Source organism: Stegodyphus dumicola, chromosome X1 (genome assembly GCF_044657685.1).
Source record: "Stegodyphus dumicola isolate Sdum_Otavi_A_Nest chromosome X1, ASM4465768v1".
Taxonomy (NCBI): domain Eukaryota; kingdom Metazoa; phylum Arthropoda; class Arachnida; order Araneae; family Eresidae; genus Stegodyphus; species Stegodyphus dumicola.
Genome location: NC_140780.1, coordinates 203,043,682 through 203,187,860, shown reverse-complemented (window position 1 = coordinate 203,187,860; position 144,179 = coordinate 203,043,682).

Sequence of the window (144,179 nt, the reverse complement as noted above, 5' to 3'; positions counted from 1 at the left end):
ATACATTTTTATACTTTTTTATTTACTTGTGTTTTTTTTCCTTGTTATGATTTCATTGTATTGTTGAAAACTGATGATATTACTTACTATTTTGCCTTTTTTACTTACGATTTGTAAGTCTCGTGTGATACTTTGTGGTGCACGAGGATTTCTTTTTCTTTAAATAAAAATAAAAAAATTAAATTAAATTCTAATTTGACAAAATTATTTTCAAGCAAGAAATTAAAAACATTTATGAGCTACGTATACAGTTTGTGGACACTGACTGTTTCATTAGTAAATATGCCTAGCTTAAGCTTTTCTTAAAAGCTTAGGAATGAAGGCTTTCTAATTTTTTTTCAACTACTCTGTATACTTTAATATTGACTTTTATTTTAAACTTAAAGAAAATCTCGAAAGTTCAGAGTAGCCATTAGAGGATCAAATTTTGATACATCTGTATCGACTAATGGTACATAGATGTCAGATTAGAATAAAAATTCTTCCCTATCCAAAACCACGGTAATTCAAAAAGCTCTTAATGTTGTGCAGGCACATATTATGGAATGTATATTATGGAAAGTGATAGGGAACAAATCTCCTCACTATTGATGACAGTAGCTAACCAGGGAACACGAATAATTTCTTACGCACTGAGCAGCTAGCTATATGAAACAATCTAACTGAATGTGATATTCCACAAATTGACTCTGAGCAACCTCTGGTTTGCCCTAAAATCAACTTCTTGTTTGCACCTTTCATATAATTTCATTCCTACATATGACTAAGTTTTTTTTTTCTTTCGGAAAGATAACTGATCTTCAGGTAAAATATTTTGTTTCGAGAGCCCAAATTTCTAGTGAGTGATGGTCAGCTAGTCAACGCGAGATCAAAAGCTTTCTTAAGATCTATGTTTTTATTGTGTGTTTATTAACTACCAGTATATTTCCCATTCTTTCAAAAAATCTAAATTGTATTTTTCGCTAATAATTAAATTATTTCACATCAATTTGAGAGGAAAAAATCGTGCAATAGAAAAGATCAATTTTGTTCCTTTGCTTCACATGACACAACAGTTTTATTGCTTTATTACGAAAAGAACGAATTTTTTGCTATATTCTAACCTTCTTAACGTAATATAGGAACATGTAATATCACGCTTAATTGAATATGTTTTCTGTGTCTCAAAGTTTGACATTAACCAGAATATTTTCCAAAATGCACTGACATGTGAATAGTAATTTCAGAATTCTGTGATTGATAATGATTAAATGATAAGGATTAATAATATGAATTAATGAATAATGATTTCCTTCATCTGTGGACTAGTTAATACGGAAAACGATTATAAGGATTTCATTGACGATTTAACAACGCAAATCAATTATCGTGAATTATTACAGAATTTTAGTTTTAATTCTTAATATTAACTGTATTAGCACCTAAAGTAATTTGATTATTTGAATCGAATAAGAAGTATAATAATATGCGTATTAGATTGAAATTTGTTAACACATTTATTTCTGTATTAATATTTCATTAAAACTGTGTTTTTCCTGCTTGATTTCTTTGAACAGGCAGATAACAATTTGAAGAAATTTTGATTAATTGGGTAAAACGCTGTACCTGTACGAAACATCCAATCATTGTGCGTCTGACATAAAATCTTCTAAAATTATAATTAAATTTGGAATCGTACGAAAATGTCTACTCATTGTTTCAACTGAAATTATGGTGATATGTGTGTAATGCTGTTTAAATATACAGTTGTGCATAATTACAAAATATTACTCATAAATATATTTTTTATTAATATTGAGAAAATAATGTCCATTTGAAGTGTTTGAAGGTAATTATAGCTCTAAGTAAAGATTCCTCAAAACTACGAATTTCCTGCTTTCACGCACGCTTGTAAAAACTCTTGTGAGTATAAAATTACCAACTCTTATGCTTTGTGAGTAAAACATAGAGAAATTTGCTTTTATTTTGCGTTATAAAATAGTTGATTTAGGGGCCTCAAAAATCAAAAATACAATTTCTTAGAGAAACATACTTCATTTATTTTAAAGTAGGTTGTTTTAATTAAACATTAGAAGGGAAAATTAGAGGAAGAGTGCAGTTATAAAAACTCCTATAACTTGATAGAAAAGAACATGGAACTTGCCTAAGAGTTTTATTTTGTCATACCTGATTACCTTCAAAATGCAGAACTGCCTATTTCTGAAGAAAAAAAAAAACAATTAGATAAGAATATATTGATGTAAAATAAGTTAGAGAAAAGTTGGTGTTAGAACGTTTTAGAACACAGAAAAAATTAATAATGTGTGCGTTCACCCCTAGCCGAATTTCAAACTTTCACCACCATGATATGTATTATATTGATGCGTACTAACTGTGTATTAGACTGCAAGCCTTATAATATGCATTAGGTGTTCCAGCAACTTCTACGGTAACAAAATAGCACAACGAATAGCGCCTTGAAGCTCCTAGAGAGTACTAGATGGGAATTGTAGTGACATAAGTCGCCGTCCTAGTGCATCTCAAGTGCATTCAATCAGATTTAAACTCGGAGAATATGCGGCCGTTCCATCCAGTGGAATACTTCGCCCTCAAGGTAATCAGTCACTAGTGCAGTGCGATGGGGCACTGTTGCACATTATGAGAACGCCATCACTGATTGCACCTCTAAACAGTCTGACATAAGGATCCCCATCTCTTTGTATTTCAACATTGATAGTTTTACTGGCATAAAAATGTAGGTCAGTGAGGCCATTGAAAATGATACCCGCCCATACTGCGATTTCCCTTCGTACCGATGGTCTTTCACGGATATTTTCAAGCTATAATGGGCGTTTTGCTCCCTCCAGGTTGTACTGCATCTGTAATCATGTTCTAAACAACGAGACTAATCAGTAACAAGAATTGGGCTCAAGTCTGCGGTATTACAGTCACGATATCTGTACCACTGCAACTATGAGCATTTCACATCCTGAGTTAGTTTGTCATAAATAATGGGTTTCCTTGCATATGCAACCATTTTTTAAAGAGCCTGTCTCTCAGGTCATATCTGGAGATTCATGTTTCTATAGCTGCATCGTGCTCTCTTGCAATCTTGGCTGACTCAGTTGTCTACTTCTTTCAATAGTCGTTACCAAATAACGATCTTAAGAACCTCTTCTGTCACATTTTCAACTTTGATCTGGTTTATCTGCCTACATCACCATAGTCATTAACCTGGTTTCAAATTCTCGACGTGATGCTTTTGGCTACTTTTAGGTCTTTACAGGCTTGTAAAAGCTGCTCCATGCAAGAAGACTTTATTCAGTTACTCATACAATCCTTTAAACTAGGATTTGAATCACCCCTTCCATTCCTCTCCATACGTAGCAGGTGCTATTACTGAAGGTCAATCCCATTTGACTACGTCTTAACGGTGACCTGGATATGCCAAACAACTACATTTCATTTGACTTCACTTAACAGAATTAATATGAATCACCTTTTTATTTTATTTTTTTTTTTAATTTTTCCTACAAAATTTTTTTCTTAACTTGTAAAAAAATGGTTAAAAGTAATACTTTGCTTATCTGCTGCTCTGAGTACATATTTTATGTGGGTAACGAAAAAGGTATTTTACTCTATTTTATTTAAAATATTTAATATGTGGAATATACAGTAAAAAGGAAATGCAGTATCGAGGATAATGAAATAAACAATATTCTACTATTATAAACCAGCTAATTTTGAAGGCTTTAATTATTTTTATTAGTATTAATATTAGTATTAGCGTCTTTTGACATTTTAAATGTTCTTGATCTCCTAAATGGATTAAATGTGTGAACAGTTATAAGGTAAAGCGCTTTTTTTCCAATAAAACTGGAATAATAGAGTCTTCCCGTAGCATCTAAATAAAGAAATCCTCATTGTTTATAAGCATAATTGTAGTCAGGTGTTAATTTTACTGGAAAGATAATTAGTATCATTGCTAAAGATTAACAAATACTTTAACCACATTTTTAACTCTAAGATCATACGAAGTCCTAAATTTCAGAACTCTGTTTATCCAAAAATTCCCTCTGTTTAACCCTTTTAATGCTTATTGTTTAAGTTCTAATGCGAAATTTTAGGAGAGAGCAACGCTATTCAAAAATGATTTCATGTATGAAGGCCTTATGCTACTAACCTAAGAAACCAGTGTAAATACGTCTGCTCATAAGACACAGTTTTTTTTTCAGACCGATCTTATCCAATAGAGTCGCCACTAACCGCATGTGACAAATAATCGCTTGAAATCTAGATACAGGGATAGGAAGCTTTTAAATTTAATTTTTAATTAGTAAAATTTACAATATTTTATTTTTAATTAGTAAAATCTTAACGTGTGATATAATACTTCGAGTCCTGGCGTTGCTGAATCGTGCACCTTTTAATCGAACGCGTTAATTTTTGCTTCGGCGAGAAATCACGTTTTACTTTAACATCTCAGATTCAGACATCTTTGAAATGCTTTTTTAAGAGTTTCTCGAATCTTCTGTTTCCCGTTTTTTGCTTAATCACTTTCTCATTGCTCTACTTTCATCAAAGGACTTGTTTTCAAGTGATATTAGGCCATAGACACTGATACATTCTTTCTGCCCGACGCATATCTTTGCATTTTTCATGAACACATTAACAAATAAATTATGTAAATGGATTTTCTTTGAACTGCCAGTCAACTTTCGAGTTGAACTTAAACTCTCCGCTAACATTTATTCAATTGCAGTCAGTGATATTGTTTTAACTTTGTGTATTATAATTCAATAAATAATTATGTTTTAATTAAATAAAACTTAATAAGTTTATTTCAAAACGAAAACAAATCACCCTATTTTGTCTTCACATAAGGCTTTGACACACATATGTGAGAATTGATATAGGTTTGAACACATGTTGGATTGTATATGTGTGGCGAATGTAATATTTCATTTGGACAACTCTGTTCTAGACTATTATTTATTAAATTTAAACTTGATTACATGTTTCAGATAAATCATAAAAATAAGGGGAATTTAAAATTCTTTCTTAAATAAATTGTTTATAATACTACTTTTTGAAACCCCCAAAAAATAGTACATAATTCCGGAGGATATTTCTATGAAACATAAGAGTTTTTATATTCATACCTCGTAAGGTTTTACTAGTTATGGCTACAGGCTATACAGAAATCAAAATGATAAAAACATAATTCCGATATCTTCAAACTGCTACAAAATGTACTGTTATACTAAATATTAAATTCATCGTTTCCTATATTGCTGATTGTTACCTAAGTGGAGTCAAATTCGTATGATAGTTTGAGTATGGAAATGAATTATTATGAATTACAGATTATTAATTATTGAACTGAATTATTATTTCTTCATTTTCATTAAGCCAGTTCTTTTACCTCCAGGTGGAAAATGATAGTCTGTTATAGTTAATAATGTTAGTCCGTTTATTAAATTAAAATTAAAGTAGCTTGCAAGTAAATTTGTTTCTCTTCATTAAAAGAATTCTTAAAAGGGATCACTGGAAAAAAATTCATTTATTGAAGACCGATGCACTAAGAAATATGTATGATAGTATATTCGTTCATGCGTAACTGATATACTTTGCAAATTTTCAAAGAGGTAATTACGGTTCTGTTTTTCATGCTTGCTTAACATACATTTCTAGATAATTATCTTTAAAAACTAATGAGAGAAAATCAGATGAAATATTCTCTTTTTACGCAAAGATAAATGCAGAGTTCTGCAAACAAGAGCTTCATGTATTCTAGATATAAGCAAGGTGTTATGGATAAATTAAGAGCCATAAGTATTGTTTTATACCTTATTTATCAATCTCTCACTGACGCTGCAAAAACCAGTTTCATTTCCTAAATCACAACCAATCGCTTAAAACTTATTTCTTCATCTGTATCTTAAATAGCAACCCTTGAAGTAATAGAAGTAAATCCGCACTTTAATAGCGCAAAGTAAAGTAAGATGAAAACAATAAACACTTTTATTCAATTAGAAAGCATAACTCACACAAGTCTAAATTACCGTTTTCTACACTCATTTGTTGCGGTCCTTCTAAAAGCGCTTTATTAGATTTATTTTTCTTCAACCAGCTGTCATAGAGATAAACAAAATATATCCCTCTCGAAGAAAATAAATTAATTTGCATATTTTCGGTAAAAGTTTGTACTAATAAATTTTCCAATTTTTGTAAGTAACATTTAATGACATGTCTAAGCAACGTATCACTGCATTCTGCTATGAAAACAACCTTCAGGTTCAAAATCTATTTATGCGTAGCCCCTCTGACAGCCAGATGAGAGCAATCCCACGAAGCTTAAGCTGCCAACGACAGGTATGGAAGTGTTCAACTCTCGATACTTTGTTGTAATGTTACCATCGCCTTTAGCAACGGTGCAGGAAACTTAGAAGATTAAACTAATCTCAGGATGATTACAGTACACCAATGTGAAACGATCAGTCTCATAACTTAGTCTTCTCAAAGATTATTATTAAAATGAAATGGATGTACACTTGAAGTGGAAATTACAAAAGTTTTGTTTCAAAAAGAAGATTTCAATCATTTCTTTTTTAAAACTTTTAATTTTTTTTTTTTTTTTTTTGCTTAGAAATGCTTTTATTATTATTATTATTATAAACTGAGTGCTAATCTAAATCATCATACAGTATTCTTTAAAAGCGTTCTTTAACAGAGAAGACTTATAAAAAAATACTAAAACCCTACAAGTTGTAGTATTATTTTAACGAACTCGAATTTTAAATAAAACCGCTTTTTACTAATCATTAAATAACCTTCCAATAAAATATAATGTTCTCAAGGAATTGTCTTCCGCAAAATATGATAGACTGTACTGTAGACAGGTACTTTTTCAATAGACTATACTAATATAACCTTACAGGAAGAACCATGTTCCACGTTTTAGCACCTTACATTCTGACAGACTCACAATTGTTGTAATTCTGTCCAAAACAAGATTGCCTTTTGCACTCTTGCTGTTCTCTCTAGTTAGGCGGAAAATAATTTTCGTATACTAGATGTATAAATTTTTTATTTCACTTCACAGGTTCATTTTTCATAATTTCAATATATAGTTTATTTAGACTTGCGCAATTTTTCTGTTCTTGAGTAAGATCTCAAAGCTCAAATCTCTTTTTCCTTGTCGAGGGCCTTCATGATGAAACTATAAACATGTTGAGTAAGCAATTGCGAGGTCCGGAGGTCGAATCCCGGCAAGGGCATTCTTGATTCTTCATGTTTTCCGTCTTCAAAAAATTTCTATATGACATGTAGCACTCGACCCAAAATGTGGTGGATGGCAGTTCGTCCCACCTGGATTTGGCGAGAATGGAGAAAATGTAAGGAATTTTATCTTTTCTTACCTCATGCCTTCGTGTCATTGGAGCACATCCGATTAGCAATAAGGCTGCTCGAAGCTCGAATCCCGGGTAAAGCGGTACCTATTTTGCCAAATTCCTGCTTTGAAAAACCTAATGACTCTAGGTAATATTAACCAAACTAAAATATACAAATGACAGTGCTTGAATATAATTTCACTGCGTTTTGTTCTTACTATTTATTTGTGTTCCCCAAACATTAAAAGTTTGATCAGCTCGTTTATACCAAGAGCTTTAGGTTATCCCAAAAAACGAAGTTTCATGACGTATGCATAAATGGCCGTAGGTTAGATTGTTATTTTTAAAATTCAGGCTTTAAAACTATCCTATGCTTAGAAATTATTCAGGTGCAGACACAGACAATAGTTTTGTTTAGAATAAATTTTAACAACATATTTACGTAAGCAAAATGATTAAATATATTTAAAACCTGTAAGTACTCAGAAAATTTCAGTTAGTTTTATTTAATTTTAGTTCACCATTGCATTGCGAGAAGCACGCTTTATCGTATCGCAGTATTGTTCTAAAATGTGTATTTCATTGCATTCCGCATTTCTTAAAAATAAGAATTATGTTAATATAACTTTGTCTTTAGCAGTTACGGATTTTTAGTCTTAGGACTGTTGCTGATTGTATTCAATATACTGTTTTGCTTACTTGCTTATCTGTCTGCTTTTAAACTGGAAAACACACCATTCTTAGCTGCCAAAAGACAGCTTATCCTTCGGTGTTTCCAGTTTTGTCTTGTATACTGAGACGATACAAAATGTGATCTTATGTGTGCAGAAAATATACTTATGAAAGCTTGTTCTTATTTGTCATGAATTTTCCAATGACTGTACGTCATTCTGGCGTACGCCTATTACAGTAATCTCCGATAGACTCTTTTGGACATAAAATAGTAACAGGTTAGTAACTCAAATTGTCATAATTAATATACGTATCTGCTAATCAGATTTCAGCTGAAATTATGGGGGATTTTAAATCAGAAATTATGATAGTTTGAATGAGGCGATTTTTTCCAGAAAGGATAATCATACTGTGCCAAATGAAGAGGTGATAGTGGTATTTGGACTGATAAAGCTTTTATGTTATTGACTGAAGATTCGTTTTTATAACACTTGAGACAGAGAAATTTCTTTTGAAACTTCCTAAAGACTTATAATCTAGAATAATCAACGTAATTCTTGATGTATTTAAGAACATGCTTAGAAACTAAATGCATATGGAAAAGGTTTCCTTTAAAGAAAAAATTTCCAAATATTTTGCCTTTATTTAGTAAATGAAATTGTACGAGTTGCTACATTGATGGATTAAGATCTTCCAATACATAAAGTTATTACGCATTTGAAGATCTTAGCTATTGTAGTATCATTTAAGGGCTTTTCTCACACTCTTAAGGAACGTTTAGATTATTTTTATTCTTTGATATAAAGATACTAAAGAAAGTTCCCAGTGTTATATTCTACATACTATACTAAGATATTCTACATACTATACTATACTAAGATGATCTTTGAATGTTACTGCCCATTTCCGAATATGTTATGATAGTTAGAGAGGACAGCCGGCCAGATGGTATAGTGACTAGGGGAGTCGATTGCCATACTGAAGGACACGAGTTCGAATCCCGAAGAAGGCATGGTTGTATGTGTGCGTCCCTCCATAGGAGGCAATGCTGGCCGCCTGTTAGGGGCCTCCACAATAAAATGGCGACCACTTCTAGCCTTAGGAGTGGCCACTATCGAGAAAACAAGTGCCCTACCGTTGGGGAAAAAATTTAGAGAGGACAATGAAACCTTCATCTTATTTTAGAATAACAAAGCGATACTCTTCATATTAAAGCCAAAGTTAGGATGACGTAAACTTTCCTGTTAAGGAAAGGTTATTCCTAATATCATGTTTCTTCGAAGGCTATTATATATGAAAAGAATCTGCTCAGCATTTGCAGGCTTGCTTGTGCTGGTTGGCTCAAATCATGTGCAACATCATCAAGCGTGACAGATTGTAAGATCTATCTCTAACTGTCCACATGCATTAACTTAGATCCTACGCTGAACCTGGCGAATTCTCGTACAAGCGTGAAAAATAAATACCAGCTCAGAAAAAGGGTAAAAATAACCTTTATTAACTCAAACTAAAATAACAGGCAGCACGGACTTCGTGCTTTTCAAAAACACCGTTCACTTGCGGCGATAACTTAAACGTAGACAAGAATACAAAATCAAATCTGAAAAATAAAACGAGTGCAAGAATGCACTTCAAAATTACTCCTAAGAGATAGACTCACAGAGATCTAACCGGCGTGATATCAAACTGAAAACGGCAAAGGGCCTACTCGAGATGACCGCGAAATAACGAAACGTGCGCTAGGCTAGCGAAACACGCTCTGAATAAATTGAGATAATCACACGTTTAATAAGCATTTCACTTAACTTAAAATTTACATCCTGGCGAGAGAATGTGAGGGGAAGTTTGAGAAGTTGAGAACAGGTAAACTTAAATTAAATTTGTTATGCAAATTAAGAAAAACCCTACAAGATGACTTTCAAGAATTATAACATTTCATGGAACAATAATGTATGGAGTTATATTATTTCATTTAGTTATTACCAACTTATTCTTTGAGTACGGATTTTTATCAAGCTAATAACAATTTTTAAAATTTATTATCAGGATAAAAAAATATATAGACCTCATCACTGAACAAAGGAATGAAATTAGCTTAAACTTACTATACTGTTGGTCATTAAATTTGCAACAACCGAAAGGAATGATCTGACTAACGTCAAAATCACATGAAAGGAAGAAGTAGTTGGGATACAAAAATTATTAGTATTTCAGCACATTTAGAAGACGCAGGAGGAAGAAACGACATCAGAAGCACTGCATAAAAGAAAAGTTGTGTAATGAATTTCTCATTCGGAAAGTGCTTTATGAGGTTGAAGTTTGCACAGAATATCATGTTATGCCTCGACTAATTAGAGGAAATCCTTATCAGCAAGTTTCGAAATTCTATAGAGGCAGGATTGTAGCCTATCGAAAGTGTAGATTATCGTTCCGTGATATCGCCGATCGCACTGGTCGAGATACAACCACTGTCATGCGAATATGAAATCAATGGATTGTCGAGGATCATACTGAACGGCATGCAGTATTTCAACGCCATCCCATAACGAACGCCAGAGAGGACAGACATATTGTTAGGTCAGCCCTGCAAAATCGTACGACCACATCACGGACCATTAATCACGAAATGGGCGTGTTTTCAGCACGCCCAGTATCAGCTCATAAGGACTGTCGACATTTGCAGCAGCGTTGACTATCTGCAGGATTACCTTACTTCGGTTTCCCTTGACAATGCAGCATAGAGAGAGACGGCGACTCTGGTGCGCTAAACGACATAGCTGGGTATAGGTGTGGCACAGTATCCTCTTTTTTAGACGAGTTTCGGTTCTACGTGTAGTATTCTGATGGCCGTATACGTGTCTGGGGGCTGCAACGAAACCGCACCTCACCTGCTTGCATTCGATATCGACATAGGGGGCCCTGCACCTGGTGTGATGGTTTGGGCAGCCTTTGGGTAGACGATACGCACATCTCTAGTTCGAATCGACGGTAATTTGAACGCAGATGGGTACATTTTTTACATCTTGAGTCCAGTGATTGTGCCCTATCTTCGAGGCCTCCAAACACCATGTTCCAACAAGATGACGCAAGGCCACGTGTTGCACGTCAGGGTCTGACCTTCCTTGATACACGAGGTATTCGATTGCTGCTCTGGCCTTTACGGTTTCCAGATTTGTCACCCACTGAGAACATCTGGTCATGGGTTGCTGACAGACTGGTCCGCCTCCCCTCTCCAGCTAATACGCTTGATGAAGTGTGGCATACACTTGAAGCAGAATAGAACGAGTTGCCCATTTTTTGTCATTCAAGCCGAGTTTGACTCCATGCCTAATTGAGTAAGGGGCGTTTTAACTGCCAGAGGTGGCAGCTGTTTTTACTAATTTCTCACTCATGTAAACCTCCAAAATACTTGCAAATTTAATCATTTTGCCTTCATGCCATACTGTTTACGTGCAGTAAATATCTTTTTGTATTTGCTTTCCTTCATGATGTTGCAATTTTAATGTCCAGCAATGTATTTATGAAATAACTGAAACTTACACTTTTGTAAATTACAAGATGAGTAACACTTACGAAGTAATGTCAAACACGAGTTCCAAGACGAACGAGATCCTAGTACTTTTACATGAAATCATTTTCATCTTATTGCAGCCGACTATTAATTGCTATGCTGTTAACTAAACTTTTTTGGCCTTAAATACCTTTGAAACCACTTTGTATTAGTTTATTGAAGATTCTTTTATCTTAAAGAAACTTAAAATCTTCGCTAGCTTTTGTGAAACACTGTTTTAAAATGTTATTTACTTACAATCTTTCGTTAAAACTGAGTCTAATGTTAATAATACTAATGTGAATACAAATAACAATAAATGAGTTACGAAAAGAAATTTTGGAGAATTTCTGTTCAATAAATTATTTTTCGATGATTAATCGACAGTAGTTTTGTTTCTTTCATAGGAATATGAAGCTCCCTATAAATAATTATGTAAACTTTTAATCAGGGAACTTCTGTATTACGTTTTCTGCCCTTTTCTTCTAATGTTATAAAAAAATAAAAATATTAATTTCGGGCAAGATTTATAGGAAAAATTTTGGAACGTCAACTTCTAAAATCCATTAATTTGCCATATCTTTAATGTAATTTTCACTTAAATTTTGCAACCAAGGCTTACTCAATAATGCTAAGTTATTACGTCCGACTTTTATTAAGCATAACTGTGCTCTGTTCACAGGTAAATTTCTGAGACTTGTTCTTCTTGCAACATTTTAACATAACAGTTGCTACATTGACAACTATGCATACGCTTTTCTTGGTAAGAGTTAACTTTATTGATTTTATTTATAGAGTTCACTTACTATAATTGAAATATGATTTTCATACGAGGATTTCTTAGATGTTTTGCGCAGTCGTCAATCGCAATACAAAATAAATAAATACTGTCTTTAAATTATACATAAATTATACATCATCTCAATCAAGAAATGGAAAAGACTTCCACTGGAAAATTTACTTATTATTTTCTCTCATCTTGAAATATTTTAACACACTAACATATCTAAGAAAGGCATTTTATAATTTTATTATAAAGAAAGTTTTGACGTGGCAATCAAAACAATGAGATTAATTTTTCGGTATTTTTAGCAGAATATTACATTTATTTTCTGAGGCCTTTGATGATAGTTAGCCTATTTTTACTATATATTATAAATATATAATAAATTATATATTTATTATTACTATTTTTATTATTACTATTTTTATTATTATTTATTATTATTACTATTTTTATTATATATTATAAATTTCTATTTCTTGAAAATTATTTTACCGCTTTTTTATTTCTTCTTCATATTAAACTTTGAACTTGGAATTAAAATAGTACTTTTGTATTCTTTACTTTTTCATCAGAATTAGTTGCGATTTATTAATCTGCACAAAATTTTATCATCACGGCTACTTTATGTTTTACTCTTTCTTTCAACAAAGTTGTCTCTAGAATTTTTCTATGAAGACTATTTACCGCTGTCTTTAATCTGATTTACTATTAATTCAAAATATGATCTTTTATTTCACAAATGTTAGAGATTAAATTTTAGGCAATAATGATTTTCATGGACTGCTTAAAAGGAAATAAATGGCAAAAGTATATTATTCTAATCGTTAGCTTTTCCTTATGCAAGTAATCTCTATAAATGAAACTTTTGGCATAAAATACAGTCAAAATATTCAGACACTAGACGTATTTGTTATTAGTTCTTATTAACATAATAAACATTTTTGATTTTATATAATTTTTTGTAAAATTGTTTCTATAAAACTAAATTACTCTTAAATATACTAACGTTATTTAGTCATTAGTATATTTAAGAGTTATCAGATTTAAGTGTTATCTGATTTAGAGATTAAGTGATTTTAGATTTATTAGTTATTTAAGAGTTTAAGTATATTTAAGAGTTATTTAGTCATTAGTATATTAAGAGAGAGAGTTTGATATATTAGCAAATGCTAATATATCAAAGTTAAAAAATAAAAACTTCTTAACCAATATTAAATGGAAATTTTTTCTTTCAATATCAGTTAGAAATCTTCTTTTTATCTAAGCTAAGATATACATATACATATAAGATATACATGCAAGGAATACATAAAACTAAAAAGACATTAAACATGCTCCGTATAAATAAAAGCAAATATTTTTATAGAAGTAAAAGCATAGAGCAATATGTAACACACATACCTTCTCAGTCCAAATTAATAATTAAAAATAAATTTGTATAGCTTTTCTTAAGTATACAAAGTTCTTAAGTCTTTGTAAACTCTTTCTTAAGTTCTCCATCATACCGAAAAGTATAAAAAAAAGCATTTTGAAGAAAGAATCCAAATTTTATCAAAAGGTATAAGAATATATTTTATGGCTACTTATCAATCAATAAAATGTTTAACCTCGGCATCCGATAATCTGAGTATGCCATTCTTCAAGATCATGTCTCATCAAACTTACAAAAATATAAATAAATAAAGCAAAGCGCATACAAAGAAATATGAAACTTTCACGATTTGTTAAAGAAACCTTTGTCATTATATTCCCTTTTACTACAGATAAGCTAAAAGAAAAATGGAAGTACATAAAAAATACATAATAGATCCGTTTTGAAAACTTAGACTAACTCCTCTTGTTCTCTCAATCTCTAACGATTGGTTTCCATAGCAACATAGACGCTAGGACCTGAATAATGTATATTATAAGGATTTTATGTATGCGCTGATTACCTGGTTATCAATCATTGTAAAATCCAACATTTTTATCGATGTAATATATATATATACATAGCTAGATAGATATAGATATATACATATACAAAATCTTTTTTTGCAATAAGGAAGGAATATGAAAAAGATAGAAGTTCAAAATCCAGTGGCTTAAGGTTCATCTTAACAGTATAAAAAGAGCGATTTTTTACTGAAGTCTTGAATGCACTCTTTTTCTATTCTTCCTATAGTCTGAGTTGTATCTATTTACTAGAGGGTACCTGATTTTAAATTTGGTCTCTGAGGATAGAATTTTTCTTGAAGATTTTAGTTCACTTTAAAGTGTATAATATTAAATTTTCAGCAATGTAGAAGCTTTCATCGTACTTGGACATCTTACATTTATTTAATAAACTACTTAAACAACTGCTACTGTGATTTGATTAGGAATTTAGATACGCTACTGTCATGAAATTACGGTTCCTCACCTTCTTAGAGATTCTAGTTAATTTTCCTTAGAAAATACCTAAAATATCTAGATTAATAAAGGATAAATAGGAATTAATATAGGGTAAATTTTCCTGAGGAAAGTAATTTTATAATTCAGAAAATTGAACTCTAAATAATTTAGCACAAGTATATTCCCTTTATATATTCATTATCTCATTCATTTATTTTCAGAAATTAGTTCCTCAATTTATTCGTATAAAAATTTTATTCGGGAAACAAGAGAGGATGGACTTAAAGTGGTGTTAATTTTTTGATGTTGTAAATAAATATAATTTCATGAAAAGAAACTTTGTATGCCTACAACGAATCTTTGATGCCTAAAATCAAGGAAGGAAAAATAATTGATTATTTAATAGCAAAAAATTATTGAATGATCAATAAAGTACTAGTAACATGTTAAACTTATTATGGTAATAATTTTTACCTATCTTCATAAATATAATTAACCAAATCATACATTAAAATTTACATAGTATGTAACAGGACTTTTCCGATTCCTGAAACAAAACCTCAGTATTTTGAACCCCCTCTTTCGGGTCTTTTATCTGCCGCCTCTCTGGGAAGGATGATTGAAAGAATTTAGAAAATTCATTCCTAAATTTTTATTCTTCCCGTAGTAATACCTTCAAATTTACCTTCCTATGACCCATTTCCAGAACTAGAGTCATCAAAACTTTGGCAGTAATGTGTCACAGATTATTTATGGCATCCAGTATTTCTGAAAGATTGCATTACTCAAGTACAAAGACAAACAGCAGCATTTTGCAAACAGCAACAAAAGGAATAATGAAGTTGCTTCTGGGTTCACTCAAGGAGAAATGGGCTGACTGCCTGAGGTTTATTGCGGTTTTTGTCACTTGCGACACAAAGAAGCTCCTTCTTTCAGACTTTCACTCCTAACAAATATTTATTCGAAAATGTTTAGTCCTCGTGCGTTTTACCATACTAACCGACCAGACATCAATCTGTATAATAGGCGATATATGCGAAGACTATTAAAAACGACAGTATTAAAAAAGTACATAATTTCTTATACTTTTTACTTGCTTCAATATTTTAACTTGTTTAATATGCACATGCCAGGAAGTAATCCGTATAAGAGTAAATTCAATCAAATTAAAAACGTGTTTTCAGACAAAGTTGTACGATCATAGTAACAGTTTTAACAAAAGCTTAACGCGCATATTGCTGTAAAGAATTAAGAATTCCGTAAATATTTGCGAAAATTAGCATTTACTTAATTTTTCAAATATCTTGTTGTATGAACATTCATAAATTTATGCAAAAGAGAAGGTTCGTTTGGCATTAATTCATCTAAGAAGTAATTTTAATTGAGGTTGCTGAATGATAGTAACGATTCATGATACTGCAGGTTTGCGACTGCTAGCTGAATCATTGACGCTTCATTTGTTAAAATGCATAAACATTTGGTAGACATTGCTTTTTATATGATAATCACTTATATTCAGAACTTTTTTGTGAATTTTTCATAATGACGCAAACAAACTCTGCAAACATATAAGTATACTTATATTTATTCAGTTTTACTGCCAATTTTAAAACATATAAACGTCACAAAACTTGAAACCAGATTATTGTTGACATATTTTTGCCCATTTTCTGTTAGCAGCCTAGCATTTTCAACAACCGTACTGAAAATGCATTTAATGAATCACAAAATATCGTAGTGAATACTTACGAAAATTCACAATACTTTTCACCACATACTTTCTAGAATTGGAGAAAAATTTCTCCGGTTTTGTAAGAGAAAAGGAATTAGTTAAAAACATAATTAAAGCTTACTTAAAACATGCCACTTATACTGTCTTTATGGCTATACTTAGTTTCAATCTACGTGATGGGTGTAACGCCTTTTGATTCAAAAGAAGTATACCAACCATTTGTTAAGACATTGATCAGGGATTTTCAGTGTTGTTCATCATTATATCGCCCCATTTGGCACTTCCTTGTTCTGTTTCAATTGAGAAAGGAGTAACGGCGGCTTAGAAAACCTCTTGTTATGCGATTAACGTATTGCTTTATGAGATTACGAAAGCAAAATCTTTCAATGCCGTCAGTTTACGGTAGAGAAACTTCAACTCTTAATGATGTGATTACCTAATTCTGAAAGAATTTAGTTTACTGTCATATATTTTAAAAGCCTTCTGAAGAATACACAAAGCATTTAAGCGTATTCTGGAAATAAATGTAAATTTATGTATGTGGCTTATTCGCCAATGTAAGATAAATTTCATGTTAAGTTTATGTTAAGTGCTAGGTGAATTAATTTTGTATTGATCAAAATTTTTTAAGCATGCTACATGCTTGAACAAATCATAATAATTAATCATGAATACATCATTAAAATGCACTACACAAGAATTCGGTAAATTATCTCTACGTATCTTGTGTTCTGTTTCTATTTTCAATTTTAAACATTAATAAAGTTCTCAAAAGTGAAAATTAGAGAAATTTGTTTAACAGAAAGGAATTTGCAAGACCTTTTTCCATTACCTAATTTTTATGGGCTTGAATTTTAATTTACTCTTCAGCATTGTTCGAAAACGTTGAAACCCGCAAATTAAAAAAAATTAAACATATTTTCATTTATTTAAATAGGTTTTCGAATAGAAAAAGATTTAAAATAGTTCCATTAAAAAAGATTTGCCATGTTTTTAACGAAAGAACTTAAAATTTTCTGTCATTTTTATTTTACATTTTATTTATTATTTTGTGGTATTACTTTATGGTTTTGATTCGGTTTATTTGATTATGGCAAAACACTCGAGTATTATCTGCCTAAGGGGAGAGAATGACATCGTGGAGGACTTTCTAAGGAAATTGTACACGTTACACACGGGGAAAGCCACGAAAGCACACATGCAACAGCTCGTTCGCCAGAATTCCAGCCCTGGATCGAACTACTAATGTTCAACGACTTTACTGCTCGGCCTCTGGTGGGCCTATATGTATTATAAAAATGTTAAACCTGCTGCTATGATAATTGCAAATGCACAAATTTACTACGCATAATTCGCGCAAAGTACTACTATTTCACTCTTTCACTATTTATCAGCTTTTATACAAAATCTCTTTAATAAGAAGATTTAATATTAATTGAATATTGTTTTAAATAAAGCATTATTGGTGAATGAAATAACATTAAGGTAGTATTATTATTAAATCCAAAGAGCTAAATTTACTGAAATCCAAGAATTTATGCAACATATCCTCAATCATAAAATCTATTGAAATCAAGTACTATACACTATAGTCTTGGACACCCATAAACTCTGATTAATAAGTATTAAAAAATTAAAGTCGCAAAGAATCGATCATCCTAAGTTTTCCACCCTAAGTTTTGACAAAATATGAAATAATAGACATATCGAGATGTTAATCACGCATTCTACCATCGGTCTGTTACGGAGAAAAGAGTGAGTTCTTTAACTTCAAAATGTCTCTTCTGATTTTAGTCTGAAGATAATCAGAGAAGATAGTCGAGTATTCTATCTGAAGTAACTCATTACCTGAGCGTTTTAATAGTTTTTAATTGGCTTAAATAACTGTTAATTGAAGAATTATTAAAGATTCTAAAGCTGTATTTTAATAAACAATGTTTACCTCACGAAAGTTTTGCGTTCTTGCCGATAATACAGAAAAAGATATAATGTTTTTCTGTATTATCGGCCAGATGTTTGCTCAAAAAATCAAAAGTTGCCAAAATGTTTGCTTTAATATCTTATATGAAACTTTTACTACCCTCACGTGCCTAGGATCAAAAATATTTGTCACTACCTTTGGCACTGACAAATATTTTTGATCGTACTGAGTTAGTGTTCTTTGGAGGGGATCAGCTCTGCGGAAGGCCAAAATTGTATAGAAACTTTAGTTATCGTCTTACGATGGTTTCATTTTATTACTACATATAACCATATCTGATATCATAAGACAATGATATGTTGGTATATTAATTAAGCATATTCTTAAACTCTGACATTAGCACTCTTGGCAAATGTGTTCCCTTCTCTAAATTCCCTAATGTAATATCTGATAACAAGGGAAGGATGTAGATGAAGTTCTTGTAAAAAAAACTACACTATAGGATAATCTATCTTGTAGCGTACCTCATATATCTAATATTCTGTCATCTAATGAGCGCTGATCAAATCATACTAAGGGATGCGATTAACAGCAGAAATATATTTCAATAATGCTCCAGTGTTTCATCTGTCGTGCAGTTGACAATAGTTGGATCTCGTTTTGACTAGATTTTTTAGAGTTTTCCCTCTTATATCAGAAATAAATACATTCAATTAAAATTCCTGCAAAGTTGCTGGGACAATGAATAATAAACAAAATTTCATTAGAATCTCTGGCATTAGCAAAATATCTGGAATAAATTTTTGTAATTCCTTTAAGTTGATATAAATTTCGTTAAAGAGAAGAGTGGCATAAAGATTCTAAAAATCGTAACAGTTGTTGTCACCAAGTATAGTATTTTTTTATTAATTGCTATAATAACTGTTTTATTATTGTTAATAATGTAGCGAGTTATTATCCTTGTGTGAGTTGCCGAAATATCGCAAAAATTCCATCAAATTTCGATTTATTGCTAATGTCACCATAAACCACAGAAAAGCCATTGATGTTTGTTTTGGCAAGCAACTTTAGCCAACTTATGCGAACGGAAATTAATAAGAATCATAACTTTTGCTGGATTATTAAAATGATCAATTAGTTATCATTTAAACATGTTGCCTAACCCTGTTCGTATATTTCCTTTCTTGTGCTTTGTGTTGCTACTACCGCGCGAGAAAAACGTTTCCGACCATGCATTGCTATGTGAGTTTCCATAGCCTAGATATACTCTACCTCTCCTGAAAGTTATTAGCCGCTGTGCTGAAACACTCTGTATATATATATGTAGAATTTGACTTAATTCATAGCATGAGAGCACGAAGTAATATTTAAATGGTTTATTTAATAGAAAGAAATAAAAGTAAATAAGAAAAGTAAATAAAGATGAAGTTAACGGTATGCAGGATTAACATAATGATGCACCAACAGTACTTTTACACCTAAAGGCATAACATCAAAAGCACAATCTAAGTTCATAAACTCTTGAAGACGTGTGAGCCGTCTGCTCACATCTGCCCTCCGCTCTCGACCAGGTCTCAGCGCTGTCTGAGATGATTCTTACTGCGCTGGGTGATGCTATACTGATGACGTCATAACGGGCAATTCTAATTCAGCATTGGACGTTGTGATTTCCCACAGCTTCGGCCAGCCTGAAGAGGCATCGTCCTCGATGTCTGTTGAATGGACATCACTATTATGTACCTGCAAAGAGAATAAAAAAAAACAAAAAAGAAAAAAAAAAGAGTATCAGGTCCTTAGGCTTTGAGCTGATACAAACATCAAATCAATTTGACCATGGCTTCATATGGTCAGCCGCAGTAGATGTCAAATTCGGTCCTTCATGGCATCCTACTTTCTCGACTTCATATCTGTCATTTGGTCGAACAGCTATGATTTTATACGGTCCATGAAACTTAGGTCGTAGTTTCAAACCAGTCCCATATTGAGTTCTCTGAATGGCTACCAAGTCGCCAATCTTGTATAGTTTCGGTTTCTTACGTTTCTTGTTGAATTGTTTACGATTCTCTTCTTGAATCCTCAAAATGTTGTTTTTCGCATCTTCTCTCATTTCATCACGTTCTTGCATCAATTGTTTTAGATATTCTTCATTCAATATCTCACTAATTCTCAAATCTTCTTTGTTCTTCATTTTCGTGCCTATGAGAAGCTCAAACGGTGAATATTTCGTACTTCTCGTAGTTGTACTGTTGATTATTCTCTGAACATCTGGAACATACTTAAACCATTTCGTTGAATCTTCATGTGATAATTTTGACAAAACAGGAATCAAAATTCTATGAATTCGCTCAATTTGTCCGTTACCTCTTGGAATACCGGTAGTAATTTTGACATGTTCTATTCCTTCTTCAGTACAATAAGCTGAAAATTCTTTCGATGTAAAGGCACTACCTCGATCTGAAATGATTCTGGCTGGATTCCCAAATACAGTCTGTTGTTGCTTCTATTTTGAAATAACTTCTTGCGTAGTTGGTGATTTCACTGGATAGAACCAAGTAAATTTCGTAAAAGCGTCGACAACAGTTAGAATGTGTTGGTATCTCTTGTTCGTTGATGGAAGAGGTCCAATAAAGTCGATATGATACGTACTCAAGGGAACGTTTTCTTTCGGTACAGGATGACGAAATCCTTCTGCTTTTCCTTGCTTCTTGTTGTACAGTATACATTCTATACAGTTAGCAATTACTTTTTAAACTTTGCATTTCAGTCTGGGAATATAGAATTCTTGCTCTACAGCATTCACGGTTTCATCTACAGCAAAGTGACCTTTTTTATGTACCTTCTGTATGATTTCATTCTGTAAGGATTCTGGCACTACTAGAAGATCTTTACCATTTTCAAATTTGTACAAAATATCATTTCTCACGAAGAATCCATTTTCTTCTCCTTTCTCAACTAAATTCTTGATCAATTTCACATGTTCATCTTCATTCTGTTGTTGTGCTAACCGAATCTTCTCAGTTACATCGGATGTGTATGATGTTAAAATTAAAGCATTTCTACTTAAAGCATCAGCATGTTTCATTTGGCTTCCTGAACGATGTACAATTTCGTAATCGAATTCTTCAATAAACATTGCCCATCTCGCAATTTTAGGAGTTAAATCTTTCTTATCTAAAGTTTTCTGAAAAGCACTACAATCAGTTACAATTTTGAATTTGGAGCCTAACAAATAGTTTCGAAATTTCTTCAGAGCTTCTATTACTGCAAGGGCTTCTAATTCGTAACTACAGAGTTTCTCTTGCTGCGGTGAAGTCTTCTTACTCGTATACTGGATTGGGTGATAATTACCATCATCAGACAATTGGAGTAATACCGCACCAAAGCCTTGACTACTAGCATCAATATGAAGTTCTAATGGATATCCTTGCCTAAATATGTGTAGAACAGGTGCCTGAGAGAGAATTTCTTTCAATCTGCAAAACGCTTCCTGTTGTTCGGAATCGAACTTAAAACCAATACCTTTTCTCAGTAAGTCACTAAGAGGTTTAGCTATTTTAGCATACTGAGGAATGAATTTACGAAAATATCCCGTTAGTCCTAAAAAACTTTGTAGTTGTTTACAGTTACGCGGTTGTGGAAAGTTTCGAACAGCAACGGTTTTGGAAGGCGATGGTCGAATAGTTCCGTTTTCAATTACATGTCCCAAAAATTCAATTTTACGTTTTAAGAATTGGCACTTTTTGAAATTTATTTGTAATCCATACTCCGAAGCAGTTTTGAATACTCTTTCTAATTTGTCTAAACATTCAACTTCATCATTAGCCGGTATGACTATATCATCCATATAAATAATTACTACACCTTCATTTAGCAAGTCACGAAATACTGAATAAATATACCTTTGAAAAACATTTGGACTAATACATAAACCAAAAGGAGCTTTAAGAAATTCGTAGATACCATTATGTGTTACAAATGCGGTATATTTGGTGCAATTTTCGTCTATGTCTACATGGAAAAAGCCATTTTTCAAATCTAGTGTCGTGAAGACTTTTGATTGTTCTAAGCGATCAAGTACTTCCGGAATTAAAGGCAGTGGAAATTTGTCTTTAATAATCTTCTTATTTAATTTCCGATAATCTATACATAAACGTTTCGAATTATCACGCTTGTTACACAAAACAATAGGCGCCGAATAATTAGAATTGCTAGGCTTTATTATGCCCTCTTTCAACCATTCCTTAATTTGATCGTCAACAACTTTTTGTTCCGCGAAAGACATGTATCTTCTATTTTGACAGACAGGAATATCATCGCATAAATTTATTTGCATCTTGAAGCCAGATTGCCTATTTTTCCGAGGCTGGTACGAATTAATTAAATTACACAGTCTTTCTTTATGTTCTGCATTTGAAATATGCGATAAATCAATCTCGTTGACAGAAATAGCATTCACCAGATGTGAAAGGTAATTAAACGTCGCGCTACTTCCGCTTTCGGGACTTTTGTTTACATTAACAGAGACGCCAGACGATTGCGAAGGATCATAAACATTCTTCAATGACATGGCAATATTCAAATTTCCCATAACGCAACGAACGTTAGAATTTCGAGATGACTCAGCAGTTATCAAGTTTACATTACTTTTATTCCGATGAGAAATTATTTGAAGGCCATTCTCGGTAAAAGAGAAGTTAAACTGATTCAATACATCCAAACCTAATACAATTTGATTACATAATGACTTAACAACATAAATTTTCGTACGCAGTGAAAAACTATCAATTAAAATATCAGAAATGAAAAAGCCGATGGGGTACGTTTGCTTTGATTCAATTCCGTTTAATGTGATATCGCTACAATTTAAATTAGGAGAACCAATCTGCTCGTGTAACTCTACGCTGCATATCGTTACATCTGAACCAGTGTCAACTAAACTATCAACTAAATGATTATTTATTCCTACAGTCTTCATAATTCTATCCTTGTCGGAAATTCGTTGTAATAAAGCTGCTTGATGTGTCTCGGGGTTCCGCTCTGGACAGTCCGTTGAATAATGCCCATACTTTTTACATTTTACACCCTTTGATTTGTTTACACAATGTTTTGAATAATGCCCAAATTCCTGGCAATTAAAACATTTGACCTTATTAACGTTAGATTGATTTCGGTTTGATGACGAAAGCTTACTTCTATCTTTAACTTGAGTGTCTACTTTCGGTTTCGGATTTTTAAACTTATCATTGTCCGATCTCATTTTATCATAAATTTTAAGCCTTTGTTTAAATTCAGATATTGTTTCGCAACCATATAGTATAGTTTTCCTAACCACCGAATCGGGAATACCATCAATAACATATTTAATTAATGAAGCATCTTCAATGTTACCTCGCGAACACATTTCTTTCATTTTCAAAAATTACTCATCTAAAGATTCATTAGGCATTAATTTACGTTTACATAACATTTCATGCAACTCAGCAGAATTAAAAGCTTTACCATATTCAGATTTCAAAAGCTTTTTTAACTTACACCAATCATTAACTTTAGGTTCACTCTGAATAAATAGTTTCGCTTTACCTTTTAATGATCTTTTAGCAAAAACTAATTTATGCAAATCACTTAATTTCAAAGAATTTATAACGTCTTCAAATTCATCAATCCATTTATCAACATTTTCATATGCATTACCAGAAAAAGGATTAACAATACTTTCAATATCAGAAAAACTAAGATGAGGTTTAAAATGATCTTGAATTGGAAGCTGCATACTGTTATTTACTTGAGATTCGTTAAAACCAGGATTGTCTCTTTGATTATCATCAAGCATTACTTCAGAAATTTTATTAATAGTTTCATCTTCAATATCACTATTTTCTTCATGCAAAATATTTTCAAATAATACAGATAAATCACATAGGAAAGAGACAATTCGGGTTACGACTTCCGTTTTTAAACCTTCTGAATTTATGCACAGTACATTGCAAACTTTAATTAACTCATTCAAAGTAAAACTATTCTGCACTGTATCTATTTTCTTATTATATTCTTCAGAATCTGGTTTAAATATAAAGCCAGAAAATTCACGTAATCTTTTCCGGTTATTTCGATCTCCATCAGTATTAAAAATAAGCTTATGCAAACTTTTGATTTCAGAACTTTTACGGTTCTTTAAAGCTGCTTCCAATTCTGGAATTTCTACTAACTTCATATTAGAAAGAAAGTTTTGTACTCACCCGACAGATGATCGTCGTCAATTGGGTAATCCACACTTTATACGAGTAATCCAATAAATCGGTAGTTCACTCAGTAGTTCAATGCGCAGTTCAGAACACAGTTCATAATGTCACTCACACATTTTCCAAGTTCGAGCCGCACGGTTGGTCGCCACGTTTTTTTGTAGAATTTGACTTAATTCACAGCATGAGAGCACGAAGTAATATTTAAATGGTTTATTTAATAGAAAGAAATAAAAGTAAATAAGAAAAGTAAATAAAGATGAAGTTAACGGTATGCAGGATTAACATAATGATGCACCAACAGTCCTTTTACACCTAAAGGCATAACATCAAAAGCACAATCTAAGTTCATAAACTCTTGAAGACGTGTGAGCCGTCTGCTCACATCTGCCCTCCGCTCTCGACCAGGTCTCAGCGCTGTCTGAGATGATTCTTACTGCACTGGGTGATGCTATACTGATGACGTCATAACGGGCAATTCTAATTCAGCATTGGACGTTGTGATTTCCCACATATACACACATATATAGGGCAAGAAGTTATAAAGGTACCTACTTAGCAAGATGCAAAACGTGAGTGAACGTTTAACAGTTTGTTGAGAAATTCTATTCCAAAACATAACTTTTGTGGAACTACAACTGAAGTTTCACTATGTCTAATTTAAATACAAGACAGATTTCTTTATAAAGTCCTGCATGGATACGGTTTTCATTAAGACATAACCTTGAAGTTCATTTTAGTTTAATAACACCCATCCAATCCAACTGAGCTGTAGGTACAGCTGTACCTTTTAATAAATATATTAGAAATGTGTTAGAAATACTAAATAAATAAATCTTATATTAAATAAGTTAATATTTTGCGAGTAAGCGAGAATTGATTAGGTAAAAAAGCATTGTCTGCCTCATAAAAGAACTCAAAGAGAAAGTTAATTGTCCTTCGTTTGCATAAAGATCTGACATAAATGTCATGGGAATTTTAAATAGTTTTTCAGAATATCTTTGTTTTTATAGTACTGAAAATTTTCGAAGACAATTTGGCTTTGAAAATTTTCAGTTTAAAATGTTTCCAAAAGATTTTAAATCTAAGACAATGCTTTATATGATGTGATTTATTATAAAATAATGTGTTTCTTAAGACTCTATATTTGAAATTAGTTCGAAAGTATTCAAAATAAAGTTATTTACTCTTTATTTATTTCATGGATAATTTTGATATTTTTGCTCATTTTGCCTTTTACTAGATTATCTAAAAGTAAGGGAAAAAATTCTATTTTTATGCATTCAATTTTTTAATTTTTAAAATTCTAAATTACTTTAAAAACTTTAAATATGGAATTTAGTGTTTACTTAACTATTATTTCTTTCTCTTCCCTTCTCTCCAGAAAATCGAGCAATTTTTGCAACACGTGCAATTTAATTTTATACTATGAGAATATTGAAATAAAATGTCATCTTTTAGTATTATAAATATGTTAACATATCTAATTATGTATATAAAAATATATTAACATATTTAAACGAACGCCTAAAAATTATATTCATGAATACAAGTCAGTTTATCTTAGAAAGTTATTTACAAAGGCATCCCTCCCCTACAGCAGAATGTTTTTACATACTTTGTGTCGAAATTAGTAATCAAGCAAACAAAGTGTCATATTAAATCTTATAATTTTGTGCAGGATTGTCTTCCGAAACGAACTGACCCTTCTTTAATCCAGGTTTTTAAACCCAGTGCAAACGTAAGATGGCTCTCTTAAAACTATTTTGAGCGACAGTTAGAACAAAGTGTCTTTTGTTTTTTTCTCAGTAATGAATGAACCCGAAATTATAGAATGCATAAACAATAATGCTTTCGTGTACATGAATGATTAGTTGGTACTTGGTATTGAAATTAATCAAGTGTTTCTATATATCAATTTAAAAATTTTTTTATTTGCAATTATTTCTTAACGTTTATTATTCTATCATGTCTTTTAATAAAGTAAGTTGCATTATTCACTGAAGTGGAAAGTTAGATCACACCAAAACAAGGCTTATTAGATTTAAATTTCCTTTTAAATTCAATCAGAAAATTTAAAAAAATTATTTTTGAATGAATTTGAATTTATTGGCTTTTAAATTAAAAAATCATAATGTTCCATTCTATTTAAAACTAAAAAGACATGCCATTAATGTACGGTTCTTTTAATAGTAATTTGTGAGATCGTTACCAACAATAGATAATATGTTACGAATGAGTAGCATATATGAAATGTAATTTCTCGACAAGGAAGTGGCCAATTAACATCAAAACTCATATCCTCACTAAATTCAAACACATAAGACTTCTCAGTTTACCACTGACCTAAAATGTCCCCAAGATGTTAATCTTACCTTCATCTGGAGTTATAAGTTGAATATGGCTCCACATTGTATTCTTACGCGCATGCCAAATTTAAAATGGGTCTTAATCAACATGCATCTGAGCAGTGGTTTTTTCTTAAGATAATTTTACTTCGAAGGGTCAGACTCTCTTTTTGACGTCGTTACTTCTATCAGTTTGGTTGAATAAATTAAGTGAAGCTTCAGTTCCTCTTAAATTAGGATTTTCATTCTGTAATAAGACGGGAAGTCTAAATTTAGAAATATTAAGTTGGCAAGTTTCACCTAGAGAAACTTTGATGCAATCCACGAATGAGTTGAGCTAAGCAATCTGTCAAAACTCTTATCATTTTCCTTTAGATTAAATAAAAATCTCGTTGTCGACTCTGTGCATGACACGAAAAAGCTCTAACCCAACAAAAATAGCTCCGAAGAATACAACAGCGCCAGTCTAGATACTTACTGAAACACTGCAACTGCAGATTAATGCTGTAAACAAAATCAAAGAGAACTCTGCGCCATTCTTCAAGCTAAATCCAATTGTTCGCCGCCGAAGCATAATTACCGCAGTACAAGAACTTTGATTAAACCAACCGTAACTTAAAGAAATTCTTTTGTCATGTAAATTACTAAAAGATTTGAATATCAGCTTACCTGATTAAAGCATTTTAGACGCCAGTTAATTAAAAGAAAAACTTCTATTTCGGCATCAGGTTACTTCGTTCTGCTTGTTTTTCAGAGTAATACCTTTTTTCCCTCCCCCTACATTCTGAACGAGATTTAAAACAGATGGTTTCTGCATTAGGCTAGAATTAATGAACTTCGAAAACTGGTATTTTGCATTGAAAAAAATTCTAATAAACAGTATTAGGTTCTTATTCGGTCGCTGATGCTAGTTCTTTAGACTTACGCTTAACAATGTTTCGAATCACTACAAAAGTATAAATATTTGAGTGTTCCGATGTTTCTTCTCTATTTTATTTTTATTACTACTTTTTAGAGAATTTGGGGAATATCGTGAAGGCCCCTGTTTGATTTCAATAGCAACGCATTGTTATAGCTCGTACAGGGAAGTTTCTACATCCTGATTTAGTAAATAATATAATTTCTGGGATTGTTAACTTATTTAACCCTTACTTAGGGAAGTATGCTGCATCTTTTATTTTGTACATGAAAAATACTACTCACAAATAATCAAGTTAAGAAACACAAATAATTGGGCCATTCATAAATGAGAATTTGCAGAGAATTTAAGGTGAATAGTAAAACAAATGGCGCACTTTATAGACTTTTGGTAAACTAAGTTTATTAAAATTTACAAATGATAAGTATGTGCTGGTAATTCGTGAATAAATAAAGCATTTTTACAATCATCATGTCGTTCAGAAATGACTTAGATAAGAATTTCACTGTACAGCTTTCATCAATTACGATTTTCTTGGACATATTACTGACTTGTGTAGCTACTGAATACTGTTACAATCAGATTTGAACCGAATATAAGCTAATTAGATGTTGCAATAAAATGAATAAGTATGGGACTCCATTACTATAAAAATTGTTAAAACGGAAACAAAGAATGGCAAATGGAAAACAATTTAAAAAGATGTATAAGATTTTTAATTGGTTCTTATTTAAAATTATGTAGTCAGTTATTTTATTTTGATTTCTATGAAGTGGGAAAAGGAAAATAAGCATTTACTGTTTTCTTAAGAATCTGTGCCCACCAGCAGCCGAGCGGAAGAGTCGCTGAACACTGGTAGTTTGGTCTGAGGTTCGAATCCCGCAAACGGGCTGGCTGCATGGCGCTTTCGTGGTTTTCCCCGTTGTAACGTGTATACGAGCCGGTTTCCCTTAAATGTCCTCCACGAAGACATCCGTCTCCTTAGGCATATAGCCATCGAGGCTTTGCCATGATCACATAAACAAACAAACCTAAAAATCTGTATCTGGAGTTTTCTTTAAAAGTGCTAAAATTACTCCGTGCATAATCACTTTTTCAACAATTCTATCGCATTAAATCCCATTTATATTGGGTAACATAGATAAATATGTTTGCGAATGCATTTTAAAAGAAGGATTAGTTTGTAAATAATTTTCTTTGAGCACTATGTGTGTGAAAAAAAATGAAACAAAATAATTCGGGACATATTTCAAGCATGCTTCGAGTTTGATATGCGTAGTTTATAAATTATGTTTTTATCATTGTGCACCTTAACTAATTTGAATATCTGTACGTTGGACATCATTAAGGTTAGGTTATAATTAGACAAAGCCCATAAGGCTATCTATTTACTTATTTATTTATTTTCTTGCATTCCATATTTTAAATCTTGCAAATCTTTTTAGATGGTCGAATATTTTGTGATCCACTCTAAATATAACCATAGCCATCTACAGCCACCATCTATATTATATCTTAATTGAAAGAAGGATTAGTTTGTAAATAATTTTCTTCGAACACTATTTGATTGAAAAAAAAAGATGCAACAAAATAATTCAGGATATATTTCAAGCACGCTTCGAGTCTGATATGCGCAGTTTCATAAATTATAATTTTATCAGAGTGCGCCATAATTAATTTGAATACCTGTACGTTGGACATCATTTAGATTACGTTATAATTAGACAAAGCCCACGAGGGGTATCTATTTACTTATTTGTTTATTTACTGCATTCCATATTTTAAATCTTTAAAAATCTTGCAAATCTTCTTAGATGCTCGAATATTTTGTGATCCACTCTAAATATGACCATAGCCATCTACAGCCACCATCTATATTAACACTGCGAAGATGTTATACTTTAAAATTAACTAACCTAGCTACTTAAGCTTTCCGTCTTTGTTAACTGCAAAACGATACTCAGAAAGCCAAATAAAATTATAAATTTACACAATAACAATTGTACTTAAGAAATAGTGCATTATAATGTGCAAGAAGCGGAATTAAAAGCTTTTGTATCTAATGTTCATTTTAAATTAATATTTTTGGTTAAAATCCAATGTTTTATGAAAAGTTTCTTTCGTTATTTGCAATACAAAATAATAGAAAATATCATTGTTCGAGCGCTCCATTTAAGTTTTGTCTTTTCTTTTAATTCTAGAATACATACAAAGATTACATGCTGCTTTTTAAATTTTGAGCTTTTCAAAATTCTGTATCAACTCTAGGCTTAAGGATATGGGTCATTTCCGTTTATAAGGTATTTCTCCCATGTTCCTAGCGTGCCTTCGTAGTGTAGTGGTCAGCATGCTGGGAGCATATTTCAGAGGTCTGTGGTTCGATTCCCGGCGAAAATGTTGCTCCTTTTTCATCACTCCAGCTATAAAAATATCCTAATGACGTTACAGGACAATACTCGTCAATTAATGCAGTATAGAATGGTGTACAAGGTAACTTGATATTTCTAGCTAAAAAACATATTTTCGTCATCATTCGCATTTTATTTGGTTCTGATTTATTTGCATTCGTGGGAAGACTTAGAAACAAAGACAAGAACCCATTTGAACAGATCTTAGCCAACGTTGTTGCCTAGTGACTATTTTCAAGCTTAATATGTTGTTTTAATCTCTTGTAACAATGTTCTTGTTTGCAAAGTAATTATTATCGATAAAATATTTTCAAGAAAGTATCATGCTATTTTTGTTCTTTTTTTGTTTGAAATAACTAGCCTAAGAGGCAGAGTTAGAAATGTTTAGAATGAAATTTCCACCGTGTTGTCTCATAACGAAAACGAATCCAAAAATATTTCTCAACACTCGCGTTTGCCTTTGTTGACAGATTGCCATCTATGAAAAACAAAATTATTAAAAATTAATAGTTCCCACTGTGTGTTTCATTTCCCAGTAAGATGAAGATTAAGGGCTCAATCAGCGATGTTTGTAAATATTTCCTTAACAAATCCTATCCAAAGAGAAAACTGCCAAGGTCCTCACTATTAGTTCCTTCTGCCCCCCCTCCATTTTTTCTCTTTCTTCTTAACTTCTTATTAATACATTTTCATTACATATTTTATATATTCACCTAGCTACTGTTTTTAATGATATATCACTATTAGTTCTTACAGTTCCTGAACTGAAAACTGACTATCGTTTATCGCTTAAAGAAACTTCAGAATTTTTCAGCTATTTCATATTCCGTATTTAAATTTAAAACGTCACTGTCATTATCATTGTGGGCAAAAGAGTGGTATTTACTTAGATTTTACAATATAAATGTAAAATATTCATTTTCATGTCTTTGATGATAAATTTAACATAATTTACTAATTAAATTATCTGTATGCTTTTTACCGACGGTAATTTTTTTATAACAGGAAGACTTCTTTATGATAATGCGCATACAAGTTTAAAATACAGTCAAAATCAGCTTTAGCAAATCCGGTTTATAACGAACCACTATAATGAAGGAACATTTTAGTCCCGTTGTTTTTTCTATACACTTAATGTTATTCCTTTGAGTTATAACGAAACTCTAAGAACATGAAAATCGGATGTAAAACATTTCTTCTGTATTTAAAAATATTTTTAGATTCGTTTTCGTTACCAAAATATGACCAAGATATGCTTTTTAGGTATAAATTTGCTTCCAGAATTCCTGCAAGTTTTAACTGAAAACATACTATTTATCCATGCTTAGGATGTTCAAACACGAATCCATTTTTAGAAGAGCGGAAAACAATTACTGTTTTCTTATCTTCCTCCTCCTACTATCTGCATATTCTAAAAGAAGGATGTGTGAGGTAGGTATAACACCTAATTCTTGAATAACCAGGACACAAAATTAGCATACCTTTGGACACCATATGGTGTTGAGTCAAAGGACTTGTATGAGTTCTTTGATTCCACTGAAATCCTTTGACTGAGCTGTCAGACCGAGCTCTGTTTGAGACTGATACGTTGACGGAATGTTCGAAATTTGTGTTATCCAGGGAAAATTATTCAGAGAATAGATTCTTATGTGTTTGCGGCTATACATGTGACTCGTCTTTTAAACAATGATTTTTTTATTATTATTATTCTCATCGTTTTATTTTGTTTCAGTTTCTAAAACGTTGTATAAATTCTGTCTTCTAAATTGGGGATTTGCCTTCTTTGGATGTTTTTTAAGGTTTAGGATATTCTTGCGATGACTGTTGCACCTTTGCTTTACAACCATACATATCTTTGGCGAAATGAATGCATGCTCATGGAACATTAGATAGGAATAAAATTATTTTCGCTTTTCATATTTTCCAGAAGAGCGGAACTTCACATATTCTTTCATTTAACTCTCTTCATACTGTACTGAATATTTTTGTGTCAAAAATTTATCTTTGTGCCGAGTGTCAAACGTACAGACTTAGGTATTAAATGTAAGATAATTATTATTCCAAAACTACATTAAGGTATGTAGCCAAACAGATATGCATCAGGATTAGAATTTACCAAAATCTACAGTTATATTATAATAGATAGTTATATAATAATCGTCTCATACAGTTATATAAGAATACTCTAAAAATAGTAGACTCGATAATTTCTAATTATGGAAAAAAATTTTGGATACAAGAAAAAAAAATTTTAAATAAGAATGTTGAAGAAATATTACTGAAATAGTTCAGCTTTCAAAAAACACAGTCGATCATTAGCTAGACAGACGCTAATAATAGCTGTTTGTTTTAGATGCAGATGTGTTATTGGAAGGCCCACTCTACACCATGACTTTTATACTGAGTAATTTACCGTCTAAAATATTAACGTGAAACTGGAATGTAAATAAAAAGAAATTTAATAACTACACATAATAATATTTGTAATCATTTTTTAAATAACAGTTATTATTCACTTCCTTAAGAGATGTGACAATAATCAGTCCTTTTTGCGATTCATTAATTAATTTTTACACCGTTTCGTGATATTTTGCACTATTTGGTCCATTTTGTTTCATATCAAATTATAAATAATGAATTAAGTTCTCGTACCATTAAATTTCGTTACAAAGAGGTTCTACTGCATTAGTAAAATTTCTCTATTTTTTAATATATTTGTACAATTGCTGAAGCCGCTACATGTTTTACGAAATCTATCACAGAAGCCGTTTCTATTTTAATTCAAATTGCTGTAACAAGTTTCAGAAATACTGATATCATGATAGCTAAAATGTTTACAAAATTCCATGAAAAATTAATTTAATAAAGGAATACTTTATTTTTCTTTCGAAAGAAGGACGAATACATAATGCAATACACCTTGCAAATGTATATAATTATTTCATGGCACCCATAAAGCAAACGGAAAAAGAAAGTTATATTTGACTTTCGAAAATATAATATTGCAAGCTTTAATTTTCGCTAATTTCTGGTGCTTATTTTCTTATTTCCCTTAGCATTTAGTTGATTGGGCATGTCTTCATGAATCGTGACTTATTATTTACACAAACAATTGACTCCTTACGACTAAACTATCAAAGCTGACAAGAACTTCTTAAGTTTTGTTTATAGTAGAGATGAATATAACTTGATCGAGAGCACCCTTCATAGGTTATGTAAACATAGCTAAACATGGCTAGATTTGCGTTTCTACCCAGATTAAGTTCCGGAAAAAAGGAACAACGTAACATATACGAATGTTAATAAGACAGAAAAGATGACTTTGTTCAAAGTATGAAACACTCCATAAATCAGTAATTTAATTTAAAGTAAAATTATCCATCTGTAATATGCCCCAAAATAAAATCATTGGGAAAAAAAAGAAAAACCTTTTCATTTGCAAATGAGATTGAAGTACAAAATTCAAAAATAACTTGCACGGAACTATCTTTGCAAAACACAGCTCTAATATATGCAGTTTTTATGTTACCGGTATTTTTATTTTTTTCTTTTCATTTCTAATATGCTGAAAAACCTACTTATTCAAATCTCAATTTAAATGAAGTCTGAAATGTGAAAATAAAAAGTCGCTTAGGCTTTGCGTTGTCTAAGTTTAGAAATTTATTTAGATGCATATCTTCTTTTTGTGTCATTTGATTTAAATAAAAGACATTAAGTATCATTCGACTCAACATTTTATTTGTAACTTTATTATTCCATCTTTTGTTAAAAATATGTTTACGTTCTTCTTCCCAGCATATGGCTTTTTAAAGTACTTATTACATCCGAACCCTCTAGCTACGCAATAAGATTAATTTTTATAAAGCATTCAGAGTAGGAAATAAAATAGGCGTACTGCCTCCAGTAATTCCCTGCGTATAAATAAAAATTGTTTAAGTCATGCGCTATTCGAATCCTTCCTACAGAACCAATAAAAAAAGATGTTGAAATCAACAGATGCGGTGGAACCTCTTTAATCTGAAATAACTTGAAATAGATCATTTCGGATAACACTTATTCGGATATCCCATAGTCAGGTTAGCTTTTATTAAAAAAATAGAAGTTTCTAATTTTTGCTTCTATTATTTTGGATAAAAATATTTTTTTAAATCGGATAAAAGAAATATTATGTATTTGGGATTGCAAAAAGTGTTTTTAGTCCAACTGGGCATTTTTGCCCAGAAGGACTATTAATTTCGTTTTGGCATTTTGCTTTGAAAATGCTGGTTCACTTTTCAGATTGTTGCCACCAAATATTAAATCCTTGTATTATATTTAACTGAATTAAATAATTGAAGAATCTGCATAAATGTATGTATGTTTTCGCATTGTGATAAAACGACAGTACCTAGAGCCATCAAATTTTGAATAACGTAAGCTTTTGCCCGAATATGGACATCTGGAAGACCAAATTTGGAATTTATTTTATTATCTATTTCATATTTTGTAAAACTTAAACGAATTTTTGATAAAAAATTCAGCAATTTAAAAGCGAACAATGGCAACATCGTACGAAAAAAAAACATTTTTATCTCCACCACGCGAGACTGTGCATCGGAAATTCTAAATATGCACATTTTAAAATTATTTTGCGATAATGCTGTTGAACTGAGTTTTATGGCTTACGTTCGAAAAACATGATATTTAATTAATAAAGATAACACACAAAACGTTAAAAAAAAGGCTCCTTTGGGCGCAATGTAAAATCTGATAGCTTTCAGATTTTTATTTATTTATTTTCGCAGGAGTTAAGTAAACGGAACTTTGCACCGTCTCTTCCGTTATCTTGAGTGCCAAAAAACAAGCGTCCTTCATCACAGAATGGTAAAAATTAACTAAAAAGTATTAAAAGATAGTTTTATAATTCATTTGAAGTCTTTTGAATTTCCAGCGTTGTTAGTTTATATACATACCTTTATAAGACACAGTACACATTTTAATTGTTATAATTCAGAGAACTTAAGCGCTAATAGGTCTCATTACTTTGCATTTTGTTGCCAGATCTTCAAATGGTGATGAAACTAGGTTCAACTAATACTTCCTCATCTAATAACATTTTGACATGCTGCAAATTTTGTTTCCCTCATAATTAGATGATAATCTAATAGAAATAAAACTGAACGAACCGTGTTTTATTTTCAAGATAAATTAAGATAAAACAGACAATTGTAACAGGGACAATTTTGTAGTCATAGGATAAATATTTGCTTATGTACATTCAGGAAGTAACTATCTAATTACAGAATTCTCTCCTTCCTCACGACATACGCTCATGGTGTAATTGAAAACACGTCCGGCGTGTAAGCGTTAAGTTCGGAGTTTAAACATTGGAGACTGCATTCCTGATTTTTAATGTTACCTACTCCGATAAATACCTATTCATTACAAAAACTTAGCTTAATTATGCTTTAAATAAAAACAGTTTTAAACTGTATTATTTCTGATCAAAACTGATAAAACTCAGTTGCTTTGTTTTTTATTATTGCCTGGATCGATATAACTGTTATATTCTTACTATTAGTATTAGTTCCAGTTCATTAAAATCCCTTGGAAACTTAATTCTTCGATGATAAAATGCAGATAAAGTACAGTTACTCCATTTAAGTTCCCCCATGCTACACAGACAGTTATAATTATCCAAGATATCTGCGCTATTCAAACTCGGCCTAACGATCAAGTTTCCAATAAAGTCTGTAATTCAAAACATTGTGCCGGAAAGGAAACATGAGAAATTATTGCAGGAGTTCTTCAAAGTGATGCTTCATTGCATCTCTTTGAAGACTTCATTGCATAGCCCGCAGCGATGAAAAAAAGACTGTCAAACGCACTCAAAGATACTGTGTACGCTGTTGATGTCTGCCGCACAAGATCAGAAGTTCTCTCTAGGATATCTTTCATTGTCTTCACAGGCGTCGTGTAATAGACATATGATTCAATTTCTGAAAAAAGTCCAAACCATTGAATTCGGCGAGCGAGACCAAGGAACGAGTTAGCGAATTCAAATTTTCTTTAGATTACCTTGGAGATAGCAAAGCACATGAGGGCTATCTATCTAACGGCATGGGTGTTTTCGTGGGGGACTTTCTAAGGGAAACTGAAACTAAATCCGAGTTTTCAGTGGTCTTAACCATTAGGCCTTTGGGAGGGCATCAGAGAGCTCAATCCATCTTTTGGGGTGCATAAGTATGTTTAGCTTTTTACATCGACTAAGCGTAATTTACAATAGTATTTTCTAAGGTATATTTTGCTCCTCTTGATGCCTATTATCAACCTCTGAGACTATAGCCGCTTCAGTAGAGCAACATGTACAAAATTAAACAAATCGATTTAATAGGCCCGAAGTGTGTAAACTGTAAACGAAATGAGTGCAAAAGTGAGTATTGCGCGAAATAAAAATTAATAATTGTCACTAACAGATCTTCAGCCATGTGCATGAACTTATGTATATGCTAATGTTAAGTGCGGGGACTTGCTGTATTACAGTGTTAATAATTTAAGTAAAATCAAAATAAGCATAAGAATATTTAAGGAATGATTTCGTCATAAGGGTTATTAATATACAGAAAAAGATATGTAAAAAGTGTTTCTATTCAGCACATATTATAAGCCTAATAATTTAGATTCTTTACATTGTTATCTTCAGATCCTTTAGAGCAGGGGTTCTCAACCGGTGGTACGGAAGAGAAAAGTAGGTGGTACGCAAAGAAGCAAAGTATTTTTATCTATAAAATTCAAAATTTAAAAGCCCAACATCCTGACTGTGGTTTTCCTCTAACACTCATAAATTTATGCTATCTGAGCTTTATACAAGAGTAGTGGTGGTAGTGTCACTGGTAATAAAGGTTTTCAATATTTGTTTAGATGGTACGCGTTAGACAAAAGGTTGAGAACCGCTGCTTTATAGAAAATTTTATTCTTTCAAATCCATTGGAGCATTAAATAAATAGATCAAAAGTAATTTTAAGAAATGGGCGTTCAAAGCATAAGAGTGTAAACCCTCCCACAATAGGCTGATTAAAACGTTAAAATCTTTTCTTTTTAATCTTTCTTTGCTCTGAAGCAGTTTGTCCGGAATAGCTCTCTTTTTATTAAGAACGTTATTCAGGATGCACTACAAGGTGAGACCGATATTGCAGTTTCTAGGAAAGGGCAAAGACACGCATAAATACCAGTGTAAATGTATAGTGTCCATACGGCATGGGGGCACTCTAAATACGCGGCGAGCCAAAAGTCCTCTCGAGAGGTTGATGGAAGGAGAAGAGGGTGGGAAACCCTCGGATCCGTCCCCACCGGGTGCTCTCCATCAAAACTGGGGGGCGGAACTGAGCTAAATCGCACTGTCACCTGTAAGGTGCTCAAGGCTGTTACCAACGACAGGCGTAATCTTGCTTTCCTTGCCAAGAGGAATTTCGTGGGCTTGGGCTGACTATACGTCAGACAAGTGAACATTAGTCAACAACAACAACATAATAATTATTGTATGATGATATATATATATATATATAATTTACTATTGCGAACTGATTTCTAAATGAATTTCATTCTCTGGCATCGATTACACTCACATTTTCACATGTTGCTCTATTTTACTTCTAAAATAAATCAGTAATTATTGTCCTGAAAATCAGACTTAACGTTCCTCCGCATATCCTCTCCCACGTAAGTCCGCTTACGTAAAAGTGAATTTTGAAATGCTTTAACTTCTTAATGATATCCCCTACTACCTTTCTAACGGGCACTTAAACTCATTTTCAAGAACGATAATACACTAGACAAGACGACCTTGCTCATATAAAATTAATTACTACAGAACCATTTTGCCATAATACATCTGAAATATTCAGCTCTCTCATACGTGGCATCAATTAGAAACAACGAAAAGTTCCTAGAGCCTCAGGCAAAGTATGAGCAAAAGTTAATGAAACAGTACACGCACCGCAGAGAGAACTTAGTAGATGGATGGATGATTTTTCGATCTGATTTTATGTTGTTTCTTTGAAAACTAATTAACTTTTCTGTAATAAGTTTTGCTATAGTGTTCACTGAAGTGTGTATAACTCTGCTGTTATGCATTGTTACCTCTCATTCCTTTTCTAAAAATTGTTTTCTGAGAAGATTTTTGGTTAATACTCAGGTTAATGAGCTGCACTGATTTCTGTAATTAATTGATTATTCTAGAGGTTTATTGGGCTTTCCTGCGAGTTAGATAATGGAAAGGTGTTAAGTGCTGCAGGATTTACCGATTTTAACATTATTTTTTTATACGTGAAGAGACATAGGATACGGATAGTGTCGTACGTATAGTTAGTCATATCTTCATACGATATAAAAGAAACTTTTTTTTTCCCTACGCGTCATTTTTGGCTATTAAGAAATCTTTGGAAAACACGGGGTTTCATGCAGGTAAAAAAATTATTTTCTATCAGCTTAAGGACTCCAGTTATTACCCTCATCTCGCCTCGTCAAGGCGTAAACTGTGCGTCAACCTCATTAAGTAAATAATTATTCATAACTACTTATTTTCATGCGTATTATCACTTCTGTTAGTTTTCGAAAATAATTGATAAGGTTTTGAAACATTCTTAAAATTTAACAGAAGCGAATTATTATGCAGATTCTGCAGTGAAAAGTAATATTATCAGTTCAAATATGAATACTAAACTAATCATTACAGCAAGCAGGATAGCAGAAATTAATATTCGAGTTTAATTTTTCATGCTTTAATTAATACTCTAGTTTAATATTTCATGCTATTAAATTAATACTCTAGTTTAATTTTTCATGCTATCGTTTTCTCTGTTTTACGAATCTCCTTTTGAATGAATCATGGACTTGAAATTTAACGATAGGAAAGAACCAACTAAATAGTTTTTGATTGTTAATAAAATTATAAAATCTTTAAATAATATCAGATTTTTTTCATATTTATTAATATAGCAACATAATGCATGGAGCTTAGGTTTTATAAATGTATATTCAGAATAGCTAAAAGACGCAATTTTTGAGTATCATTATATTTGCCCCATCATACTAATATTTATAATATAATAATAATTAAATAATATACTCATGTGTATGCGTATATTATTTAAAAGATATCGTCACTAAACTAGCGGAATTCGGCCTTCCCTGCTCCGCAACTCATTGAAGGTCGCACTACAGGTCCCAGAACCAGAGTCGGAGGTTCAACCTCTTTTCCGGCCCCTCAGAGAGAGAGGCGCACCTGCAATGGTCGTCATTTGCTACCCACCAGTCGCTCGGGCTGCCCTTCGCAGCGGGACATTACCCAGCGTACCTGGAGGAGAACCCCCCGGGCTACTAGTTCCACGCCGCGCTAGGACGTGCCAGACTCCGGGGCCGGCCAATAAAGGACCTTTCCCAGAGCCTTCAGAACCACCAAGTTCATAAATTTTATACCCCCGTGGCCGAGTTTGCCTAGGTACAGATCCTAGCCAGTAGCTTCGCCGAGTTCTCTACGTCGACCCCCGGGGGGTATAGTCGCTAAACTTCCAACTCGAGTTAAAACTAGTAACATCGCATTTAATTTAAGATAACTCTCGTGTACTTTGACATATTTAATCAAATTCCAGCATGCAAGTAAGCCGATCAGACAGCGAGCGGGTAATGCTGCATAACATTTGTAGTTCTTCCAGAAATGGTTTCCCAGAGAACAGGTTAAGTGCACAAACTTTTGCATAATTTCCCTCAATTGGCAAACAGCTAGTCTTTATTAATAATTTCAGTTTTTAGACTTAACTTCAGTTTTTAGACTATTCCTAGATACGAAATGTAAAGATTGCATTGATAAAGTTGTCACAAATATGTGACCGTCTAATTAATATTCTAATAATTACAAATAAAATCTCATCGTCTAATAATTACAAATAAAAATTGAAAATTACATGGAAAATATAGATCCATAAGTACTTTGAAAAATCTCTTCTCGCGGCCCAGAATTATTCATAAATAGATTGTTTCCTCTGTTGCAACATAAACTCTCCTTTTGTATCTACCATCAAATCTGTAATTAGTTTTTAATGTAACGCTCAAGTCTGAAATTGATGTAATAGCCAATTTAGCTTCAGCGTTTGACCATTGTAATTTTAACAGACTGCATAATTTATTTGCCAATAAAATTCTGAAATACACACAAAAAAATAGATGTGTTATATCTTTAAAAAAGAGCCGACACTCACGTTCTTATAGTCTTTTCTATCAGACTTTTGTTTAATAATTTCAGCTGCCTAGGCTAAGAAAAACGAAAACTCACTTTTTTTATAAATAAATAGAAATGTTAACTTTCATGGCGCATAAGTGAGCTTTTCGAATGATTCCTTTCTGTTGAACCTATTATTGTTAACTTAAGTTAATTGAGCAATGTTCAATTAAGTATATATTTTCACCAGAAATTTCTAATTTTCTTACTGATTTAAAAAATCACTTTTCAGCGTAGTTTTAGCTCAAGGTGACCTGCTTCACATCCTTTTTCTGAGGTGTAATTTTTAACGGGAAAGGGGTTGCGCTTTTTCCGGTTGACCTTGGTGTCAGTGCGAAGAATGGTTGAACAGAAGAGAAAAAGTAGAATTTTTTATAGTATTTTGCTCTTGGCAGGAATGCAAAATTTTCTTCCTGATTTTGGAGCTTTTTCAGGAATGTGGTGTGGACACGCTTTAAACGAGGTTACGCGCTTGCAAGATACAGTGGTATCAGCGCTTGCAGATCCAAAAGAAATTCACGGAAGGACTGTTTATCTATATAGCCAAAGCTTTCGATCGTGTTTGGTTGGAAGTACTTATTTACAAAATTCACAATCTGAAGTTCCCAGATTACATTACACGCATAATTAAATCCTACCTAACAGGTAGACACTTTGTCATTAAAATTTCTGATACACCGTCAACCCGCCGTGCTATTTTAGCAAGTGTACCACAGGGGTTCTTACTTGGCATCACTTTATTCAATGTTTATGTGAACGATATTCCTAGCACACTACACTTGCAGTGTGGGCTGATGATACAGCGATCCTTGTACAAAACGCATTTCTTAGTCCAGTTATACAACATTTTCAAAGCCATATACATACACTAGAGGCTTGGTTTATTAAATGGAAAATCGAAGTTAATGTGGACAAGACCAGTGCAGTCATGTTCACCAGAAAAAGAAAACATTCATTAGCATCTGCAGTTATATGGAACAGCTCTGTTTTGGTCTAAGTAGGACCCTTACCTCGGGATGGTCCTCTTTAATTCTCTCACTTAGATCCCACACATACACTCTTTTCTCCAGAAGTTTCGAGTTCGCAAAGTTAAACTATACCCTTTAATTGCTCGAAACAGCGTTCTATCTATTGACAACAAGTCACTCATTTATAAGACTATATTGCGGCCCATATTATATTATGCTTATCCAGTCTGAGCGTATTCTTGTAAATCTGACAGAAAAACTTCAAAGTGCACAGAGCTGTGTTTTGAGGCAAATCCCCAAAGCACCCTGGTATGGTCGTAATAATATCATTCATGAAGAACTTGGCATTGTCCAAATAAGATCATTTTATTACCATCTTACAGTTAAATTTCATGCATAAATGATAATATTTAGTCGTTCTGATTTCCGAATGTATAACTAGATAATATCCAGTATAATAAACTATCCAAGATTTGAAGTTCAAGCACTGTGTATGCAACTGAATTATGGAGTTTTGATTCAGAATTTTATGAACTGATTTTTTTTTTGGGGGGGGGGGTTGTTAAAACCTTTTTGGAAATTTACAAGTTAGCTTTGCCGTCTTTCTAATATAACATAAGTACAGTGAAAATTATCTTATATAACAGTAACATGGTCTCAAGAGGCAGAACATGCTCTGTCTTACAATCTAAAAAACCTCATCTTAAATACCTGGGAGCTAATTTGCATTCTGGCATGGAAGTGGAAGGAAGAAGTGACAGAAGAAGTCTAAATCATAAAGTAACTGTTAATTAACATAAAATAATTCTACAAATTAAATGTCTGTAAGTTATCAAATTGAACTCTTTTAGTTGTGTTATACATTCAGGTTGTAACGCCGCCAGCTAACTGATTACAGCTAAGCGATTGCAGCTTTTATTATATGCAGAAAAATATTTTCAGTTAACTTACATTAAACAAAATTTAAATACCTCACTTTTCGCCGACGGAGTGAGAAATCTCAACGTCCGTTCCTTTCCTTTAAATTCCAGTCTTGTTCTCAACTGTCCGACATCTATGGCGGGAAACAATCTGCCCCTGTCACCAGAGAGTGAGGAGAGGTTTCTAACTTTTTTCTGAAACTGGCACAAAGTCATCACCAATACGCAAATTACGACCAACAGTTGGATAGAAAATTCCATACATGGTGGTTTAACGCCGGGAAATTCCCTTTCATGTCCACCGCCAGAAAACTTGACAAAAAAATTCTGATGTGTGCACGATATGACTTCCTTCTACGGAATATTAAATTATATGATTTTTCCTGTATTTCATTTAAACTTATTTCCTGGAATTTCATTAGAGATATATTTCTCATTCAATTAAATCAGTTCTCTCAGTTTGCGGCAAGGCAAAAATATACTAACTGCAAACTACATACATAAGAAAAAGCTCAAATTATCTTCATTAAAAATTTTAAAACATAAAACACCAAAAAGAGGTAAAACAATTTTTAAAAAAAAATTACAATTAAAATTACCTAACTAAACCATCTTAAACTATTTATTCTTGCATCTGCTTCCGCTTATATAAAAAAACATGCGATTAGTGTAGTTCCTTTCATTTGGGCTAAAAATATTTATTTTGTGCGTGTCACTACCAGTAACGTTTCAAAGCGATTAAAGCTAATCGTGCTGTTATTTAATAAAAATTTAATTTTGACAGGTTAGAAAAAAGGTAAGGAAACTTTGTGCATTCTGGAATATGATGAACAAAATTATTTATAAAGAAACGAAACTCATTTTGAGTTTTCGAACACTCATAGCAAGCTGAGCCGTGCCTAAATAATTTTTCACCTGAGGCAAAACGTTGAATTCGCGCAGCTATATGCATTCAGATTAAATGTAACTGTCTATGTTCATGTTTAACAAAATTAATGACATAAAACCTTACCCTATGTTTCATAATATTTTAATCATAACTTTATGCATCCAGGAAGTTAATACATACAAAAACTTATAATTTTTTAAAGAAAACAATTTTTAGATAAACAGCAAATAATATTTAAGTAATATAGTAAATAGTACTGAAATCAACACAAATATTATTACATTAATATACAAGCTTTTTTTAATTTAATTTTTCTTGCCTTTGATAAAATAAAATCAAGAGTAAATTTTATCGAAATCTACTTAATTATTTAATTTATATTTTAAATAGAAAATAAGGATATTTGAAAGTTTGTTTGGACCAAGATTTTGCATACATTTTTATTTATTTTCATTTAAAACATTTTTTATTTTAAATTTTTAGAAGCTTCTTTCACCCTAACATTAGTAACTGAAAACATTAAATATATTCTTAACGAATTTTCCCGAATTCAAATATGATGGAATTAAGCTGCATTCCTGAATTCTTTTTAAAATATCTGATTTTACTTTACCGAAATAGCGTGGCTTTTAAAACTATTCTGATGCGATTTCTGAAGCATTTATATCAATTGGATATTTAAGTACAAAGTAAAAGGCGCTCCTTTTTGAAATACTTAAATCCAATGATATTAATTTTTCACCAATTAGAAACTGAAAACTGAAGCTGTCTCATTTAATTTTGGATATATCCTTTTTAATTATGATCAGAATAAAATATCTCTCATTTCGTTCTTTTCTACTGTGAAAAAATATTTTTCTGGCAAATTTAGTTGTTTTATGAACTTATTCTTAATAATTTGATGTATTAAACTTTATTTTTCACATCTCTTTAAATTATACTGATATTTTCATCTCTAAAGTTAAATTTTGACAGTTCTCAAGATTATTTTCTCTTATTTTTTGGTAAAGAAAAGGATATTCTTCTTTATATTTTCTTTTTATCTAAATTCAATATACAAAGCATACGAGGACTATTTGTCTAAGGAGATGGTTACTTTCGTCGAGGACGTTCTAGGGGAAAGTGGCTACTATTTACGTTATACGCAGGGGAAAACCACGAAAAGAATCGTGCAGCCAATCCCTTTGCTAATATTCAATATTCCATTAAACGTGCATTTTTTGTACCTTTAATTTTTTTTATTCTAGTGCTTCAATTATCTTTTCTTCTCTTTGCAGAATTAAGTTCTACGAATGCATATGTAAAATTTTAAACTGAGTTGCGTCAATTCATTTTACTGACTTAGCATTTGACGAATAAATTTGAACTTTGCATAAATATAATGTAATAATAATGACCTGAAAAGTACATAAATACATAATGCAGTATGAATATGATAAAAAAGTATATAAATACATATAAAATACATAATAATGATTTTTCTGTTTTACATTAAACATTTAATCGTTACAAGTTAATTAAATTTTTGATTAAGTTTGGTTAGAATTAATGAAAAGTGCAGGAATGTACAAGTGCTCAAGAATATAACCCCCTTTTCATAATTTTTTTTAAATATACGCTACATTATAGCATTTCATACTTAGTTCACTCACGGTGTTTCACTTTGAATGAAATTTTGTCATTGATTTTAACTTACTTCCTTATAAGCTATCGAGTTGAAACTTTGTACACTCACTTTTGGTCGATCACAGTGTAGTTTGGTGGAGTTAATATGTTTTCAAAATTGATTTAAATTTTTTATTTAATGTTTAAACCATTTTTCGCCCGTATCATCTTCTAAAGAAAGAACCAATTCCATCGGAGTTTTACTTTTGACACTGTTAAAGAGAGCGGAAAAAATCTTTCTAATGAAACTTGTATGAAAATTTTAACTTAATTTCTGAAATTCTGGCGAATTTTTTAAAATCTCCCTGCTTTTTTAGACTATTTGACGTTCATGACTTTAAACGTTCAACATCTAGAAATATATCGGATATAAAGTTTTGAAACTTTTCCGGTTCATAAAGTAAACTTTTGAAACAAAAATGATAAAAAAAAATATTAAATGAGCCATTTTCTACGTATTTTATAAAATGTGTTGCAGTCTAAAGCAGACAGATGAAAAAACTACTTTTGAGTTTGGAAATATTGCCGCATTTAATAACGAATTGCCGGTATTCATTTTTTTCATTTGAGCTTCAAGTAAAATAAATGTTGGTTTTAATATTTGTGTCGGCCTCCCGATAGACAATACTGCTTGTGATGTCAGTCACAATTGCTGGAGCGTCATAGAACTTTGGATTCTGGCAAACGGATGTTTATGTAATAATGATGTTTGCGTTTTGAACCGTTATACGTTAATAACAAAATAAAATGCATATATAAATGCGACAATATTATTATTAAATTCAGTTTCCGAAACTGAATATCCAAAGCAATTTTTTCATTCTTTGAATAATGTTCAGTATTTTTCTTTATTTCATAATTTTCTTATAATTTATTGCTTGTGATTTAATAATTATTAAAATTTCATTTTTCATAACGCAATATAGACTAAAAACAGAAAACAAAGAACAGTTAAAACGTATTTTATACAATAAGCTTATAAGCTTTTACTTAAAATGACTAAGATAATTAATGCACTAAAAGGTGAAAAAAATTACCGTATAGTTTAATAAGAATCTGCTTAGAGAACTCATCTATAATTTTATATCGCAAATGATAAAAGCGTAAAGGGTCTAAGTAACGAAATTTATTAATTTAATTCCATTTTCAAATGCATCAGCCATTATCTTTTTAATTTTATATTAATTTAATTGCATTATCAAATGTACAAGACATTATTTTATTAATTGATCATGCGAGGGCCATGCTTTTATTATTAGAGCTATAAAATTGTAGACGAATTCTGTAAATAGAATTATTTAATTAGTTATTCCCGTTAAAGTAATTAGATAAATATTTTTTCTCCTTTTAGGGCAGTATTTATAATATCCATTTTATATGAAAATTTATTGCCAAGAAAACGTTTTTTTAAGTGTATTTTATTATTGCTCTAAATGCGCTACTTCAAGACTATGTTTCTCGATAGGTTTCAAAATTGAATTTAACAATAAAAATTTATTTGTTAAATGTATTTATAAAGCTTCGCAGCTAATTTTTTCCAGTTACCTTTTATCCACTCACCAGTCCCTTTTATCCACTCACCTGAGGCAAGTGCCTCACTTGCTTCACCCTGGTCCTGGCTCTGATAGCAAGCATCATAGCTGTGAAAAGACATTTATCGTGACGAACCTAGTATCTCTCTTTGTGCTCATTAAATATCTACTCTTGCGCCTAAATTCTGATATCTGTACTAGATGTAGAATACATTTACTCATCCTTACCTTAAAATAAATGTGTTTGTGTTAGTTAAGGAATTGATCATGAATACATTAAATAAAATAAACATTCTATCTCTTATTGGTAATGAAAGAGTATGGGAATAGATATAAATTATACAAAAGCACATTTGTTCAACTATCTAGATCACTGATATATAATGTTAGCATGTTAGCATTCTACTATAATTTAATAAATAAACTTGCGGAGTTGTTCACCAAATGGTATTCTGTTTCATTTCCTGAATTGACTCCAAATGTCACTGCCTATTAATATCTGTCTGCCATTAAATATTTCATTATTATTGCTTAAAATCAACATATTGTATGCAATCCAATAAATCTCAATCAGTAATTTCAGCGAACGAGCTAGCTACATAAGCGTTTTTCAATTTTTCTCTTTATGTAGTGTTTTTATTTTTATGAAATTCTCCATGGTGGCATCATTCTCTTAGATAAATAGTGTGTGCTTTGCTTTCTTTATTACACTATCGTAACCAACAATAGATTTACTTTATTAAATGTCATAGTAAGGAAAATCTAAAATAATAGAATCTGGTTAAATTTAAAATGCACTTCAAATCAAATTATTTATAATGCTTGAAGTCATTACTAAATTAAGAAAAGAATAATACGAGTACGTAAAATTGTGTTATTTTATTCGAAACATCTTTCATTTAAATGTTAAACTAATTACTGTAGTCACGATAAAATTTTCATATTTATGAGTTTGGTTTGCATAAATTAGGTAGAACGTTGAATGAAAAAATGCACGCATGATTTCATTTTCCCAGTCAGGTATTTTATTTTTACAATGTAATTTATGAATGTTTTAATAGCTTACTTTTATTGGAAATAGTTCAGATTAATGCAAAACTTAATTTTTAGCTTTCATCATAATCTCTGTTTCTCTATGCAACCTACAATATATCTTCTATTAGTATAAAAATTCCTAAAGTTGTTAAACAAAATCTAAGAAGAAAACGAAATTCGATTCCGAACTTGGCTCCGACGTAATTTAAGGAATTTTCTCGAAGCTGTAAAACTGTAAAATAAACATAAAAACATTCCTGAATCATTTTTCTATTTTGAAACATTTGAAAGAATAGTTTCGAATATCTACAAAGGCCGAATTCATGCTATTCTACTGATAAGACAAAAAAATAAATCGATTTTATATGTTACAAAAAGCAAATAAAGTAGAAAAAGAAACTGCTTTTAATTCTCTCAAAAGTATGCTTCATATTTTTAAAAATCTTAATCAAATAATGAAAATATTATCCCAAAAAATATTGAAGAGAAAAAACAGTCTAGCTTGACTGTGATTCTTCTCCTCATTGAGAATGAATTATAGTGGGCTGCTAACCCTGTTTTCAGCTGTTTTTTTTCCCATATCTTTATTTACTTATTTAATCCCCTGCTTCCAATTCTTCAAACTAAAATTTGTAGCTTGTTACAACGCGTACAACTTGCATTGCATCTAGGAAAGAAATCAGTACATCGTATGAGAGAAAGTAACATCTGGTATATATATGACAGTATGTTTACATTTTGAAAATAACTTTGTTTCAGATATTTTTCAAATCAAATTAATTCACAAGATTTTGCTGATTTTATTCTTTTACATTACATTAAGTCTGCATGTGTTCGCATTACACTGCGATGCCATTTTACGCTAAAACTAATTCCTTGAAAATCCCTTAAAATGTTTTATTTCTTATGGTAGCCGCCTGTACAACTAAATAAGAACTATTCAGATAACAATCATTTGTGCCGTATTTTTAAATACATTATAGGTTTAGTATCTTCTATTTTTCAAATGACTAAAATCAAGTTATTTCACATAAATAATTCTTCTGTGCTTCTTACAACTTAAGGATAAAAAAACGGATGAATATTTTACAATATACTGCCTCTTGAAATGTTATTTATGGCTTACAAATTAGTCTTTTGTTTCACTTTTGCGTACTATTTCTGACAAATATTCTGTTTAAAACAATTCATATTTTGCAATTAAATTTAGATGGTTACAGAATTCTTATATGCTTTTATTCTGTATTTTTTCATGTATGTTTTTTTAACTATCACATTGTGTAATAGAAAACATTATGCCATCAGAGAAGGGTGAGTATTTTTTCTATTTATTCAGTGTAACTGCTGAAACTCTAAGCGTCTAAAACGTGCTCCATTTCTAAGCCAGATGCGTGTAGTATTTATTATAATTTTTAAAACCCAATGTACCGTTTCTTAAACCACAATATGCTTGTCTAATTAATATTTTAATTTTAAAATCTTATTAGCTTACTAAATGCATAACTGTTCCTCTTCCATATCAGTAATTATATATCAGTTACAATTAGTGGTATATACTAGCTAAAATATGCAATTCATTTCTGAGATTTCAGAGATTCCAATGCCCAGTGTAAAACGCCATCATCTGCTGTTCTGTTTTTTGCAGTATTGATAATTTTCTCAAAATCTAAATCTAAATAGAATGTATTTTTCATAATGCTGCGAAACTGATTCTCTTCATTATAATTCAGTATGATATTGAAATGATAAAAAAGTGCGATCAGAACTTTATAAAGGGTTCATCTAATAATCGTGTGCTATCAGCTCAAAGCTGCATAAGGTTTCTATATATAAACAAAATATTCTTTCACAGTGAAAGAAATTGAAATAAGTGAAGAGTATTTAACGTATGACTCTATGAAATGCCTGTCGCTTTAATGAAATATCCTTGATCATTTCCGAACTCTGATCGTGTATTAAAACCACTGTCCAAAATAATAAATATTGTAAAAATAATACTGTCGAAAATATTTTCTCTTCAAATATTTCAACTTCGTACACTGACAAGCAATATTTTGTTATAATTCTATAAAGATAGAAATGATGTCATACAGCATGGCTAGGTAACATTCTGTTATTAACTACTCAGCCCATAAATCATGACGCATTGTATCATACTTATCGAAGAAATAAAAATTATCACATCAAAAATGAGAACTGATATATTACTTTGCGATAATTTATATAGTTTCAGTCATTTTTGTCATTTGTTAGTTACATAGTTGGCTCCCTTCAGATGGTTATGTTGAATTTTAAGACTAGCATATTGGTATAAGTAGGTTAACTGGAATCGAAAAGTTAGTTCATGTTTGAGCCTGTCTGAAGTTAGTTGCTATCTTAAGAGCGTCAGTTCGAGTCTAGGCCTAGGTGTGGCGGAGCAAGCTAGATGGTGGAGCCGTTAGAAAGGTGCTAATTATTGATGTTTAAATACTGGCCAGACTAATTGATTGCGGTAGAAGTTCTATTCAAAATGGTAAGTTACGGGTGAAAGCTTAGTGAAATTAGAACTCTGTTCCTGTATTTAATTTATATTACTGTTTTAAAAATGGAAACTTTTATGACTTGACTATGTACCAGAAGTTAACTGAAAAGTAAATATAATTTCTTTTCGGTTAAATTAAATTATTTTAGGGTGTTTATTTATTTGCTTCTCTAATCATTTAAAACTGTTAAAGTTCTCTTCCAGGAAAATATGGACAGCAAACATTTTCAATCTGATTTGTACGAACGATACCATTTCAATGCCCTTAAGCACTTTTGAAAGCATTTCTTACTATTAAGTTAAGAGCTTGCTGAAACCTCACTAATACGAAGAAAAGCAAGGAAGAGACATAAAACATTATCTCAAATTTCCTATTTCCTATTATCTTGACAGAATATTAATTAAAAATCATTTCTATTGATAAAAAACTAACATTTTCTTTAAAAAAGAATTATATGAAAACCTGCAAATAGACTGTAATACGTTTGAAATTAAAATAAAAATGAATTCACTCAATTTTCTTAAAATAAACTTAATTTTAGAAATTACCTTTGATTTTATTCAGTTCAAAAAACCTTAAAACTGCCAGAACTTTATGTATCACGATTTATGTAATTTTAAAAGACAGCTTTTCTTCTGAAACATCCCAGTTTTTTTCATTTCATCTTTATCTACTCAATAAACGTTATGAAATCTGCTTTGTATAACAATGTAACTACTTTTTTAATGAAATGTCATTCGTTACTGATGATGTCTGAGTGAAATAAGCTGTATTCTAAAAGCAGTAATTTGATCTCTAATAATTACATTTTTGCTAAAATATAAACTCAAAAGCATCATAAAAAGAGTTTTAAAACATCTTACATTCAGAGAAAAGGAATGATTTGGGCATAGTGCATCTCCAAAGGTCACCAAAAAGCTTCAAAATATTATTAAACAATAAAGAATGCAAATTGTAATAAGGGGTTCGTCACAATTAAAATAATATAAACATTTCCTGATTTTCTATTCGTTTAATTCTTTCACCAACTGCCAAATATATGTAATTAAATAAAATATATGTAAATATGAATTGTATTTGAAGTTCTATACATTTCTTGTTAGCACACATGCAAAAATATCGTGGCAACAGCTTATTTAACAGCCTGTCATCGATATCATACTTTGCAATCAGCTCAGTTCAAGTAAAGTTATAATTTCAATTCATATAATAAGAGATAAAGAAAAACGAATAAATGCTAGATTTTCCTGTTCTAGATGATCTTAAGTAGCCCCATATTTAACTAGTGAGCTTTAATCAGTTTTTTATTGATGTATAATCTACCGTGTCTTTCATTTCGTATGGCTCATGTGCTTGGGGATATGTTCTTGCAAAGAAGGTTAACAAAAGAAATCTGAGACAGATTCAATCGAGAATTCTTATTATTATTAGTGGTTATAGAACCTTAAGTTATGAGGCTACTTTTGATCTTGCAGAAGTTTCGCCCATTGACTTCGAAACTGAATGTAAGAATAATATTTTCGAAGCGTTGGCAACTGATACTTCGAAAGATTGCATAAATCGAAATGTCCCCTTCCTTGATATTCCTCATCCAGCTACTTTAGAGCTTATGAATTTCTGCGACTATAAAGAGACTATTGAAGAGTCTTTTCATATGATATGCTCCACAGATGACAGTAAAATTAACAATAAGGTTGGCCCTGCATTTATTCTTTTTGAAGATCAATTTGAAGTTTGCTACTTTTAGCATCGTATATGAAATGAATACAGTTTTTCAAGCAGAACTTCTCGGTATTCATCTTGCCATCAAGTGGATCAAGGATAATGGGATAGCATTCTCAAGTTACCTTATATGTTCTGATTCTCTTTCTTCCCTTCATCTTTTGAACAGTATTATCAGCAGCGACGTATTAGCAATCGAAACTCTTTTAACTCTCGGTTCGGTTAGAAATAGGGGATCTGATATCCCTGTTGTTTATGTGCGGGGTCCTCATGAATACTGTGGGAATGAAAGAGCAGATTTTTTAGCTAATGATGCTTTAAATTTACTCCCAGATATCAATATTAGGATTGCAAAGTGTTATTGGAAGTCATTTTATTATAGGAAGCTTTTAGCTAAGTGAAATGAGGAATATATTTCTTTTTGCAATACTGAGGGCATCAAAATGTTCTGTCCTTCTATTTTCCATAGACAGCATTCCAAATATTTCCTCTTTATTAATCTCAGTTGTTACTTGATCACGGTAAATTTGCAAGTTATCTGTTTCGTTTCAATTTAAAATCAAATAACTTACGTGAGTGTTAAAAAATGTACCTCAAGATGTGGAACATTTATTTTTTTTCTGCCCCAACTTCTTTGGTCTTAGATTATGTTTGCAGAACGATTTGGAAAAGGTTTGACGTGACTTGGCCAGTGAGGTTATCTGGTTTTGTGAATTCTAGACTGCGGGTTCTCTGCTTTGTTCGTCTTATTTATGCATGTAATATTTAATGCTTTAGTTAATTTACTTTTGTAAGCTCCGTGATGTACATCTCTGGTGCACGGGGAGATTGTACATGTTAAGAAAGTAATCGTATTTTATTATCTATGATTCATAGATTGCAGTGCAATGATAAGTCAGAAAAGAAACATATGGAAACATAATAATGTGTCATATTTTACTCCCATAGCATTTGAATTTATTGCACAAATAGCTTAGGTAATATTCTAAATATTTATACCTGAAAAGTATTAAATGATTTTCATTCACCGTTTTTGAGATATCATTTTTAGTTCTCTCTTTTTTAAATGAGACAGGAGACATATTATTTCATTACGTGAACCTGAAAACATTTGACTGCTCAGAAAATATGATTTTTATGTGTGAACATTGCTCTCCAAATGCAATAAACCGCAATTTAAGTTAGCAGAAAATTTAGAGTTACTTAGATCTGCTAATTATATTATGCAATAACGAAAGTCATCTGCTAAAACTGAAAATAAAGAGTTTAGACATGCAGTTAGTCGAATTTAGTATAAGAACAAACGAAAAGTCACTTAGGTTGTACGTAAACAGTATCACTGAAATTAACTTAGGAATAATCATTTAAGTAAAGGGCTGATTTGGACTTATAAATTAAGGTAGAACTCTGGAGGACCATCTGCCAAAGTGTTGATAGGACCATCTGCAACATTCACTGGCACATGCACTCGTGATGTGTGCCGTTATAATGCCCAGCTAACAGTTGGAAGATTCGTAGCTCGTATCCCAGCGAGAACAAAGCTGATTTGTCAAGTTTTCTGCTTTGAAAAAAGCCTAAAATTCCCTACAATAGCACCTGAACTAAAAAAATGAGGTTGAAGATAATTTGTCACCATATGGATTCGCTCGACTGTGTTTCGTGCCTCAGAAAAATACGTTTTATAGGTAAAACAAAATATGGTACTGTACAGTAATAAAATAACTTGAAATTCGGAACATGAGAGTATATAGATTTTCAATGATATATGTTGAGGATACACAATTTACATAGATACACAATTTCCTGGGTGTACACAATTTACATAGATTCGCAATTTACATAGAGTACATAGCTTACATGAAAAATGTTTCAGAGTTAAGCATATGAAATATACACAGTTTTGGATATACATATTTATTACATTTATTTGAGTATTAAATATAGCAAAATTGCAAATTTTTATAAAGGCATAGCGTAGTTTTTAAAAGTGCTATTGAAGAAAACGTACTTTATGTACAATGCTGAAATATAAATTCTTACATATCAAAATAACAGTTTTTGAAATTCAATTATAGAACAAATATGTCATATTTTGTAATCTTTCGTGCAGTCATAACAAAATGTAACCTTACACTTTAAATTCTTGTCATCTCTGGAACTTTTACCAAATAAATTATTAAATGAAATGTTTCTAAATATAATCAGTCTTCCAAAGTATCATAGCCTTATTTAAAACAAATATGTTCTAGGAGAATATTTTGAATTGCATCTACAAGTTAGAATTCTATAATGTAAAACAGCATATCAAATACTGATATTTGATTGTACGTTTGACTAGTATGTAAAGAATATATTTCAAAGAGGTACATAAGACATGTATTATGGAATTACATTTTCCTGGAAATGTGTTTATCCTTCTTATTTATTTATGCATGATCTTCGTAAATATTTTAACATAGATGCAAATTGTTTAACATGTTTTATTAAATAATCACGTAACAGGTCTACGAAATATTAAAAATAAAAATGCTTTAAATAAATAGTATTTTGATACTGTAAATAAAGGAGCATGTTTCTTAACTCTTTTGTTTTGTAATCAAACACAATATATTTCATTATTTTGTTACTACATTTTATGGTACTCATTTTGGGTACAACCCTGCTCAGATTAACCATCCGAAGGATGGTCTTTTAACTAAACGGACTGTACCCAACTTTGGCTTAAAGGACTGTGTCCCAGCATCTTATGGTATGCTACTTTCTATGTTTTCTATTTTTCTTTTTAAAAAAGGTATTTCTTTTTATTAAAAGAACGGATAAAGTAGTGTACAATAATGCATAGTAGCAAAACATTTTATTGAGTAGTAAGCTTCTGAAACGTTTCAGAATGTTTTGAAACCTTTGCATTATATGGAAGAATTAAATTTGGGAAATTTATGATACGATCATCCCGTTTTTCCAGGTACGTAAAAGACTACTACTTCTACTCGCCGCTGAGGGGGCAGGCTCCCGACCAGGGTACCACACGAGATTTTCACCTACTCATCGGATTTGAATTACTTCCGGTCAAACCCCAGCCAAGGGCTAGGGTGAGAGTACAGACAGCATTATTGTGTTTTAAAAGGAAAAAAATAGTAATAACATGGGCAAACAAAGGCTCTTGAAGAAGGTACAGTTTTCAGCGAAGAGACACTTACTGAGTTGTTCTATTAATAAACAGAGCAATTCCGGAAAACATACCAATAGTGAAACAACATGAGCATACCAGGCTCTTGAACAGAGTACATGTTTTCAGTGAAGAATATATAAGGTGGAGACGCACTATTGTAGACAATGATATGCATCTAGATAAAAATGCAGTTAAATATAAATATAATGATATTATCACTCATTTATAAATCATATGTAGAAACAATTTGAAGCCTACATCCTCCGTCCTCCTTACGCGGTCTTGCATCTGCGTTTGATGAAATACTCAAGTGAGGTGCCCAGACTGGATCTAATGAGTCTGTGGTCTCTGAGGATGGTGGTCAGTAACAGTCCAATCTTGAATGTAGCGGCTAGTATGAGGATCAGCCAGTGTCAGGTCTGGCCAACCTCGGGCACGGGTTGTCTAGACGGTTGTGCCGAGTCTTGAGTGTTGACAACTCACTAGCCTATTTGATGCCATGTATGCCTGTACCACTATCGCACGCTGGTCCTCTCGATCTGCACCCCACAGAGGGTTAGTCGCGTTAAAATCCCCAGCCACGATGTTGAAGGTGAACGTGAAGAGACGTCCTTGGTCTAACTCCCTTAGGAGCGCATCAATATTTTCACTGGGAGGAAAGTAAACGCAGGTCAGCATTATTTTAGTATTGTGAGTCTCCAGTAGTACTGTGACGGTATGTTCTGTGCGACTGTGGAGAAGAGGAGTGAGAGGACTATTGTAAATAATGGCTGCCAGTGAATTTTACGAACAGTAAGCCCGGCTGGATGATGGAACACCAGAGATGTTATCATAGGCAGTGTATAGCTCTTGCAGGAGCACGAAGTCTGCTCCTTGTTCCAGCATGCTTTGCATCATGTTGGCCGTAGTCCCTCTTGAGAGCTGTAGGTTAGGGTACTGACCGGGAACGTTTATTTTTTCGCAATGGCCATTTGCCTGAACTCCCCCTTGTATGCATAGCAAGTCCCCGAGCTGGCTTTGTGTGCAGTCAGGTAGGCCGTGCCATCCGTCAGGTTGGCCTTTTCGCAGTTGTAGCAGTGTTCCTCCGCAGTGCAGCAGTGCATTCCTTCGGCAAGTGTACGTAAAAGGCTGAGAAAAAGTTTCTTTCAGTTACTTTCAGTTTCTTTTTTTCACCATTACATTATGAAATATTAGTGATTGATAACTTTATCTGCTGTATCAAAATACTGCTACAAGATTAAATATTTCAGGTAATCTATTAATACTCCTATTACGCTTTTGTTTTATAATATCTTAAAATTTTGGTTTTGTATGAAAAATGTTCCTCATGGATATATACGAAAGTCGTATATAATTTTACAAAAAAGGCAAACACATTTCCATGAAAATATACCGTTTCGTAACATGCATTAGGTGCACTTTTATGGTACGTTCTTTATATGTTACGAAAAAGGACTACCAGTATCAGTATTTAAAGTGCTAGTTTATGTTATACAAATGTAATATGTAGACAGTCCTACTAACACTGATACTAAACCCTATATACAGTTTTAGAACTGTAACGTATGCACGTGATTTAGAACGTTTTGTCTGAACGTGCCTGATACTTTCATAAAATCATTGCATTTAATGTTCCCAAAAATTTTTCATGCCATTTGTGGTCTCCAGTCGCCATTTAAATGCGGAAGAATGTAAGATCTATCCTAATCCCTGTAGGTATTCTCGTGGCTGTTAATACACCTTGCTAGCAATTTGAAAATTAGTTGTTCGAATTCCAATGATGCCAAAATTTATTTCTCATACTTTTCACCTTCGAAAAGGCTAATGTCTCTGTAATTTATATTTTGGTGAAGGACTTTATGAGGGAAATTGTTTCATGTTTACATTGCTGATGGTAAAACTAAGGCACTCCATTCAACTGCAAGGAACAGAACCGGGAAAAACTACCTTAAGTGCCTTAGCCACTTAATCACTGACTGGTCCCTGTTTAATTAAAAGATTTACAGTTTATTCACCATTGATATACCCTAATTTCTGTTGCTTTTGCTCCTTAATATTATATTTTAGAACGTTTTGTAAAATAATAATTCGTATTTGTTTTTTCTTAATAATCTGTATTTCTTTTAAGATAGCCATGAGAACCGAAGACGTGAGAACCAAAATCTTATGTGAGAACCGAAGACGACAACCACTCGCAAGTTGAAAAATTTTTAAATGCAAACCCAGTCTCTTTTTTCAAATCTAGCTTGCAAAAGTATTTTGGTCTCCGAAAAACGTAAGTATATCATCACCGCTTGTAAATGTTTAACAGCTTATAAAGTATTTCTCACGCCTTCATAGCGTGCCTTCGTGGTGTAGTGGTCTGCATGCTGGGCGCTTATTCCAGAGGTCCGCGGTTCGATTCCCGGCGAAGACGTCGCTCATTTTTTTCCTTCTAACTGTATAAAAAAATACCTAATGTCTAAACAGTGGCGCGCAAACTAAAAAAGAGTGGTGGATGATGATTCTCCACACCCAGGATTTGGCGATTGGGACCCCTAAACCCCAATCGCCCTTTGAAAGGGGAAGTATATAGGGTATTTCTCCCGCCTTCTTAGCATGTCTTCGTGGTGCAGTAGTCTGCATGCTGGGTGCATACTCCAGAGGTTCGTGGTTCGATTCCCGGCGAAGGCGTTGCTCATTTTTCATAACTCTTGCTTCCAAAAAATACCTAATGTCTCTACAAACTAACAACCATAACTTGTGCGTGTGCACATACATGTGTATGAATATATATATATATATATATATATACAGGGTGTATCAGTACAGGGTTGACAAACTTTCAGGAAAGATAGAGTGCACCTAGACGATGGGAAATCACATAGTAATGCATGGTCGGAAACGCTTTCCTGGCGCGGTAGTGACGACACAAAAAGCAAAAAGGGGAAGGACAAAGGCAGTAAAACAAAATATATTTTATTATTTTTAGTACAGCAGAAACCCACAAATAAGAACAAAAACAAACAACGATCTTAATTAAAGAAGGTGTTCGAAATTAAGACCCCGCATGGAAGGTCCCGGTCGTAATTTCGAACACATTCTTTGATTATGATCGTTGTGTCTTAATGTTGTGTTTCTTTGTTTTTGTTATACTCCGAATAATAAACATGTTTTCTCAACACTTCGTGTCCTTTCTTTCTTGAATTTAATGTCGTCACTATAGCGCCAGGAAAGCGTTTCCGACCATGTATTCCTATGTGATTTCCCATCGTCTAGGTGTATTCTATCTCTCCTGAAAGTTTATCAACGCTGCACTGATGTACCCTGCATGTAATAGATTCTGTAGTAGAACACAGGCGGTTGAATCCGTAACGAACAGAGAGAATTTTGATGGCTTAGAGATATTGAAATTCCAATCCACAATGAATAAGAAATTTGGTATATTTAATTCAACATTTATTTCAGCAAACATGTTGCGGCCACAATTAAGTTGGCAAATTATTCATGCCTATTCCAAAAGTTCACATTTTTGATAAATTTACGGTAAGAAAGAAAGAGCAGAAAGTCTGCTCCAGCTAGGCCAAAGCATTGAAAGCAAGTGCGTTTATGTTCAGAGTGAAATCTTAATTCAGACTGAGTTAGTTTTGGTTCTCAATGCATTTTGATTGGATAGTTAATACTGATGCAAAATTACTATTGGCTGTTTGAGCTTTGTAAAATTACTATTGGCTGTTCGAGCTTTAGTTCCATTTACATCATCAGAATTATGTAAGAGTCATATGACATAGATTAATCTCGAAATGATGCAGTGCAGAAAGATTACTGTTTTTAGAATAGAGAAGGAAAATTAATTTTACGCTGCTAATTTAATCTTTTGCATAATCCTTATTTTTCTTACATATATATATGTACATATATCATTCGATGGTTGTGAATCATGACTTTGGTTATTATCTTTCTATTCATTTTATTTTCAGAATTATATAAAGGTAGTTTAAAATTTTGTAGAGAGAATTTATACAAATATTTTGTAATATGTTTATAAATATTGACGTGCATTAAGAAGGATAGGGGCTCGTAGGCTTCTAGATATTTTAAAATTTTTATTTATTCGCATTGAGTTTCATTTAAAATTACTTTACATGCTTTCTCCGCCATTTAGTTCTGTACATTTCATCAGTGCTAATTCGGTCGGATTAGAATTTGGAGACGCCATGTAGAGAGGCTGATCGATTGTGCTGTATTATGCATCCTGATACTGGTCCATGTTATGGTGTGGGAATTATTGAATTCCACTCTCGCATCCCTCTAGTATGCATCATCGGTACACCTACCAGCCAACGTTACATCTGTGATGTTTTGAGGCCCGTTCTCTGTCGTTACCTTCAGAGCTTGCCTGAAGCCCCATTTCAACATTACTGTGCGCGACGATATGTTACACGCAATGTTTAAGCTTTCTTCTTAGCTCATCATATTGCTTTGTCACCGTGGCCTGCCAGCTCTCCAGAGCTATCGCCAACAGAGCATGTCTCGTCAATGATTGGAGAATGCCTAGTCCGACGTGCCGTGCACGCGAATACACCAGATGAAATTTGGTTACCTATGGAGGCAGGCATGTACTGTCATTTCCCAAAAAGACATCAAAAACCTCTTTCGCTCAATGTCACGGCGTGTATATTTGGTTATTGACAAACGTGGAGGCAACACTCATTACTGGTTTTCTCGTCTTCCTCACCTCAAAGGAGACTGTATTTTAAATCAATTAACATTGATACTATGTATATTCTGAAAACAATTTGGCTTTGATATCACTTGTCCTTGTTCGTGCTGCATTTTGGATGGCTAGTTCGCGTAAGTTCCGAGAGATCTTGCAGGGAATCTCATTTTTCACAAGGACGCAGAATTAGTAAGATGAATAATTACACGAACACGGAGTTAGCTGATATGAATTTGCCGTATGGGGCTGCAGATTGTAGCGTGTCAGCCACACAGCGCTTGTAGGTGGAACGATATCGTACGAGGCGTACACTTAGCCATCATTTTTTTCCAAGGCTGCACCGAAGGTTAGCTAAAACAATTTCTCTCAAAGAGCTGCCATGAATTGAGCACCGTCAGCACAGGCTCCGGACATCTAAGAGAATGTGCTACATCAAGTAGTGTAGTGTTTGAGTAGGCGAAGTACAGCGCACGCAATCGCAGTTTCCCCTTTCAGCATCTGGGGGGAGGATTCTCAGAGAAAATGAAATGCATCCATATCGTGTACAGCGTATCAAGGCATTTCAGCTGGGCAATAATATACGTCGTATTGCAGGCGAGTCGCAGTAGCGAAACGTGTACTACAGATTCCATTGCAAATGTGTTGATTGATGAAAATTGATAATGTGTTGTTCACCGATGAGACATGCATCCTTCACAAGGGAAGGAATATTCAACGCACTTAAAGCCCATCTCTGGGCAGTGGAGAATCCTCATGCAACATATAGTCGTGCAGCGCACAGTCTGTTTCCGGTTAGCGTCTGGGCAGCCATTGTAGGTGATCATCTCATTGGACCTTACCTGTTGCCATTTCGTCTAACCGGTTATAACTACTTCATCGTTCTGCAGCAAGTCTTGCTAAATCATTCAGATGATGAACATATTTCTACGTCAATGCGACAGGCAGTGTGGTTCTAACGCTATGAGGACCCTGCACATTTCGGCCATAATGTTCGTACCCACCTAAACGTTAGATTTGGACAACAGTGGATTGGACGTGGTGATCGGGTGAGTTGGACTGCTATATCCCCGCACCTATCAAGTCTCGATTTCTTTTTATGGGGTCATATGAAGACATTGGTTTATGAGAACACCGTTGACAACGCCGAGGAGCTGGTTGCAAGACTCGCAGTAGCTGCTTGGGCAATTCGAGATATCCCCAGAATATTCGAATTCTATGAGTAGATGTGAGGCGTGTATTGATTCAGTGGACGAATCTTCGAAAACTATCTTTGACTCATGTTACTTTTGTTCGTGTAAATTTATTATTGAAACGATTATTAACTTACCTGACGCCTTTCAATTTCTGATGTTTCTGTGTCTACCAGCGCGTCAGGAAAGCATTTCCGAACCTGCATTGCTATATGATTCCGAATCACCGAAGTGCACCATACCTCCTACTAGAAGTTCTAAAACATGGTACTGAAACACCTTGTATATACATATATGTAATGATTCCAAATGTGTAGATGTATATACAGGGTGTTCTAAAACATGGTACTGAAACACCCTGTATATACATATAGGTAATGATTCCAAATGTGTAGATGAAATCATTGGAACTTTTAACAGCTTACGGTATTGCGTAGATGGCCGAGTGTAGTGGCTTGAAGGTAGGACCAAGTGGAAAAACATGACAAAATTAGCGCAACTGAGCTTGAAGAATCACAATATTTATTTTTTTAACGTATATCAAATCATTCTTTTGCAGACAAGATATTTCTTAATTATAGTAGAATACAATAAGTTCCATTATAAAGTACGACGTCATCTTAGGCAAATAAGTAGCAGCATGGAAAAGTAGCGTGTTGCCAGCACAAAAGCGTAAGCGAAAGAAAACGCTGCAACTCAGAGGAAGAAAGGAAGAAGTCGATAGCTTCAGTTCGAGTTAGAGAAAGTTTTGGTTTACTATTAGTTTGATTGGACAAGAGGTATCTGCATTAAAACATTACGTAACGTAGAAAAATCTGGAATTTGGGAGAAGAGATGAACTTAGGGGGAGATCACAAAATCCAGAATGCTAATTTTGAGGTCGCCAACCATTTTTTTTAAGCAATCATCATATATTTATATATCCCTCCTTCAAAATAAAGTTTGGGACAAATTTTGTCAAATTATTAGATTTCTTATCATATATACACTTTGATTCAAGAGTTTTTATATGAAATTTGGACAAATGTTGTAGAGACATTAGGATATTTTTTGGAAGCAGCCAAGATGAAAAATAACAACGCCTTCGCCGGGAATTGAACCACGGACCTCTGGAATACCGGCTCAGCGTGCAGAACCACTACACCACGAAGGACGCTTGGAAAGCGGGAGAAATACCTTATAAGGCCAGAAATGCAAACTAAACCAGAAATACAATAAAACGTTACGCATGAGCAAAACTAGGTAAATACACTGGTGAAATAAATTAAGAGAATTTGCATATTTTTATTGAATTGAATGAAAAAACTGAACTGAAGGAAAAACCACTGCTTCTAGATAAAAATGCAAATCTTGAACGGCAAATACGTAAGCATACACGTGTGTGGGAGCGGAGCCAGCAGAAAACCAGGCTTTATAAGTGCGTGGAGGGTAAGACTAATTGCGTTCGCTAGCACACCTCCGCGAATTTCTTGTTGTTATCCTGCAGCAATTGGTTAAATTCACATCGGGACAGTAAAAATGAGTAATTGTCAACGTTTAGATGATGGAATGAGGTAGCTATTTGTATGGAAGCTAGAGGCAGGCCAATCACAAGTATGATATTCAACGCACTTAAAGCCCATCTCTGGGCAGTGGAGAATACCAGATATCCAGAGAGTTTAATTTAACGCCCAGCGTCGTGTGTAGCCTATGGAAACAGTTCCAGGATACTGGATCCTTCGAGAGAAAGCCTGAGCAAGGTATTCTAAGAGTCACGACGGCCAGAGAAGATCGCTATTTGTCCATTTTAACGAGACGTAACAGAGGGGCTACAGCTTCTCAGCTCTCTCAGGACCTGTATGCAGCCACAGGAACCCGTGTAACAAGGGTGACTGTTTCCAAAAGACTGAAGGAGAGAAGGTTGTTTGCCAAAAGACCGGCTGTTTACGTCCAACTCACGTCTACGGACAGGAGATTCCGATTAGCATGGTGCAGGCAGCATAGTGATTGGAGTACGGAGCAATGGGCGACCGTTCTGTTCACTGACGGGTCCCGTTTTAGCCTAAACACTGATTCTCGCCGTACTTTTATATGGAAAGAGTCATAATATAAATATAATCAGAAACTACTACCTACCTACCCTCCACTGTCCACGAAATCAACAATTATGGCGGTGTAATAGTATGGGCAGGCATCATGTCGGATGGCCGCACACCTCTCCACGTCTTTGACAGAGGCTCTGTGACTGATGTGAGGTATAGGAATGAGTTCTTAGAACCCTATGTTCGCCTTTTCCGGGGTGCAGTGGGCCCCGAGTTCATCTTACAGTACGATAACACGAGGCCACATAGAGCTCTTCTGGTCGACGAATTTCTCGATAGTGAGGATATTCGCCGGAGGGATTGGCCAGCCAGGTCTCCAGACCTCAACCCTATAGAGCATGTCTGGGACGCTCTGCGGAGGACAATTGCAACTCGCAACCCTCCTCCGAGAACCATCCAGGAACTGAAAACAGCGTTGCTGAATAAGGGGAACCAATTGTCACAGGCACTGATACACTGCCTTATTTCCAGTATGACATCACGCTGCGAGGCCTGTATGGCTGTAAGAGGGGACCATACCCCTATTAATCCATTTCTTTTCTGAGTTCTGCAACCGCTCTTTCAGGCCTTCAGACTCCCATGAGTGCTACACACGAACATGGGTGTCTATTTTAACAATTGAATGTTTATTTTGTTTGTATTATATCAACCTATGTTCACACCAAAATTTATTAAAATTTGTCCAGTAGTTCTGTAGATCGTAGATCAAATATGAAAATTCTCTTAATTTATTTCACCAGTGTATTTAGGCAATTCGGCTATCTGATTTGGCGAAATTCGAATCCAGATCGAACTACCAGCGTTAAGTGGTTTTAAACGTTAAGTGGCCGCGCCGTTGCTGGGTATTTACAGTTCCAGAGGAAGTACGTAATGTTCCTTTAATATGCGGCAATACATGCTTAGCAGCGTCCACGAATGGGTCTGCAAGCCTGTTAAAAAGTCCTAAGCCTTTTGTTGATACATACTCCTGGCTCAACATCACTTGAAATGATATTAATGTCAAAAGCTATAAGGCTTTAATTCTGCCAATGCTTTTGTTTCTTTACAAAAGAAAACTGTGTGTGCCAAGTTAATTTATGATGGTAGGACACAGTCCTTAGTTTTATATTTAGGATTAAATTCAGGGAAGTAGAAAATATTACGTAGTAATTTTTGTCAGCGTACGTACCTAGTATACTGACTAAACATGCCTCTACAAACGACTGCCCTGTTCATCACCCAGAAAAGGTGCTCTGAGGTACTTCCGCACATTCAAGTTAAAATGTGCGGGCTCCACGTCGTGCTAGCCCCGAGCATAAGATCATTAACTTTATGTAATAGCTACGCGATGCCTGGATTGCTTCAATTTCGTACAATTTGACCGCTTGAGCGAACATCATTCGATCCTGACAATATAATAACCGCTTACGTAGAAAGATCCAGCTATATAAAATCTGAAACGCAAAACAGGTAAACGTTTAAGTGATAGAGTACGTATCTGCTCAGAACGTTCACCATTAAAATACATTTCTTGACTGCCCGCTGCCTGCCCCATAAGCAAACTGCTTATCTGTCCCATTACTATGATTTTTATGATACGTTCTTCTTTCTCAGTATTAATCCTCAAATGATAACGTATTAAGTTACAGAATGTAAGGCGGATAAATAACACCTTCTAGCACACGAAGACAGCATTTATGCTATGTTTGTCTCAGTAAAAAGGTTTGCTTTTGGAAATCTAAACTGCCAATAAATGTCGGCTGATGTCTTTTGAATCCCCTTACACTGATTCCGGTTCTAAAATTAAAGAAATTAAAGAGTTTACATTCTTGAGCACTTATGCATTATTTTTTGCAATACTTTGCAATATTAAAATCTAACTAGCAAAATTTACATAGTTATAAAAAAGGGGCAGCAAAATAAATGAAATTTTATGTTTAAATTCAATAGCTTTACAAAATATATTCAAATAACCCAAAGAATGGATTACTCGGTCAGATATTTAGGTTCGGGTTTTAAGAGAAAAGAGTTAAAAAATCTGTTGCCGAATGGTAGAAATTTACAATTATTTTAAAATACATTTCTTCAGTTTGAAAAGGCATTTTTAACGTATTTCTCAAATAAAGGCAATGCAAAAGCTTTTCACGAGAGCGTTAAAGCTAAAAAATTAATCATCATTGTATAGTAAAACTCTGCACGCATTTTATGATTTTCATTATTCGGAAATAACATTTAAACATTTAACACAAATAAAACTTACCTCTCTTTAGTACGCAGTGAATTAATAGTTTACTGGAATTAGTTTCTTGGATTTAATTGTTAAAAATATTAAAAATAAAGCCTTTCAAATTACTGTATTTGCTAATGTCCCCCCTTTTATTTGTATACTAATTTTATTTTTATAAAATTGAGTGGGGTAAATGACAGTACTATTTTTCTTAGGTTGGAAGTTAAATGAACATCATTACACGCTAGAAATCGCGTATAATAAGCCTATTAATATTATTGCAATTAATATTTCAGAACCAAATTAATTAAAATTATTAATTTCAATAATATTACTTCATCACTTTGAATTTAAGTTTCATTTTGTATTCAAATTTTTAAGACGCAAAATTAGAGTGAAACTTAAATTCAAAGCAAATAATTTATATTTATATTATTTTTTTTTCAGATTTCCAGTATCCTGTTTTAAAACTCCTACTGCGGCTTGAATTCGAAATAATGCAGTATTTCACTTAACTGTGCTTTCCTTTTCCGCATACGTTTGATTTTGTTGTAATAATTTAGAAGATTCTAAATTATATGTCATAGAAGCTAGAGGAAAAATACGCAATGGGAAGAAATATGCAAGCAAATGTCTCAATATAAGAACTTTTATCGAAATTGATTACATTTACCTATGAAATAATAAATGTTAATTTAATTTTTACTTTCTTAAGCACCTGAAAAGGAATGCGAGTCGGAAGTTCGTTTCTGTCAAGAATTGCGAAATATCAGTCATGAGATTTAAGGAAATAATTCTCTAATACTAGAACATTCATGTTTCGCTAATTAGGGCAGAAGAAATGTCTCTGATCGGTGTTCTAGTTGTTATTCTGAACAGTCATTGCATATATAATGTTGCAAATTTTAAATGACATTCAAATAAAGTAACAATCAGCTATACTAACCAGTAGAATACCTCAATTAATAGCTAATATTTTGTTTGATTCGTGGTCGTCTTAATGAGTCAGTCATTCCTTTTTTAACAACAGAGCGTTTTCAGTTCGAATAACAAATTTATCAGAATTATCTAAACTGAAATTGTAAGATGAAACAAAATCTGCCTTAGATTGATATTATTTAAAAAAAAAGCTCTATACACATTAGCAGATAAACTGAACCCAGTCGTCCATCTTCAATAATCCTTCGTTTCTCAAAATAAATAAATAAATAAAATAAAAAATAAGGAACATTAAATTGCATCGTATTATTGGTGGCCCTAAAAATATAAATTTAGGCTATGAAATTGTTATCAACATACAAAAATCGCAAAATGAATTCAGCTAAAATTCTTATCTTCAAAAGAAATTTTAGTCATTGTTTAAAGTATAATAATGCGCATATGCACTAGTCACTGATGTAAATACCTATCAATGATTATTAATAATTCAATTATGAAAGAAGAGGGCTGAAATTATCCTCATTTAATTTCACTACTCTCATATGCCAGCTTTTAAGCGTAATACTGTTGGAAATTATTCGTTTATAACTACACTACAGTATCTTAGAATCCTGATATATAGTGACAAGTGTCTGATTGATGTCTTGAAATTAACATTTAAATTAAGAAAGAACGGAGCGTCTGAGAGCCTTATATTATTGATGGCGTCTCATTTACATACGGCTTCACTTTATTATTGCTTATTCTGAAATTTAAATCAAGCCACCAGCATATTTTTCCGAGGTTCCCTGGATTCTCCTATCTATCATATTCGTAATGGCCGTAGAGGATTCTTAATTTCTAAACTTACTACACGGAAGTCTTACATTCGCTCCGAAAATTAAGAATAGGAATCCTTAGTGCTAGGAAGTCTAGCATAACTTGAGGCATTAGTTATTTACATGATAAAGAGACTTCGGAATTATTATTCTTAAGGTTCTTTAAAAATTTTCCCCGGCTTAAAGAAGTATTTACTTTACGAGGGGTTATTCAAAAGTTAAGTCTTTTGGGCAAGCAAGGTTCGCGTCATTTTGTATTTACAGTATCTTTAACGAGTTGTAAATAAAGTTAGGTGTTCGTAGAATATATCTGCGTATTTCTGTTATATTCTTAGATGGCGAAAGGTAACTAAACAAAACATCCATATTTTGAACGGATGTGATGAATGACAAAAGAAGATTAGAAATCTGCAGTCAAACCATTCAGATTTTACAATTTATTAACATGAAGTGTGAGGTGTCTTGGAATTTACGCAAGTAAGCGTTTTGAAAATGAAAATTAATTCTAAAACGTGAGTTATTCTTTAACTGCTAAAATATTTGACGTTAGATTTTGCATATAATTTAAAACTTTACATTTACCTTTACAAGAACGCTACGATGACACAGTGTCTCCGAACGTAAACTGAATAACAACGGTACTATGTAAATAGCTTTACATACCTTATAACGTATTTTCTCCCTCTTTTCCACGTCCCTTCGTGATGTAACTGAATAGCACATCCGGATGTTAATCAGGAGTTCCAGCGTACATTTTCCATGTCACCTGCTTTACAGAATCCTAATAATTGTACAATCTTGATGCAAATTGTTCTCCAAAATAAGGAAAAATTAGACTAAAAATTTACATTTCTAATATTTAATTCCAGTTTTCTGTTTATTCAAAACTAGCACTCTTAATATAAAGAATTTATGCTTGATTACAAACTAAGCGATGAAAGACATAAAAATGCCGACAGTGTTTTAATACTTATCCGAGAAAGTATGTGATATTTCTACTTAAAATAGATAAAGCACTAAAATAATCTCAAACAAATTATAAAGGTAGTATTTAGGCACAGTTTATATCATTCATTTTGATAAAATTTGCAACGAATTACTAAACAGAGTTACATGCTCCTCTTTATCAATAAATTATTATTATTTTAGAGCTCGCTATAAATTAATGCTAAGTAATCTAATGCATTTTCCCAATCAGAATGCATTAGTAGGCCATTATGCATAGAGATTGTATTTTAAATTATAAGTACCTACGAACGCGACTGCAGCCTGCGATTTCTCAATAACAGTAGTCTCTTCCAAAATAGTACTATACTGAACTGAACTGAATAATTAAAGAGTAATTTTTTCTTATAGTCTTTGTATCTTCTTAGCTGCCTTATGATAGGGTATGATCCTTGCCTAGGGTATGATCGCTGAATGAATCGTAGACTTAAGTGAACTTTTCACAGATCATAAGGTTACGCATTAAATTTAGATATCAAATTTATTTTGAAGGATGATATAAAATGTTGATATGATGAAATTAAAGCATTTTCAAAACATAATGTATCAATAAGTTTTAAAATGTTTATATAAACCGTTTAGCTCAAATTTAGCAAAACGGGTTTAAAACATTTGTGGTAAAATTATGTGTGTAAGAGTGGAAAAAAAATGGCATTTTACCTTAAAATATGTAATGGAAAACTGATTTGACTATTGTGATCAGAAATTTATCAAAAATGATTCCTTAATACACAAATTTTCAATATATTACATCCTTTTCAATGTAATTCCTGTCTTACTGTAACACATTCAAGCCAATGTTTTTCAAAACCTATACATACATACTTTCAAAACTACAAATATAGAAAACCCCAAAAATGCTGCCAGTCCGCTCACCGGCATTCGAACCTCGGGCCGAATTATCAGTGTTCAGTGAATTACCAGTGTTCAGCGGACTAGGGTAAGCCCTAGTCCGCTGGTGGGTCCTCGAAAATTGTTTTCTGGTCAGCTTCGTGAAGCTACTTAAAGAATGGCAGTGAATATTCATGTATAAGTAGATTCAAAACAGTAAATGAGAAATGCCAGTTTTAACCATGAAAATAAACGAACAACAGTAGAATCCTAAATAAGGGCATTACATCGTGGTGTAAATTCCATGAATTATTTCATCATAATTCAAGTAATTTTCTACCAATTGGCTTCGCAAATGCCGGAAAAAGTAAGATAAGATAACATCCTTTGTTAACTGTTTGGAGAGGTAGTAGAACTATATGATGCAAAACACTATGACAGTTGAAAACCGACAGAATCTTGATTTTTGACCAACTTTGATGTTTCAGATCGACATTTTTGGTCTTGCTTAAGCTTTCGAGACTCATCTACTTGATGCTGAGCTGTTTCTGATTCAAAGGTATAGATCCTCGTTTCATCACCAGCAACAACGTGTTTTAAAAAAGATACACACCTTGAGACAGCATCTTCTGGGCGGTCACTTAAATAAATTGTTGTTTTTGAAAAAAAAATAAACGCTTTTGGAATAACAACATTAAAGAAGAGCATTAATAACATTAAAGAGCAATAAGCTCTAGATCCTTAGTATATATAAATAAAAGAAGATTTACAAAGCAACGGAATTCTAAAACTTCTTCACAAATTTTTTCCATTGAAAATGATACCTTATATTGTAAATTTAAGAACCCTAAAGCACATTGGCAAGAACAAAATCGAATAGTCTTATTTAAAACATTAGTTTAAAAAACTTTGCAACAAAATCATGATTCACCTGTAGCTGCTCATTCTTGTTTTCATAGAACTCTTCATAGGATTCAGAAAGCTTTCTTTTTAAAGAACATGCATAAACAAATTCTTAATTACATAAAGTCCTGCCATTCATGTATACAGAAGCGTGATTTTAAAGCATCGCACAAAGCATCCTTAATGAGATTTCCAATAGCTAAAAGACCTATTGAGCGTATAGCAATGGACATTGTAGGCCTTTAACACTTTCGGGAAATAAATACATTTGGGTTATTGCTAATTATTTCACCAGATGGCTAGAAGCTTATGCTTTACAAAATTGTTCGTCTGAAACCATAATTGAAAAACTTGAATTATTCCTTGCTTCTCAAGGAGTAACACAGCAAGTTATCACAGACAGAGGTACTAATTTTATTTCACAAGCTATTGTTGAAGTTTATAAGAAATTAGGAATTTGTAAACAGACCACTCACTACAAGTTATCATCCGCAATCACTGGTGTCTTGGAAAGATTAAATGCAACATTTATTAACTCGTTAATAGTTTGGTAGAGTCGTTAATAGTTTGGTTTGGTTTATTTAATTACAGAAAAGCACACGAGGGCTGTCTGTCTAAGGGAAAGAGAAATTTCTAAGGAAAACTGGCTCGTATACACTTTACACTTGGGGAAAACCGCATGAAAACGCCCATGCAGCCAGCCCATTCACCGCGATTCGAACCCCTGACCTAACTACCTGTGCTTAGCGACTTTACCGTTCGGCCACTTTGGTCGAGATTCGATAACGACCATTTATTTTTAACACATCGAATTTTAAAGAGCGCATAAGAATCAAGATCAGAATTGAAAATTGGTCACGTTATCTTTTTTAATCTTTCTCACTGTTACCTACAGTGAATACACAAGATTCAAATAAATTCAAAATTTCTAATGCTACGACACAATAAATGTCAAATATCTTTAACTTGACTCACAATCACCGCTTTAGCTTAAAATGTATTCCTTATTTTCGAATGCGAGGTAAATTTTCTTCTGATATTCCAAGTGCCTTGCAAATGAAGTATTGAAAATTGCCCAATAAATCATTCATAAATATCATAATATCCTGTAATTATCAAATTTGCGTGATAGTTTTAAGAATTTTTAATGATCTTTTAATGTAATTTAATTTGCAGTTAAAATAACACACTTTTAAAACAGTATTTTTAACGTTTTATTCTAAATATAAAGGAAATCGCATTTTATTGTATTAAATTCTGTTTGAAATTACGATTTTCTAATTTTTTTTCTTCTTGATGGACCGAGTCTATCCTTTGACTGTTTCAGTAGCTGACAGCCAATAGAAACTGATGGTTGAAGCGGTGACAGGTAAACGAGTTCTACTGTTCATGTAATGTAAAAGCATTTCTTTGCAAAGTGTGAAATAACCTTATGCCGTATAGCTCTTTAATGAGTATCTTATACTGCAAGTCGTATTTGAATTATAAAAACGTCAAAATCTTAAAAACTGTGTCTTCCTGCTCTGATGTTTTCTATCACCAATAGCACATTTAAGTAGTCTACCAAACTTTAATAAATGTTATTATAAAATACAAATACTCAAAAGTACGCTTATGTTTTTCATTTATATAATGCGTGTATAGTAATGTGGTCACTCTTTTGCTTTTCCAGATGAATTGTTTCAACTAAGATGAAAAATCTCACGTTAGAAAACTCTTAATTGCCTAAAGGCTTTTCAATATTCCATAACTTTTGCGAATGAGAAATGATGCGGGTTGAGACCACCTCTAACGATTTCATTTTAAAGACGGCATAATTCAGTTGCTGTAAAAAACCGTAACAATAATTAAGGTATTTTTATATTTAATATTAAATAGGTTTTTAGAACTTAATGACTTTATTCATTAATATAGACATATATATCTCTTTATTCCAGCTATTAAACTAGAAAGATCTTAGAAAACGAATGCTGATTTCAAGCACTGCAATGTATCATATTGATTACACAGTATATAAGAACTTTTAAGAGCTGAAATATAATTATCGGTCACACTTTTTATCAGATAAAACTTAATTATATATTATCATAATTTGATTCTGAAAATCCAAATACATATCTATCATTTATTAAAATCTTTTCTTAACACTGAAGCCGATTTCGTTATTGTATTTAGACGTAAAGTCCATGAATCTTCACTATATGTACATTGCATTTTCATGATTGTTTGATTGTTGCAGTAGAAGACATAGAATTTTAACTCCTACTTTCCTTCTGATGTATTTATTCTGTTTCGTAATGCTGTATGAAACAAACGGAGAAATATTCCCTAGAAGAAAAACAAACATAAGAATATGAAATAACCTAGGAAAAATAACACCCGCTTAGACGGTTGGTCTATATCAGAGTTTCTTAAACTGTGGGTCGTAGACCCAGGGACAGCGGTCCCTACTGGGGTAGCGGGACCTTCAGTAGGGGGTCACTAAAAATTTTAGCAGTTTTTATATTTCTTTAATTTATTATAATAATTTTACAATTATCAAATATTTTTATATAATGCATCTGAAAGTAGATAAAGATAAGGCAATACAGGCAAAGAAAAAACGATAACGTTTCGACGCATTTTTTATAATAGAAACGTTCATTTTACTTTAAAAATTAATGACCTAAAATTGCAATAGTATATTGCAGTACAAATGTAGAAACTCATAGTTTCACTCACGCGTGTGTCGTATTTGGGCTATGCTTATGGGGTCCCACAAAAGTTTCATAAATATTATGGGATCCCCAGGCCAAAACGTTTAAAAAACTCTGGTCTATATTATAGCACTCTGAAGAGAACAGGCAGACTTTTGCTTACATTCATCAAAAAGCAAAGAAAAAAATAGTAAAGAAAAAAATCAATGTTTTGATGATCAAGAAATAAAAAAAAATTATATAAGCTATGTTAGAAAAAGTGAAAGATCATCAGCGAGATGTCTAAGAATGACAAAACCCTAGAAAACATAAAGCAATACTCGCTACTGGTAGAAGATAAGAGGATGACAAGTCTTTCACTTTGTTTATATCCTTGCTTCTTTATTTGCTTTGTATTTATGTCCATAACTGTTTATTTTATTCATTTAGTAAGTCATTCCCTTCATTTGCTTTATTTTAACAAATATTTATTTTTAATTTGGTGTGTATAATAATCATTTCACAGTTCCTCTGACTTCCTCTGACCGAGGCAAGAGACTTTGGGCTAACCCCAGGGTCGATAAATCGAATCCACCAGTATCTTACCTAGGACAAAAACTCAAAATATCTTTTTCATTTCTTTATTGAAACTTATCGCTGAGTCCGTGACGTTTCCTATTTCTTAAGATATTAAAAGATGTTAGTAACAGCGCTAAAATGTTTAATTAAAATCCAAGTGTTTAGTAGAACGCCATTTATTAGTGACACATAAATGCTCTACAATGAAACATACACACGTGGCTCTCGTCTTTTAAAGTAATAATTCGTCACGCATACACGGACCCTTTCTCCTTAAAAATGAACTTGCCTCTGTCATGTATAATCCTTTCTTAAAGGATTTAAATATATAAATAAAATGGGGTTTGATTTAGCAGTTTCATTGCTTGTACTTGGATGCAGGCTGTTACATTTAAAACTAAGGGCATAACTGACGATTCATGATCTGAAGCTTATTCATATTGACGTTGTTAAGTTGCAAATAAATATATAAAAGCTAAACATTAGAAACAGTTTTCTAGACTAATCTGCTTTAAAATAAAAAGTCTTTCAGTATAGCTTCTTCTATTCACAGGTTAATAACGTAATCTTCTGCAGACGGTTGTTCTTATATAAAGGGGAGTACCTCAATTATAATGGCTCCGGTTAAATTAAAACACAAGGCAGCTTACAAATTAAACAATAACTCAAATTAGTCCAGAAGATTGAGTTATGAAGTACAGAACTGCGGCTTGAGATAATTATTGCAGAAACTGATGCAGTATGTAAGTTACAAATAAAGAATTGGCAATATTGAAGGAAATCAGGCACATACGCTAGCAGATAATTAATACGTGGTGGCAAGTGAAGCCACTTTCGATGTTTGGTGTGCCGACAGCAATCGCAACAGCCAGATTTGTTGTTGCTTTATACCAGGGTTTGTTAAAAATTTTTCATATGAGGACCACTTTTACAAATTAGAATGGTCTGAGGACCACCTTTTATTTTTTTCCCTTCTCTTGCCTCAAGTAATTTTGTGAGCATATTTTACTAACAGAATACTTTTATTTTTTAAATAAAATGAATTTAACTTCATTTAACTTTTTACTAGTATTAAGTAATTTAGTTAACAAAATTTATACTCGTTATAAGAAAATGTATACTCGTTTGTAATAATTCACATAATCTTTATCGTGTTAACTAAAAATGAAATAAATGTTGGTACTCCTACTAATGAGATGCCTGAGTTCGCCGATTCTTGTACAGTTGTTCTATATTTGGATGCATGCTTGTAAGAAGCACCTCGATCATAGTGTTTTAAGTCCATAGATAGAATAACCAATAATAAATTTCAAAAATATCAGTCTTTGGAGGAAAAGTGGTATAAGATTGCCATGTGTAATTTCCAAACTGCAAGATTTTTCAGCTATAGTGCTGTTAATTTAAATTTTTTTGTCTTTTGGGATCTAAGAAGATCACAGAAGAAAGCTTCGAAGGCCATTTGTGGTCCACGAATCACAGTTGGAGAAACCTTGCTGCATAGGATTGCGATGATATGTCTACATTGCCTTAAAGCACGTTTGCAAAAACTTGAACAGTGATCGTGGATAAAAAAAACTAAACATAACTTTCATCAAGATATATTTGAAATCTGCTTTTAGCAACAATGCATTACCGTATTACATACTTGCAAGATGAGTTAGTACATTTTATTCGTGTCGGGATGCTCTGCACATTTGGTAGTAGAAGTTCGTCCCGTACATTCCTGACCAGCAGGTTCTTTCCTTTGCTCACTGATAGACTGCCTAATAATTATATGCGGAAATTGAGCTCAGCTATCAAACTCTGTGGCGTATTCTAATTCTATTCATATTTCATGCGCCACGCAATACAGATTTTCACTGCTGTGATCAACAAAAATTACTTTGCCAATAGTTTCTGTAGATTCGGCAAAACATAAAAGACTTCGCTGGTGGTTACACTGAGGCAATTCAGTAGAACTTTGCGGTTGAGCTCAATAAAAGGGTTATAGAACGTATGTTAGCATTGCTTTGTTTACAAACCTCGTAGAAAAGTTTATACTTAATAATCATTTAAAAATGAACCGACATTTGAACCATTAATCAGAAATATAATTAGCTTTCAAAGGATGGAAAACCTAGAGATTAGATAGAAGATTTTCTAGGCAAAGAATAATAATGGGATGCGTCAAGCACATCTTTTCTTTTACTCACATTCTAAAATCTTTGAATATTGTAATAGCAAATATACATAGGAGCTTAACTGCTTTACTTTAAGTATGACTTGTGTTTTTTGTATTATTTTGAGTGATTATTATTTCACTTCAAATTGATAAGATATATAGTTTGATCAAATAATGTCCATCTATCCAAAATACTTATTTCAATAAAAGTACGGCTACTGAGATTGAGATGTCAAACTCACATAGATGTGAAGAGAGATTTAAATTTGCATCAGTTATATAGCCTTCCTACACTTCCTTGAAAACATAATTGTAGATATTGCAAAAACATTCCATTCGCGACTTTTAGGAAAAGTATTCGGGTTGATGTCTCTGACGAAGTCACATATCACATTCTATCCATCTTTATTCTTCTGTTATTCATTAATGATTACCAAATGTAGATTTTGGCAGCATAAGTAGACCGAAAGGCAAAAAAAAAATTCACAATTTTATAAAAGAAACAAAATCTTTTTTGTTGGGGATGATATAATTTGTATGCAATACCTTGAAAGAAAGATGGCTTTTTTAGATACAATTAATAATTATATGTATTCAGTATATATGGTGATTCTCCGATTTCATTACATATAAAATTAGTAGTGACTATAGTAATTAATTTTCAGTAGTACTCAGAAATAAAAAGCATACCTCAATATGTCAGAAAATAATGAAGTAAAATTAAAATTAAATAATTTTCAAAAATATAAGGCTGAAAACCCAAACAAAAAGTAAAAAAGTCAGCAATGAGAATAAAGGGAATGCGAAATGTAGACATTACTTAAAAATACAAAGACTATTTTAATTAAGCTCCAAAGAATTTGGAAATAAAATTGTTAACATATACAGAAATTACATGCATGTTAATGCCATTTCTCTTCACAACTTTATAGCACTATAAAACTTATAATAATTTTTACAGATATTATAAAATCTACAATAAACTTAAGCTGCATATTAACCTTCAGCTGTAGAGTTTCACACTTTTTTATTCATTATCGTATTATTTTTATCTTTAGTGTCACTTCTACTATCGTTAGCTTTCAGCGGAATGCAGATCAGTTACCTACATAAAAACAGATTTCTTGAACCGAAGAGAAAGCTTTTAACAGCGACTGTTGACCTTCTTCGAACTATTTTCACGCAGCTTCTAGCTTTACCTATATCGGTTTTAACCTTTGCTTAAAGTGCTTTGCTTGCGTGATTAGATGGCCTGAATCAAAACTTACAGTTGGACTTTGCCATGCAGATGTCTACTTCAGTTGCTGAAGTTTTGCCATCACATTTATGTTCTGTTAAATTCGACAAGGAAAGGTGGCTTGCTACTTAAACGAATCGTATTACGTTTAACGTTCTGATAAAAAGAATTGCTTTAACCTTCTGATTTCGGAGTTATTTTCACTTGAAAACTAAGACTGCACACTAAGTCTCCTGATTATCTACAAGGAGCCAGTATTTATCATTAAGGTAGTTCAGTTCTGAACACGGCTTGATTGATTGGTTGGTTATTATGGCAAAACACTCGAGGGCTATCCTCCTAGGGGGATGACTTCGTGAAGGACTTTCTAAGGGAAACTGGCTTGTATTCATATTACACATCGGGTAAAACAACAATGCAACCATTCTGTTCACCTGATTCTACCCCGGATGAATTACGTACCAGTATTCAGCAGTACATAGCTTGAAGAAACGTAATAACAGAATGAATGTTGCATTTATTGGGAGTAATACCTCCAGTCACGCTTCGATGTTATCGACATGCGCTGATTTGTAGGTACTTTATTTTTTTACAACTTGCAACTAGGTACACGATATTTTCAACGACGATGTTTTTAAACTGCGAAGTTTTTGAACCGCTTTATTTTCGACAGCGATATTTTGTACCACGATGTTTTACAGCTGTGATATTTAGCTTTATTTTCTTTTTTCCTACGATGTTTTGTACCACGATGTTTTCGTCTTATGTTGTTTTCTCCGCGACGCTTTCGTCCACGATGTTTTCGGTTGTAATCCCTCTGGCTATCTGTCGACGTATTTAAGTTCAATTTAGTATTTGAATTTTTAACATTTAAAGCTGATATGGTCTTATTTTATTAGACTTAGTTTTATGCCACTGATGTTTCTTGGAATTCATCTTTTAACCTGTAGCTGCAAAGAGTGAAATTCAAATTCTCTTTTAAAGAGAGATCTTCAGGATGCTAAAACCAAATTTACAAGGTTACAGCCGTAAACATCGCGGCAAAAACATCGCGGACGAAAACGTCGCGGAGAAAACAACGCAAGGCGAAAACGTCGTGCTACAAAACATCGTGGGAGAAAACATCGCAAAGAGAAAACATCGCTGTTCTGAAACATCGTGGTACAAAACATCGTCGTCGAAAATAAAGCGGTTCAAAAACTTCGCAGTTTAAAAACATCGTCGTCGAAAATATCGTGGTAAAAAATAAAGTATCTACAAATCATCGCATGACGATAACATCGCAGACATGCTTTTTTCAGACTTTAATAACTGTAAATGGATATTCTCATAATGATTTGTGAGCGCAAGTGATTTAAGGAAGGATAATTTTTACTTTCACATTTTTTTATTAACTAATAAATTTTTGCTGAAAAAATAAGAAGGAAACTTAAGCATAGAAAATTAAATGCAACTTAATAGATTATACTTTTTATGAAAAATTACCTGTAAAAACTTTATAAAAAATGATTTATTAATGGTCTTTGTTAGTTAACTATGTCGGTTTAAAATTCTATTAAGTGCTATAAGTTGCATTAATTTTCTATGCTTAAGTTTTCTTCTTATTTTCTCAGCAAAAATTTAATATTTAATGAAAAATATGAAAGTAAAAATTATCCTTCTTTACATCTTGCGCTCACAAATCATTATGGGAATATCCATTTACAGTTATTAAAGCCTGAAAAGAGCATGTCTGCGATGTTATCGTCATGCGATGATTTGTAGATACTTTATTTTTTACCACGATATTTTCGACGACGATGTTTTTAAACTGCGAAGTTTTTGAACCGCTTTATTTTCGACGACGATATTTTGTACCACGATGTTTTAGAACTGCGATGTTTTCTCTTTGCGATGTTTTCTCCCACGATGTTTCGTAGCACGACGTTTTCGCCTTGCGTTGTTTTCTCCGCGACGTTTTCGTTCGCGATGTTTTTGCTGCGATGTTATCGGCGGACACCATTTACAAGCATGAAAACTAATAGAATTGTTGGCATCTATTGTTGTTTTTGTTGTTTTATGTTGTAAAGGATATCTGTATTTAATGAGTTTATCTTCTAAATCTGAAAATGTCCTTTTTACTAGTAATCACTCACTTACTTTCAACTGTGTTAATCTCTTTAGAATTTTCTCTGAAAAAAACTATTGAATTTTTTATATTGAAAATCTGTTAAACAAATTTAAGAATAGCTACTTTAAAAATAGCTGTTTGCAAGTATAAATGATAATAGAAAAGCTGTTATTAATTTTTATGTAAACTAACGTAAACATATTCTCATAACCGATGGTACTCCATTTATAGGTAAAACGACCAGCATTTATATGGTAATGCAAATATTTGAAAAGATTTTATACTTCGAAAGAAAGGAAAAAAATTCTTTAAGGAAAGACTACATCTTTGCATAAGAAGAATGTTCTTCTGATGCATTTTTATAGCTCGTGCATTCAGATGTTTCTTTACATTTATATTTACTTACTTGCTAGTGGTATATAGCAAATAAACTTTCTCTTTCATAACTCCACGATATTTCCTATGCTGATTAAAAATAAAATAAAAATCAGATGGGAATTTTCTGTATCTTTTTATTCAAAACGAGACGCTGCATTTTGAAAGTTAAGGCCTCTAAAGCAGTTACAAGCTCCCTAACGACTTAATTAGGTTTGCTTATAGCTTTATAGAAACAAAATCTTTAAAGTCTCTCAAATTCTATTTAGAAACCTTTAAATACAAGTATTATTACTTCTTTCTAAATAAAATAATTTAGGAAACAATAAAGCTAATATAAACTGATACAAAGTTAGCGGATGAAGTATTCTACAGTGCTAAAAGGATCGATATTTTTAATCTTCTCTTTGATTTATAGTGTAATGAAATTAAGTTGCGTGACGTAATTAAATTCTTTTGGAAATTACTAGTGTGCGAAGATATATCTCTTGAAAGCATCAAATATTTTAAACTAAGAATTTTTTAAATATTTAAATTATTCAAATAAATTTTAAGAACATGCAATGGGAGATACAATAAAATATGATTCATCTATTTAAATTGAATAGTAAGGAAATATATAGGGAATTTTGTGCTTAGTTGATCTGTGAATTGAAATTTAAAATTTGATCTGCTACATAAAAATATGAAATCGGAAACTCCACTTGCAGACTTTTCTGCTTTCAGAACTTTTGTATTTGCACCTGAAACGAAAACACAATTGTAGAAAGATATCAAAACAAAACTACCAACAAATGCATATGTTCCCAAACTCTTTTCCACTGAATAATTAAGACAACTTGACCTTAGTAGTCATACTGCTCTACATTATCTCCCTACCTTTATTTGTTTACTTACTTTATTTAGATCACAGGGAAGTTTTATAGTATGTTTAATCACGCGGACTAAACCAGTTCTCAGATGCTAAACAGTACATTTTTCAACAATATTGAATTCCATATTAGGTTCCCCTTAAAAGTATGAAGTCTATCTGTATTTAATATTACTTTGTATTAAAAAACATTTTAAACCTTTTTTTATATATATTCTACTTGCAAGTTGTTTTTTAAAACTATATTTTGAATGTTTGTCGTATCAGGGATATTAAAAATATGAATATTCAGAATTCTTCTGTCACTTTTTACATAATTAAACCCTTCATAAATATTCGAAAACATATAAGAATTTATTTACTGAAGAATTTGAAGTTTTCATGCATGGCAACGATTTTTAGAGACAAATATCAAAACCATAATTCCAAAAATAAAGAGCCAGAAGAAGAATACCTTAATAGCAATTATATAAGATCGATCGTTTTATTAAATTTTTACTCATAAATTAAGTTAGAAATCTAATTATGTTCTCTTCTTCCCAAATAGCACAGCAACGTCGCAACCGCGTTTCAAACTCGTCGCGGATGTTGTTGCAAAAACGTTGCAATATGTCGTCTTTAAGACGCCCAGATGTCTGCGAAACTCCACTGTTTTGCAACCAATGCAAAGACGTATTTATTACGTCTTTGCAAATGAGGTTTTTGTCGCACAGACGTCGTTATTGCGTCTTTCTTAGGTTATATTTCGGTTGTGAAAGCATCGTATCACGACGTCTTAATGACGCGTAAATGTTGGCAGAATTCGACCTTTTTGCAACAGTTGTAAAAGCGTCGTTATTATGTCCTTGTGTTGCATATTGATTTACGCAGAAAAATAAGCTTAGTAATTAGAGCATTTTTCTTTTTTTTTTTTAATTTTGTATTCCTTGTATTTTTTTAAGTTTAAATATTTTATTATTGCCCGAAAACCAGAAAGTAATAAAATTGCTTCTCTTTAGAATAAATATGCATAATTAATAATAGCCTTAATTATTTTCAGTACTTTAAACTATATTTTTAAATAACTTAAATTCCAAGTTACGATTATTTAAGATTTCATCATTTTTTTTCCTTAATCCTTTAGTATGTAAGTGAGAGTAATTATGAAAGTAATTATTATTATAAATATAACATACCATTAATAGTTGGTTTTAAGTAAATTAAACTCAATCGGACATAAATAAAAGTAAAGATATATGTGTTGGTAAACAAAAAGAACGTTTCTGATTATAATAGCGTTATCACATTTATTTCTGTTAAATTTCAGGGACATTGAAAATTGCCCCTGTCATGATAAATTAGGAAACGATTAAAGTAACATAATCAGTATTTTATCTGAACTCAAGTATAAATTTATTCGCGTTTTATAGTAAAAATTATAACCATTAACTTCTATATCTCCAAGATATGCAAATGAAACACTGTATAAACTAGTTAATAAATGTGATCAAAAATATTTCATACAAAAATATACTTAAATCTAATAACCCAAAAAAACTTCCAATATTCATATCTAAAATGAAATAATAACCTAACAAACAACATACATGACAGCACTATTTAAGAAAAAGCATGAACTAGCAATGTTTGAAAGTATAAATAGCAGAAGGAAGGTAACGCAACTAAAATTTACAGTTAATAAAAAATTATTTCTGTTTTTGAAATAGTAAGCAATTAAAAGTGCACTAATTATGGATTGCAGTATTTACTAGTAATGCTAATGTTCCTTAACACCATTTTTTTCGATCATATGTTAATGTATTTAATTATTTTTAGCTTCTACATTTTAGAATAATGGTAGATTACAATGATTATTTCATGCACTTTTTATAATCAATAACTTTCCTTATCCCATTAACGCCCAAATTAACAATTCTTGAAATTTTGCCTTGAAATTGATAGACATTGTTAGAAATGCATAAATTAAAAGTATTTCAAAAGCATTTTGAAAAATTTTAACTGCAACCATATTTTTTAAGCCGTCCTCATTTGAGGACACTGGGCGTTTGTATATAAAAATGTAAAATTTTTAAAAATCAAAATTTTTTACATAAAATGATTTAGTTTTAATATATAAACAAACTAATAGACAAAATAATGTTAAAAATCAAAATTTATTTTAAGACGTGTAAGAAAACTTTTTTTTTACATTTTTAAGATAGATTTTTTTTATGGAAAAGAGGAAAGCATTGAATGCACAATGTTACATTGCATTTCATGCAATATGTTCTTGGCTTTGAGGCACAATTGTCATATTGGCAACGCCTTTGTTTATCTCTTTTACCAATAACATGCTGTATTTTGTCGAATTTTATGTCAGGAAGCACGTTCGATCTGCATGTTATCCTCCTTTGTACTGGTCTTCCTAGGATTGCTTTTGAGTCGGCTCCTTTTATCAAATAGGTTACTGCAATGTATCTCCTAAAATCTTTGATTGACATTGAACGATGGATCCTTTTATAAATGAGATAGGCATTTACAACAGCCATATCTATCATCCTAGTAATAAGACAAAAATACCATTTCTTTCCTCGTATGGCTATAGAATGTTTCTCAAGAACCCAATCATGAAGGTCAACACCCCCCATAAATGAGGTATAGGAACTTATAGCATGAGGCTGATTTACTTTCACCTTTTCTTTTTTCTCTACACTCCATCTTTGTACTGAAGATAGCGGCATTATTGTGTCAAAATTAGTGGCCAATGAAACACACTTATTGTCTTTCCATTTGACAACAAGAATTTCATTTGTTGTGTCAAATTTACTATCGTAAAACCCTCTCTCTTTCTTACTCATTTTCATGACTTCAGTTCATACTTCAGTTCTTTCAGTTTTTTTAGTAACGCATGACAGGTAAAAAAATTATCAAAATAAACACGATGGCTCTTCGGATCTTCTACAATAGATAGTAGATTTAGCACCACTTTTGTACCTAAAGGCAGTTTGTCAGATTCGGAAGTATTTGTTTCCTTTCCACAATACAGTGCAAAGTTATAACAGTATCCATCGTTGCCACACAGAGCCCAGAGTTTATACCCAAATCTAATAGGTTTAGATTTTATAAACTGTTTCAGTGTATGATGACCATAATACCGGACGATCATTTCATCAACAGACAAATTTTCATGGAAAATGCCCCATTTTTGAAAATTCTTGGAAAGCATTTCTAACAAGGGACGTATTTTAAACGATTTATCATTCTTGTTATATTGATGTAATTTATTATCTTGGAAATGCAATAATCTTTAGAGCTCTAAGTAGAAATTTCTAGTCATAGCATTCTTCACTATTGTTACTCCTAAATCATCTGCTTCTGCCCAGTAGTCCCGTTCACTGGGTAAAGTATGATAGCCCGAAAGTATCAGAAATCCTATAAATGTTTTTATTTCATCTTTAGTCACATTATAATTCAATTTATTTTTCATTTCGTGAGCATATCGATTAGTTTCCTCTACGATCATATCATAAACACTTTAAGTAAAAAATTCTTCAAACAGCTCAACTGGACTCATATTATTAGTTTGCGCTGTCAATATATCAGAATTTCTCTTGGACAAATTTTCCAAATTCCCAAATGTGTAAGCCGGGCTTTCATTCGTCCATACAATTGACTCTCTTTTACGTTTACGGGAATTGTTTTCCTTTTTCTTATCCGAAATAATAGGGTTATCATTATCATCTGGCATTGTAAACGGATATGTTTTCCTGTTTATTACGGATATATTTACAACAATAAATATTAACAAACATGCTAATGACACAATATGGGCTATCTAGATTATATTTATAACAAATTGAAAGAATTTACCTCATAAATTCAGTGCCATACAGTGGAACATAAAATAAACAACGCGATTACCAAAAAACGGGTAAATTATACTTTATCTTTCCCGCTCAATTTTACTTAGTTCCAAAATAATTGCACATCTCCCATTGTATGGTGATGTCATCTATCGGACCAAATTGTACATATAAAAAAATTTTTTAATTTAATGCAGGGAATAACAATTTTTTACAGCGTCCTCAAATGAGGACACTGGGCGCTAATGGGTTATGTTACTGTACAGAAATAATTTAAATAATACAGTATACGATAGTAAGCTAATTACGTTAAAGTAAGCTCTTCGTTAAATAACACACGATGAAACGTTTTGTTTCTACTTATTATGAATTTCTTTTTTATCACAAGCAAATTAAAGTAAGCGAAGAAAATAGAATATACTTTAATAAAAAATAAAACCTAATTTCCAAAATTCCATTTATTGAGATAATCTAATACACATACATAACAGCAATAGAATATACTTAAATTTAATAAAAAAATAAAACCTAATTTCCAACATTCATTTATTGAGGTAATCTAATAAACATACATAATGGAAATATTTAAAAAAACGCGAATTACACAGTGTTTCTAAGAATAGATACCAAACGAAAAGTAATGAACATACCATAACAGCTTGAATTGTTGTTGCTTCTGCATTGATTGCATTTTCAGTAAAACCAGAAAATGCCTTACCGTTGTATGTTATTTTTGGTTTTATATGAATTAATTCTGAGCACCAACACAATAATCTATTAATATGAATGATATACGATATAGCACTTAAGGACGTAATAACCGAACCGCTAATCTGTGTATCCAAATATTGCACAGTTGGAACTACTGAAGATTGGAAAACACCAACTACCATATAATTTTAATCACAGGAAACACATAAAACACCAAAACAGAACACTATTTCACGAACACTATATCCACCTTTAGCATTGGAGCACGTTGCATTTGATATTTTCTAAATGATTTATCCAGACTTTTGATGTCTTCTTGTAGAGCAGATATTCACAAAAAAATAAGCACAAATTCGGCATTTCTACGATGATTTCTCCTCAGTTCAGAGACTTCCAAACAGGAGCTCACAGCAATGCAAAATCACTCGCTGAAAGCAGTTAAATTAAGTAGATAGGGACAGAACAATGATAAGATTTACAGTGCTTTCTTTGATTGACAGTGCATTACATTTACTTTTAATATAAGCAATATTATTTATATCAGTCATTGATTGATTCAATTTCAAAAAACTAAGTCAGTCTTTTCAAATGCCTTACAGATGGCATCTTTACCAAATTACTTGAAAAAACTGCTGGAACCGCTATTAATTGCGCAGTTACTTGTTCGAATTTGGCAGCAAGCCTCGAGCTCAGATGCTCGTTTATATAATCATCCAGTAAATAATGTACATGGAATGTCAATCTGTCGAATAGCAATTCAGTTTAACATTTCAGCGATTTATACGATTGCATTAAATCTTTCGACGGTTCTTCTGATAATTTAATAGAATCTGTTTTAAATGGCCTAGAACTATTTCAACTGAATAGCATTACGAAAAATGTTCACAAGATTATATTTACCAAAAAATATTTATTGGGCTCTCTAAAACATTTGTAATGTCAATGTCGCCAAATCCCGAGTATACCGTATAATAGGATTAAACCAAGCATTTTTGAATGCATTAAGATGGAACAAAAACGTAAAAACATAACAAGCAGTTCATGAGAATTTTTATAGGTAATGAATTTCGTATTTTTATACACAGTTTTTCTAATTTTTATGTCAATATTTATTAGTAATTTATCTAAGCCGTTAATTTTGTCGTATTCCATGAAAAGTGTCCATATTTCTTTCTCCTTTTCTATTAATTTTTCCGTTCTGCCTCTCCTAACTGTCGGTGAGTTTTCCGTCATACATATTGGACAGCCGTTAAATATGCATGGGTATGCATCGTCTTTTAACATTGGACGTTTTCTCGAAATTCTTAAAATCGCCCCATTTTTATCCGTGAATACATTTTCACGCACAATCATATCTTCGCGAGAATTGTACTTTTTGCTCTGTATGAGGTAAAATGTTTCATATTATGACAGCATATTAATTCAAATAAATTCGTCCTTACATCAAAAATAATAAATAAAGTCATATTTCAGCAGTGAAATAATTGCTAACATGTGATTTGCATTGATTTCGGAAATATGATTTATTAAAATATACAAAATGCACAACTTAACTTTCTTTATAGATTAGTTTCATTTTTAAATATCTTGCTATAATACTTATAAAAAATATATTTTCTTGAAAGGGCAGATTTAGTCTTTTTTCATTCTAAAAGTAACGCTGATGAACTATGAAAAAAATGCTAAAACGACCACGTCTAAAAGCGGTCATATCATGACGTTTCAGCGACGTCGGCAAATTTCCAAAATTCAACGGCAAATATTTTGCGTCTTCGCAACGTTATAAACACGTCATAAAAGTTACCACGACCACTTTGCAACCTCTCGGACCAGTTTGCAACATCATGTGCTACTTGGGCTTATTCATAATTATAGCTAAATTCTAACTAATAGGAGGAGAATTTCCAGAGTCCTGCCTTAAAAAATATGTTTGTTTTGAAACGACTGAAAAATTATTATCACAAACCATCTATTTTTTACAGATGTTGTAGGCTATGTTGCTAGGTGTGCTAAGATACGTGTTTTTGTCTTCGGCCGTGCATTATAATTGCAGACAGTGTTTCACGATGATGAGTCTTTAAGAGCCAACGTCGAGTTTAAATTGCTTTGGATAGGCTTGGCTGTTATGCATTTACTCTAATGTCCATAAATTAAGGATAATTCGGAGTCACGCGGAAATCGAACTCTAAAATAAATATATCACCTGTAAAATCACTACACACATCTTCAAGAATCATATGCAAATTTCAGGAAGTAACCAGATGACACCGATGGTAAATCACAATGATAAGAGTGTAAGAGAGTGATATATAAGGAATACAGGCAAAGAAGTAAATGTTGGGAGGCGCTTTATAAGCATTTCAGTGCAATAACCGAATAGTTATGACACAAAGGACGCATTTGGATGATTTTTTACGTGGTAGAATTATCGGCCGTCTGGAATGTGGGCGTACCCAACTGGAAGTATCAGACGAACTTGGAATTGCCCAGAGTGTCATCTCCAGGCTTTGGCAACGATTCCAAGATGATGGTAATGTGAGTAGACGTTACAGCACAGGTCGCCCCAGAGTTACAACGCCGAATGAGGACCGGTATTTGGCAGTTACTGTCAAAAGAAACAGGCGGAGCACAGCCTCAGACCTGTCTCGTCAGCTCTCTTCAGCCACTGGTTCGACAATTTCAAGGCAGACCGTGTACAGACGCTTAGGGCAGATTGGTCTATATGCTCGTAGACCTGTCAGATGCGTTCCACTTACTGCAACTCAATGTCGCCTGCGGTTAGCCTGGAGAAGAGAGCATGCATTGTGGACACCGCAACAGTAGGCTTGTGCGATGTTTTCCGAAGAGTCCTGGTTTAGCTTGCAGTCTGATTCTCGCAGGACTTTAATATGGAGAGCTCCAGGTACCCGTTACCACAAAGAAAACATCATTGAACGACACCGTTACGGTGGTGCAGGCGTGCTCGTTTGGGGTGGAATTATTCTGGGTTCCAGAACTGACCTGCATGTTCAAATTGGAAGCGTGACAAGCCAAATTGTCGTCATTCTGTAACAACATGTACGTTTGTTTCGGGGCGCCATGGGGGCACAATTTGTGTTTATGGATGACAACGCCCGTCCTCACCATGCAAACATCGTAAGCGAATGCCTTCAATTGGAGGCTATCACCCGTATGGACTGGCCAGCATTCTCATCGGACTTGAATCCAGTAGAGCACGTGTGGAACATGCTTGGCCGACGAGTTGCAGCCGGTCAACCTCCTCCTACATGTCTACTGGAACTTCGGAGAGCACTGCTTTTTGAGTGGTGTAATATTCCCCAAGATCAGATCGATAATTTGATACTCAGCATGCCTAGGCGTTATACGGACTGTATTGCATCGTCTGGGAGACATACAATGTATTAACAATCACAACCAACCATGTAATATGGGTTTTGTGTAAATAGGTTTTTTTTGTAATTTGCTCCAGGGAGAAAAAATCGCTAATTTTTTTAATAATATCAAACATATAGCATCTTTTTTTGCTCTTTGCCTTTTGTTTAATAAATAAGCTTTACAAATGAGTCAAATTTGTTCTGCTTCTAACTCTTCCTTTGCCTGATTTTGCATTATCCTTAATTTATGGACATGAGTGTAGATTTAAACTTACAATGAATTTCTATTTTGAGTTTTCGCCAAAAATTTTGGCTGATTTTTAAGCACCAAGTTTCCCTTCTGTTCGCCTGACTTAGTTTTAAAATGAAGGGTCTTTTACACCCTTCTTAAGTCTCTGTAGTATATCTGAAGACACAGCGATAAGTCTCTTACAGTGTTATTAAGGATTAGACACAACTTACGTTTAGTAAAAGGCTTATTCCTTACACTGGCATCCGAACAACAGCGGATAATGTCTCTAGGAAGTTCAAAATTTAATCTGCCCCTCCCAAGGTAGAAGCTCGAGCGGCACCAGTTAGTTCCATGGAGGGATTTGACTTATTACTTTGATTTATTATTCCACGCAGGCTTGTATGAAATCTGCAGTGACTTTTGATGGGAAAAGTTCGGTAATTAATTTTTTTGAACATTTACATTTGTATTTTCTTACTTTATCCAGTATTTGAAGCTCAAAATATGGCGATAGTAAAGGCAGCATTAAGAAGACAGGTATTATCTTTGTACAAATAAGAAGAGGTGATTCAAGATATTTTGTTTATGTTGCTGCCACAAATAGAAGGTTTCTTTGAATTAAGAAACCCAAGCACGCTCGAAAATCTTTTGAATTCGCTGTAAAGTTTGAAAGCCGGAGAGTTGCTGAAAGTACGCGTTAAAAAAGAAATTATAGAACAACACATACAAGAAATGCTAAAGAATAAAATAACCCTCGAATTTCATAGGCTTGTTCAGATGTTACTGTCAGACAAGTGAGATAAGTCACAAAACAACATAATAACTTCCATAAGTATCCCTTACGCTAGCATGTTACTAATATGCTGTAAAAGGAATGATCTCCAACTATGGACCATAAAGCACGATGATTCGCACTTGATTATAGATAATTAAACAGTGTTACTAAATATCCTGCCTATCCACTGCCCATAACAAAAGAAATTATTAGAGAAATTTTATCTCCGAATCACACAAGAACGTTATATCTTTTTTCAGAATATTTTCACACCTGTGTGAAGCTGCAAAAGCGCAATTGCGCGAGGATGATGGTTCGGTAAAACCATTGAAACTAGTCCTGTGAAAATTTGAGAATATTATGCTAATTTCTGTTGTTTCACTTCTAAATTAATACTTGTTCCGCGTCTTATTGTATCTTAATCCTAGCAGTTTTGTTAGCGGTTTAAAACTTTAGAGTGTATTTTGCGAAGACACCAGTTACTGTCTATTTGGATCACGCTGCTGCGAGTCATTTATATTCCAGAAAAAATGTATCTCTAATACTTACTAAAACTTATCAGATGTGCCCTTAAATTGTAAAAAGTTCAAACAAATAACTGAACATACACCAAGGAAATAAAATGTAGTAGCTGAAGGATTAGCAAGATGAGGAGGGAAACACACTGAAGTGTGCTATGCTCACAGCAAAAATCCTTGGTTCTGGAGAAACTATCATTGCCAAATTACAAACGGACCCGAATTTATGAACATTTATGTTTATCTGAAGATCTTGCCCCATTTGGAGTATCAGAACATTACGGCTCTTAGGAAAAGAGTCGCAAATTATGAAGTAATTGATAACCTCTTATTTTACACAAAAGCAATTATTGAAAATAAAGAGTTAAGACCAGTTATACCAGCTACTTAAGGATTGAGAATTTTGAAAGAATTACATGATTCGTCAATTTCAGACCACCCTGGCGTAAGAAAAATGGTACAGCGAGTTCGTAAGGCTGTTTATTTTTCACAGCTACAACAGTTTATTGGTTGTAAGTTAAAGATGTTAATTACTTCTCGACAGGGATCAAAACAGTATAAAAGCTACTTCCCCAAATGAATTAATATGATTTGACTTATTAGCTCCATACTCACGTAGTGAAGTCAGTAAAAGTAAATATTTACTCCTCATCGTGAATTGTGTATTTTTCTAAGTGCGTACAAATAGTTCCCCTTAAAAGAGCCTGGATCTAATAGATTTCATTATTTATTACTATAACAAGATCATATTTTCTTGTATTTGATAACATGAATTGAAAATAATGTAAACCCCATTGGGCTTATTGTTAGATGCTCGTTCATTTGCAGATAGTAGATAGTATTTGACATGAGGTGATTAGTTTATTAATATTTTTAAACAATATTCAGTCATAGCACCTATGAGCAAAAACAAATTTTGCTCACTTGTTATGTAAACATAAACTACGTACTCGTATTATTACAAAGTTAAAATAGCTCATCATAAAGAATCATTAATGATCTTTATTTAAGAATACATCATAAAGAATCATTAATGATCTTTATTTAAGAATACATCATAACTGAAGTCTAAAGGATTTTCTAAAATTTACGCCTGAAAATAATAAATTAATCCGAAATTCAAGAAACCATTTCATGAACTTTCAGTGAAATTGATGAAATTTATGTATGACATAGTTTGGTTTGGTTTATTTAATTACGGCAAAGCACACTAGGGCTATCTGCCTAAGGGGAGGGATGCCTTTATGGAGCACTTTCTAAGGGTAACTGGCTCGTATACACGTTAAACATGAAGAAAACCACGAAATCGCCCATGCAGCCAGCCCGTTCGCGGGATTCGAACCTCGGACCGAACTACCAGTGTTCAGCGACTTTACCGCTCCGCCTCTGGTGGGCCATATGCATAACATAGATAAAAATGATTATTTTAAATATGAATATACGGCTGAACCTTTGTCTACGTTATGCGGATACAGCAATTTTCAGATATGTTTTTTGACATTTATAAAACTTATTATATTGTACTCTTTTCTTTTATGATGCAGCATTTAACTAAAGAAATGAAGTAACGATATTTAAGTAGACTGGTGGTAAATCTAAAATTGTTAATTACTTTATAAAACTCTACTCTTATTTATCACTTTTTAGCAAATCTTTATGAGTACTAAGCTTAAATATGAATTCAGATGAAATAGTACAAAAGATAAGCAAGCATGTTTATTACGCTGCTTTTATATAAATGACTTGCAAACCGAGCTTCCAGGCAACTCATGATCTCATCAAAAGAAATAAGTAGAAGATTCTGTTTAAAATGTTAAATATTATATTCATTACCATTGCGTTCAAAGTCATACTATATAGCTAACTCTTAAATATCCTGATATTGTATATTTGAATAAACTATTCTTGTATAACTGTGCTTGTATGATTTTTCACTATGCTATAAAAAGTTTTCTCGTCCAATTCTATTAGTGCTTCAAATTTTTAATTTTAATCGCACAAAGAATTAACTACTTTAAAAGTATCGATCCCGACTTAATCTGAAAGAGACAAGATAAAAAAAATCTTAGTTCCTTTAGTATTTATTCTATCACACATTTTAATCATCTTAACACAGTAAATTTTCCTGCCTTTCTTAAGGGATTGTAAACAACCATTTATCTCTTAGGCTGTTGTGTTACGAAGAACTAGAACATAACATAAGACAAAACCTCTCATCTTGGTAAAGGTCCCTCTTAACTAACAATATAACCACAAATCTCCGCACTCTAAACTAGGGATATCCGTTAAATTGCTGCATGCTGCTTTGCAGCTCTCACCAAGGTATATTAATAAGGGCAAACAAAGCGCCTTCTCGAAGTTCAGCTTCCATCGTAGGAACTTAATGAGATTTATGGTAATGAAATCCCTCAAGACCCCCACCATCATATTCAAATCGATCGATATACGCTTAATTCGGAACCACTTTGTTGGTACAGAATATGTAGAGAAAATCAACGGCCGAAGTCAGTTTGGAAGGATGCGAGAGTGGTTTATGATTGTGTAAGGAGATCACGATAAAAGTTGATGGATACTTTGAATATTTGTGAAAGAAGCTGGTATACTTGACATTGATTCAGTACTTGTCTATGAATCCGCCAAACAACCCAAACTGCTTAAACTGCTTATGTGTTTATTTTCATCAAAAAATAGTCTGTGGCAAGAGATAAAATGAACTTTTATAAAAATTTTTAATGAATTCCATTGCGTTTGTTTGGCGAAGATATTTCGTTTTTGAAATTAATTGCTTTGATTAAGAATTTGTTTCATAAATTCTGCTTATACTTACTAGACAAAAGCATATTATTTCTTGAAGTAAATAAATTCTTAAATATACGAGGGGTAAACTACATTTGAATAACATCTACTGTTTTAAAAATGTTTCCCGTTGAAGTTCAAATGACTTGAGATTATTATTATGAAAAAGAAAGGTAACAGAAAATTTCGAACACAGGTGACAGAAATATTTTTCTTTTCTAATTTTACAACCACTATGGGTTAATCAATGGCCTAGTATATAAGACCAGTCAACAAGACTGTTCGAACCGAATTGGTATCTTAGCAAAACGGGCTGCCTGCATGGATGTTTTCGTGTTTTTCCCACGTGTGCGTGACAAGACTCACTTGCCTTAGAAACTTTTCCACGAAGGCCTCTCTTCCCTTAGACAGGTAGCTTTAGTGTGCTTTCCCATAACTGATTAAACAAAAAAAATGAGATCACGTTCTTCGGGAGAAAGCTCTCGTTTGCTTTACCGTCACTGATTAAACAAACAAACCAAATCGTATATGAATTAAAACTTTGGAATTCATCTAACAACATATTTTTATCTCACAGCTCTAAGCTACTGCTAACTTCGGTATCATTTTATTAATTTTAATGATAAACTACTTTATTTTTTAAACACAGCATGAAAATTTAATCATTTTGTAATAAATTCACTCTGCACATGTGCACATTAAGTCACCTTGCATCGTCTACCAGAGATTGAACTGATAAAACTGAAGGGTAGGTGCTCCCTTCTGCCAGGACTTTTTACCTCGTAGCAAGGTTTGATGGCCGCATACGTACTTACTGAATACTTTAGTACATATAGCCACTGAGTCTTCGTTAAGCTGTTTTACTGGAATTTTTAACTTTCTTTAAATTAAGCTGTTTTAAAGAATACAAACTTTTGAATCAACTTCCCTGAAAATGTGCATTATATACCCATATGAGAAAAATAATTTTCTTACAACACTTTAAAAGGTATGTGTCCTTAAGAACCTTCATGCTCTTGCAGTTGCCGATTTTCCTATGAAGGGTTTAAGACAGTGGACGCTCAATAAAATCTACATATAGTAGGACACATCATAATCAAATGAGCTTAATCCTAAAGGAATAAAATTTAGCAAGAACAATTGTCGTAAAGTGAGTAAACCTGCGGTGCTATAGTTTCGATGGTCAAACAGAAGGTTCTGTTTGTGTATTAATATGAAGAAGCATACTAAACTGAAAGCATTTTATGAAGTTACTGAAAATTTTAATTGAATGTTGAATAGTAGTGAATGACAATTAACATCTAGATTAAGTAAATTTCTATTTTCTAAGTAGTTTATTTCTTAAGTGTCAAGAAAAATATTCGTTTTCCATTCGCCTTTTATTATCAATTTATTTTCTTACTTACATATAAATAAATATATCCTATTAGGCATTTAAATTACCTTAATTTAATTTTTATGCTTTTGAATGCACGATGTTAATTTTTGAAAATAATATATGTCATGATTGTTCTAATGAATAAAAATAATTGAACTCATATCTGTTCAAAATGGATTTTACTAAGCTGGTAACATTGAGAGTAGTTAAGTAAATTCTATACTATACTGAAATATTTTCTACATTTTACACGTAACTTTTAAAGTTAATAAGCATATTAACTGCGTTGAAGCCAAATTTCTATTTCAAACACGTCAATGAAATCAGAAATTTTATAATAATACAATTTGCAGACTAAAACCTTTACATTTTTTCACGTTATTCAAAGGTTACTCGCACTATTGAAATATTTTATCTATTCCATCAGGTATCAAGCAATTTCAGCTTTCTTCCTTCACCGCGATAAAAATTGGTGATGCTTTCAAAGGCGTTCCTCATAAAAAAAAAGCAAGATATTTCTAACTCTGCATTATATTAACCTGTAATTTATTCCTATTCCTGTTTCAGATAAAATTTCGGGAGAGGTAGTAAAAGTGTATTTAGCACATAATTGTATTTTCTATCACTTCACATCAATTCAGAACACTTTCATTTCGCAGCACAATATTTTATATATCCTCTTTTTTACACTCTTATTATCATCTAGGTAATTTTGCTCATCCTTATAATGACAAAAACAGTCTATCCGGCTACGTTATTTCTAGTTCATGTTTTAAGAATCATTCTTTCGAATGTAAAAAAGATAATTAAAATATAAGTTCTAAATTTAATATTTTTGTCATACACAGGTTGGCCTTTTAAAAATCTTCCCAATATATGAATCCCTAACGACCTATCCGCTCAACCAATCTGAATGAAATTTCAGATATTATTATTTGAAGGTATGCGACCGAGATTGAGGATTTAAAACAATACAGCTCCCACGGTTACGGTTACAATGAAAACATTTCGAGATTTTCGAATAAAAGCATCCGTTTTCGTGCAAAATTTGATCAACGAAGTGAAAAACCATAAATGAATTTGGAACAACACGCGCATTATTAAAACTGCCATCGTAAAACACTCGCAAAGAAAAGCAGTGCAAAGAGCCAATTGCAACACAAGACAGGATAAGAGGAAATCTCTTATCGATATTATGAGTTTTCAACGTTCCAAGATAGAGTCCCCTTCCGTAACTTTACAGTTTAATGGCCACCGCGATCCCCCGACCTCATTCCGATGGATTTCTGGTTCTGGGATTAATTGAAATCTAAGGTATGCATATGAAACCTACGAGATTTCTCAGAACTGAAAGATTCCATAAATGATGAAGTTATACAGATTCATCTTGCGTTGTTACATTTGTCATTGTTGTCAATATACTCCCGCAAGCAATACGTTATCGTCCCAGCAGACGGACGGAACTTTGGCCACTTGGAAAACTTGTAATTCCAAGACTAGCTTTTACTCTCTTCACTTGTTTCGCCATCGGTCCTCTTTGAGTAGATAGACCGATAAGTGCTCATATATCAGGAAATCTTTCATGACCACCATGTGTGTGTGTGTGATTATGGCAAAGCCTCGAGCGCTATCTGCCTAAGGGGAGGGATGCCTTCGTGGAGGACTTTCTAAGGGAAACTGGCTCGTATACACGTTACACATGGGGAAAACTACGAAAACGCCCATGCAGCCAGCCCGTTCGCGGGATTCGAACCTCGGACCGAACTACCAGTGTTCAGCGACTTTACCGCTCGGCCGCTGGTGGGCCATGACCACCATGATTTATTTTACTCGCTTCAAGAAACAACGGTTAGATATACTGTCAACCGTTAACTACTGAATTTCTCTGCGCTCTATTTGAGAGTGAGAGAGCTGCCGTTGACGGCGTGTGTGAAGGTCGTTCCTTTGTTGCTCCGTTTTCTACCCCAGCATTCGCGGAAATACGCAGCGCATCTAGCTAAAATCACCTGCAGTGGATAGCCAACATCTTAAGGAGCACATCGATGCAAAATTTTCAAGATTGGTCCACCGTTTAATTAATTACAGATTAATTGCTTCATCTACGCTTCGAATACCCAAGTAAGCCTTACAACGCGTATTTGATCGCCCGCCCAGCAGTCACCTTTCATCGATGAGCCTGGATTTTCATACTGCTAGACGCTCCACATCTTCACGAGTATTTTGATGGTAATTTCATAGCAGTCAGATAATTAGAAGTCGCGAAATTAATTTTTATATGATTTACCACGTTTTAATTTGGTGAACTCTGACCTTTTCCCACTCCGACGGTCAACCGGATGTCATCTACCCCCGTCGTCCTCGAATTGAAACCAGTCTACAAAGGTAAACAATAGGTACTGGAGTAATACTAATCAGCCTGCTAATTAAGCCCCTAATTCGCGTAGCATTCTGGAATAAACGGCATTCTTCAACTCAAGCCCCAGGAAGTGGAAGTTTCAAAATTTGGAGAAAATCCGTCAATAACTTTTGAATTTCCTAATTTCTTCAGCAATTTTCGGGACTTAAGAAATTCTACAATTTTTGCGATATTATACAGTGCAGTGTGAGTGTGTTTTTCTCAATCGGATTACATTGGATTACCTGCAGTGCAAGCAACAGATGAAAACAGAAGAAACATAACGGCCAAGGTAGGCCTTTCGTTCTTTAATTTTTTAATTAGCAGCAATAATTAATTATCTCGTCTCCCAATTACCGCAAATATCTGCTATTTAACTACATTAAATTTACTGGTCATCCTTAAGTGACGAATAGTATACAGACTTCTAGAGAAACCGGACTATTAGGTTTTCGCTTAAATAAATTAATTAATTATCTGTACTTATCGGTTCTACCAAATTTACTCCAATTTGCTATGTATCTCAGTTCTCCTATTATCTGTACTCAAGTATAATTGCTGTATTTTTCTTGCATTCTGATAACGTTATCAATCACAATGTATTAACTGGCATTTGTGAAAGTAATGATCTAACTTTAGTTATTCAAATTAATTAATTATTTGTGATTATCGGTACCACTTAATTAACATTTATCTTCACTGCACCTTGGTTCGCATATCTACTGTGCTCAACAGTGTTTTCACTTTTGTGCAATATACAAGGTAGCAAATGACAATAATATATTAAGTATACAGTGCCACATTAATTCAGTGTTCAAGTAATCAAAACTTTATCTGCACCACAGTAACCTTAGTGATTAGTGTAGTACAAATTGTATACAATTGCTTAAATAGGGTATTTAATTGCTTAAATAGTGTAACTGTGTAATAATTGCTTAAATAGTGTAACTATGTGCACGATCGCCAAGAATAATGTGTAGTGCATAATTCAACACTAATTTAGTGCCGAAGTGTTAAAGTGTACAAATGTCATACTGTGATAATATACTGTGCAAGTGTTAGCAAAAGTGTTCCGGGCAATCAGTGTTTAGCACACATCCCAAGTGTTTATAAAAGTGCTCTGTGTTCAAGTGTATAAGTATTTGCAACAGTATTCTACCCAATCTGTGTTTAGCACACAGCTCAAGTGTTCACAACAGTGTTCTCAGCGACAAAGTGATTATAATTTACTTTCTCCTGCAACTAAGCAATTGATGAAATATGCAAGAAAGTGACAACTCCATTTTAGCAAGGGGCCTCGACCTTACAAATCCAGCCCAGAGAGACACTCTAAGCTACTCGGAGAAGATTCATTCATTTGCAGACGAGGCTCTGCGCATCAGCAATACAAAGTGCGGCAAACGAGCAGTACTTCCAGCTGACTTACGAGACCAAATAAGATTTATAATAGAAGCACTCAGAGAGCTGGCCCTACAGGGTCCAGACAGCGATAACCCTCGGCCTACTACTGAAATAGGTGTGAACACTGAGGAAGAAGTTCTCACAGCACCGATCACCATACAGACGGCAGCTTCCAACAGCACACGCGTTAAATCTTACGCACAAGTTGCCGCCCCGAAGCTGAAGCATACTATTCTCATTTATCCAACAGAGAATACAGCAACCCCTAGCAAAGACCTGAAAACAGTTCTCAACGAGAAATTTCCACTACAAAAGCTGGGAGTCAAAATTAGCACCATCCGGAACCTGCAGAAGGGAGGATTAGCGGTAGACTGCGTAACCAAAGAGGACGCAACGAAATTAGTCAACACCCTACAGAGTAAACAGGGGCAAGATCTGGTCAAGACCAGACAACCACAGACCAGATTACCGAGAGTGGCCATACACAATGTGTCACCTGATGTCCAGCCAGAAGAATTGGAAAAAGCGCTCAGCTCCGAGTTCCATCTATCCAAAGCATCAGCAAAGATCCTCTACCGTCTCAAAGACAGAGAAAATACTGTTAAATGGATCGTGGAGTGCCAGCCAGCAGCTTACCGAAGTCTCCTCCAATGGCCCAAATTGTTCATTGGTTGGCAAAGACACCGCATCGCGGAACACTTCAATACCAAGAGATGTTTCCGATGCCAAGAGTTCGGTCATACTCAACAAGGCTGCACGAATAAAATCTACTGCGCCTTCTGTTCGGCCAACCACAGCATCAAGGACTGCCACGCATGCCAGCCCACCTGTATCAACTGCGCAGATACAAATTTCCGAACACATAGTACAATGCCCTGCAACCATCCAGCATACGACATCCGATGCCCAACCTATGCACGGTATGTTGAGCGAATCCGACGAAGCACAATCTACGAATAACGCACAACGACCAAGTACCTCCGCACCAGCCTGGACGCCACACAAAACGAAAAATACACCCACTGAAGATCGACCAGAAACAAAAGTGGAAACCACCCAGCACCAGACACCCATACGATGCGCTCAAATTAATTTGCAGAGAGCAGAAGCTGCCTCAACCCAAGCCATACAACATGCAATACATCATAATTTAGACTTTCTTCTAATCCAGGAACCATACTGCCGTGAAGGCCAGGTGGCAAGATTTCCCCTGGCATGGAAGATCTTCCAAAGGAAATCCACAGCAGAGCAGGCACCCAGAGCAGCCATTGCCTGCTGTAACCCTACCTGGACACCTTTCCTGGTTTCAATGGAACGAGATTTCGTCTCCGTACTAGTTATCTTTAACAATCAACAGTTCATACTAAGCTCCGTTTATTCCTCCCCCAGCGATGACCTCACTGACGCAACTACAGCATACAATCACGTTAGACTGAAATGTCCTACGGTACCACACATCATTGGAGGCGACTTCAACGCCCACAACGTCATTTGGGGCTACCGTGACACGACTCCTAAGGGCCACGAAATGGAAAACTTCATGGCGAGCAATAACCTGCACTTGCATAACAGCCCCGGTGCACAGCCGACATTTGACAACTCGTATCATAAAGGCTGGCCCGACTTGACCCTTTCAACATCGGACATTGTCAACAATATTTACTCTTGGACTGTCATGGATGATGAAAGCAATTCCGATCATAAGTACATCCATTTCCTCATTCAAGTGGACACCAGCATTAGCATTTTAAAAAGGTTTAAGCTTCCGGGTGGCAAGATCCGGGTGGCAAGATTAGGCATCTGCATCGCATTCTCAGCGAAACTCTCAGAAGAGAAGAGATGGAGCTTAATACGCTTAATGACCAGTATGATATGAATATCTACACAGATAATCTTCTCACCACTCTCAAGGACATATGCGAGCGAATTCTACCAATCAGGACTGCCAAGAAACTGCAAGGCATTACGTGGTGGACTAGGCAGCTGAGACAAATGCGCCAAAGGTGCAGAGCATTACGTCGCCGTCTCCGAACGGCTGTAGACGGCACAGAAACGGAAAGGTTGCTAACTGCATTCCGACAAGCACGGGCTACTTATAAAAAAGCAATTCTAGAAGCCAAAATCAACAGCTGGCGCAATTTTTGTACCAGCAATAGCAATCCTTACGGAATCCTGCATAAACTGGCCACGCAGAAAATCTTCCAGCCGGCACAAGTGCCAGTGCAGCCAGGGAATCTACCACAAACAATTGACTTAGCAGGGTCCACGGCCACAGCACTGCTTGATGCAATCTTCCCAGCGGATCCAGAACAGGATGACACGACGGCCCAGCGACTTTTGAGAAACTCCACAGAGATCCCAAGAACGCCAGAAGATGTCCCCATTACAATGCAGGAAATCACTCACATCTTCCGCCATCTACCACTGAAGAAGGCACCGGGTCCGGACGGACTTGATTATGCAATCTTAAAGGTCGCCTTCCGAGCACGGCCCACCTTCTTTCGCCTCTACTTCAATAAACTCCTGCACCACAGAGTATTTCCACAAGCTTTCAAGAAGGGACACGTGGTACTTTTTCTCAAAAAAGATAAGAACCCAATAGATCCCTGCTCCTTTCGTCCGATCTGTCGCCTTTCAGCGTTGGGTAAGATCTATGAAAAGATCATAGTTAACAGGCTGAAGTATCATATTCAAAAAAACAACTTCCTCAGTCCCAAGCAATATGGCTTCCGTTCAGGTTGCTCAACCACACATGCCCTTCAACGAATATATGATGAAGTCCAGCTTAATCGCTCACAGAATCTTCAGTCCGCATTCATCTCAATAGACCTCCAGAGCGCTTTCGACACCCTTTGGTGGCCCGCCATCAAGCAGGCCCTCAGAGAGGCGCAATGCCAGGAGAACATCTACCAAGTCTTTGAGAGTTATCTCACAGATAGGCAATTACTTATGGCAAACAATAATGGCATTGTTACTAAGACCCAAGTCAGAGGCTGCCCACAAGGGTCCTGTGCAGGGCCCTTGCTCTGGAACCTGACATTTAACAAAATCCTCGAAGCGACGTGGCCTGATCACACAACTATCATTGCATATGCTGGTGACGCGGCTCTCCTTGTTAAAGGTCGCACACGAGACGAAATTGAAGCCAATGGCAGCGAAGCGTGCGCCAAGTTCGCAAGCCTATCCGAAGACCTTAAGCTGAGGATTTCTATCACCAAGTCTTCTGCACTCCTCATTCCAAGACCGGGCACGAGGCCTGTACGTCGTCCCTGTATCCGATTACTTGGCCGCAACATTAAATTCATGGATACACAGAAGTATCTAGGAGTGGTCTGGGACTCTGGCTTAACATGGGTGCCACATTTGCAGCAACAGAGAGCAAAAACCTCCGCTATAGCCAGAATGACACGGAAATTTCAAGGAAGGAATTGGGGACTAAATCCCCACATTCAAAAAGTGCTTTATAGCACGGTGGTGGAAAAGATTGCGCTGTACGCAGCTGCAATCTGGGCTCAACCGATGACAACGAGGAAAATCAAGCAGTTAACATCACTCCAACGCCCTTTTGTCATAAGCATCTGCAGGGCATACTGCACAACAGCCACGAGCTCCGCCCTTACACTAGCAGGTATAGTCCCTCTACACATCCAGGCCGAGCTAGAGGCGACATATACGAGAGTCCTTCACTTGAGGAAAGACGCCTCCTTCGCAGGTACTCTCTACAGTCCAGCACTTTATGAGCACCCCAAGACACCGCTGCACACACATCCAGCGCATAAAGGACTAGGGGTCCACACCCACATCATGCAACAGCCCAACAAAGAAATACAGCACATCAGCAACCATACACTTTACACTGATGGTTCTAAACATGCTGAAGGCGTTGGCAGTGCTTTCCTGCACTGTTGGCAAAGCCAAGAATTACATCATTGGAAAGGCCACCTAGGTGACAGCAATAGCGTCTTTCAGGCAGAAGTGATAGCAATTACAGCTGCTGTTGAATATCTAATAAGCCGAAAAATCTCAAAAGCTTATCTCTATACGGATAGTATGTCTGCCTTGCTGGCCCTAAGCAAACACAACCATGTTTCCCCGTTGATCATCCGCCTTCAAAAACTCTTAAAAGATAACCCACAGGTACACGTGGACATGACATGGGTGAAAGCTCACGAAGGCAATGCAGGTAATGAGGCAGCGGACGTGCTCGCCAAAGAGGCAGCCTCAAACATCAACGCACGTCCCATCGCTGTTCCGGCGCCACCTTCCCATCTTAAAAGACTTCTGAAAGGCGCAGCAGTCCAGTGGTGGCAAAGAGTATGGGAACATGGAAACACAGGAAGAAGAGTGTATGGTTTTCTACCGATGGTGACAACGGAGAGACTCATAGCAAACGCTCCACTTACTAACTTTGTAACTGGGCACGGTCCCTTCCCGGACTACTTCAACAGACGCACTATTTCTAATACGGATCGCTGTGTATGCGGGGAAGAGGGGACACCCGATCACTATATCTTCCGGTGCCCACTCACAGAACAGCACCATTTCCCGGAACCCACGAACATACCTGCCTTCCACAAGTTTATCCTTAAAAATAAAGCGGCAATCAACACAGTGTGCAAAATCGTTAACACCATTAAGGCCTACGGCCAAGACCTTTGCCTCCCATTATAAAACAGTGCTATTCATAATGGTCTCAGTGACTGCATTCTGCCTTAACAAACTGTGCAACAATACATACTACATGCTGTATACCGCTAGTGTTTCCCTTGTGGGTATTGCGTACATTCTGCGCAATGTGCCTAGTACTGCCACTGTAAAGTACTTTCCCTGAAACTATACTGAACTGCCACTATAACTGTGCACCTTATATGTTTTATGTGTTTAATGCAATGTGTGTGTTTAACGTAATGTTTATATATGTTTTATGCTGTTTAATGTCGTATTGTGTGTACTTTGTATCATTGTACTGTTATGTTTTGTATATTTTGTGTTGAACTGTGTTTTCTCTATGTATATTTATTTGTCATGTATTTCAAATGTGTGTGCTTAATTATGTATCATATTAATGTGTAATGTGTAGTTGTTGCGTCTGGATAGGGGAGGGTGTGGGACATATGCCTGTTACCTCTGTTAGACGCCAGGCGTCCCCATCCTCCGTCACCTGTCACCTGTGTGGGTATTCTGTGTATATATCCATTGTACATAAATCTTTAATGCACTATCTTCTGTTTTGTATTCTGTTAATACCTTTGTATACGTATTCCGCTCTGTATATCACATTTTTAGTGTTGTGTACTATTTCTAAAGTTGCATCATGTTTCATGTATTTTATCAATGTATTTCATGTCTCTTGCATTTTATCAATGTATTCCGTGTCTCATGTATTGTATCATGTATTTTGTCCTGTATTTTATCAAGTATCATGTTTTTACTAAGCTTTTGTTCACTGTCTGTACACCCTGTAGTAAGTATAGAATCTCTAGATACCTCAGTATTCCCAATATACAACACTTATCATGCATTGGCAATATGCTTAAGTTTATGTATTGAGTGAAGAGTATTGGCATCTAATTACGCCTTATGTTTATGTGATTAATGTGTTGTTTTCTTTTTCTTTTTCTTTTTTTTTTTTTTATTTAAGACCCTTTCTCTTTATGTCTTGCACTTGACTATTTATGACATGCTAATGTAACCTGAACTGCAATGTAACACAATCACTCATCTGCTCTTGTTGCACTGTAAATACTTTTATTAATTTAAAGTTGCTGCTTCTACACAGGGGAAGGCGTGGGACATATGCCTGTTTACCACTGTTAAACACCAGGCGTCCCCATCTTCCGTCACCTGTCACCTGTCTATTTGAGAGTCACTATTCCATGTATAAAAAAATACAGTTAATAATAGTTGAACTGCAAATTTAAGCTTCTGCCTTATTTCAAGAAACAAAGGTTAATTTTTTTTTCAACCATGATCGATATATTATGCACAAAACCATCTGGTTTCGGGTCGATTAGCAACTTTGTGGTTTACCATAACCTACCATTACATCATAATTAATAAAAAAATAAATAGCTAGAGAAGATCGTTGAACTATTTTTGAAGGTGTTTTCCCATAAAATTTAGCCTTCTTTCCAACGTACACTGCGCTCCTTTAATAAATAAATAAAGGGGTGACAGTTCTATATCTCCCCTTCTGTGCCGATTGACGAAATTTAACTTGCGTTACTCATGTCTCGAAAGGCCGACTTAGGATATGTATTAGACAAATCAGACTTTTCTGAAATTACATGCCAGTTTTTTTCCATATTTCGGTTCTACGACTCAAATGATGCTAAACTGCCATGTTTTACAAAAATCGCACGAAAAGTTTTTAAAAACTTAGCTCTCAACATTTTAGCTCCTCAATGTTAATTGAATTTGATATATATTTATAATTATCTCTTTTTTTTATCAAACTTAAAATTTAGGTTCATTCCAAATAAAATTTTATGATTAATGTTAAAAGTTGTATTCTTAAATAATTTTTACAATTTTTTTGAAAACACTTTTGAATTATAATTTATAAAATTTTTGCCGTCATTTTAAAATAGACGTATTTCTAAGCATATCTGCAAAAAATAAGTGCTTTTTATTCAACATTTTCTAAGATAGACATGAATTTACATTTTGGCACTTTTTGAAATTTGGCGTACTTATTATAAGCGATAAAAACAAAAATGTGGTTTACGCACTTTGTTAATATTATTTGAAATTATGAAAGATGACTTTTTTCCCGTCCGTGGACAATGAAAAAAAAAAAAAGGAAAATAGGTTGCTGTAAAAATTAAGAAGTTCGCCAAGTGAATTATTCTTGGCTCAAACTGAAAAAAAATGCGCCAAGTCACATTTTTTAATTTCTCCATAAATTTCTCACCAAAAATTACAAAATTTAATATCTAGGCATAATTTGAGTCGTATAATCGAAATATGGAAAAAAATTGTGTATGTTATTTCAGAATAAGTCCGATTTTGTGTCAAAATACCTACGTTAGAGCAATATTTTCTCACATTTTGAGCTATATATATCTCAAGTCGCGCTTCAGAGACATGGAAAACACAATTTGAGTTTTGTCAATCGGCCCAATGAAACGGGAGATATAGAACTGCCCCCTTCTTCCCCGCAGGGTACATCATGTCAACAAAATCCTTATGCGGCCTTTCTTTCGCAAAGGTTCATTGTAGACATACAAGGTGATTTTAATTATTTTCACACATTAAGAGGGGTGATAGTACTCATCCAGATAAGCAATAATTACCATAGAACATAGGGTCGCATTCCAATCTGAGAGTCAGAAAAGAGGAATATTAGAATTCCAAACTGAATTAGCAACAGTGTTGGGAGAGCGAATGAATAAGATCAAAAGTTGCGCAATCAGTTTAGTGAAAAACTCACAGAGAGTGCACAAAACGGATCAAACGTAAAACATGGCGTTCGAGTGTTAATTCGAGATCAGATTTTGATGGCAAACACTCAGGTGCACATCTTTGGTTCGCAAGGTCTAAATCTCGCAAACGATTGCAACAAGTTAGTTAAGGGCTCGATATTATCAACTGACTCCAACTCAAGTTAGGTTTGATACTATCAAGATAGCAGTTTTTTTTTCCCTTCGCCATCTTCTATCCTGTCCTCCTAGACTTACTGTGCTCATTCTACTTGAAGCTCCCTTCTATGGAACACGAAGTTCTGAGAGCTGGAACACAGCATGAACTTTTCATTCTAATCTCGGCATACAGCGGAAGTTGGAGTTGGTTGATAATATTCAGCTTTTGATTAGATAAACTTGTTGCAATCGTTTGCGAGGTTGAGACCTTGCGAACCAAAGAAGTGCATTTGAGTGTTTGTCATCAAGGTTTGAGCTCGAATTAGCACTCGAACGCCAAGTTATTGGTTTTATCCGTTTTGTGAGTTATCACTGTGAGTTTTTCACAAAACTGATTGCATAACTTTTGATCTCGTTCATTCGCTCTCCCAACATTGATGAAGTTCAAGTTGGAATTCTAATGTTCCTCTTTTCTACCTCTCAGAATGGAGTGTGACCCTGCGTTCTATTGCGTAACTATTGCTCATCTGGATGAGTACTATAAGCCCTCTTAATTTGTAAAAACAATTTAGAATCCCCCTGTATATTTCCAGTTACAAAACATATTTCAAATGATACAAATTTTCATATTTTGGCATTTTAAATTTTAAGAAATCAGTTTTGCAAAAATTACGAAATCTATGTTTTTGTGCGTTCCTCCCATACTTATATTTAGAAAAATGTTTTGCGCCTGTTAAAAAAACAGTAAAATAGAAAAGGTTTGAGTCCAGCACGACAAAAACTGACCGAGATATTTAATTGCAAAATGTGTGAATATTTTGAAATTCTATTCAATTACACAATAACGGACATAGCCAATTCGTAATATTATTGAGGGTTCGGTTAGTAAAGAGTACAATAATTCAAGATCAGTTTTCATCCTAAAATGCCATTCAATGATATTTTGGGGAAAATATTAGTGCCTTTAATTTATTATTTTACTATATTTGGTAAGATGAAATAAGTTTCAGACGTGTAATTTATAAGTTTTCAAAGTCTAGGAATTATATTAGTTTAGAAGTCAAACAACAAAAATCAGCGTTACATTTTCAAAATATTATTCTGTGAAAATTTGAAAATATAATGCTGATTTTTGTTTTTTGACTTCTAAATTGATATTTGTTCGGCATGTTATTGTATCTTAATTCTAGAAATTATATTATTAATATTCCCATGAAGTTTTAATACTTTAGAATAATGAATGCGTTCGATATCCAGGCATAAAAAAGAATTGTCATTGGTAAAATCAAGGATTTCTTTTATGATTGCTGGAAAGAGAAAAGGAAATTTTATTTGTTGAACTTTGAAGTTTTTAAAATATGAGAATGGTAAGTGATCTTGATTACAATCAAGTAATTACTGGACACGGGCGCTGCCCGGAGTACCTGAAAAGATTTAACTTGAAAAATAATAGTCTTTGTAGTTTTAGTAGAGCTGAGGGCAATGCACGAAATTTCGCCGAAAACAGCGTATTACAAGTTCCGAAAAAAACATGGTAACAGAAAAGAATGCTATTACAGCAGAAAAGAGTTTAGATTTGCAAAGGAGTTGAAGAACTTTATAAATGACAATAAACCAATACTGGGAATTTTGGTTAGATGTTCATTACTTGCATTTTTGTTTTAATCTGTGCTGCGTTAACCATGAGGCCGATTATTATCGGCCAGGAGGGTTGCAGCACACTCGCATATCACATTATATTACTTTAAAATCGTAATATGGTAATCATAAAAAATTCATCAAAGTACAAATAGTACTTTTTAATGCAAATAATATTACGAATTGGCTATGGCCGTTATTGTGTAACTGCCAATATTTTCTAGAACTTATATCTCGGTCAGCTTTGTTCTACAGGAGTCACACGTTCGGTATTTTATTTTTTATAACGAGTACAAAATGCTCCTAGTACATGGAAAGGAGGAACGGATAAAAAGTTAGATTTCAAAATCTTTATAAACTTAATTTCTTTAAATATTAAAATGTCAAAACACGAATATTTGCGTCAATTAAAGCATTTTTGAAAGGAGAAATACATGTCTGTGACCAATGGTCGCAAAAATAATATCCGGGTAAGGACTTTTGTGGACACGATTATAACTCAGATAGAGTGTTTTGAAAGGTGGCTAATACGCTTTATTTCTTTAACCATTCATTCTCGATATGTACTTCCAGTTACAAAGATTCACAAAGTAATGTAGGAAATTTTTACACCAAAACATTTAGGCAGTACCACATAACGAAGGTTGCGCCTTTTGCCTTCCTATCTTCCTATTGGATACAAAATAGTCATTGTAAAATTGGACGAAAAAATACATCGATGTAAATATAGGCAAAACAGCAACCGTATTTTTTGGCTTAGGTTTTGACTATAACTCGGCAATCTTATTCCAACTCAGATTCTGAGAAAAGTTTTATTCAAAATCAATTACTTAATTTTAAACTCCTTCTTAAGTTTCTAATTAAAGTGCGAAAATACTTTCACCAACTCAAATGTTTAAATTATAAATTCCAGTATACGTTAATGATCAGCATTTAACTGAAATCTATGATGCCTTAGCTCAATTGAATAGAAATAAATAATAACAAATCATCAATCGTAATGAATTATGTAGAAGTACTGTCACAACAGAATTATTTTGCTCAGTTACCAACATCTTTTCTCTAAAACCTTGAGAACTTACTTTAGAAATATAAACGACTTGAAGCTAAGGCTATTAGTTCGTGTGACACACCAGTTCGATTTTTCTTTGCACGAAATATACGAAGGTAGGTACCTCCTGAGGTAGATAATTTATCTCAGTAGAATGCACGTTAGTAACGGTTTTCAGGACTCTTTTATATATAATGCTAGTCAGTTTTTATCACTGAATAATTTTTTCTTTTGATGTTTTGAAGCTGTTTTTCTTGTTTACATTAAGTTTTTTAAGTGGCTCATCAAGTAAATGGCATCTTCAAAAGCCATTTTTTATATTTCTTAAATTCAATAAATTCGACATTCAAACTCCAATTTCAGGCTAAAGATACTGTTTGCTTTGCGTGTGCTCGCACGTAGATATATACATATACACTCCAAGTGTTTCACAGGATATCGACAATAAAAAAAATTGAATAAGGTTTGAAAGGAAAACATTTTATTTTAATTTTTTAGAAATGTGCACATGAGAATAAAGGAAATTAAAACATTGGTTTTTAAAAGTATTTACCGTTTCAGGGGACAATGGAACGAAGTCTCAGTATAAAGTTCTTAATAACTCTCTTGAGTCGGTTTATTGAAACTTGATCTAATCGCACTTTTCATTGCTGTTTTTAGCTCTTGGTTTTCAGTCGTTCTGTATAGACATAAATCCATAAGCAGTTGAGTTTGGCTATGGGAGAACTGCAAGCAGGTCTATCACGAAAGCGATTCAGGAAGCCTTTTGAGATGACGCAGTTGTTACAGTGAGTTTTGAGCAAGAACACTGTAAAATGTGGAAAAGCTCAGTCCTGCTGAAAATTGCATCTTGGATCCAATGCTTCGTAGGAGGCATCAGAAATGAATCTTATTTTTAAGAATTTGATATCGCATTCTAAATTCGCTTTCTAATCAAAAAAAAAAAAAAAAAAGGAAAGAACGAAAGGAAAAGAAGAGAAACCTAGTGTTTCGAAATCTCTCTAGGCACAAAAAAACATGTTATGACTAAAATTGAATTAATTCCTTGGATATCAATCCATTTTAGCATAAAAATATTTCAAGCAAAAGTAATCAAATTCGATGAATAAATTCCTTTAACTCATGCGCAAGGGCACAAAATTCCGAGATACTATCTCGGCCCTTCGAGGAGTTATTCAAATAACAACCACTCATTGAAACACCCTTTACATTCGTAAATATAAACGATTTTAAAAATCACAAAATTTGAACACGTCTTAAGCTGCGCAAATAAATTAATTTAAATTATGAAAGAATCTTACGAAACAAAAGCTTAATAATCGCAGAAAGCTAACGAGGCAATTATCATAAACTTTATATATTTTATTAATTCAAGTAAGTTATGTACACTGAAAGACGTTAATAATTTAATTAAACATTTCTTTCACAATGTATGTATATTTCACATTAAAATATTTAAAAGCCTTTAATCCTTTTTTATTTGGGAAATTTTCAAGTTTTATATCTCAAGTAAGAACACATTTACTTCTCAGATACATGATGCTTTATTACTTGATAAGGAGCATTACTTCTCTCTTTGAAGTACATTTGATATAAAGCATACGACCTTTTTAATAAGTTTTAGAGGTTAAAAGTTATCCAATTCCATGTAAAAATTTGAAGTCACCATTCAATCTGATATAAGGATCGCTTCTTCAATAACTACCAATATTAACCTCTGAAAGGCTTGGTTTATTTGATAATGGTAAAGAGATCAAGGGCTATTTGACAAAAGAAAAGGATACCTCCGTGGAGAATTTTCTAAGGGAAAATGGCTCCATCCACCTTACACACGTGTGAGAAAGCAAGTTTCTCACGCCACAGAGTTTATCGTCACTCATTCTATCGGAATCGCAGAGTTACACGAGGAAATAAATACTTGCCAAACAGGTTTTTCCCCCTCTTTTCAGACTATGGTGTGGTGTGCGGGGCTGCGGCCCGTGCAGCACACACACAATGAAGTCTAGAAGGTCACGTTGCTGACAGGAAAAAAATCTGATGTGTACACCACATGACTTCCTTGTACGGAATATTAAATTATACTCATTTTTTTATTTAAATTGATTGGATTGAATTAAATCTACTTCGTCGACAGCGCATAAACCACAATAGAATAAATGCGCTCTTTAAAATTCACTATATTTGTTTACTATAACGACACTCTGAATGCACAAAATTTATATCATTTGAAGAATTATCGTTGCCACATGTTCTATTCAAATACTATAATAAAGCTAAAACGATGTATGAAAGAAATTAAGCAAACAAAACAGGAAAGAAACAGTTTTTCACAGACGATTTAGTATTTCTCATTCAATTAATTCAGTTCTCACTTCGCGACAAGGCAAAAATACATAAAAACTCAAAATATCTGCATTAAAAATTACGAAGTAAATCTTAAACACTTATTTTCTCGAAAAAATTCCAGAAAGGATTAAGCATGATTTAATTCGCAATAATAAATGAAGGCGTTATTTTTGTGTTGCGAAGCTTAGTCTCTCTAATTGGCAACAAATCTACAATTCTGCTGTTTCGAATGTAAACAAATATGTCCGACATGTTATTTAAAACTTAACCGCACTTAAGCAGCTTTTAAATTGTTGATAATTGTACAAATATTGCTTCCAGAATTACGAAAGGCATAAAAACCTTAACCGGAAGATAAAAACAACCTAATTCAATCATTTTTAAAGCAAAAAATATACAATTTACAAACATATAAGAGTAAAGAAACTGAGATCACTGAGCCGGGTAACAGAGGAGATATATATATATAAATATATTTATATGCGTTTGGTGCGGCCGATTGCAACCAAAATACGAGGTGCATATCTACATGTTATAGCAGTCCTATATACAAAATTTCAACGTTCTGAGGCTACTCGTTTTTGAGTTATGCGAGATACGTACGTATACATACGTTCGTACAGACGCCACGAAAAATTCTCTTCAGAATTAATTTTAAAGCAGTTTTATAATTTTTTTGGAGGAAAAAGAGTCTTTTTGTCCTTACATACAAAAATCACGCAAAAACATCGTTAAATTGCATTCGATAGCGGTCAAAATGGATATTTTCGTTGAAATATGTTGCCTGAAACTTTTCGCAATGACAATACTTCCTTCGTACAAGGAAGTAAAAAGAAATTTGCTGAAAGTACCCAAATTTATTCTGCTGGGAACTTAATCTGTCCTGAAGTATTTCGGTTACAATGTGTTTTCTCCAAAAAATTATTCTGTTGCAATTTGGGTTGTTCCCTCGTTGTGAGGAGAACTCTCACCGTATCTATAAATGAACTGCGAGTAGTAGAGATATCATCTTTGCCAAAAATAGAAAATGTTTTTTTTAAAGAAATAAACAGCTGAATGTGAGTAAAGCAACATCCGGAATGTCTGTATGAACTGGTAAGATGATTCCAACAAGAAAAGAGCCCACCAGCGGCCGAGCGGTAAAGTCGCTGAACACTGGTAGTTCGGTCCGAGGTTCGAATCCCGCGAACGGGCTGGCTGCATGGGTGTTTTCGTGGTTTTCCCCATGTGTAACGTGTATACGAGCCAGTTTCCCTTAGAAAGTCCTCCACGAAGGCATCCCTCCCCTTAGGCAGATAGCCCTAGTGTGCTTTGCCATAATTAAATACACACACACACACTCCAACAAGAAAATTTGACGATGACTCTAGATTAGTATTTTGATTCATATTTTGCTAAAGGTTGCGCATTCTAATAATGTGTGCTATAATATTTCTATTGTTCGTTTAATCTAGATAATAACTAAAGGTGTATCTTAAGTAATTAAATAATGGAAATGAATATGTGATTTCTGAAAGGCTCATGTCAGTATTGGGGTAAGTACTTTATTTTATTCCTTTTCTAGGGTTAAAACACGCAATGTACTAAGTATTAGTTGTAAGCCAGCAAGTATTGGTCACAAATAACATTACCTTTGTCAATTAAACGTGTCTAGCTAAATATTGATTTACCTCAACACTACCAATGAAAACGCCCATGCAAAAACCTCGTTCACCTAGAGTTTAACTCAAGTCGAACTGCTAGTGTTCAGAGACTTCGACTGCTAGTGGACTTGATATCTAGTAGTAAACTAAGATTTATGTAGGAATGAGAAACCCACTCTTGGCGAAGCCAACTAGCAGTCGAGTCGTAAAGTCGCTGAACACTTGTAGTTAGAACTGGGTTCGATTTCAGGCTAAAGAGGCAGCTGCTTAAGCACTTCCGTGCTTTACTCTATATGTAGAATGGATACGAGCCAGTTTCCCTTAGAAAATTCAGAACATTCTCCTCAAAAGCATCTCTTCTCATCGCCAGATAGCCCTTGCATGCTTTGTAATAATCAACAAAACGAATCTTACTTTGATTTCAATTTAGAAACAAGTAATTTAGGCTCATAAATTTGGACATCCTCCTAAATTTTCTAACAGCTGTACCGCAGCAGTATAGAGCAGGTATGCCTCTTTAATACTTTACGTCCCTCCCTCCTTCATACCAAAAGAATAAAAGGGGACTGGGCCGATGAATTCGATTCCGTCAATCCAAGTCTAGTTTCGAGTTGTCCATCATTTTTGCAGGCGTCAGATGTGAAGATATTATGCGTGTGTGACAGAGGAAATCCTTGAAAATGATGCTTTGCCCAGGAACTGAATATGAAATCTCCGAGTGACTGTCTAAGTTTGTTAACAGTTACACCATTTAGCATATAGAAGAAATGTCCTATTTCTTTATGCCATAATATTAAATATTTTGTTCTCTGAGTTATACGCATTAAAATTTCATGCTTATTATTAACAAGAAACCTAAAATCTAAATCTGTTAAAAGATCGAATCCCGTGTAACATACTGCATAAGTATGAGATAGCAATCCGAAACTTGCATGTTTTATAATCAATAAAGTGAAAGTAACACTCTCTTTTCAAAGAATAGCAAACCGACTCAGGTGTGGTGTAGTGGTGTATTTAATTATGGCAAAGCACACTAGGGCTATCTGCCTAAGGGGAGGGATGCCTTTCGTGGAGGACTTTCTAAGGGAAACTGGCTCGTATACACGTTACACATGGGGAAGACCACAAAAACCCCCATGCAGCCAGCCCGTTCGCGGGATTCGAACCTACAAACCGACTCAGAAGTAATTAGATCTTCTTCACAAGAGATTAAAGCTAATGTAGCAATTTCAGTTCCTTGCTATTTGGTTTGAGCCGTTCAAATTTTTTATACCACTCCAAAAGATCTGATCTTTAATCGAAAAAAAAATCGTCAAATGCGTCATATATTTACAAATGCGTTTACTTTAAAAAAAAACACATACCAAATACTTAAAACAGGAATAAGAAAAATGTGTTAGATCCCATAACCTGATTACCTTTTTCGTGCGTTAAGTACAAAAAATCGTTCTACGAGTATTGTGTAGGAACGCCTAGTCGTGGTTTTTGCAAGAGGAAATTTGAACTTGCTTATAAAACTCTCATTTTGATTTAATTTAAATCTTACTCATGCTGGCTTTTAAGTCAAGTATATATATTTTAGAATAAATTTAATCTTTCGCAAAATGTAATAGAGCTTTTAAATAATAGCTCTTAAAATTTCCAGTTGTAAAACAGTTCTTCATAAATAATAACATAAAAATAGGAAATAGTTTAGTCCCGTGTACAATCAGGCACTTTTTTTCTGCATAGTGATAATCTTTGTTTGCCCTCAAAACATAATATGTTTCCCTTTTTAGTGGTTTGCTAAATAAATTCTTTCGTCAAACAAAGCGATATTCATGAAATAAGCATACATTTACCAGCATAGGTATTTTAATGATTATTTTAGGAACTTAAGTGAAATATATATGACCAGAAATTTTTTAACAGTAAGAAATTCCGATCAGATTAAATTTGAAAAACAATATTTTTTAAGAAAATATATTATAAAACTAAATCTAGCTTCTCTGACATGAAATTAAAAGACAAAACCCGCAAATCAACCTATTTTTAGTCTGAACTTAGGTCTAGATGATTAGATGAAGAAAATTCAGAAGACAGAAATTTTAGAAAAGAATTGCAATTAATTGAAGACCTCAGTTTCTTTGAGCACTGTGTGTCTATAAAATTCTAACATCATGAATGCGCGACATTTCAAGAAATCATTAAAAAGTCCACCTAAAAGAGATATGGGAGAATAAAAGGAAGCACAGAAATCTATTCTTGAAAAATTAAGTTATACTACTCAAATGGGATTAAGGTATCTTGAAATACCCAAACTTCAAAATTATTACACAAAATCAAATATCCTCTCCCACACCTGAGCAAGCAAGTATAGGAAGGCGTACTAAGTCCGCGCTGAAATGCACTCTAGCTTAGTTGGCATGAAGATGCCATATCTTTGACATTAATGCTAAGTTGTCTAAGCACCAGTACAGTCGCATTAGAATGAGCAATTTTGACAGCTTATAAAGTTGTGCAATTTGAAGAAACAGTAATGCTACTTCAGTAATGAGCAAATGAAAATAACTTTGATCTCGACAGGGATTCAGTCAAACTTTTCTAAAGTACAATGTTAATTTTTCTGGTTGTGCTGGTAACTGGGAAGTTTAATAACTTCACTTAACCAACAGAAGCTGAAAAAAACTCAAACAAGCTCGAGCGTGGGAGATAATGGGTTATATCAAGTATCCTTCTGATACCTTCTGTTCCGGCCTCTCGACACACAATCATGTGACGTCAGTCACGATTTTCCTACATTTTGGATTTTGATTTGAATTTTAAATCGAGCAACACAAAATTATAAGAATAAAATGTTTATGTTTAGAACAGTTGCGTGTATAATAATGAAAATAAATGTATATATAAATGCAATATTTGGTGTCGAAACTTGACAGATGCAGGGTTTTGAGCAGTTACTCTCCTATTACCTCGAATTAGAAGCAAGTTCGATTTTATTTTTCTTTTAATTATATCATTTAGAATTTTGTTTCTTTCCTTGTGCATTTTGAAATGTCTTTCCAAGCTCACGCTATGGATGATATTACGCTTCTTAAGTGAAAATGAAAGAATGCTAGAGCAAATATTACTCGCCTTATCACCAAGTTAACAGATACTAATAACGATAGTTTTAAAGATGTGAATAATGATTATCTAGAATATTTTTGTGATCGACTTTCGGATTTGTTGAATGAAATGAAATTATTGGATAATAGTATTCATAATTTATTTTCCGATACTGAATATGAATCTTTTATGTTTTACAATGTGAACGGGATATAGCGTCAAACACTATATTTTTATAGCACGTAAAGCTATTCAGAATGTCTTACCTGTAACTGCTAATAACGCTCTAGTTTCTAATTTGCTCCCCAGTACCCCTACGCTGGTTTGACATTCATATTCTGTGAAGTTATCGACAGTTAAACATAAACCATGCCGTGGGGATATAGAACAATTTCAAAGTTTTGGGGGAACAATTTAAATCTTCTGTCAAAAATCTGTCTTAAATCTTATGTCTGTTCCTGCAAAAAAAAATTGTAAGCTTTTGATGTATGTAAAGCGAGATCAAATTCAGTCAATTATCGTATAACACTTTTACTACAGCTATAAAAATACAGATGCCAAGATGATAGTGACTGTAGTTATGACAAAGGTGTTTTTGCTAATTAAAAAAAACTTTTCGTTTTCATTAATATATGCTAAGCAAAAACTTAATATTCATATAATTAGGCATTTGAAATATGTTTTTTATTTGTCAGAAAGTAACGTTTAAAAATACTGTGAATTGTATTATAACATTTAAGGAATCTGGGATTAAGATCGAGAATTTTGGGCCTCTTGACACGCAATGCGTCTCTTAGTGGGAACCTTTGTTTCTCTCCAAAGATTTTCGTGAGTTAAATAATAAAGAATACGTCTATATACACCATGAATTGTCTACTTTGAGTTTACATCAAAATATTACAGGACATACTATATACACATGCATAATTACGTGTATATTTATTTAATTTTGAGCAAATTCTCCATACGTATTTCTTTTTCTTTGAGTAAATATGTAAATTTGAATGAAGAAAATATTTTGTATGAAGACAGTTTAATTAATCAAAGTTTAATCCTTGATTAGATTGCAAAAGAAGGATTTTCCAATTTAGACCGGAATTAAATGCCACGTTTGTTGTCCGAAAACAGATATCCATTTCGTATATTCTAATAAATATAAGCGGCGTTAAAAATAAATGCTTGTTAACTCTTTTGTGAACAGAGTTTTGATCGTAATAAGGAGATTTTTACCGTATTCTGTTTTGTATGCTGTAATATTTACATAAAAACCATAAACTGATTTCTTTTTTTTTTCTCTCGATATTTTTTCTAGTGTGATCGCATCCTTTTCTAATTATCTAAAACTTCATCTCTCAAACAATAATATTCCATTTCAATTTCTTTTTCTTCTTATAGAATACAATTGAGGAAAACGTGATCGATTATTCTAATAGGTATTTGTAGATTCTAAGAAATGAATGTTTTATCCCTGTATACCTTCGACAAGCAAAACATAAATAACTTTCCGGCTAAATTCGTTTCCCTTTTCCATCCAGATAATATTCGTTTTTATTGCTGTTATTTAATGTGAATTTGCTAATAGCCCTGTTCTCTGAAATAAAATAGCCACTAATAAGGGAAATAATAAAAACATTATATTTATACAAGTGTTATCTAGCGCAAAATTTAATTAGTTACTCCAAATCAAACACATAATTAACATTGCTTTATCGCGTAATCAACAAGAATATTTATAATGTTAATGGCAAATAAACCGAGTCTTAGGGAGCTTACTTAACAATCGAAGATCAAAGGAACAAACTAACTGTAGCGCAATAAAAACAAAACACTCTCCACGAGAAGCAGATCATTACTGAAAGAATGACAATCAAACTAATTCTTACCTCTTAAATGTAGCTAAATTAATTAAATGGAAACATTTTTACAGAATTATTATACAATCTAGTTACAGAAAAAGAATTTTCAAGAAAATATTTCATTAAAACATGTTATTGGAATTTAGTGCAACATTTACTGCAAAATCACTTCCTGTGCTCATCATGCCTATTTATAATTAATCCATTTTCCTACAAATCAGTTTAAAAAAGAATATTTTTTAATTTAATCTAAATATTTAACCAATTACTAGTATTTTAGATAAAGATAACAAGCCGAACTGTTGTTTGTTTTTGGCTTCTAAATCAATTACTAGTAGTTTAGAAATAAAACTTTTCCGCATTTCGATGTCTTGCGCTATGTTCAAGAGAATTAAAACATTAGAATTTAATTAAAACTATTAAAGTAATAAAAAATTATAAAATATTGACCCACAAGGAATCACCACTTGTTCAGTACTTAAAGTCATTTAATAATTGGTAATTTCCTACTAACTGCGTTTCCAGAAATCGAAGAAACTAGCTACGTCGGACCTTAAAAAGTTTATCTTATGTGGCATGTATGTCGAAAAGATTTTCTTTAAATATTTGTTCACGAAACATTTTTGGGCAGGCAGCCGTACGTACTTTGCCGTAATTTCCTAATTATATTTATTAAATAACTTAGATTAATTTTTTTCATTGCTGGATGAGCTGAACCGTTAAAAAATCTGTCATTGCTATTATGTATCTTTCATTTCATTTACGTATTTTTCATTTAAAGGAGTTTTTTCCCCAAATAAATTAAATTTTACGTCATTAAAAATTACAGCAATGAAAAAATTACATTCCGTACTGACTACACGACTTATTTATATTTTGCTAACAGTGTTTAAACCTGGGTTAAATCATGATTATTCCATCAAAAATTTGCTTTTGTAATCAGAGGGACGCTATGGTAATTTTTTTTTAATTCAGTGAGAAATCAAGTAACTTTCAACATATGCATTGATACAAAAGCGTAGAAAAATACGATTCAAAGCGGACTCGGAATCTTTTAAGATGCTCATGAACGAAAACAGGTAGAAGTGAAACAATTTTTTTGCACCTTCTGAAGTCACAACTGCAATACTTCCTACACCTGTTGAAACCTTTTTTAAGGCAATCAATGCACTGGTCTTGCTTGATGCTTCTTAGGATTTATCCAAACGTTTACTGCTTCCTCTGGTGATGAATATATCATCCAAGAAAACAAAAGCAAATACTTCCGAACCCGATTCTTATGAATTTAGCAGGTATGAAAGAATTGCTACAACTTTTGATGCATTAATTCCAAAGCTCTTGCAGTTGTATGAATTGGCACTTTGTAGTCCTCAAAACGGATTCTTTGTCTCATTTTGGATCATTTTTCAAGAATTGAGGGTGAGCAAAAATTTGCACAGAATTCCACTGTAACTGTACTCTAGTTCATCTTCAGAACGAGTATAACGAGTTGTATAACGAGTTCATCTTCAGAACTGAAAGCTCATTTTAGTACCAAGAGATTTGGTCATTATTTTGTCGTTGTTTTCCCTTCCCTTGTTTCCTTCAACGTTATTTCATTAGCGCTGAAGATGCAACTGTAGATTCTATTCTCTTATGAAGACCTAACAGACACTATGACAGATATGACTTATTATTGAGTTGACTCTTTCCGATATGATCATTAGCGTGTCCTTAATATGCAATATAAGTGATGTGGCAATCTTTACTCACGAGATTTTCTACAGAAGCAATGCTTTTTTTGCTTTGGAATAAGGTGGATGGATATCATTTACACATGTCATATTCTAGAAAGATATTTCTCAGTTTAAAATTATTGCACTACCTAAATATAAAGCCAAAATGAAGAGTAATTATCTCCTAAACATGATTTTAAACTGATAATGACCTTATGTATTTAACTCTGTGAAACAAATATATAAAAGTAACGCTGAAAATCTTTAGTAACATGACTTTCTCAGAAACTCAAATGCTCTGATGCTTCTCTTGAGTGGCATTGAAAAGTGCTTACAGCGGCAGAATCACGACGAGAAACGAGAAATGATTCGTAAAACAATGGCTAAGGTGGAAGTTACACATTAAAACGCATTGACAAATTATAATTGTTGAATAATTTTATTTGCATGACTGTACATATCACATCGAAAGGGACAAATCGGTTTCAAGAGTTTTGCGGCGACATACCGCATAAGAACCATTCATCAAAGAAGTTCGGAACTGTCGCGAGACTGGCGCAAAACATGTTCAATATGGTGTCCACCGTTGTGTGCAACAAGTTGAAAGCGACAAACAGCATGTTCCACAACGGATCGCAGTGTCTCCGGGGTGATGTTCAGAATGTTTGCGAAATGCGTGCCTTTAATTCCGCTAAATTTGCAACTGGAGCACGGAACACAACATCCTTCAGATATCCCCACAGCCAGAAATCACACGGAGTAAGATCAGGCGATCGGGACGGCCAGGCTGTAGGGAAATGATGGCTGATAATTCGATCATTTCCGAAATGGCGCCTCAGCAGCTGCTTCACGGGATGTGCAATGTGCGGAGGAGCGCCATCTTGCATAAAAATGATTTCATCCACACATCCACGCTGTTGCAGAGCTGGAATCACGTGGCTGTGCAAAAGAGACGCATACCTCTGACCAGTGACGGTTGTGGTAACAGGACCGGAAGCACCCGTCTACTCAAAAAAATATGGTTGTAGGATGAATGATGCCGTAAAGCCACACCATACCGTGACCTTTTCAGGATGAAGTGGTACGGGGTGCGTTGCCAGTGGATTTTCTGTTGCCCATATTCGACAATTCTGGGTATTCACGTATCCTGTCAGATGGAAATGGACTTCATCTGTCCACAAAATTTTCCACGGCCATTCATTATCCACTTCCATGCGATCCAGGAATTCTAACGCAAACGTCTTCCTAGCTGTCAGGTCAGACGGAAGCAACTCCTGCACATGGCCAATTTTGTACGGATAGCATAGCAGGATGTTTCGTACAATTTTCAGCACCGTGGTCGTAGGCCTGTCCAATGTTCGGGCAATTCCTCGTGCACTGCACGGTTGCACACCACCGGCCGACCCCTCCTGTAATGCTGTGGCCACTTCTTCAACTACCGTCGAATGCACTCATTTTCTCCCTCTACCAGATTGCACATAAAACGAACCTGTCGTTTCGAATTTTTGCATCATTTCTTTAGACCTACGACACTCATTGGACCAACGCCTTCTTTCATACCCTTCAGTGTCCTGAATTTTTGCAGAGCTACTCTTGCACAATCATCATTCTTGTAATACAGCTTTACCAGCAGAGCGCGGTCCTGCAGTGAAACACCCATGACGAAGTCTGAGACTCGAAATGAGGAACTGCCTGGTACCTGGCGGCTTTATAACACTGAAATTTAACTAACATTTTAATTTACGTCTTCTTCCGCTTGCAACGCCATCTGTTGCTAACTTTTGAAACTAAATTTTTTCTTCTGCCATACGCTTTCCGCCTTCTTCAATAACATTCCTTTCAAATTTCACATCATTTTCATCAGTGGTTCTTTTTATAGCGTTTTAAAACTTAAACTTTAATTATAATCACCCTGTATGTATCGTTCTATTTCATCACTTTATAAGGTATTTCTCCAGCCTCCTTAACATGCCTTCGTGGTGTAGTGTTCAGCACGCTCGACGCGTATTCGAGAGGTCCGTGGTTTGAGTCCCAGCGAGGGCATTGCTCATTTTTCACATCTCCTACTTCGAAATAACCTGTTATCTCTACAGTGGCGCCCGAACTAGAAGGTGGTGAATAATGATTCTTCATCGCCAAGATTTGCCGAATGGGTTCCCTTAAACCCCAGTCGCCCTTTAAAAGGGGGAGTATATAGGATAATTCTCCTGCTTTCTTAGCATGCCTTCGTGATCTAGTGGTCAGCACGCTCTAGATGTATTCGAGAGGTCCGTGATTCGAGTCCCGACAAGGGCATTGTTTATTTTTCACATCTCCTGCTTCGAAATAACCTATCTAGAACTTATCACCATAAAATGAAACTAAATATATTATAAATGATAAATTTCGAACGCATATAAATGCTTACCTTTGCAAGGCATCACTTGTTGACGCTAAAATGTAAATAAAATACGAACTAAAAAAACTTAGCTGTGCTGTGTATTGTGCCAAACAAGTAAAACCAAAAGATAAATGCGCTTTCTTATGCACAACACAGGTTCACTATTACAAACAATAACACAATAATTATTATAGCAGTTCCTAGTAGCAGCTTTTTATACTCATTAATATAATACATACTGTAATTTTTAAATCAAAAAGGTGAAATATATTTTTAATTTCTTCTATCAAAATAAAAAATAAAAAAATAGGATAATGGGACAACATCCTCAAGGTACCTTATTTGTTCTGATTTTCTTCCTTCTCTTCAACTTTTGAACAGTATTACCAGCTGCGACAAATTAGCTATCGAAACCCTATTAACTGTCAGTTCGCTTAGAAATGGAGGAATTGATATCCGCTTTGCTTATGTGTGTGCTCATCATGGTTTCTATGGAAATGAAAGAGCTGATTTCTTAGCTAAAGATGCCTTAAATTTACCCATTGATATCAACATTAGCATTCCAAAGAACCATTGGAAGTCCTTTCATTATAAGAAGCTTTTAGCTAAATGGAATGAAGAATATATTTCAGCTTGTAATGCTGAAGTCACCAAAACTTTCTTCCACTCTATTTACCATAGACTGCAGTCCGAGTCTTTCCGCTCTATAAATTTTAAAATTTTTCAGTTTTTATCTGGTCACGGTAAATTTGCAAGTTACCTGTTTCGTTCTAATCTAAGATCTAATAATTTATGTGAATGTTCAAAAGAGAACATCAGGATATGGAACATTTGACATTTTCATGCCCTACTTTGATGGCCCTAGATTATGTTTGAATAATAATTTGAAAATGTTCGGAATGACTTGGCCAGTGAACTTATCTGTTTTCGTGAAGTTCAGACTGCTGTTCACCGCTTTTGTTCGTTTTATTTATGCATGTAACTTTTAATGTTTTAGTTAACTTCTGTAAGCTCAGTGTTGTACATATGTGGCGCACGAGGTGTCTGTATGTTTTCAAAAAAAAAATAAATAAATAATTTTTTTTTAAATACAAATAAAAATTTCATTGAAATAATATAATTAAATAAATCAGTTCATTTACTTTCAAAGACAATCTTATAACTTATTTTTTTTTCTTTTTAACAAAGAAAGTCCTTAATAATTTTCTCAAATTATTTTTCAGCTCTTAATAGTTTAAATAACCTTTTACTTAATACAGAGATGCCAACTCCTAACAGGGCTATTTTCTTCGCATAATGATCTATACAGAGACTAGTAACTTAAAGTAATTTTTTACTTTAAGTTAGTAAATTTTCTCGATTAAATGAAAATTCCAAAAGAAACTTCATTATTTTAAGTTCCCTCCAGCACCTTTTGACCAAACTGTACAACTGACAACATTAGAACTATCCTCAAAGCAACATAAACTCAGATGCCATTTAACTATATTGCATTCATCATTTATTATCACAATCTTTAAAAGATCTAATCTGTACCTGCTGGTTGTATTCAAATAATTAAAACTGCATGGTTTTTAAAATTACATATGTTTATTGAAATTCCTGTAAAATTTACATAATTTGGATATTTCATTTTTACACTGCTTCCTTTAAGCTGTCTAATTCCACTGTCATTAGACTTAATTATCACAAGTTAAAAACTGAAAACTGTGAGTTACCACGCTTAACTTTTTATATCTATATTTTAGGTACGAGATCTAAAAGCTCTAATTTTTCCATTTTATCTACAAAAGTATAGATTTCTGAAGAATTAATTTTGCAATTTGATTCTTGGTATTCTAATTTAATAATCCTCATTTTGTATTCTAAAATTACTTTTATATATTTATCTTTAAGTGTAAATTTTCAAAATTATCAAAATTATTTCCACAGTTTTATTATAAAGAAAGATATAATCCAAAGCATCAGCTTTTTGCATAGAAATACGTTTTTTGACTGCAAGGATTTACTTACTTTTTCAGTTTCGTATATTGTTTAATTCCACGCAGATAACATACATGAAACTGATTTGCTATAGTATGCTATGATTGTAATCCAGCATATTGCTATGATTTATTTTTTGTTTCCATACTCTTTAATAACCAGCACATTTTGGTCATTTGAATATTTAATTCTTTAATAATGTTTGCATCGGATGCCTGTTGCGTATCTATATGTTCTAATGTTGATTTTAAAAACGATCGCTCATCTACTTATTGATTTTACAAAAACCTTATAAATTCTTTGTTAAATCTTTAAAAATGAAATTTTCCATGCTTGAGTTTACAAAAGAGGCATTATTTATTTTTAGATTTAGACAATAAACTGAACAAGAAATACATTTTACTTAATCATTTCTTTCGAAAATTTTGACACATATATTCCATTCACACTTTATTCTACCTTTGATCTTGAATATTTTAAATGTCAAAGTCGGTAATTTTCTGGCAAATAAAGCTTAGGACATCGTATTTTGGAAGAAATTTCTACAACCTAGTGAAGTAAGCACCCGCAAATAAAGCCCTACTGGTTGAATCCCAGACTAAAGTTATTCGCTCAAAATTGTTCCTGCGAGAATATACAAATCTAGAGCTTCCATGTTTTGTTTGAGCCACATAACTAAGAGATGTACGAAACGGTACAGATGATCCCTGGTCACCTACTTGGTGACAATACGTTGTCACACAGACGAGGTTAGTAGTATCTCTTCGAATGCAGCAAACTAAGGTGGATTTATTATTGCTTTGTAAAAGCTTCTTAATAATTTATCTGCACTGAAATGTTTTTAAGCGGTGTAATGACTAGGTTACAGATGAAAACACTGCAGACGAAAACATCGAGAAGAAAAGAACTCAAGGGCAAAACGTCATCGTACAAAAAACATCGTGGAAAAAAATAAATCGCAGTTCTAAAACATCGTGGTAGAAAATAAAGGAAAACTTTCACTTATTTAAAACACCGTAGTACAAAATATCTTGGTAAGAAATAATGCAAACACAAATCATTGCAAAATGATAATACCAGAGACATGCGTTTTGTGAGAAAAAATACACTCATGTCCATTAATTAAGAAAAATTCGGAGTCACACGGAAACCGAATTCTAAAATAAATATATCACCTGTAAAATCACTACACACATCTTCAAGAATCATATGCAAATTTCAGGAACTAACCAGATGACACCTATGGTACGTCACAATGACGAGAGTGATATATAAGGAATACAGGCAAAGAAGTGAAATTGTTCGTAGGTGCTTTATAAGCATTTCAATGCAATAACCGAATAGTTATGACACAAAGGACGCATTTGGATGATTTTTTACGTGGTAGAATTATCGGCCGTCTGGAATGTGGGCGTACCCGACTGGAAGTATCAGACGAACTTGGAAGTGCCCAGAGTGTCATCTCCAGACTTTGGCAACGATTCCAAGATGATGGTAATGTGAGTAGATGTTACAGCACAGGTCGCCCCAGAGTTACAACGCCGAATGAGGACCGGTATTTGGCAGTTACTGCCAAAAGAAACAGGCGGAGCACAGCCTCAGACCTGTCTCGTCAGCTCTCTTCAGCCACAGATACGACAATTTCAAGGCAGACCGTGTATAGACGCTTAGGGCAGATTGGTCTATATGCTCGTAGATCTGTCAGATGCGTTCCACTTACTGCAACTCACTGTCGCCTGCGTTTAGCCTGGAGTAGAGAGCATGCATTGTGGACACCGCAAAAGCGGGCTTGTGTGATGTTTTCCGACGAGTCCAGGTTTAGCTTGCAGTCTGATTCTCGCCGGACTTTCATATGGAGAGCTCCAGGTACCCGTTACCACCAAGAAAACATCATTGAACGACACCGTTACGGTGGTGCAGGAGTGCTCGTTTGGGGTGGAATTATTCTGGGTTACAGAACTGACCTTCATGTTCAGATTGGAACCATGACAAGCCAAATCTATCGGGACGTCATTCTGGAACAACACGTACGTTTGTTTCGGGGCGCCATGGGCGCACAATTTGTGTTTATGGATGACAACGCCCGTCCTCACCGTGCAAACATCGTAAGCGAATGCCTTCAATCGGAGGATATCAGCCGTATGGACTGGCCAGCATTCTCACCGGACTTGAATCCAGTAGAGCACGTGTGGGACATGCTTGGCCGACGAGTTGCAGCCCCTCAACCTCCTCCTACATGTCTACCGGAACTTCGGAGAGCATTGCGTTTTGAGTGGTGTAATATCCCCCAAGATCAGATCGATAATTTGATATTCAGCATATCTAGGCATTGTACGGACTGTATTACATCGTCTGGGAGACATACAATGTATTAACAATCATACCAACCATGTAATATTGGTTTTTTGTAAATAGGTTTTTTTTTGTAATTTGCTCCAGGGAGAAAAAATTGCTAATTTTTTAATATCAAACATATAGCATCTTTTTTTGCTCTTTGCCTTTTGTTTAATAAATAAGCTTTACAAATGAGTCAAATTTGTTTTGCTTCTAACTCTTCCTTTGCCTGATTTTGCATTATCCTTAATTTATGGACATGAGTGTATTTAATGAATTTTTGCGTGGTAATTTGCGAACCCAAGAAGGAGCAAGAAATATTTTATCACTATATTTTATATTTTTTAACTAGCAATCTGATAATGCAAGCAAGAAGCTCAAGCACTCAGAATCTGGGACGTAATAAAACTTAATGCTACATATAGCAATTAATAAAATTTTATTTTATTTTTTTCCTTTCTAACATTCTTATACTATATCACTATATTTTTTATGAGAATCTATCAGTACTTCTTTATAAAAGATGCTAATTAAATAATGTCTTTTAATAGTTAAGAGGATAAATTTAAAATTCGGTTAGATGATATGTAGCATTAATTTTTACTAATTTCCAGATTTTGAATGCTTAAGTTTTCTTTTTGCTTGTTCAGTAAAAACTTATTAATGAATACAAAACTATGAAATATAGAGTTAAAAATATTACTTTTTCTTGTGCACACATTGCCTGTCTACTTGCGTTGTTTTCTCCGCGATATTTTTGTCGCTAGCAACTAGCGCGTGATACACGAGCAAGCAACTAGCGCGTGATCGCTTCAAAACTGTTAAAACAGGTGTCAGTATCAAACTAGCTTAAATATGCTATAAATTCAGATATGTTTTAAACAGCTTTAAGTAAAAGATTAATATGCCTGTGAGAATGTAATGATTATACACTCAATTGCCAAAATGTCTGGTACCAATGGGCCCATGCAAAATTCATGCTAAATCTGCTTATCCATGCCATTTATTGAGTTCATTTTGCAAATATAATGTGATAGACACTTATAGAAACGTCTGGAGCTCTTTCCATTGTCAGAATGGCAGTTGCACTTTGATATAATTTAATAATTGAAGCTCATCAGATAGGTCTTAGCATTTCAGAAGTAGAGACGACACGCGGATCTTCACATATTCGAAGAATATACTGTAACTACAAAAAGTCCAGCAAAAGTCTGAAATCATAAAAAACATATGGCTATGAAAGGGCTCTGGGCGAATAACAATAACTGGCACACATCATTTTACACAGTGAAGATAAGTTCTCTATCTTAAGTAACATCGGAATTCAGTGTAGAGCCTTATTAAACATCAGCATGAGATTTGAAAAATGTTTCCTTCATTACAATCTGTAGTAGCAGACACCCAACGAGAGCACCTTTGATGAATTCGTGACACAGAGTATGCAGCTCAGCAATTTGAGAGCACTGGGCACTTGATTGGAACCGAGTTCCTTGATCTAATCAATCATATTGACAATTGTTTTGAGCAAATGAAGGACCTGTACGTGACGAAAACTTCAGGATTTCATGGATCCTACATGTCAACAGATGGCCATACAGGTTGTGATAACTCTAAAATGGTATACGGTTTATCTAGCTGGCATTTATTGGAACCATTTACAGAACAGAATAAAGCATGGAAGGCACCAGGTACTTGAGAAATAGGCAAACAGTTATCGCTCTGCCATGCCATGCTGCTGTATTAGGAGTGATCACTTGGCAAACTCGCCGGGCTATCCTAGCTGTTATATTTCTATGAATTATCTACATACGCTTCTGACAGATGAACTCAGTTGCATATTCTTTTTAATAAGTTACACCCCATTTATGTTCAACATTCATTACGATGAATTTGACTTCTTCTAACAGAATGAGGTACAGAGAGATAGAAGTGTCTAAAAGTACCATTACAGTTACAGAAACACCGCTCTAAGTTTGGAATCTTGCAATAGCCACATAAGCCATTACATCTAAAAACTTTGAACCACATCTGGAATGTCATATAATGCATTATGAATACAGAAATCCTACATCTCGGAATACAACAAAATTATGCGCTCCTTTTTAAGAAATAAGATGCTCTCTGCTTATAGAATACTCCAGCCTATTTATACAGTCAATGTTTTCTGAAGCTCTGTGCTCCCACAAAGGACCTGCTAAGTATTTCTATATGTACTAGTTGCTTGGCTTTTCGGCATCACTGACCTTTCAATAATGAATATTTTTGTTGCCAAAAAATGGTGAGATTTTATTTTGAAAATTATTTCTTTTCAATATTTTTGAGAAATATTATTACCAAACAGAGGTATTGTCTTTTGAACAAGCTAATATAAATATTGTACAATAAATTTCTGCTAGAGTTTATAATTTCGTTCCTGTTTTATTAATTTTAATCAAGCTATTAAGATTATAAGAAAAATTATGGTAAATATATGTATTTACATTCACTTAAAAATACGGGTTTTTTAATTCTTTCAAACCTTTTAATTTTTTTCATTTTGCGATTAAAAATAACTTGAAAAATTTAGTTTTACATTATAAAATAGTTTATTTTCGGAGGTTCAGATTTGAATTTCAGTAACACATTTGGATTGCTTGAAGAACACAACAAACGAAAATGACTCACAAGAAACGCACTATAAAGAAATTTTGTAAACTTTATTTCGATCCCACGTTTGCAATTTACGATGTGATTCAGCAAGTACTCACAGCAATTCGATTAATAATCTTTTGCGGGTGACTTGCTTCAAACGACCTTTTTCGTAGCGGAAGAATTTCCTTAGTCATTAAAATTTCTCGTGTCAATCGTATCTCCAAGCTCAATATTCCATCATATAATTGCTGCTGGCGGTTAATTTTCCAAACGGATTGTCCGATCAAGACACGCCCATATGAATTCTGCCCGAAGCGATCAGAATAAAATAGTACAGAAGCTTCTAGAAAAGGCTTTATTCAAATGATTTGCGAAATGACTTTCAGTTAGCAGACTACGAACGTAGAAAAACAGCTCAAATATGTTAAATGAATTTATAGAAAAGGTAGGTATTTGTCTGTCTTTATTTGCTAGAAACGGATAAAGAAAGAAAATAAAGTTCTTTATGCAAACATAAGTACCGTATGTGGAGCACATTATAATCGTACCATAAGTCAACTCTATTTTTGATATTAAATCGCATTTAAAATTTTAGAGGCTCTGTTTTTAAATATAGTTAGGTATATATTTCTTGAATATTTGTATACTCAAATTTAGCGGACAAGCTTTGAAGAATTTCCCCTGAATTATCGGTAACTGTTTTCATAAATATTACATCACTGAACATATTTTAATATTTAGAACATTACCTGCCACTTTCAAACTCTTCAATGTACAGTGTGTGAATTTTTTTGCAAAATAAGTATTCCTGACAGCTGGGATAAATGCCAATTCATTAAAAGTTTGACAGCTCGTTTAGGAGATTACGGCAAACCGTACAATGTTTATATTACTAAGGAGAAGGTTTCCTAAACCGGGGGAAAAACCCACTACTTAGCCACTGCTTAGTTCTCTGAAACACAGTTGAAATTACGAACCTGAATACAGTCAACAAAAATGACGTTTAGAATAAAATATTATATTAAGCTAAAATCTAATTTCGAAGTATCAAATTATTGTTACGATAAATGAGAATAAAATTTAAAGATTGATATAAATTTACATTGGTTAAGAGTTTGATGATACGATACATCAATTACTTATAATTTATAAAATCTGATAAGTATATAGTGCATAAATAACAAAAAGCGTTATATTCAGCAAAACTGCGTAAAAGGTAAACAAAATTACGTTTATTACGTGACCTTTGCTGTTGGAGCAGATCTAACTAAAGTTCTATGTACTTTTATTTCAAGAAAGCATAGTTTTAACAAAGAATAAATTTCGATTATTTTTATATCGCATGCTCATTGATATTTACATTCAAAGTTTCAAGTTTGAAGACCCATGATTAAATATTATCTTTGATGAAAAATGTTATTCAAAGTTTAAACCAACCTTTTGCACAAGAAAAAAAAATTTTTTTTTTTTTTTGATTTCACTAGCTTTTATCAGACGTTAAACAAACGGATAATTGCAACAGATTTGTTCTTCATACGAAACAAGCACTTGTTCAGAGTATTCTTAATATTTTATGATCAAATACTTTTCAAAAGATTGATTCATTCAATATTTTCTTGTAACTTCGAAAGTTTTAGTTGTGTTACAATACCAAATGTCCCTAGACGTTAACCCCCCCCCGCAACTATGCCATTTCAAGACAGAGATTCATTTTTCTTTCTAAAGATCTATCCTACATTTTCACGAAACTAATTTGGGACTTTTAATGATAAATATGCAAAACTTCCTTTGTTTTTGATAACATTACCCGTTTAGAAGTCTTCTTTTGCAAAGACAGAAAGTCTGTTTCATCTGGAAAAAAATGCATTTTGCATGGGACTCAGGAATTTTAACTATGTTTTCCCAATACATTTCGGAAAGAATTGATACCTAGTACCTTTCGAAACTTTACTTTACTACAATTTGCAATTTATAATCGGTTAGGTGAAGTGCTCTAATCCTACCGCAAGTCTCATTTGCTCGTAATTTCGATGAGCATCCTAACTGTGGCTTTGCTTTCAAAACTCCTTTAACTTAAAATTCTTAAACACTTTCTTAGTCGAAAGTTCTTCTAACTGTTTAATAAATTTCTTGGAATACCTTGTCATTTTTAAGACTAAAATCTTCTGAGTTTTTCTTCCATTCATATTGATTTTGTTTCTCTTAGATGCCATAGCGTCATAAGTATTGTTTCATTGGGAAACTAACTGAAAATGCCGCTGAAATTCAAAACAATAGATGCAGCAAACTTTACAAACAAAAGCTAGATCCTCATCTTTCTAGTAGGTGCACGGAAATCATTTCTAATAAATAAACTGTTGTACAAAATTAAGAGAATTTGCGCATTATATCAAATTTCTGAAAACCTAATGGGCATATTTTGATGAAATTTGGTATAACTATATATTTATAACATAGAAAGAGCTGGACAATTCAAAACTCATTTTATGTACGCATGATTATTAGTATAGCTCATAGTGCGGGGATGTCCAAAACCCATGTTTTGATACTGAACTGAGAAAAATGAGTCTGAGGTATGGTTCCCTGTCACAGCCAGCCAAGGTCAATCAGCGTTACGACATACTGGACAGGATACAGCTGAGGGGACGCTCAGCTGCTCAGTCATGTGGCAGTCGATCCCATTTGTTTCAGCCACCAGAGCTCTCTGCCTGTCTGTGAGATATTATTTCGCAATGCGCAGATTGTATGCGTAGTTCGCATTTTGTTCTTGCATTCTTAAAACCGCTAATTGTAACTCTGTCGTTTTACTTTGTGCTGTGTTGTGTTCGAAAGTTCAAACCGCGAATAAAGGTTAAATTTACAGTCCACTCGCAGTGATGTATTCTTAGGTTTATTAATTTAAAGTTAAGATACCGCTTCGCTACATTATTTGGTCGTCATACGCCGGAGCTTCGAGAAAAACCTGCGCTTGTGAATAAGAATTCTACGTGTCCGTAATGGAGTTGATAATGCAATTTCGGTTTAGAATTCTCAAGACTTACGGAATGCATACAATGTTCGAGGTGAGTGAAATAGTTAACGCATTTTAATTGCATTTGAGATTTCCTTATTGCTACTATTGTTGTGTTTAAAGTATTAGTAAAATCGAGAATTTAGAATATTTTCAAAATGTCAGATATAGAAAAAAAACGAAAGAAAATTTTGAAAACACAGTTAATTAAATTCATTGAGAGAATAGATTATGATAACTTAGATAATGCTGAAGCTGAATTAATCTTAGAAAAATGTAAAATTTTTAAGGAAGATTTTAAATCTCTATTTAGAGAAATTTATACAAATTGTGATGATGAAAAAATAGACACTTTCGTTGACGAAGAACAGTCGATTTTAGAGAAAATTGAGGAGGTTCACTTAAAAATTATTCGTAAGTTAAAGATTTACAAGGTAGTAAATGCAAATGGCGACAAACCTGTCGTACCTGAATCAATCTCTGAAAGTTTAAAGTTACCAAAATTATCTTTACCCACATTTAGCGGAAATTTAACTGAATGGATAACATTTAAAGATTTATTTAACGCTAGTGTTCGCAACAATTCAAATCTTTCTGGAGCTCAAAAATTACAATATTTAAAGAGTTCTTTGAAAAATGATGCTTATCGCATTATTCAGTCAATTCCCATAGCTGATCAAAATTTCAGTATTGCTTGGAATTTACTAGAAGAGAGATTTTCTAATAAGAGAGAACAGATATTTGCTTTTATTAAAAGAATTCTTAACGTTTCACAATTACAAACGGAATCTGCATCCTCGATATTAAGTTTAGTAGATAACGTAAACGAAATAACTCGCTCATTGGAAATATTAGATCAAAGGATAGATAATTTTAGTGATACTTTGTTGTTGTATATTATTTTGCAAAAACTTGATGTTTCGACAAAGTTGTGGTGGGAGCGTCAATTAAAAAAAGACGAAATACCAAAGTTGAATGACTTGATAGAATTTTTGAAGAATTACGCTAGAACATTACAGAACAGTAAACCTTTAGTTAGTAAAACGCATAAATCAGATAAACCAGTGTATAATAGGGTTACTTCTCTGATTTCTAATTCTACCTGCTTATTTTGTAAAGAAGATCATTTTTTATACAGGTGTTCTAATTTTTTAAATTTACCAGTGCGAAAACGAATAGAGTTTGTCAAGGCTAATAAACTTTGTTTTAATTGCTTGTCTAATGTCCATAAAGTTAAAATGTGTAAGAGTGCAAACACCTGCAAGCATTGTTTTAAGCATCATCATAGCATTTTGCATTTAGAAAATAATTTCAAACCAAAAAATGCATCTAGATTCCCTTCACCGGAAGCACAAGTGTTTGTTCCGAAATCGCAAATTAAACCAGAAAACACTTTGAGTGAGGTTTCTCCAACTGTTTGTGCAAACAACTATGAAAATAAACTTTTTGGTGCTCATGCTAATGGTAAACGTAGTCATGTACTTTTGTGTACTGCTTTAATTAAGGTTCAAAACTCAAACCAGGAATTCATAAATTGTAGATGTTTACTAGATTCAGGCAGTGAAAAATCATTCATTCGTCGGAAAACAGCTATCAATTTAGGATTGAGCATAAAGGATTCGAAGATATTAGTGTCATGCTTAGGTACTTTCAATACAACTACTACTGGAGAAGTTGACTTGTTGTTTACACCTCATTTTAATACTAATTACAGAATTTCAACATCCGCTTACATAATAGACAAAATTACAGGAAACATTCCAAGTGTAACTTTACCTTTGAATTTATATGAAAATTTCCAGGATTTAACTTTAGCAGATCCTACATTTCATGAATCGGGAGAAATTGATATTTTACTTGGAGTTAACGTATTCCTTACTTTAATAAATGGCGAGGTAATTAAAAGGGGCAAAAATCTTACATTTGCATGTTGTTCTAAGTTAGGATGGATAATTGCTGGAACTACACATTTTGAATTCCCAAACCGTAAGCAGGTTTCAGTCAATACGCTAAACGTAAACACGGAGGAATTAGTTAAATCATTTTGGGATTTGGAACAAATTCCCACATCGAAACCTTTAACTAAAGAGGAAAGATTGTGTGAAAATCATTTCGTGGAAAATCACGTGCGTAGTGAAAAGGGTCGTTACTCAGTAAAACTGCCATTCAAGCCTAAAAGAAATGAGTTGGGTAATTCCAGACCATCAGCCTTTCGCAAGTTTCTTAGTCTAGAACAAAAATTAATAAAAACTCCTGAAGTATATCAACAGTATAAAGACTTCATGTCCGAATATTTATCACTTGGACACATGGAAGAATTATCCGATGATAATCCAGATAAAGTAAATTTTCATTATTATATACCTCATCATCACGTGCTAAAAGAATCCAGTCTTACCACAAAATTACGCGTCGTTTTCAATGCTAGTGCCAAAACTACATCAGGGATATCGCTTAATGACACGCTAATGAATGGTCCCAAGGTACAAGACGACTTATTTACTATTCTTTTGAGGTTTAGATGCTATCCCATAGCCATTACTAGTGACTTATTGAAAATGTATCGACAAGTTCAAATTCATGATGAAGATCGCGATTACCAAAAAATATTTTGGAGAGATGATCCATCGAAGCCGATTAAAACTTACAGGTTGTGCACAGTTACGTACGGCACTACTTCCGCTTCATACCTGGCTACTCGCATACTCAAACAACTAACTATTGAGGAAGGAACTAAATTCCCAAAGGCAGCTGAAATAATATTACACAATTGTTATATTGATGATGTCCTATTTGGTTCAGACACAGTAGAAAACGCAGTAGAGTTAATTTCCCAACTGAGTGAACTTTTACAAAAAGGTGGCTTTCAATTGCATAAATGGTGTACTAATGATCGCTCGATTTTGGAAACTGCTTTGAGTGCTCGGAACTCAAATTCTTCATGTGCAGTAGTTGATACTAAATCAATAAAATTATTGGGTTTGGAGTGGTATCCAACGCAAGACGAGTTTACTTGCCACTTTGGAAATCTCGAAAACAGAGAGTGTTCTACTAAAAGAATAATTTTATCTTCTATTTCGAAAATCTTTGATCCACTTGGTTGGTTAGCACCTTTTGTAGTTGCAGCAAAAATCTTGCTTCAAGATATATGGAAATTACAAATCTCGTGGGATGATCCCTTGCCAGATGAAATCAAAGATGGAAAATCTATTGTGAAGATATCGCAAATCTTGAATGCATTCATATTCCTAGGAGAGTATTATTGCCCAAATCTACAAATGTAGAACTTCATTGTTTCTGTGATGCATCAGAGAAAGCTTACGCCGCAGTGATTTATTTAAAGTCTTCAAATCATTCTTCAATTTCGGTGCAGCTACTAACATCAAAAACTCGCGTAGCTCCCCTGAAAGTAATCTCTATTCCTCGTTTAGAACTCTGCTCTGCAGTTCTATTAGTGCATTTGGTTCAAGCTGTGCAGAATTCATTGCAAATTCATGTTGACAGTATTTACGCATGGAGTGATTCAATGATAGTTTTGTCCTGGATACAATCAGAACCAACACGCTGGCAAACATTTGTAGCCAACCGCGTTTCAGAAATTAAATCAGTCTTACCTTCATCACATTGGAATCACATAAAAGGAAAGGAGAATCCAGCTGATTGCGCATCAAGAGGTCTTTTGCCTTCAGAGCTTTCTACTCATGACTTGTGGTGGACAGGTCCTCAGTGGCTTAATTCAAATAATATTCCATTCTCTATCAACTTACCATTTTCAGAAGAGTCTTTAAGGGAACAACGGAAAAATATTTCTTGTTCAATTGGAACAGTCGCTTCGCAAATTCCAGTCCTTAATGAAGTTTCATCATTTTTGAAACTTAAAAGAATCATCGCATGGTGTTTTCGGTTTGCGAATAATTCAGCTAAATCTACCGCAACAAGACTTAAGGGTTACCTTAAAACCGAAGAATTGCAATACGCTAGAAATGCAATTGTTAGAGTAGTTCAAATGGATGAGTTTTTTTAATGAATATAATCTTCTTAAAAAGAATCAACCGTTAAACTCAAATAGTAAGATCCTTTCTTTGAACCCGTTTATCGATAAGAATGGACTTATACGCGTTGGAGGAAGATTAAGACAATCCAACATCGCGCAGGACAGAAAATATCCTATTTTGTTGCCCAAGAAACATCACATAACACAGATTATAGTGAATCATTTTCATATATTCCATCTTCATGCAGGCCCCCTGCTATTGCTATCAGTAATTAGAAGAGAATATTGGATAATCCACGCTAGGTCAGTTGTAAGACAACAGATTTGGAAATGGGTGAAATGTCATCGTGTACGAGCTAAAACATCTACCCAGATAATGTCTGATTTACCATCGTCTAGAGTCGTTCCGTCAAAGGTTTTCTCCAAAGTTGGAATTGACTACGCCGGGCCATTTCAAGTGAAGCCCAGGCAAGGTCGAGGAGTAAAACCAATGAAATGCTACATTTGTGTATTCGTGTGTTTTACTACAAGAGCTATACATATTGAATTAGTAGGTAATCTTACATCAGAATCATTTATTGCCGCTTTGAAGCGCTTTGTATCTCGAAGAGGAAAACCGATAGAAGTGCATAGCGATTGTGGCACAAATTTTATTGCTGCAGATAAGGAATTGAAAAGAGTAATAAACTCCTTGAAGGAAAATGAATTGGTTAATAAATATTGCTCTACTGAAGGTATTAAGTGGATATTTAATCCTCCCGCAGCGCCACATTTTGGAGGATTATGGGAAGCTGCAGTCAAATCTACAAAGTTACATCTCAAGCGAACCATAGGTGAACAACTTCTAACGCAAGAATTTATGACATTGCTAGCTCAAATTGAAGCTTGTTTAAATTCGCGACCGTTGTGTCCACTGTCTGAAGATCCATCAGAATTTTCTGCACTTACGCCAGGCCATTTTTTAATTGGTACCCCGCTAACTGCCTTACCAGAAGAAAGTTTACACGATCAAAAAATTCCTATATTGCAACGTTGGAAGCTTGTTGAGAAAATGTTTCAAAGCTTTTGGAAAAGATGGTCCAATGAATACATTTCTAATTTGCAACGACGTTCAAAATGGTTGAAAGTGCAACCTAATTTAAAGGTTAATGATTTAGTTATCATAAAGGAAGACAATTTACCCCCGCTACGATGGAAATTGGGAAGAGTGCTGGAACTTTTTCCTAGCTCAGATAATATTGTGCGTATCGTGAAGATCAAAACCGCTAACGGAGTTTTCAAAAGGCCAATTCACAAACTTAGTGTTTTGCCTATCAACGATTAAGTTTTTTTCCTAAAGCATTATAACTTTGTACTTTGCTTTAGCTATATAAGTTCCTGAATTGTATCAAGGCTTCTGTGCATCTGTTTTGAGAACAATTTAGTTTCATTGCATAATTACATATTATGTTTTCTTGTGAATATTTTGATGATACATTTTTGCATAATTTAATATTGTTATGATAATTTCATTTTGTAAAAGCTATTTATTTTGAAACGATGTTTCAACGCCGGGCGGAATGTTTCAGCCACCAGAGCTCTCTGCCTGTCTGTGAGATATTATTTCGCAATGCGCAGATTGTATGCGTAGTTCGCATTTTGTTCTTGCATTCTTAAAACCGCTAATTGTAACTCTGTCGTTTTACTTTGTGCTGTGTTGTGTTCGAAAGTTCAAACCGCGAATAAAGGTTAAATTTACAGTCCACTCGCAGTGATGTATTCTTAGGTTTATTAATTTAAAGTTAAGATACCGCTTCGCTACACCATTTCTGCTTACTGCAGTTTTCAGCTCCGGGTTGGATCTCAAAGGAAGATGGGTATATTAAATTGCCTTTCCAAGAGCATCCCAGACATGCTCTGTGGGGTTAAGATCAAGAGATCTGGCTGGCAAGTCTATGTGGCACATATCCTCAGTTTCTAGTAATCGTCGACCAGTTGAGCTCTACGTGAACGAGCGTTGTCGTCCATTAACAGGAACTCGGAACCAACTCCGCCCCTGAAAATGTCGATCATAGAGCTCTAAGATCTCCTTTCTGTAACTCATAGCGGTCAGGAAACTTTGTAAAACATGTAGAGGGGTGTGCGGTCGACCAACATAATGCCTTCCCAAATCATTACGTCTCCACCAGAGTAATTGTCCTTTTTATTGATGAGGGAGGGATGATATTGCATTCCAGACTCTCTCCAGTATAAGGTACTCCGATAATCAGCGCTCAGGTTGAATCTCGACTCATCTGTAAAAAGCACTATGCTCCTCTGAAGTCTGGTCCTTGCTAAACGCACCCTCTTATATGTTGGAGTGAGTGGGACGCCAATTGCTTATTTTCTGGCATCCAGCCCTAGCTCATGAAGCCTTCAGGCAATAGTAGACCTCGAAATTCGGCTTCCAGTGCCAGCATACAGCTCACATGAGAGCTGTAAATCTGTCGCAGTCCAGTGCCCCCTCACTGAAAGTGCCAGATAATGATTCTCGTCCGTCATTATAGACCTCGGTTGACCTTTTCTAGGTCATACAATTGCTTCTATTAATTGATATGTATACTCACTTTGGTTCCTGTAAATTTAAACGCAACAAACAGCTGAGTTTATCAAATTGAATTGTGAGTTTAATAAGCATCGGTCACGGTATATTTTCTTTCTTATAGCAAATATTTTAGGTGGCTGGCCGCACCAGCAGCTTGTAATTTCAAATATAAAATGGCCAGCAAAAGTGAATTTCGAGAATCGAGAATTTTGAGATGGCCCTTCTGGGTACTTAAAACTCTAGCTAAAAATATGTATGCTTTTTTTAAAATTTTGCGACTTTGATGTTGAATTTTATGTGGCGCAAGTGCAAAGATAGTGATGCTTAATAATAAAGTTTAGAAGAAAAAAATATGTGGGAGCAGGAGTAAGTCCAAGAACAGGTAGATAAACTGCGAGCTCAACGAGAGCATAAAATGCCTTAGCAAAAGCTCTGGTGCAACGTTAAAGTCTCAGTTCTTTCAGATTTTTTTAAGAAAATATTTTTTAATTCATTACTTACTTGCATAACGAATGTAAATAAATTTTTAAATTACTTCGATTTCTTTAACAGCTAAAGCTTTCTTTGCATTTTTATTTGAATAAAAGCCTAAAGTTTTCTTTGCATATACAGTGTTGCCTCAATCAGAAAATATAATCTGTTCTTTAAATGTGCTTGTAATACCAAACCCTCCTATATTAAAACGAATTTCCTATAACAGGTAATGGAAAGTCTTATGGTTCATTCCGCACGCAAAATTGTTAAAAACCGTGGATAACTAATGTAATAAAGGCTATCTCTTGGCTTACTAGGATAATTTTACCTTTTGCGATTTTAGGAGGAAACCTATTGAAGAACAGCTGCTTTTATCTCCTTTAATGATTTTGCAGATATATGACGTTGTATTGTCATTAAAGCGACTATTCACTCTCATTGCTACAGCGTTATTAAAATGATGCTAAAAACTTTTCAACCTTTCCTCCATTTTACCTTTATCTCTCATCTTACTTGAAATAAGATATTCCTCCATCTTTTTCGCCTCCTGCTCAGACGAAAGCTCCACCATACCATTTTACTTCTGCTTGCTATGCAGATAAATCAGTTCATCAGGGCAGTTTCAGGGCATGTTCTTCCACCAGTTCTTGAATGTTGTTCATGTTTATTTCCAGTCTTAAGAACTCCTAAAAACCAAAATCAAGAACGCAATCAGACCACAATTTTCTCCAAGCAGACGTGAGTATAATTCCCTCTTGGGCACTTTGAATAACCTTGAGACTGTTCACAATGTGAAAATGATTTTTTTAAATTCTCACCTTGAAGCATTGCTGAAGTAACGCTTTGGTGCAATAATGCTCAAATTATGCTTTGCAAGTTCAAAATGACCTGCTGATACATGGGCTCGAGTAGTGGAGCAATACTGGGTGAAAATGACTTAGCGAATTCAAATTCAGCCAGTAAGCCATCCTAGAAGATAAATAGGAGTATTATCCATTACTAACGAAGCTCTGAGAAACAGTTTCCTTTCGAAAAGATAATTCAAATTGCAGGACCAAAAACCATACTGATCCACTTAACGAACGAGAAGCGAGTGACCCAAGCCTTTCTGTTGGACGTGTAACTAGGCTTTTCTGTACCTTACATTACTTGCATACTCATGGACTCTCGAAATGTAGACTATCAGGGGTTTAACTTTGAAATCCCGCTTGCATAAGCACACAACCAGAGAATGAGAGTGTCTTTTATGTGTTTGCTTTCGGGTATTGCATTCTGTTCTGAAAAGCAAGTCGTCTTTGTCATCGTTTTTCAAAAATATTTCGTCTCATTGCAGTTAAAATTGGCTAACTTTATGGATTACTTTCTTAAGTAAACTTGTTCGTATTTGGTAGTACGTATGGAGGAAACCTACACAAACACTCATTCTCTTAGTCTTTCACCAGGATTCGAATTCTAGACGAAATACAACAGTTCAGCGGTCTTATGCGTTCGGTCACTGATATGCATGCCCTTCGCTTTATGAGGAGGATGTGAAGATGGAAAATCATGTAAATAAGACCATTCTAATCTGTAGAAAACAGGACAATAAAACCTGTGACACTCTCCTATCCTAACTTAACATATCAATATGTAATAATTGTAGCTTGCTATAATATTTAGCCCTCTTTAATCTTAGCTCAATTTTAAAATGTTTATAATGCAGTGAAATTGTTTAAAAAGAAAATTGGCTTGCAATTTTTGTTAGTCAAAAATACATCCATCGTTTTACTGCGATTAAGTGACCGGCAGATGGATGTTCAAAATTCTAACTATTTTTGTAGGTTAAGGAGCTGGGCATGAATATGCAGAAGGTTTTCATTTGAAATCGATTGACTAATATTTTCTCTGTGATATTTTTGTTGCGCATGAAACTGTTTTCATTACATATGCAAAATATATCAGTAATCAGCTGATGACTGTCGTTATCTATGCTTTTGTTATGGAAATCGTCAAATACTAGAAATGTAGCAGATTATTTATTCCTTTTGTGCGTTACTGCAATTTAAAATTGAATTTCCGAATAACGTCCAATTTTTATTCCGGAAAGAGAATTCAAGTTATTAATTAAAATCTGCCTTATTCATTGGTGATGCATATTCTCAAAAGTATCGCTAGGCGTTCAATAATTACATTTATCACTTTACATTTATTTATCCATTATGCACAGCTCGTCAGATTCTGAATACATTTGAAATGAACGTCAGATTCTGAATACATTTTAAATATCTTAAAAGATTCTTAAATTTGATTCTACGAGTACTCAAAAAGTCTTAAGTCAGGCAAATTTACCTTAGGAATACAAATGCTGATTATTTTAGTATTATTGATTATCAAATTTAATCTGTAAATTTATAAGACTTATTATCCATTTCTTCATATGTTTTACTTCTCGATTTTGATTCGAATTAGATTGTTAGAGCAGAAAATTGTATAATATAGTCAACGACCACATTCATTCAGTTGATTGTTTTATTACTAAATGCAAAGCCGACGAGAATTATGTGCCTAAAAGAAGTGATGCATTCTGGGAGAATTCTTCTAAAAAAACTGCCTCCTATTTAAGTTACTCACATGAAACATACATGCGTTATACACATCCATGAAAACGCCACACAACCAGGCATTTCGACAGAATTTCATTTGACTTCGAAGTACAAGTATTCAACAAGGTCTTGTCTTCTCGCCAATGAGAAGCTGTCATTGCGTAAGAATATAACAGTAATAAGATACCAAAATACGTTGAAGTGCAGAATAAGTGGTACAAATCAGCCATTGTTAGAGTATACAGCAAAGTCCTCTGCGTACGTCATTAGTTTCTCCCGTAATCGCGTATAGCAAAGGCTAAACATCTATGAAGCATCTTCTAAAGCTGTTTTCATACTAAGCATGACAAGATGTGAAGCAGCTTTAAGTGATTTTATTGCTGGTTTAAGAACTGGAGATCTGAATACTATAACATATAATTTTAAAATCAGAGACGAAATCTGGATTTTTACATATAACTATTTCGAGAGTACACTATGACTACAAAAATTTCAACAAATGACACTATTGTAGGTTGTAAAAGGATTGCGGGTGAACATGACCAGCACTGGTTGCCAAGAATTATATTACGCAACAGAAGGAAAACACTTTATCAAGTAATAGGTACAGGTAGAAGTTGATGGGGACACCAGAATTTCACCTCTGGTGGTATAAGTATAGTCCCACTGCACTAACTGCGCAACTCTGAGGAATTTTTTTGAAGTATCACTCTTGGGATACGATTGTCTCCCATCCCTCTTACCCTACCCCCAAGCCACTTGCAAAAATCTAGAACTCGAAAAGTAGAATAATACGGTAACAAGCATCGCTAACCACTTTATCGATGGGCTGGCTGTATCAAGTAATATGAGAATTCAGTGATAGGGCCGTTACGAATGTAAAGACTGTGAGTAAATCTTCCTTTATGGCATAGATTCTAGAGGCCGGTGCACAGCCGAGTACATTTAACAAATACCCGATGCAGAGTTATGCATTATCTGGCTTTCGAAAACTTCGTTATTAAACCCTTGATACTGAAAAAGAAACTCCTTGTCTGATTAGTCACGATTTGTATGATTCCGAGCAGATGGCAGGAAATGTGTATGAAGAAACACCATACAGCCATGTTAGCAGAAGACAGTACAGATTGTGATAACTCCATAATGTAATTGAGGATCTTTAACTTGAATTCATTGGCACCCAAGCCATTTAGAAATATCTCTATATCAGCTATGTGAGCAGGCTATCTGATGATTTAAACCCGCTCTTGCCTTTTTATTGTGATGGATTTAACTTCTTCTAACAGAATGATGTGCCAACACACAAATCAAGAATTCGAGATTAATAAAACATTAACCTGAAAGTGGGATTTGCATGGCCACGTGTCACCAGATCTGGATATCGTCGAACATGCCGAATGAAGTTGCCGTTTATCTGTTATTAATTATCATATTGCACATTAATTTTATATCAACATATTTGATTTTACATTTGTAGAGTCATTAGGTTTCTTTTTTTTTTTTTTTTTTTTTTTTTGAAGCAGGATTTGTGGAAAATGTGCAATGCCCTCCTCGGGACTTGAACCTGGACCTCTTGAATACGCACCGTTCGTGCTACCGTTACGCCACGAAGGCATGCTGGAATGAGGGAGACGATACTCCTCCTTTTAAAGAGCGACTGCGGATTAGGGGACCCAATCGCCAAATCCTGGTGTTGACGAAGTATTGTCGACTCCACTTTTTATTTCCGGTGCCATTTGCAGATTCATTAGTTTTTTTTTTTTTTCTTTTGTTTTTGTTTTTTTTTTTTTTTTGTTTTGTTTTGTTTTGTTTTTTTAAAAAGCAGAATTTGTTAAAAATGTGCATTGCCTTCGCCGGGCATCGAACCTGGACATTTCAAATACGCGCCGATTGTGCTACCGTTACAGCACGAAGGTATGCTTGGAAGGAAGGAGAAAATACCTTATAAATTTTATTAAGTTCTTTCCCATCTAATTCTAATTGCCATGTTACTTTATCTGTAAAATACTTAATTACAGACATTATTATGCCTCTGTTTTCTTGTAATGTAGCGGACAGTAGATCGATGCAAAGACTGGAAGGGGCCACGTCTGTTGCCGGCAATATCACGGTCAAATTTTTGCAAGGATTCCTCTCCAAAATCAATTCATTTCCAGAATGTTATTGCAAAACACGCACCGTTTTGAATCTGATAACATCACCATAAAAAAGTAAAATATGTAACAAATAATATGCTTTTCATATTCTGTATATCTTCTACATCCGAAGTTCATCTAATCACTGTTTATTATGCATTTTCGGAAAATTAATACTTGCTTTATTACGATAACTTAAGATTCTTTGCAATGGTAAAAAAATTTTTTCCTAAATGATAGTAGTGAATTTTGCCGTCCTTGACGCAAGAGAAACCTAACATTTCAAAAATCCTGAAATTACGAGGAAATAAATGCTCCAAAACTCAAAATTCTTACTGACATTCATCACTGTTGCTTGTGAGGCTGTGAAGAACTGTGTTTATTAATTGCTAATATATTTTTAAGTAATAGCGTTAACAGTTGCATTTAGCCCGACATTGCTAGCCAATAGTTGAAGGTACTCAAAATTTCCACTAGACAATGACAAAGCACGCAAGGGCTATCTGCCTAAGGCGACGGATGTCTTTGCGATGGATGTTTTGAGGGAAACTAACTAGCTTGCATTCATGTTATATGGGAGACGGGGAACCATGAAAACTTCTATGTAGCCACCTTACTAGCAGGGAGTTAAACTCCGGTTGAACGACCAGTGTACAGCGATTATACCCCTCAGATACCTGTTGAACTGTGCTAATTCGTAATTACTTGATTACAATGCATACAAAATTTCTATTAATTTTCTGTAATTACGAATTATTGAATACGTTTGGTGCGCAGAAAAATATACCTTTTATTTATTTTTATTTTTTTTATTTATAGCGATGGCCATAATATCGCTTGAAGATTCTCTAGCATGAAAATTATTCGTATAATCATACTTTTCCCCCTCCCCTCCTTGCACCCATAGGAATACCAGAAAATTAATCCGCTTTATTTTTTCAGGAGGAAAAGAAATACCTAACATAGCAACACTAAACAAATATTAAAATAGAAACATGGTTGGTAACACGTTATAAGGCATTTCTCCCGCCTTAGCGAACCTTCGTGGTGTAGTGGTCTGCGTGCTGGTACGTATTCCAGAGGTCCGTGGTTCGATTCCCGGTGAAGGTTTTGCTAATGTTTCAAGTCTCCTGCATCGACAAAAATACCTAATGTCTCTACAGTGGCACCCGAACTAAAAGGGTGGTGCATGACGATTTTCCACACCCAGGATTTGGCGATTGGATTCCCTAAAAAACCAAAGTCGCCCTTTAAAAAGAGGCGTATATAAGGTATAGAGGCTTCTTAGCAAGCCTTCCTGATGTAGTTGTCTACATGCTGGGCGCGTATCCCAGAGGTCCGTGGCTCGATTCCCAGCGAAGGCGCTGCTAATTTTTCAAGTCTCCTACTTCCAAAAAAAACCTAATGTCTCTATAACGTATTACAAGAGAAAATTCTCATAGATAAATGTAGCTGAATTTTCTTGATATTGTAGCAACGTCTATTAGCATTTGAAAGTTAGAATTTGTATTAGTTAAAAAGAATCTCCTATCCAGAATTTGTTCCGAATTTGTTTTCACATTTTTCATAACTTTTGCTTGTTTTGTGTACTCTAAAATTACTAAAATGTCTCTTACTTCACACTGCGGCGATATTACTCAAATCTTAAAACCAAGATTCAGACGCATGAAATGTGGTTTTTTTTCAACTTTTCCAGTATCTACTTTCCCTCTTAATATCTAACACCTTATAATTCTTCTTAATATCGAACACCTTATAATTCTTCAGAATTAAATCCTAAGAGTTATTTGTGCAAAGATTACTTAAATCTATTTAATTTTGGTTCACGGATTTAGAGTTACGCAACTTTGTTTTATATTTAAAGAACATTATTTCTATAAATAAAGGCTATCCTCTTTCTTTTTACCTCTACATTTATCGAATTACTGCCAAAAAAAATTCTCACAACTCTAAACATAGTTCTTCCATCTCTTTGGTTGTTCAGTATACGACCTATCTCCTTTTTCTCCGTAAATCTATTCGAATCGATTAAAAACACTTTGATTTGTACCTCAACTTTTGAAGCCCAGTTTAGAT